Source organism: Leptidea sinapis, chromosome 47, assembly GCF_905404315.1.
Source record: "Leptidea sinapis chromosome 47, ilLepSina1.1, whole genome shotgun sequence".
NCBI lineage: Eukaryota > Metazoa > Arthropoda > Insecta > Lepidoptera > Pieridae > Leptidea > Leptidea sinapis.
The window spans coordinates 2,854,454-2,998,632 of record NC_066311.1 but is presented as its reverse complement, the minus strand read 5'-3'; the positions used below and the strand labels follow the sequence as shown (position 1 = coordinate 2,998,632).

General features: G+C 34.2%; 1 protein-coding gene and 2 non-coding genes across 3 annotated transcripts; 2 read left to right on the top strand and 1 right to left on the bottom strand.

Annotated features, from left to right (window-relative positions):
• Nucleotides 1–12,865: 12,865 nt before the first annotated feature.
• Nucleotides 12,866–13,069, bottom strand: LOC126978235 (small nucleolar RNA U3). Its single transcript, XR_007732557.1, has one exon. It is a non-coding gene; the product is annotated as a small nucleolar RNA U3 (small nucleolar RNA).
• Nucleotides 13,070–16,313: 3,244 nt separating this feature from the next.
• LOC126978234 (small nucleolar RNA U3) lies at nt 16,314–16,517 on the top strand. Its single transcript, XR_007732556.1, has one exon. It is a non-coding gene; the product is annotated as a small nucleolar RNA U3 (small nucleolar RNA).
• A 61,332-nt stretch (nt 16,518–77,849) lies between these two features.
• LOC126978174 (carbonic anhydrase-related protein 10) lies at nt 77,850–140,482 on the top strand. The gene is made up of 11 exons (XM_050826940.1): nt 77,850–77,985; nt 106,348–106,446; nt 108,324–108,371; nt 111,869–112,005; nt 123,241–123,432; nt 124,846–124,941; nt 125,991–126,057; nt 127,668–127,822; nt 130,481–130,618; nt 133,096–133,141; nt 136,765–140,482. Exons 2-11 carry the CDS (start codon nt 106,398–106,400, stop codon nt 136,836–136,838), a joined length of 1,002 nt encoding a protein of 333 aa, XP_050682897.1. The 5' UTR covers nt 77,850–77,985; nt 106,348–106,397; the 3' UTR covers nt 136,839–140,482.
• Nucleotides 140,483–144,179: the final 3,697 nt, after the last annotated feature.

The window sequence follows — 144,179 nt, the reverse complement described above, 5'->3', positions numbered from 1 at the left end:
GTTTTGAAAAAAAAGGAATTGAAAATTGAATTTAAAAAAAAAATAATTGAATGGCTCTAGGTACCCAGATAAACCCGTGAGGTTTTCGTGGTACTTATTTCATAAAAGTGTTATGTATTTGTTCTGTATTGGCCAATAACTAAAAATAAAAATTGCTCGCAGTATAAAAATTGGTTTAAGAGAATTTTACATTCAATCACAATAATTCATTAGCATTTAAATGACATGGGTCTTAAAAAGCGCCTGCATTTTTCTAAGAATCAAAGTTAATTAAAGTTTATTCAAACAGGCTAACAAATTCCTCCGAAACGGCTTGACCGATTCTCATGAAATTTTGTGTGTATTTTGTTTTGGGTAGGTCTGAGAATCGAACAACACCTATTTACATCCCCCTAAATGTTAAGGCTAGTTCACCCCTATTTTTTTAATTTTTATAGTTTTTTTTATGATACAACATTAAAAGACACATACAACCCTAAATTTTCAACCCTCTGCGATCAACACCTATTTTCGTATCGCGGTTTTTATATTAGGTAGATATTTGCTCTGTTCCATCCACAGATCCGCAATAGGGTTGCAATCGAATACAATTATTATTGTAATATATAATAAATTTTATGTGCGATATATTTGGTAGGACTGAGAATCGCTCGTCATCTATTTTTTAAACCCCAAAAAATTTTAATTTCTTATTTTTTTACTTTATATGGCAATACAACGTTTGCTGGGTCAGCTAGTAAATATATAATATCTACCATATATACGGAAATAGTAGAGCTCGTGAGAAGAACATACAAAAAACTTAACAGCCACTCATTAAATATCAATGAGTATTTTACAATTATCTTCTTGAGAACCTAACTTTAAAAAAGCGGCCAAGTGCGAGTCGGACTCGCCCATGAAGGGTTCCGTAGCAGCAAGTAACATTAAATAAAAGTTATATAGAAAGGAACTCTCATCATTTATACGTATTAAAAAAAAACTAGTTACAAGATCTCGTTCAATCCAATTTTTGGTGGAAGTTTGCATGGTAATGTACATCATATATTTTATTAGTTTTATCATTCTATTATTTTAGAAGTTACAGGGGGACACACACATTTTACCACTTTGGAAGTGTCTCTCGCGCAAATTATTCAGTTTAGAAAAAAATGCTATTAGAAACCTCAATATCATTTTTGAAGACCTATCCATAGATGGGCTACCCCTACCCCATACGTATGGGTTTGATGAAGAAAATTTTGAGTTTCAGTTCTAAGTATGAAAATGAAATGCGGTTCACAGGATACACCTAGTTACCAAGTTTCAACAGTATAGTTCTTATAGTTTTTGAAAAAAGTGGCTGTGACATACACGGACAGACAGACATGACAAATCCTTAAAGGTTCCGTTTTTTGCCATTTGGCTACGGAGCGCTTAAAACTGGCTCAAGACCGTCAGTGCAGTTTCTCACATTAACTTTAGGCCTTGTGTTTCATAATTCAGAATTTTATTTGAAACCATACAATAAGTAGCTAAATTACACTTATTTAATATGTTTTTTTCTGGACCTCGTTAAAATTTTCCGACAGTGTACGGACCCCACATAAAACTAATTGAAAAACAAAATATACATTTTTTTATGTATATCTATGTTCTAATACACTTCGATACGATCCCAATGACATTTATCAATATATCAAAACAAAACTGTTCGAGAAAAATTATGTTTATTATTTATTTTTTCTACAAAATATTATTTTATTTGGAAAACTCAGTTGAGGTTGTCTGATTGATTGTTAAAGGCAGGCGTCTCTACAACCGACTTACTGTCTTCTGAAACGGCAAAGACTAGAACAAATGTAATAGAGACTCAATGTGTAGTTTGAAACTATGATTACATTTTAACTGTAAAACAACGTCTCGCGGTATTACAAATTACTCACGATCACCAATATGTTATGTACCTACCTATAGTTAAGTATACGAAGATGACGACCCCTATAGTCCAGTGGTTAGTGACCCTGCCTACTGATCTAGAGGGTTCGAATCCCGGTAGGTGCAATCATTTATATGATGAATGTGAGTGTTTGTTTCCGAGTCATGGATGTTTATTTGTATTTATGTATGCTTAAGTGAGTATATTGTATTAAATATACCTACCGTTGTCTTGCACCCATAGTACAAGCTGTGACTACTTTGGGGCAAGATAATTTGTGTAAGAGTGTGTCAATATTATAATATCACAATATTATATATTATTAAATTTTTTAAAATACAATGTTCAACATTGTTTTCATCGCAATTAACAAAACTTACGTGAGACATTATTAACTTTTTTTTAATTCTGCTTTACTCATTGTTAATTCGTGTTGGTACCGATGTTCTCACAACAGGGACCATAGTGGAAAGTAAAAAGAGCAGATGTTCTTGAGAAGTATTGTTGGAGAATAATGATTGGGTATTGTGGACGGTAAATACGGAATTAGAACAACCTGTAAATACTCCAAGCACGATTCGTGACGCGGAGATATGCTTATCAAATACTTGTGGTGCAAAGAAGGGTTGAAGGCACACGAGTATGAGGAAGAACGCCCATGAGATGGACTAAGCAAGACGGATGCTGTACTAATGCACGAGATAAGCACGCGGCGAGCGGTGATGAATTTTGAAACAATTCATACCCCTGGCAGTAACTGCAACGACCACTCTGTCAAGAGTGTAGCGGTTAATAAGAACGGTTGGTACAATTAAAAATCTTACTATAAATATTTTATAATTTTTGTCATCGTATCTATAAGTTAAGTGTAATAACATCTGTTTTTTTTGTATAAAACGGCTTCACTCACGGTTTGTCAGAGTTGGTACCGACAAGTTTCGGAAGATGAACACCAATAGTTACAAAGTAGTTACAGTACACCTCGCGCCCCCCACCCTGTGGATTTGCGCTTGCAGTCAAGTTGCGCACTGCAAGCGCAAATCCACAGATTGAGACGGGAAATCACCGCGAACTCACTACACTAACCCTGATGAAGGACCCGAATGGTCCGAAACTAGTCGGTACCAAACCATGAGTAAAGTCGTTTTAAACAAATGAAGCTTACAATGTCTCACGAAAGTTTTAATAATTTAACATATCTGTTTATTGAATTGTTCTATGACATCAGTGCCTGGGGCCGAGCAATTACAGAGCATCGGAACTGTAAGCCGACGTACTTATACTTAGATATTTTTCGTCTATTCGTGCTGCTTTGTTCGTAGAATCCGAGTAGAGTCGGCTCAGTTACTAATTGGTCCTGCCCTTTTATCTAACTTAGAGGTTTGGAATTGTTAGTAATGAGAGGGTTTTGATTTAATTGTTTTAAAATAAAGCTCTCAACATCATTGTTATTTTAAATTGCTTTATGCTTGCTATTTTCAAGTGATTGACGACCCCTATCCCCCTAAGTGGTTAGTGACCCTGCCTACTGAGCTAGAGGTCCCGGGTTTGAATCCCGGTAGGTGCATCATTTAATATTATGAATAATTTAATGTGAGTCATGGATGTTTTTAAGTATCGTTGTATGTTAACAGGCTATGCCTAGTTTGGGCGAAGATAATTTGTGTAAGAAGAGTGTCATTTAAAAAAAAATGCTTAATCTTGAAACCAATATTTAAAGATTAAATTGGCTTCTACAAGATTGAAAACTTTCTTGAATTAAAATAAAATATCTTAACTAAGCATGCAGCAAATTAAAAAAGTAAATGCCTACTGCAAATAAATATTTTTATATAAAAATAATACATGCTTTTAAGTCTTTCAAATACGGATTGATATTAATAAATACAAACAAAAATAAGTCATTACTATTTTTAATATATTCCTGAAGTATTTTCATATTTGATAAAATTATACAATATATTAATTTGAAAACATAATTTATAAACGAACGCGGGGTCCAAACCCGCGATCTGAGAGTTGAACAAAGACATGTCAAGATTTATGAACTTTACGTCATTCGGACGCTTGGCTCAGTGGAAAAGCACTCACAATGAACGCGAGAGGCTTATCACATAAAATTTTTTACAAATTGCTTAGATTTGAAAGAGCGACATCTCAATTTCCTAATATGCAAATGAGTTGAGCAGGTTATCGACTGTAAAGAAGATCCTGTAGATGAAGCCACAACCTGAGAGTTGAACAAAGACATATCAAGATTTATGAACTTTACGTTTAATTCGAACGCTTGGCTCAGTGGAAAAGCACTCACACAGAACGCGAGAGGCTTATCACTTTAAAAAAAATGACAAATTGTTTAGATTTGAAAGGGCCACATCTCCAGTCAATTTTCTATTTTGGTCTGAAAGGTGCCATAGCTAGTGTAATTACTGGGCCAATGAGACTTAACATCTTATCTCAAGTGACGAGCGCAGTTGTAGTGCCGCTCATTGCTGCATTGTAATGGGCAGGGCGTATTAATCACCATCAGCTGATCGTACTGTTTGTCTCGTCCCTTATTTTCATAAAAAAAGGTTTTCCTCTCCTCCTGTTTTTCAGTCAGTCCCTCCAGTCTCAATCTTAGATCCTTTATTAAAACAATTTATTTATAAAACAAATCTCAACATATAAAATTTTCAACATAATATCGATATATATATCATATATTTAAAAATTTAAGAAATATATAACAATATTCAAAAGGAAACGTATTCTACCTTTAACAGAGACATTGAAACCATTTTAGCGTGAACTTACCAGAGCATCTGAAACCTTCCCACTTTTAGCTACAAAAGTATTGTATTACTTACGAATAGGACACGAAAATAACGTGTTGTTAAATCTGAAAGACGAGCAGTCCATTTTGAATAGGAGAATATAATTAGAGACGAAATACTTAAAATATTTTTGTCTTGGTATAACGATATTAGTTAAAGTTTGGTTGGTTTATTAAAAACCTATATTAATTAACAAGTTTTGCAATTCCACCTACGCACGACACGCCACAAATTAGGATCCCCTCCATCTGGATGTGTGGCGGTCCTCCAGAGTGCAGCTTTCAAGGAGCTTTCTTCCACGTACTACTAAGCTGTGGAATGAGCTTCCTTGTGCGGTGTTTCCGGGACGATACGACACGGGTACCTTCAAAAAAAGCGCGCACACCTTCCTTAAAGGCCGGCAACGCTCTTCTGATTCCTCTGGTGTTGCAAGAGAATGTGGGCGGCGGTGATCACTTAACACCAGGTGACCCGTACGCTCGTTTGTCCTCCTATTTCATAATAAAAAAAAACATTAAATTAAATTACATTTATGAATCAAATCAAAGTAAAATTTGTAAGAAAAATATATCAAAGTGCAGTAAATCTAAGTTAAAATGTTCATTTCAAAATTGCCAAAAATGAATTATACAGTATTGGCTATGAATATAATATAACTGTTGCATCTTCGACGAAATCTTGATCTAAACTCGTTTTGGAAATAAAATAATAATATGTTATCCTGGTGTCTATGTATACGTCGTGCGCTTGGAGTCAGAATATATTAAGGCGAAGGGTAAACAGAAAACATGCAAACAAGGTATTTTCAGACAAGTTTTGTGGTGAAAATATAGGATTTGGAGCTATGAACACTACTATGGGTATGTGTAACGGGATAACCGTTACACATACCCATAAGTCTTACTTGTAGGTTGCTAATGCTTATTGTTGGTAAAAGTTAGCACTCCAGAGCTATTATGAACTACCAGTTTTATTTTCAGTTAAACAAGTTTTTTCTCGGCATCATGCATTTGTTTAGTATACTACTATCATAGAAGTTGTTCTTATAGATTTTACTTTTTTATGTAGGTACATTTATTCAGATTAGTAATCAATAATGAGGATAGTAAGCAATTAAGCAGTTTGCGCCTGTTAAATTATTACATTTTCGACCCAAGAATTTTGAAAATATTGGCTTTGTTACATAGGAGCCGTTCATATCATATTCATATCGCTCAAGGTCGCCGGCATTTAGTGTCGCCTTAAGGTATACTCGCGCCATACTTAAGACAATCTCTTCTTTAACTATGATACCAAAACATTGTATTATGCTTCGTATAAGAATTAAAAATTCCAAAGTATCACAATTTCAAAACATTATTTTTGTGTTCTTAGGAAGGTAGTGTAACTTTTATTTATTTAAATAAAAAATTATCATCATTATATTATATAGTACACAAATGAATTTAAAAGAATAAACAAAACAATAATGTTGCATGTATTGACGAACGAGATAATTAACAGAGTAAAGTAATTAATCAATTTAAATAACAGTTTTCAATAAATACGTTGCATCCCTTAGCCGAATCGATGGGTTAGACCGCTAGCTACGTGGTGGTTAATAGACTACTCACACTTACGGCCGTTCCCAATATTCAGTCTATCTCTTACTTGAGATAAAAATCGTAACTATAGTTGACTTTTCTGTTCCAATAAACTTATCGACGGTTACTCACCATATCCGTACACGCTGTCTGTCAATGGGACGCCGTAAAGCTTAACAGCGATAGAAGTTTGTATGGAAATTGCAATTCACGCGTCCCAATATAAGGCGATAAGAATGACTTATCGGGTATATTGGGACAGCTTCAGAATATTGACAACTAATTACTGACAGTAGAAGGTAGTAATTTATCTCTATCTGTAGATAGTATATTGGGAACAGCCGTCAGGCTCTACCAAAACGGAAAGCAGAGAAGATGAATTTTTATAACCAATCAGATTTCGTTATTTCCACATCTCCTCTCTGCTAAGCTTCAGTGGAGATCCATTTGTATAATTTTTAGTCTAATTAATTCCAGATGTCTAATTTGTCTATAGAATTTTGTGCCGCGTCAAGCGATCAAGGGGTGCGGCGTAGTGGAGATGACAACGGACGCTTTGGTGGAAATAACCTGACAGCTACGCGGCTTATCTCCTCTTATCTCCTCTCCTCTCCGCTTTGGTGGATAACATGCCTTATTCAGCTCTATTCAGCAGAAAACAACTGTTTTCTATGGGCCTTAGCTGAATAAAATTTTATTACGTTTATAAAATGAAGACAAATCTGTTATTATCATGAGAGTGCAATAGATAGATTTCAGCGCTGTTCTACCGCATTCAGCGCTGATCCGCCGCATTCAGCGTCGAATGGGCGGAACAGCGACGAACACAAAATGGTTCTTGACTCCTCATCGATAAGTTGCGACCTGCATAATTCTTGAATAGATTTGATTTATTATTATACGCGAGGATTGAGTTCTCTCAATTCTCTCTCCTCTCTCCGAATTCTTTCGGACGTCTTTTCTTATTCTTACGATGTTGTACGTGGCCGATAGAAGCAGAACTGTACCTATATGTGTGACCAAATTAGTTAAGCGGAACTGTTGTTGCGTAGTTTTTGTGGCCTCCATGGCCCACGTCCTGTGTCACTGTAAAATCGTTTAGGTCTAACAGCATAGAGATTATAAGTCGTTGGGGTGTGACACCCAAGTCCGACATATGGGCTCCGTTTCGGGGTCTAAACAACTACTAAGAAAACTGCGGAATCCTAATGCAGCTGAATAAGTGTGAGTAGGCCCTAAATAAGGAGATCGAGACGATGAAATAACTACAGATTTTGACAAACCACTGACAACTCAGGATTGATATGGTCGCGCCGTGTTAGTCTTACCTTTGGGAGGCTTGTTTGCCTGGCATCAACATCCTGTGATGTCGGCTAGAACCACAGCATAGCCATTTTCTCCCATAAAGCAGTAGGTAATCTGTAAGTGGGTATGCGCGTGAAGAAAGATATACAAGGAGGGAGCTGACCTGGTAAATCCTGGTGCTCCTCTTCAACTCCGGGGGAGACAATTGGCCGGATTTATATAATACATTCTTTCTTCTTCGTTTAGTTCATGTTTGGTGGTTAGGTCACTAAATCACTGACGAGGTTAGTTTGGTGGCGCGTCCTTCATTAAAAGTACGAGAATACTAGAAGAATAATACTAGAGAAACTAGAATAGAATAGAATATATTAATATTATATTGGTTGTTCTATACATAATAAATTAAACTCTGCTTTTTTATGAATTTGTCAATAATATTTCATAACATCAAGAATTATTTCGTAAAATATGCTGCAATTATTGAAACCATTTCACAGAAGTCCATACAAAACAAATATTGGAAATCAAAATAATTAAGGGTCATAAAAACGAAATTAAAACTATCCTATCTCTCAAGTTGGACTTAACTGCACTACATGAAGTAATCAGCGTTAAAATCCATTCATTAGTTTAGGAGTTTTCTGAAAACAATCATCAGGACACTGGATTTATATATATTAAGATATTCATCATTAGATCATTATGCTAAACATTTTATTTAAAAATCTATAGCCTTGATCAAATAAGACTCTTAGTAACCTAAACTCAATATAGATTTGCGTCAATATTACATAGACCGTCAGTAATAATATCCCAAATTGTTTATTAAGGTAAGTGCCAAAACCTGGCAGCTTTGTGGCTCGCCGGATGTGACGTCACGGATGCACTCCACACCGGAAGTGGTCTAAAAGCCTGCATTTATCTAACGGTTTGCTAAAATCAATAGCGAGATAGCTTCCAATTTTAGCGTGAATTATTTATTGTACCTTCGGTATATGTGGGCATTTTATAATTTAGTAAACGGTTGAGCGGGTATTCATATAAACATTACATGTATCCATAATTGATCAAAATTTTAGGATTAGGCGTCTTTGGCGTTATACTAACAAAGACCAAGCCGATTGAAATTAAAAATCACTTATTCATTAAGGTGAAAAAGTAACACTTCTGAACGAAAATGTTATTCATTTTGCCATTTACCAATACACAAAAAGTAAGGCCATAATAAGAAAAAGTATAAAGAAACATACACCCACTCATTTAAATTAAAATTAACAGATTTACCATTATACAAAACATATTATTATGTACAATCTCTGCCAAGTGATAAAACAGAAATAATAATATATAGAATTCTCGTGTCATGGTGTTAAACTTTGAACTACTCCGAAACGGCTCGACAGTCAGCATTAAAAAATACATATAACTTCAAATTTTCACCCATCTACGATCAACAGTTACTTTTGTAGCGCGATTTTAATATCGGCAATACAACGTTTGCTGGGTCAGCTAGTATATAACATAATAATATTGACAGACTTTAACACAAATTATCTTGCCCCAAACTAAGCATAGTCTGTACTACGGGTACAAGACAATGATATATTTAATACAATATACTTACTTAAACATATATAAATACTTATAAACATCCATGACTCGGATACAAACAATCATATTCATCATATAAATGATAGAGCCTACCGGGATTCGAAACCGGGACCTAGACCTTACCTCTTTTAAATATACGATCGCTTTTAATTAATAGTGCAGAAAAAAAAATAACACAAAAAAATCAAAAGAAATTTAATTCAAAATCTACCTTTAAGATATATATAAACTTGCAAATAAATGAGCGTAAATGTAAAATAATTTTAAATTAATGACTTAATTAGTATATTTATTATTACATTACTTGCTGCCACGACAGACTATTTTTTCAAAAAAAAAATATAAGCACTATGAAGATTCAAAGAATTCAGAATTTGTGTTGGTGTTATGAAAATATGTGACAGGCGATTTATCTAGCTGAACTTCAAGCGCACGCACGATTCAAAAGATTTGAAATCTCTTGGTTAATTCAACAATTATATTATATTGTTAAAAAATTGTTAAGTAGGTTAATTAGGTACCTATTGAATTAATCACGCTCAGACAGGCAAACCCGGTGAATGACATCGTTATTAAATAATTTATGTGAACACGTCGAAAAAAAATAGTAGCAAGCTGGTAACCTCTATTTTCAGCCACGCACGCACATTAAAACAAAGTGACTGACGTTTTGCGAGTGTAAGACGTAGCTTATCACGCACACTTAAGTAATAAACCTGGCCTGTTATCATGGGTTGCTTTTTTTTAATAAAAATAAGGGACGAGACGAGCAGGACGTTCAGCTGATGGTTATTAATACGCCCTGCCCTTTACAATGCAGTGCCACTCTTTAAAAACCCCAAAAATTTTGAGCGGCACTATTCCTGCGCTCGTCACCTTGAGACATAAGATGTTTAGTCTCATTTGCCCAGTAATTTCTACTAGCTACGGCGCCCTTCAGACCGAAACACAGTAATGCTTACACATTACTGCTTCATGTCAGAAATAGGCGCCGTTGTGGTACTCATAATCTAGCCAGTATCCTGTGCAAAGGAGCCTCCCACTTGGTTAACAGCAAGAGGCTTTATCTAGACGTTTAAACTATCTAAGATTATGTTTTTGATTTTTTTCTCTATTTATTACTGTGTGCTGACCGGTTTGATAAATAATTTTTGACTCATCATTTTAAATATAACGAGAGTTACAACACGGTTACAATAAATTTTAGCTATAGAGATGCCGGATAGATATATACCACAGTCTATTTCTACAGCCAATCCATAGTATGCAAGCACTATATTTGTATTTCGCTTTGAAGGGCGTCTTAGCTAGTGAAATTACTGATAAGCGCAATTGCGATACCGCTCAGAATAAGAATAACAATAAAATATTATGTTAAGTTTTTTTTTGTATCGTCTCGTCACTTCGTTTTACCAAAAAATATCGCGCGGCTCATCAATGTAACAGATAGTGTCCTTTTTGACTTGTCAGATGTATCAGAGCTTATTTGCACTTGATTTTATTAACTTTATTAAATTAAACTATTCCGTTCTCATATAGAAATTTTCATAAAAATACATTCTTGTATTTTATTCACTTCACCCGCATAAGCACGGCGTCGACGCAGCAAAGGCGTTCGATATCGTGTGGCAAAACGACTTCTTAATAAAGTCGTAACGGACTGGTTGTGCAAGACAGACTCGTGCGACTCATTTGGGAATATTTTACGAATCGCATATTTCGTTATCGCATTTCGATACGCTCTCAACGGCACGATTCATCAGGTCAGGAGTCCCCAAGGGCTCAGTACTTTCCCCAACCTTCTTCTGTTTCTTTACATCCGACATATGACGGTTTTGTTTTTTACTGCCACGTTTCATGCATTCCTATTGTTATTTAGAAGCTTCAAGAAATTTTCGATGAGATTCGATAGAATTGTATTGAAGTTACCAACGCTAAGAGTACATCGGTACTCGCTATGAACCAACTATTAAGGCACATAATTAGGACCCCATTTGTTCAGACCAACCTGTACGGTACGCCCATTCCTTGAGCTGGCGGCATTAAATACCTGGGAATATCTCAAAATCACAATATTTCATGGATCGTATTTACAGGGTTCCTAACAAAGCCGAGTTTACCCACTTGTGCAAGAGTAGAAAGGAGAATATGTACTGAGTTTTCTGCGTTTCCTACAGCGTTTGCAGGTGGTGTAGAATAAATTTATGCACAAGGTCACCTGTGTCCCGTAGTATGTCCAAATCGTACCCCTTCATCGAGCCTTTGATCCGCCCACCATTGCTCAGCAGATCAAAGAGCTTTCACGAGGCATATTCGACAAGACGACCCACAAACCTTACTCCTTGGTGGTAGAGCTGTACTACATACATATAGAGTTACTGCACCCGAATGTAAAACATATTAGATGATCTCGACACGTCCTCATGGATCCCGAACACCAACACTAGCTTTTAGGTCACTATAGGTAGGGTTACCATTTAGTAATTTCAAAAGTCCTGATAAAAATTCTTATTATCATTAATATTTTTAAACGGACCTTTTAGTTGATGTTGTCTAGATTTCATTTCTCGTAGATATTAGAGACTATATGATATTATTAGTTAACTAGGACTAGTTAGAGAGCCGCACTTAATCCGGACCAGAGACTAAAAGTCCGGACATGTCCGGATTAATATGGACGGTAGCCCTAAGTACAGGTCGGTTTTTGCCGGCCATTTGCATTTGTCACGTCATTCCTAGAGACGGATCAGCGCAGTTTTTTTATGGAAAAGGAAGACAAATGAGCGTACGGATCACCTGGTGTTAAGTGATCACCGCCGCCCCCATTCTCTTGGAACACCAGAGGAATCACAGGAGCCTTGCTGGCATTCAAAGAAGGTGTAAAGGTGAGTGTACCTTTAGAGCATAGTTTAATTTAAAATAAAACTACTTTTTAGCTTAGTTACGGCGAGATTGTAATACAAGTGTGGCAACATTAAAATAATCATAGAACTATGTAACCTAGAAGAAATTAAAAAAAAAACCCTTGCAGAGAGTCAATTTGAAAAAAAGGGTCTTGTCATTAACCTCATAGTTCATACTATCAAATTCAATAAAAAGCGAGTAAAATCAAAAGAGAAATGGCCAAAATAAAATTTATTGTTGAATGTGTGTCGCCCGATAAAATATTTATTTCCCTATTCTACGATGTTTAACGATTGACTTTATCGTGTACGAATTTTATACAGCTTTAAAATACGAGACGGATGATACAACTAGCATAAGAGCTGTTGAACAATTAAAAACGTATTAAATAATCTAATCCAAGTACTTACATAATATTATTATAAAGATTAGTATCATTATATAGTTGAATGAAAATATTGACATTCTACCTCAGATTCTTCTGCGGGTACATAAAAATAGTTACGTATGGTAAGTAGAAGTGGTTAGATCATTTGAAAAATTTTATGTCAGTGGCTAATTAATTTTTTTTGTTAGAATTAGTTATAATTATTATAATAGGGGTGAGACGAATTAATCGTTACAGGTATACCGGAACCGGTAAAATATACCGGTTCACGATTGTCTCTGTGACAATTATGCTAGAGTTATTAAATTTTACTTTTGTTTTTAAAGGGTGTCAAAAAAAAGCCACTCAGACAGCGACAGCACCCCACGCTCTCCTGCAAGCAGAAGAGTGAACGATCACCGAGGGCTGAGGACCGATGGTCCTCGCCTGCCTCACGCTCAGGGTGCCGCGCCACGCTTCATCATCGCGACCGTCTACTCCTCAAATAGTGTGAAGGTTCTCGGGAAGAACTTACTATAGAAATGATCCTATGAAGTAAGGTCTTGTTGCAACATCGGAAATTCGAGATGGTGATGATATTAGAAAAAACTGTGTCAGCGCGTTTAATATTATGCATGAATCGTAGCAGCGAACTCTATTGTGGGTTTAAGTAAATACTGTTTGTATAAAGCGACATCTATTGACGACTTCGTTAGGCATAATCTATTTAGATCATTATCATTGATTCGTAGAGCCACATGACTCTTCCAATGATCTTGTATCTGACTCATTTATTACCATTTAAACCGCAATATTTGTTTATTACGATATTTTTTAGGATGCAGTTTATTTATCAAATTTTTGTCTCTTCCTTTTGTTTAATAATTTTATGAAAGATGATTGAGACTTTTATTGCGTCAAGCGACATCTAGATATAGATGGTTACTAACACGACCTGTACGTCTTATTAATCTTATAGTTTAAATAAAACTCTTATTAAAGGATTAAAACGAGTTAATATTAACGGTGCTTTTACATTAGGTTTTGCGTAAAAGACTATATTTTACTTTTTTATTAATATTATCTTAGTTAACCCGACGATTCGAGACCTTTCCAGATCGCGTTTTCAGGGGGATTGAAACAAAAACTATTCTAATCCTTTAAGAAGTTCTTTATTTGGACAAAAACTTTATCAACATTCAAAATATTCCCCAGGAAAAAAATGTTTCTAATATTAGAACGCAATAATATGATTCTATTATTAATACTGTAACGCGTGAGCTCTCCCTCACACGTGGGATCGTTGTAGACTATAACAATATGATTATTCTGTATCAACTGTTGCGTAGAGATGTCGCTTCATTGTGCGTGTTGTACCGCATTTATCACGGGGAGTGTTCCGAAGAGCTGTTTAACCTGATTCCTGCCGCCAAATTCCACCTCCGCACGACACGCCACAAGTTAGGATATGATCCCCACCATCTGGATGTGTGGTGTCCTCCACAGTGCGGTTTTCAAGGAGTTTTCCTCCACGTACTACAAAGCTGTGGAATGAGCTTCCTTGTGCGGTGTTTCCGCGACGATACGACATGGGTACCTTCAAAAAAACGCGTTTACCTCCCTTTAAGGCTGGCAACGCTCCTGTGATTCCTATGGTGTTGCAAGAGATTGTGGGCTGCGCTGATCACTAAACACCAGGTGATCGGTACGATCGTTTGTCCTCCAATTCTATAAAAAAACCTATTTAATTCATTTACTTTTTAATTAATATTTATCTTATAACATTTTATTTTAAATTCCATATTAAAGTAGGCCGAAGGCCAACCGTTCTTACACAACATCATGATAATATATTCTCTTCTATGGAATCATGTCATTTCAATTTATTTAAATTATATTTTAACCTTTACCGTGAACCGCATAACATTGAGTAACCAATATAATGTATGATTTATAGTTGATTTATTCATATGTAGGTATATATACATAGGTATAGGCTATAATGATATAGGCACATATCTTTTTGAGATACCTAGGCCTATCGAATTGAGTATCCTTTGACATACTCTAATGACTAATCAATAAATTTTACTTTAAAATTTTACTGAGAAATGTTGATCATAGTCGACTCTAGCTGTAATAGATTTTTCTGTTTCTTCCTATTTTTTTTACCTTCAATAATGAAATAAGATTTTCTTCCCATATTATTAGGCCCAGCCAAGCAACTAACAACTAGTTAAATTTATATATGCATAACACAATAAAACCAAGTTTGTTTATTTATAAATTATTGTTTACTATGTATGGTATGCTACACCACTTTTTTTATAGAATAGTAGAATAAACGAGCGTACAGGTCACCTGTTAAGTGATCACCGCCGCCCACATTCTCTTGGAACACCAGAGGAATCACTGGAGCATTGCCGGGCTTTAAGGATGGTGTACGCGCTTTTTTTGAAGGTACGCATGGTTTTACCGTATTACTTGTTGTAAAGGGCTCATATACAGCTTCACAATTTTTTAACGATTAAAAACGTTTTTTAATGATACCTACGTTATTTTTAACGCTTTTAAAATATATATTTATAGAGAAAATATAATAATATCGTTAAAATTATTATAATCAAAATTTTCATCAGACTCTGAATTAACCTTTCTTGTAGTATTTGGAACCAAAAATTTTATTTTTGCGTTATTTATCCTCATACTTTTGTATATACAGTAATCGCCCCTATAACGCAGTACCCTTTTAACTTGTTTGTGACTAACAAAAACTGGTTCTTAACTGTATTAAACTGGAATTTGTGCGTTATTGATTCGGAAAATTGATCTTTTATTACAATAAAATTTAATAGATACTCATCCCATTTCAAATACATAATTATTTACTAGTTAAAGTCTCACAATGAAAAATCATTTAACTAAATTCAAACTTGTCAAAACTTGGAACTCTACAATTATTAAGTTAAGCTAAGAAAAGCACATGAAAATAACAGGAGCGACCAGAGGGAGGCTCCTTTGCACAGAATGGACGGTGCCTATTTCTGCCGTGAAGCAGTAATGTGTAAGCATTACTGTGTTTCGGTCTGAAGGGCGCCGTAGCTAGTGAAATTACTGGGTAAATGAGACGTAACATCTCATGTCTCAAGGTGACGAGTGCAATTGTAGTGCCGCTCAGAATTTTTGTGTTTTTCAAGAATCCTCAGCGGCACTGCATTGTAATGGGCAGGATAAATTAGTTAACAACAGCTGAAAGTCCAAACTTAACACATTCTTATTAAAACAACCTACATACTGTTATCGTATGACCAAATAGGAATTAGGAAATGAAGTTATTATCTTCTTTATCCACGCAATTAAATAACGTTAAGAATTTTGATATGTCGAAAATATTAATTCTCATACTAAAAATATATTTTATTATATAGATAACTCAACTAGCCATTACGACATTCATGAGTATTAATGTCAATACCAAATGTTTTGTTCTGTGACATAAATACGAAGTCTATTACTCGTACTAATAATACGCCATCTCTTGCAAAACTCTTTAACAATGTAAAAGATATCGTAAATGAGTCCAAATAATACCGTAAGGTCATTAGATAACGCTTTGTTGATCAATGATCGTTATTATTGATCTATAGTTTGCGATTTTCAAGGTAGTAAGTAGATGTCGCTTTACACAAACAAACAGTATTTACTTTAACTGACAATAGAGTTCGCTGCTACGATTGTTGTATAATAAAAAACGCGCTGACACAGTTTTTTCTAAAATCATCACTACCTCGAATTACCGATGATGTATTAAGACCTTACTTCATAGGATCATTTCTATAGTAAGCTCTTCACGAGAACCTTCACACTATGTGAGGAGTAGACGGTCACGATGAAGAAGCGTGGCGCGGCACCCTGAGCGTGAGACAGGCGAGGACCCTCGGTCCTCAGCCCTCGATGATCGTTCAGTCTTCTGCTTGCAGGAGAGCGTAGGGTGCTGTCGCTGTCTGAGTGGCTAATTTTTAACAAATTTTGAAATTAAAATTCATTACTCTAACCTGCTTGTCACAGAGAGTAGTGAAAATCGGTATATTTTAATATAATCAAATCCGCGTTGTGCATAATTAATATATATTAGGTATTATTTGCTATAATTAGTATCTGGATTCTGGAACATTGTATTCTGTTGATAAAAAATCTATCTTTTGGACATAATGTGGCTTATAAAAGTGATATTTTGTATAAAAAATGCACTAACTGCTAACAATCTGACGACCTATATAGCCGCGTGGTTAGTGACGCTGCCTACTGCGTTACAGGTCACGGGTTCGAATCCCGGTAGGTGCAATCATTTACATGATGAATATAGATGTTTGTTTCCGAGTCATGGTTATTTAAATTTTCTTACCTTGCTAAAAAGAACTCTAAATCACCGCAAACTCTATACAATATAACGCGTTCCAACACTATACTTGGTACTCCTTCAGCTTTGTTCTATCAATGTTTGAAATCTCTTATCTCTAACGGATACAGCAAGAAAGAAAAGGAGAGTGAATCTCTTACTGTTACCAATTCAGATTGACAAGTTTTAAACAGTCAGCCTTGGCATAAGATCTTTAGTATTTTGAATATTAAACGCACACATTGACAAATCAAAATCACAGTTTTTTACTTTCTCATAAACTCATATTTAATATGGGAAAATTTTTGAAGCATGTGGTAGATACTGTAACGCGTGAGTCCTCCCTCACACGCGGGACCGTTGTTCAATTAAACAAACGTATTCAATTCTCATCATTTCTATTCATTTTATAACTTAATACATATTAAACTATATTTTTTAATGGGCCGAAGGCCGACCGTTCTTCCTTTACTTCATTCTCTAATCTGTCTCGTTGTTCAATTACTATTCGATTCTCTTCTCATCCGCGTCAATATTTTAAATTATAAAAGAATATTCTATCTTTAACATGACGGCCAACCATAGAACAATGAGTTCTTTTATGCGGATAAGAACTCCTTGTTACATCATCCCCCTCCCCATGAGAAGAAGCATGTTGGGTTTTATGAAAATTAAAGATGCTTCTTTATAAACATTCAATTGAAACCTACCTAAATCAGGCATGATATAAAATACAATTGTTAAATAAAAAGAAAAGTAGAATCGTACCCAGCACTTATCGATAGTGGAAACTAAGTACCGCGTACTTTGATGAGTTAAAAACCATATTAAAAATTCCCATCACAAGGCACAACTCTCACTTTCCTAACTATCAGTGAATTATATACAATTAGTAAAAGAGCGATCTATATTGAAAAATTATCCGCATGTAGGTATTTTATTTACAAATTATAATTAATATTAATCAATTTCCTTTAATAAATAAACAAGCTTAGAACCATATGTAAACTCTTTTCAATCGGGCTGAATGAAAATGAAATGACATGTGAATTATTTGACAAAGTAAATAAAGATTAAAAATTCATAAAATAGTTTTTAATGGTTCTAAGATAAATTAAAATCATACAAGAAATTTTTTATTTATTTTACATCAGTATATCAAAACTATAAATTGGATTAATATTAGATTGATCATATTATTATTTTGAATAACCCAGGGCAGTGTTTCATAAGAGATCAGAATTAATTAATTATAGTTGTAAGCGATCATCATAATAAAAAGGGCACCATAATAATACATTATATTATGTATATGATCCTATTGGTATCCAACCCAAACAAATATTATATTATGAGTGGTAGATATTAGCAATAATTATAAAACACAGGAGCTGAACCACACTCCCTACCTGTAGCCACAGATGAGCCAAGTAGTTGTGATCTAAAATGAAAACCGCAAGGCAACAAACATAAAACATCCTTACCTTTTACAAATCATACGCGCCCCAAAGATCTATTCACTCCCTTTGCATATCCTATTCTTCTACCTAATAAATAAAGTTTCCTTATTCGAATAATGGGTGATATGAGCGCGATATGATATTTTGAAACATAACTGCATTATCCTTTTCTGGAGTTGCCTGACAGCACGACACCTTACTGCCTCCCATCTTTTTCAAATTGTTTTCTCTCGACGAATATGAAAAGAAAAGAAATATTAATAAATAAATTCGTTATAAGTTTACTACGTTTCTGATGTTGTCCGTGGAAATACATATTTTTATTATTATATTATTTCAACCATTCATTCCGTTCTTACATTAAATCTCCCTGATTTATATTCTTCACCTTTCTTTCTTACCTTAGGGAAATAAAATCTATATTTTCTACAATTATTTACTTTATTGAGGTAGAACTTTTTTGAGGTTTTGTTGTAGACCTAAATTTTCTTTTCTTATTTTTCTATTAAAAATACTTTAATGCACCATTTCATTCTTCTGACAAAACATTCCATATACACGTCTCATTTAAATCCTATCCTTTACATATATATAAAATCTATTTTAATGTTGATTAGTTCCAACTGCAGATACTTCATTCTTAGATACTTCCACATTCATTCTTTCTCACAATTTAAAATAACTGGCATTTGCTTTCCTACTCTACATTGATAAGTTTCATTAGATATTACAGATTTCTTTCTCTTCACCTTCATGTCACATTCCCTTCTGTTCTCAATTATTTCTTCAATTTTATCTAAAAAATAGAAGTCTTTATAAAGTCCTTTAATACTAATTTTATTTCTCGCGATATCTATGATTGTCTCATACTTCGATAAAAAGTCATAGCCTAGAATGACATCACTAGTCATTCCTTCAACAATAACAAATTGATATAAAAAAGATTGTGTCCCAATAGTAAATTTACATTCAACTACACCTTTTCTTCCCAATATTTTATCATCTACCGATTTTACCATCCCTATCGTATTTTTAATATTTTTTAAACCTAATAAATCTGATATAGAAGCAGACATGCAAGAGATGCTGGCACAAGTATCTATAACTGCTGGAACTGTAAGACAAGCGCTTACAAACTTTACATAAGGACTTCACATTTTATTTTTAGCTATATCATTAGTATTGCAATAAACATTATCGCTATTTTTATCACTACTCCTTATTACCATTTCTCTACTATGTGTAGTCTGTTCGACTGAAGCAATATTGTTACTATACTGCCGTCGAACATCTTGCATAGACTGTTTACTTAAATAACTCGTCGTCCTCGCAGATTGCGCCAAAGATTTATTTATTTTATTGGGTACCTCAACTTTATCATAAATGGTCTTTAATTGAAGAACTAACTTTTTAAGTTGATTCTTACTGTCGTGAAGCGTCGTGACAAGTTTATGTTTATAAAATGGTACCACACATTTAAAAATTAGACTATAAATTTTGATTATTCTGTAATTTTCGCTTTTGTGGCTAACTGTTGCAGTCTATAAAAATGTAATAAAATATCTTCACCATCCATCTGCTTCGCGATATAGAATTTCTCTGCGTAATTTATATCCAAAATCTGGCACGAGACTGAGTCAAATGTTGTCTTCTCTTCCGCGTCAATATTTTAAATTATAAAAGAATATTCTATCTTTTACTTGACGGCCAACCATAGAACAATGATTTCTTATATGCGGACAAGAACTCCTTGTTACAATACCTTTTTTTATGAAAATAAGGGACGAGACGAGCAGGACGTTCAGCTGATGGTAATTGATAGGCCCTACCTATGTTTATACATTACTGTGTGGCAGAAATAGACGCCGTTGTGGTACCCATAATCTAGGCGGTATATTGTGCAAAGGAGCCTCTCACCGGTAAATGTGAACCTGTAATTGTTTGTTTCATGCTGTACATAATATTTAGTCTGTATTGTAAAATATATAATGCATTAATGCAACAAATGTGGGTATTTCTAAATGAATAAGATACAATGAATTCCATTCGAAAAAAAATTGTTGCTATTTTTTTACTATTTACTCTGTGGCTTAAGGTTCAGTGAGTTGTGAAAGGTGATGATGCTAATTGTCAAAATGGGTCACTGCTTTGTATTCTCATCACAGAAAAAGAGTAAACCAACAAGAGAAAAATATAAATAAAAAAACCTATATATTAAAAAAAAAAGTGTGTGCGTGTAATCTTTACGCGCGATTGAAGTAAAACATTATTATAATTAACTTTAGGAATAATTAACAGATACATATTATAATTTATACTTTGTTTGCTTATCTGAAAGCCTAGAGACAAATTATATTATTTTCGTTTGCCCTCGTTTGTCCCACCTATTCTAGGACATCCAGTATATAAGAAATATTCTGAAAAAGTTGAAAGACAAGAAGATTTAATTTATACCAATAAATAATTGAATAACAATAATTCAATTATTAATATCACACATATCAATATAACTTTCTTATTGAATACTAGTGGACCCAACAGACGCTGTCCTGTCGGAAATTTCGGACACACGTCTTAAATTTGAAAAATCGGGCCATCCGTTGGGAGGAGTCCACTTAAATACACACGAGCAGGATAATTATATTATATCGACGGAATTGAGAATCTAAACCAATCTCAAATTCACTGGAACACACAAAAAAATCATCAAATTCGGTCTAGCCGTTTAGGAGGTAGTTTAATTGTGAATCTAAACCATTCTCGAATCCACCTGAAGACACACAAAAAATTTCATCCAAATCGGTCCAGCCGTCTAGAAGGAGTTCAGTGACATACACACGCACACAAGAATTATATATATAAAGATTAACGAATATGGCTCTCACCTTTTTTTTAACGATTGTCGCAAACGTCAGACTAAGAACTTTTATTTATTATTTATTACAAAGTAGTTATAAATGAACAAATACACTTGAATTTAAAACAATTTTTTAAACCATTAAATTATAATGGTTAAAAATTTCGCCGGAAGTACTAACGTTACTTCCGTCAGAAAAATATTAATCTTAGTTACCCCCAAGTCACTCCTAAGAAAGTTTTACTTCAAAAATGATGAATAACACTACAATAAATTTAATATCTATAAAGTATACTGTATTCGACTCAATAAAATAAATTTCATTTCATAATTCATATTATGTTCGTAATTACAACAAAATTAAGTCTGTTAAGTGTATAATTATTTAATTTGGTAATTTTGTAGTTGGTTTTAACTGAGCAGAAACGAGTGAATAAATTTAAATAAAATATCAGCAACTCTTTGTCTATATAAGGCATCCACGCGAAAGTGACGTCCGTCTGTCGCAACGCGTATTGATTTTGCATTTCAATTGAAATGCGATTTCTGGCTGTGACTAACAAAAACTGGTTCTTAACCGAATTAAACTGGAATTTGTGCGTTATTGATTCGGAAAATTGGTCTTATATTCCAATAAAATAAAGTAGAAGTAAATTCACGATATTTATATTACTTTGGAAGATAGCTTTAATATAAGGAGTAAGTATCTCGGTGTACATCTTAATATATATAAATTACGTGTCACGTTGTTTGTCCGCGATGGGCTCCTAAACTACTGAACGTATTTTAACGGGGATTACTTCATGGAGTACAGTTAAGTCCAAGTTGAGAGATAGGATAGTTTTTATTTCGATTTTGGACACATAATTATTTGTATTTTCAATATTTTTTTTGTATGCATATATTCTATGAGAGAATTTAGTGACGCACAGTTTGACTGTTCCACTGTGAAACAATTTCATTATAACAACAGGGAGCATGTTTCACGAAATAATTCTTGATGTTTAGAAATATTATTGGCAAATTCCTATAAAACAGTTTTTTTTTATTATCTACGGTCGGGTCAGCTAGTTTACTATAAAAAGGAATTGTACTCCGTTACAATGATAAAACTTTAAAATATGTAAATAAAAAATTATTGTATATATAAATATATTGTACTGTTGTATAGTTTATAAATTTTTGAAATCTCTTTTTTTTAAAGTAGAAATGTATTTAAGTCATTTAATATCATCATTTTTGTTTAACTCTTCATTTCTTTAATTTTATTATGTTTAATTGTTCAACTTTGTTATTCTTTTCGCACTATTGTAAATGTTGTTTAAACCTGTAAAGACATGTCATATTGTACTATCCCTTGTGTACTTGCTAAAATTTTAATTCTATAATGATGTGTTGTTAACTTTGTAACTAGTTAAATAAAACAAAATAAATAAACAAAAAAAGATCCTTTGGAAATATTACCACGAAAACAGAATCAAAGCGGGCGAAGTCTAAGCAAACTCTTATTCAAAACTTTAAAAATAGTAATTAAACACAAAATATTACATTAAACTTACAGTTCTTTAATGCATAGTCTTGTTTGTTATTACAGCGCGAAGGTCTGAGGTGTAACATTAAAATTTCAGTGAAAAATGGTGACGTCAGCAGAACAGACACCTGCCATTCGTCGGAGCGGGCCACCAATTTGTTAGAAATTTTCGTATGAAAGTCACGACAGGCCAAAGTGGTCCGTACTTTTTCATTTCGCAACTTTACATGGACTGCGACTGACAAACGGCCATCTTAAAAGATTTATTGGGCTGTACGCAGCTTTCCCTTTGCCTGTTTCTACTTTGGATATTGTTAGACTTTTTCTTATATAAATGAAATGAAACTGGAAAATTTGTTACTTAGAATTTACCTCAGTTTTTATTATGAGTCAACTACCAACTGTCGGTTCTGTAAAATTTTAGATTTTAATAATTAAAATTTTTGTATTAATTTTTCAGTTCCATTATCACTACAGTAATTGAAATGTTTGAATTTTGTATCTGCTCTTTGCCGCAACTAAAACTAGGATAAAAAATATTAAAGAAAGTATTTATTTCAAACTCAAATATTTTTATTCAAAATAGGATAAAATTTCACTTATTGAAAGTCAAAAACTTCGAAAAAGTATGCCTCAAACCTGGGGGCCTACTCCTAAAATCGATATTCGATAAATCGTGGCATTAGTCGTTTCGAATCCTACTCTTAGTTACATCGTATTCAATGATTGTATGATTGAACGAACGAAACATTATTCGATATTATCGGTCCTAACCCTACTCTTAGTTGACAATGTCAGAGACGAATAGTCGAATTTCACAAATAATCAAACGTCACTATTACGATAATCTCAACGACACCATCTAGGCTGTCGATGCTAATATTGTTTCAAGTTGTATAGATATATTTGCCATACAATATACATACTTAATAAATATTATTGAAATAATTATATGTGATTTACTATTCAACAGGATTTTTTTACTACTTAGTCATTAAAGTCATTTTGTTGATCGCTTATGCGTAGAAATAATGCAAATGGCCGCCTGAAAAATAGGAAGTCGACGAGAAGGGTTGAGTTACTTTTCTTTACATTTTATTATCCGCGAGTTTTGTATTATTTATTCAATTTTAAATGGTCATATTATATTCATTACATATTTTTTTAACATTTACATTATGTGTTAATGATACCAAATTGGTGGTGCAGCGTCTGGCATGGTCTTAGCGCGTAAACTATGTTTTGACTTTTGACACTTAACAGCGACGTAGCACAGATAATGTTAAGGTTTGAACATTAGTCTATGGTAACGATAAACGATAAGGAATTCGAACATTTGTTAGCGTAGAGTAGTTGCAATATGTTCGGAGTATTATCGTATCGTTCCGCATGTATCGTTGTCGATTTTGCGAGTAAGACCTCCTGAGATGAACGGGCGCAACAAACTCGGCGGGCTTCTTTTGTTTTTATAAAAATATGGCTACAATGTAGTATCGTACAAAAAACCTTAATATTTATTTGTCTGAGGCCAGGCACTCCATTCCCATTTATTTCACATATTTTTCTAACAATTAGAAAAAAATGCAATCCAAAAATAGTTTTTATTAATTTTGGATTAGTTATTCGTATAGGTGTAACTATGTAAGTAGTTTTTAGATCTAAATCATATCATTGAAACTAAGTCTTGATATCGAACACATTATTAGCACAAAGGAATTTTAAGCCCGCGTGGTTCCGATCGTTATCGACGATGCAAGTACAATCAACTACAAAAGTGCATTTCTTTTTTCATAATTTATCCTAGCAGAGTTTCCATGCGATGTTGGAGGTTCAGGTATTGAAAATGATAACTCTGGCTGCGATGATAATCCCCTCTATAAGGTCCGGTATCCACCAAAGAGAAGAGGAGAGGAGATGTATTTTGATAACCAATCAGATTACGTTATTTCCACTTCTCTTCTCCGTTTAGCGGTGTCGGTGGAATTAGATCAAGCAGAGACAAAATCAGAAGTCACATTCTAATAAGATAATAATATAAAAAAAAGAGATTAAAGAATTAAATTTAATAGCTAATCTAAAAAATGCAGAAACCTATATTAAATGCGAGTTATGGATGCATTTGTTTATTATGTTTATTACAAAAATTAAAGATTCTTACAGAATTGCAAGAATATAAACTTGTGTATCTATTAATTAAATTTGCCTGTATAAGTCATTATTGGTTGTACACTGTGAAAATTAGTGATAGTATAAATACTACATATTTATAATGTTTTATATTTTTATCAATCAAATTATAGTCGGATGAATTTGAGGAGAACTACTAGTAAAAAAATTGGTTATTGGTCGGTACTGGAAATGGGAAAATGTATACAGATAAACAATAGACTCTCTGAACTTCCACCTTCGCACGACACCCCACAAGTTAGGATATCATCCCCACCATCTGGATGTGTGGCGGTCCTCCACAGTGCGGTTTTCAAGGAGCTTTCTTCCGCGTACTACAACGCTGTGGCAAATGAGCTTCCTTGTGCGGTGTTTCTGGGACGATACGACATGGGTACCTCCAAAAAAAGTGCGTACACCTTCCTTAAAGGCCGGCAACGCTCTTGTGATTCCTCTGGTGTTGCAAGAGAATGTCGGCGGCGGTGATCACTTAACACCAGGTGACCCGTACGCTCGTTTGTCCTCCTATTCCATAAAAAAAACTTCCGTTACATAAATTTAACCTTCATATTAAGGAAAGCGAATCATAAAGTTCAGGAATTTATAGACGATTTAAATGTATGGATATTGTGAAAACTGTAAAGGTTTTTTTTATTCAATAAGGGACGAGACGAGCAGGACGTTCAGCTGATGGTAATTGACACACCTTGCTCATTACCAAGCTGTGCCGCTCAGGATTCTTGAAAATTCCATAAATTCTGAATCGTGCTACAATTATTGCCCTCGTCTCCTTGAGACATAAGATGTTAAGTCTCATTTTCCCAGTAATTTCACTAGCTACGCCCTTCAGACCGAAACAGAAAAATGCTTACACATTACTGCTTCAGAAATAGCCGCCGTTGTGGTACTCATAATCTAGCCGGCATCCTGTGCAAAGAAGCCTCCCACTGGTGAAGGTGAGGATATAACTTGCTGAGTTTCAAACCAGTTTCTTACGAGTTTCTTCTGAGTTACTGAGGTTCTCCTTAGAACAAGGCCTCTTAGTAGTCTCTTAAATCGATGGCATCAAAAGTGACATTCATAAGTGTACAAATTACCTAAATGAATAAAGAAATTTGTTTTCATTTCAAATATGAGACAAAATGATAACGTTGATATTCTTAGGGTTACGTACTGCACAATTCTTATAAAATATTTTACAGTACCTACTTTTAAAATTTGTTTTAATCTTCGTATTATAAACAAAACACTTTTATGTTTCATTGTACGTAGAGATTGCATCAAGTTGCGTGCATCGCGCGCTTAACAAGAACTGTTGAAAGGAACCTAGGTGTTACATTTATTTGCTGTTTATTAGTATTTTTTAAAACTGTTTTAATTTATTTAACCAGAACGTATATTACCTAAGCACGGTACGTACCTACCATTAAATAAGCGCATATTCTTGAAGGGCTGGCAATGCCCTTATTGTTCTACAATAATTATACCATTTCAATATTAATAAAAATCCTATTACTTCCTATAATAGGTGACTTATGTGACACCTTCCTTAAAGGCCGGCAACGCTCTTGTGATTCCTCTGGTGTTGCAAGAGAATGTGGGCGGCGGTGATCACTTAATACCAGGCGACCCGTACGCTCGTTTGTCCTCCTATTCCATAAAAAAAAGGCTTATGTGCTTATAGACCACTAGAGAATAAGTATTAATTGTAATAACTGTCTTCAATTGTATTTTTTCATTTATGGTTATGGTATGTTAAGTGGCTTCAGTTCAGTTCAGTGCAGCCCTGTTTCACTGTGACCAATGTGGTCTATTATGATAGCTACTGTTAACTATAGCTCATTGCTAAGATTGATTCTTTTTATTAATCTTATTATATATTTTACAGTGAGATGACGTATCTCAAGTGGCTGAATAATTTGACTTCCCTGAGACTGAACTGACTGGAACAGGTTGCGAGCGTCGGAAATATCATCCCTTTCATCGCTATTTTATTTTATTAGGAAAACCAAAAGTATTACGTGACATAAATAGGTTAAAAAAAGTACATCTATTTATTCTTTCATTAGACTCGCATGTCAAAAATCGCAAATAAATGGCGATGTTTCTTGACTGATATAAGCTTATTAATATACTCTTTTATTTATTTTCACTTCTAAATATTGTGGTATAGGATTTTATGCCTGAAATAAAGACTTATTATTATTATTAAAGAAATGCTTATACGTTAAAGGAACACATTCAGAGAGAATGTGTAACGGGATTTCATTTGCCCTAATACAGAATGTACACGCTCTACAATCTCCTAAGATTGAGAAGTGATTGTTTAATCTGTAGTGCCCCGTTAGTGTCCTGGTTAGGATGCGTAAGTTTGCCCTATTTAACCCTAGTGCCTCACGCGTAGCCTATTTGTTGAAGCCTTGGATTAGGGTTTTACTTTGGCCAGGTAACTTACTTTTAGAACTCAATGTCTTATTAATAAATGCTGATGAAATGTAAGTTACTCCAAGTCTAAAATTACTTGTCCCTGTTAATTTTATTGTGACAAAGGTAACGCCCTGATACGCCATGTACATTACAATGCATTGCCCCTCAGGATTCTTGAAATACCTCAAAAATTCTGAATCCCCTCGTCACCTTGAAACATAAGTCTCATTTGCTCAGTGAATTCACTAGTTACGGCGCCCTTCAGTTAATAAATAAATAAGTTATAGACAAAACGTTTTAAACTTAGAATAACTTTACTTCGCGTTTATTAATAACAATTATCTTAACCCCTCTATTTCAATGTGTGGCGTTCTTCCACGGTGTGGTTTTCATGGAACTTTCTTCCACTTATAACCAAGCAACATGGGTTCTTTAAAAAAAGCGCGTACACTTTTCTAAAGAGGCGTCAAAGCTCCTGTGATTCCTCTGGTGTTGCAAGAGAATGTGGGCGGCAGCGATCACTTAACATTAGGTGACCCGTACGCTAGTTTTCCTGCTCTTCCAGAAAAAAAATTATCGTGGGAGGCATGAATAATATGTAAGTTAATTTACATCTAATATATAAAGTTCTCGTGTCATGGTGTTAAACTTTGAATTTCTCCGAAACGGCTTGACTGATTCTCATGAAATTTTGAGTGCATATTAGGTAGGTCTGAGAATCGGTCAACATCTATTTTTCATCCCCCTAAATGTTAAGGGTGGTCCACACGATTTTTTTTTTAATTTTTTGACTTTTTTTTTAAATTTGTTTAATTATGAATCAGCATTAAAAAATACATACAACTTTAAGTTTTCACCCATCTACGATCAACAGTTACTTTTGTATCGCGATTTTAATATCGGCAATACAACGTTTGCTGGGTCAGCTAGTAATATTATAGAATTTTACATGCACAGCGGAAACTCAATTCCAAAAAATAAAATTTAATTGATGGCGCAATAATTAACTTAATTTTAAATAGTATTTATTTATTTTAGGCGTTTCTTTCGCATTTATACAAAGCGTCTCTTCTTCTCAAGAACAGATGTAATGCTAATGCACAATTTTCTTACTTAGAGCATTCATTCAAAGTAAACAGCAGCTTAGGCATGGTTAAAAATTTCCCCAATACGATATAAAAGTAAGAGCAACTGTGCAGAAGAGGCAATAGTGTTTACTATCTTTAACTTTGTAAGCTTTAGATAATTTATACGTATAGATATGTTGTAGCAGCTGTATAAACGTCGAAAAAAATAGAGGTTAACAGTTAACCTCTATTTTGAGCAATGCACGCACACTAACACAAAGAGACATACAAACTGCGAGTGTAAGATGTTGTCACGCACACTAAAGTAATAACCTGGCCTGTTTTCATCGGTTGTCTAGAAGCAAGAGGCTCTATCTAGACGTATAAATTATGTAAGTTGTAAACAGTATACCTGTGGTTTTACATATTTCTAATTTGTGATTGTGTGTGTGAGTGTAAAAAGAACCGTGTGGTGTCGTGGGACACCGGATAGGAACGAACAAAACATCAAAAAGGTACTGTAAACGTCATTACGTTTTGCTTTTATGTCAATGTAATTTTGCAGTAATAAACCTATTTAAATATGATTTAACTATTCGTTTATTGTATTTTGGTTTGCTTGGCCTTGTTACCAATTCTCTAAATAAATAATCAATGTTATTTGTTAGAAACGTGTCGAATGTCAATAATAAATATTAATATCTGGACGACCGAGCCTTGCTCGGATTTTTAAGAATGTACAAAACTTGAAAAAAAAAATACTATAGGACATCTGGATTCGAACCAGGGTCTACTGCTTTCCAGATCACCCAATGTCCCTCTGAGCTATTATAGTCTTGTGTATATAATATATATATAAATATAAAACACGGATAAATTACATTTTTTAATATTGAAACCTAGCTAGGTCGAATTCTCGCCCCCGAAACTACCTGTATCCTAAATTTTATTAAAATCGTTGGAGCCGTTTCCGAAATTCAGAATATATATATATATATATATATATATTTATATATATATACAAGAATTGCTCATTTAAAGATATTAGATATAATAGTTAAAAATAAATAATAATCATAAAGATATTGTCACGTAGCAACGCTTCGAAGTACATGAAGAGAGTTACGTTCCGGACGTTTTCTCCCGGTTCTCCGCATCGTCACATAAGGAACTTCGATCCAAAAATAAGTGAAATTCCAGCCTAGCAAAACTTCACTACAGGTGTACTAAACGTCAAATAGTGGAATCTACAAATGGTATATAATATACAATGTTATATATTAAAAAACGATGCAAAACTATAAAAATGTCTACATGGGTTATATTTGTATCAAGATATTTAATGTTAATAAAATTGTGTTTCAGAAATTGTAATATTTTGTAAAATATAAAAAAAAGTAAACTTAAAACATACATACATACACACTCACGCCTTATTCGGGGTAGGCAGAGACAATAGAATGCCATTTGCTTCTATCCTTACAAATCTCACACGCTTCCTCTACATTCATTACTCTTTTCATACATGCTCGCCGGTTGCGGGTGCTTCGGACCTCTCCTTTTCTGAAAACGTCCCCAATTTGGTCGACGAATGCTCTACGAGGTCTCCCGCCATTTGATGCGTCATTCTTTCTTCACTCATTCGCTCCACGTGTCCAAACCATTTCAGCATTCCTTTTTCAGTCCTTGTCACAACATCCTCTTCCAAACCACAGCGCGCTCGTATTACCGCATTCGGAATTCTATCAGTTAGACTTACCCCACACATGCTACGCAGTGATCGCATCTCAACTGCGTAAAGAAAACTTAACATAGTCTTAAATGCATTAAGCCTACAAACCAGTAAGTGTGCCTCAACTATTCTTCAACTGCAACATTTCTAAGTGACAGGCGAATACAATATTGTTAGGATTAAATATTGGAATTATTGTAAATTCCTATGTCTCAAAGGGAATCTTGAGTAACTAATTTAATTATGCATTTCAAACTTATCTCAATTGCGATCTGTCCTGAATTAGATATAATTTCCCCCGAGGTTCTATAACTTAATAATCACTGTTTTGGTGAAATAAACTAAGTCTTTCTGATTAATAAAAGCAGTTTTAAGTTGTTTTTTACGGAAAAGGAGGACAAACGAGCGTACCTGGTGTAAAGCGATCACTGCCGCCCACATTCTCTTGCAACACCAGAAGAATCACAGGAGCGTTGCCGGGTTTAAAGGAAGGTGTACGCGCTATTTTGAAGGTATCCATGTGGTGTCGTTCTGGAAACACCGCGCAAGGAAGCTCATTCCACAGCTTTGTAGTACGTGACAGAAAGCTCCTTGAAAACCACACTGTAGACACCCAGATTGTGGGGATGATTGTGTCGTGCGAAGGTGGAATTCGACTGCAGAAATCAGGTGAAACAGCTCTTCGGAACTGCAATCCCGTGATAAATACGGTAGAAACACAATGAAGCGACGTTTCTACGCAACGCCAAGTGATCCAGCCGTTCACAGAGCACTGCGTCCCCGACAATTCGAGCTGCTCTGCGATGCACGCGGTGAAATGAATCGAGCTGATACTGCGGTGCGCCAGACCAGAGATGACAGCAATACTGCATATGTGGCCGGATCTGCGCTTCAAGTTTTAAATTACTTCTCCCTGTCATGTAATACTGTAGTGATAAAGTTAAGATAAAGATAAAAAGTTTAAATTTGGAATTACTTTAGTAGTGATAGATACTTACGTTATCTTTAACTATATAAATTTTCTAATATTTATTGATAATATAATGCTCCCATTATTCTTATACTAATTTATTTTTACACATTATTGCCACATCTTTATGACGAACATGGTTCAAAATATTAATTTAGGAAAGGCAATTCCAAAGTCAAACAAGAAATATGAAAGATTACGTCTCAAATCGTCGTCGTGTACTAATAATATAAAGAGGTATATCTTAATATATATAAATTACGTGACACGTTGTTTGTCCGCGATGGACTCCTAAACTAAAGAACGGATTTTAATGGGGATTACTTCATGTTGTGTAGTTTGGTCCAACTTGAGAGATAGGATAGTTTTTATATCGATTTTGGACCCATAATTATTTTTATTTCCAATATTTGTCATCCACATGAATATTGCTCTGTTGTATGGAATCCTAACTATCAAGTGCATAAAGACTAGAAGAATAGAAAGAGTACAAAAAAAATTTTTACGACACTTAGCCTACAAGGACAATATTTTAAAAGAAATTAATAATACCAACGATCTCTTAAAACTTTATAAAACCATATCACTATGCAATCGTAGAAACTCAATAGATCTCTGTTTTTTGCATAAAATTGTAAATGGTGCTATTGATAGCCCGAACTTATTAAACAGAATAAGGTTAGCAGTTCCAAGACAAAATGCACGGTCACATATTAAAAATAAAATTACTTTTATGCCAATAATTACAAAGAGTAACCTAGGTAGGACCGCTCCTATTAACAGAATTGTAATGTCCTACAACAATATAGTTAAAATAGCAGAATTGGACATATTTTGGAACTCTGTATCGATTTTCAAGCGCAAAATTAAGAATCATTTTTTTAAATAATATTATTGTTTTTTTATATTTACTAATAGTTGCTGTACTTTAAATTTAGTTTATATAAAATTTACATTTTTTTATATTTTTGGGTAGGTAACTAATTTATAAAGTAATTTAGATAGTAAGTAAACGAGGAAATTTTCATATGTTAATAATGTTTTTAAGCACTTGTAATTAAATTAAGTAATTAATTGCATGTTGAGTTAGCCCGTAAATGGGGTATACGATGTTAAATAATAGAAGTAATTAATGTGTAAATATACCATAAGGTAATACATTGTATACAACGTGGGCTTCCTAATAAATAAATAAAAATAAAAATAAAAAATTTCTGTGAGAGAATTTACTGACGCACGATTTGACAGTTCTGCTGTGAAACAATTACATTATAACAACAGGGACCATTTTTTACGAAATAATTCTTGATGTTTTGAAATATTATTGGCAAATTCCTATAAAACAGTATTTTTTTTAACTTTAACTAGAACATCGTCTGTCCGGTCAGCTAGTTAATTTATAAAGGTAAGTATTTATACAAAATACAGTAACCACGACATAATAGTTTTACAATTCGTAGTAATTTAAGGATGAATCCACGATGGACTTTTGTCACAATAGAACATAAAAGTTGTCCAAACACAGAAATACCTAATTTACTCCGACAAGAACAAGTTCGCCGGCTAATTGAATTGAACGAAGTTCTTGTTAAGGTGGAGCCTCGTGTCGCCCGCGGCCTTTCCGGCAACTTTTAAAAATTCCCGGCAACTTTGTTTCACTGTAACTTAATAAAAACTGAGGATCACAGCTAAGTTAGATATTAAGTTCAGCAAGTATTGGCCTTACTTCTAATATGTTTGTATTGGAAGTCTTATTTTATTATGTGGTAGTATAAGCTTGGTTTTGTAACGATGACATCGGGGTCGTTTTGCAAGTATTATTAGCACAACCTTTATTGTGACAAACTTATATATTTACACTATAATTTGAAAGATTATGTTATTACGATTATGTACACATAAGAAAAACCATCCATCATTTTACATAGCAAAAATATATGCAACAGTTTTAACTGACGTGAGATTTTCTTTTATATTTCCAAATTCCTCAGCAAATTATATGTAAACTTTATTTTTTTATAGACCAAGAGACCAGCGTACAGTCTCTTATTTGTAGCAAGCTCGTCCTGTTTAGAGTCTCGCGAAGCTAAAACAACTGGTATTAACTAATAAGGATTATTAAGCACTATTATTATTAATAATGTTTACACTCTGACGGACTGAAACTGGTGTTTACTACAGGCTCACCACTTATTTATTTAATTTATTCAGGATATAAACGGTAACAATTCAAAATTTACACTATTTTATTTAATGAAGACCTATAGTTCCATAAAATAATTTTAAAACTACTTAATACTTACAATGTGATTGCTTTGTTATAAGTAAAATGATATGTTTTGAAATGCAAATAAAGTGATAAAATATAAAACTTATAAAATACAAAACTTAATTTATTACGATATGAAAATAAAACAGAGAGATTTACTTATGGTACTTATATTTCGACATGGCTTCTTTAATCATAATTTTAAATTTTGCAAACGGCAAGTGGAAAATATCTAAATTTTTCATTAAAAAGTTTACAAGCTCGTCTGTAACTATTGCTAGTGTGACATGTATGTGCTCTTTTGATGGTAAACAGATCTTTTTGAAGAGTGTGTCTTTCAAATCTGCAAGGAACTCTAAAATTAATCTTATGTTTCTGTGTTCACATTTCGTAATAAAATTCTGAGATTAATGTTATTTATGGAGAGGGGCCACGGCGGGAGCACACCGATTTCAAAAATAAGATTAATTGTATCTAGAATTAGATTTATTAATTAGATTGTATACAAATACGCAATTATTTTTACATTTTTAGTGAATATAATATCTAAAGTTTTGGAATAGTGTTTTTGATGTCGATTTATTTGTAAAAAAAAAATATGAGATGTGTGAAAGATTCAAAAGCTTTATTTAAGCTTTGGGACAGCATTCTGTTGAGCAAATAATAAACGCCAATTAAGACTCCAGACGGAATCACAGTCAACATGTCATTATTGGGCGTATATGGATGGAACCTACAACACTCTTGTAGGTTCTATTATAATTTATGATCAGATGAAATTCTAGACGAGTGAAACTGTCATTATTACGTCCTGACTTTTGTTAGAAACTATTTGAATTTTATCATGTTTAGATTCTTTTAATATTTTAAACAACAACGTTCATAAAAGGCATAAAGGCATAAAAGGCATTTTATTTACTCAAAATTGATTCCTTTAGAATTCTTATTGATGTCATTTATAATAACTACTAGATACTACTACCGCTTCGGAAACAAATGGCGCTCTGAGAGAGAAGAAGCGGCGCAAGAAACTCTCCCAGCATTCTTTTTTTGCGCTCTTTTCAATAAAAATATACAATATTGTACAGTCATTTCAATCGCTATAAAATAATCACAATCTAGTCCTAGGCTGTCCGATCATTTAGATATTCAGCAGTGGAGTAATAGGATTTACGACGGAGCCATTTTTTTATAAAACATTTAAATTTATTTCTAGATAATGCCTGAACAGTGGCTGGGACTTTATTATAGAAGTGTATACATTTACCCTTAAAGCTATTATGTATCTTATGAAGCCTACTAGAATTAGTTACAAGCAATCCCTTATTTCTAGTGTTATAATAATGAAAATCACTATTAAGAGCAAAAAGGTGACGATTTTTGTGAACGTATATTAAATTTTCATAAATGTACTGACAATGAACAGTCATAATATTTATTTCTTTAAATTTTTCTTTGAGAGACTGTCTATAACCAAGCTGATATATAGCACGAACAGCTCTCTTTTGCAGAGCAAACACAATATCAATGTCAGCAGCATGACCCCACAGTAAAATACCGTACGTCATCAATAATTATGATTAACAAATAAAGGAAATAAATCTGAAATGCATTATGAGAATAATTACAAATTCTTATCTGTAATATTACTAAGTGAAAGGTGATTACAACACTGTTAGGTTAAAATGTGTGAATTATTGTACATTTCCATGTCTCAAAGGGAATCGTGAAGAACTAATTTAATTATGCATTTCAACTTTATCTCAATTGTGATACCTGTCTTTTTTTTTTTTTTATACCAATACGGAACGAGACGAGCAGGATGCTCAACTGATGGTAATTGATACGCCCTGCCCATTACAATGCAGTTCCTTTCAGGATTCTTGAAAAACCCAAAAACTGAGCGGCACAACAATTGCGCTCGTCACCTTGAGACATAAGATGTTAAGTCACTACACTAGCTACGGCGCCCTTCAGACCGAAACACAGTAATGCTTATACATTACTGCTTCACGGCAGAAATAGGCGCCGTTGTGGTACCCATAATCTAGCCGGCATCCCGTGCAAAGGAGACTCCCACTGGTAATTGTCTTAAATTAGATATAATTTCCCCCGAGCATCAAGAACTTAATAATTAATGTTTTTGATCAAATAAACATAATAAAACTAGCTAAATCTTCTAATGTTGATATAATGCTCCCAGAATTCCTTTATTTATATATAGTGTATGTGAATTGATGTATCTAATATACTCAATAACTCTTGTGTTTTTTAATGTTACTAGTCAAATGAAAGTTACAAATTTATACAGTAAAAATAGTCAACTTCAATCGTGATCCATGAGGCAACCCATGACAACAGGCCAGGTTTATTACTTTAGTGTGCGTGACAAGCAATATGTCAGTCTGCCGTGATAAGTCAATTATTGTATAAACTTCGATCCTTCAGGCATAAAGGCATTTATTTTCTCAAAATTAATTACTTTAGAATTCTTTTTGATGTCATTTCTAATAACTACTACATACTACTACCTCTTCGGAAACAAATGGCGCTCTGAGAGAGAAGAAGCGGCGCAAGAAACTCTCCCAGCATTCTTTATTTGCGCTATTTTCAATATTGTACAGTCATTTCTATCGCTATAAAATAATCACATTCTAGTCCCAGGCTGTCCGATCATTTAGATATTCAGCAGTGGAGTAATAGGATTTACGACGGAGCCATTTTTTTATAAAACATTCAAATTTATTTATAGATAATGCCTGAACAGTGGCTGGGACTTCATTATAGAAGTGTATACATTTATCCTTAAAGCTATTATGTATCTTATGAAATTCTTCTTCATGTTAATTAAATATTATTTACCTCTTTGGAAACAAATGGCACCCTGTGAGAGAAAAAACTGAGCAAGCAATTCTACTAGTATTCTTAATTGATGATTAAAAGTTTTCACATCATATAATATTAATAAACTTATTTCAAACACTAACAAAACTTGCAACTCAAGACATTGCAAAAACTACGCTCATATTTTATTCACAATGCATTTTATTTCCGTTTAACCCCGCTGTTGAGATATGTTGAAAGTATAATTTGCTTTTAAGATCATGTACAGGAATTCTCCGCATAATAACCAGCTTCGCGTGACCTCCCTCGACCCCTTTATGTAACGTTTTATGAGACAGTGAGCGGAGCTCCGCGTTCGTATGCAGACCTCAGAAAAATGGTTATTTTATGAATAATGATCCACGGTATTCTTAACAATTTTTCATGTTCTAAGCGGTTTGCTCATTAGGAATAATGTGATACAATTTATCAAAACTATAAGTTTTATTATTGTAAGCCTTTAGTAACTAGTCAAATTATAATAATAATAATATTGACACACTTTTTACACACATTATCTTGCCCCAAGTTAAGCATATATAGCCTGTGTTATGGGTTACAAGACAACGATATATTTAATTCAATATACTTACTTAAACATACACAAATTCATATAAACATACATAAATACATTTAAACATCCATGACTCGGAAACAAACATCCATATTTGTCGTATAACTGCTTGCACCTACCGGGATTCGAACCCGGGACCTCTAGCTTAGTAGGTAGGATCGCTAACCACTCGGCTATACAGATCGTCATTATACTATAGTAATGAAAGAGATTTCATTACATCAAGAATTAAATGATCGAATTTGACGATGTTGATTCACTGGAGTTGTGGGAGGCTTCTGGACTTGTGTACTAGGCCTCTTAATTATTAATTATTTCCAATATATGTTTGAGAGTTTTAAATCGACGATCAAATTGTATTTCCACAATCCTGTCTCAATAACTTGATCTTGGAGTAGTATTTATACTACTCACTTCGGATTATAAACCGAAGCTGGCAGGAGCAGCGGCGCAATCTGCTGGAAAGCTAAAGCGGATGAAATAGAAATACTTCTAAACAATTTGTTATTTTTAAGTGATATCCTTTACTTTTGGTATTAAATATCTTCTTCTCAATCGGTCACTCTTGTCAGTGTCTTCGTGGTCGCTAAGATGATGCAAAATTAGTTGCCGTAGTGTGCATCCTCTCGCTATTTTCCCCTCCACCTGGCCCTGCATGATAGTAGTAGGGATTCGCCGGTTCTGGCTCACAGTAGTAGGGATTCGCCGGTTCTGGCTCCTCGATTCTGGCTCACTTGCTCGTGATGCCTACTAAAAAAAAAAAAAAAGAAGTTTGGTGTCAAACTGGGGGTTTTGATGTATTTCCGAGCGATTGCGCTGATCCGTTTTTCGATATCTCTTATAGTTTCAAAGTTAGCTTTTTAAATTAAACAGATCCATAATCATTAATAATCACTGGTCATTTAGCTAATGATTGGTGAGCGACTCAATGTCTAAATTTCCATGAACGTGATACAGGTAATTTACTAATTACCTCTATCACATTCGTTACTACGATTAAAAAGACAGTTTCTGTATTTATTATTTATTTTTAAAACATGATTTAAATAAAGTATATAATAAAACATCATTGCAGATTGTATCATTTTCAAAATATTTGATGAAATCATTCAAACTCTTCTTATTAAACTTAAAGTATAGATACATTATGCAGTACTCGCCACACACTGCGGTATATTCATTCTGTACTCTTGCAGTATTGTAGTTATACATTCTGCAATTCCTTTGTAAAAACATCAGCTGGAATCCCTGAGGTGGACGACCATATGAATCGAAGTATTGTCCAATACCCTGCTCATCAATGTGTATTGCAACCCAGTGAGTGCCTGGCTTATTATCACTATCTAAATTGCTGACAATATAACAGGGCGTTACAACATATATCGGCAATCGGTTTGCCGCGTAAACATTATTTTTAATACTGGGATCGATTTTGTTCAAATAATTCTGTATCTCGATTGTATTCATATTAGTTGAGAACAGGGTCTTGTCAGTTGCGAGGATTGAATAGTTATGTGGATCATAATAACATAAGCACTCAATAAATAAGGCTTTAATGTATCTTATTCATGTATTTAAAACTTATATGGTTACAATAAAACAAAATATCATTACAAGCGATTCAAATATAAATCTATGAACATTTGATGAAATTATATTTTCATCAATAATTTTAATTAAAATAATTATAATATAAAAGCTGATTGAAAACGAACTTTGTACCTACATACTTACGTAGTCATTAGTACAATCTGGAAATGTTGACTCCATTAAACTATCAATAATTGAACTTATCATTTAAGTGCCATTATGTTTCACCACAATATTTAAAAACCAGTACTAATCATAAACAAATTTACTTTTACGATATTTTAGTATAAAATGCTAGAACTGTTCAGAAAAATAATCATTGAAGTGGCGTATTCAGTCAAATTATTATATATTTTGTGTGTTGTGTAATTGTTGAGTGATTTGCTGCAATGGAGGTACGTTTTATCTATTATTCACTTTGAAATTAAAAAGTAATATCATTTGTTATATTAAGATATGTATGTATAATACTATTCTAAAGCAGTCTTATTGTTGTTGTAGAATGCATTCACCCCAACAATGGAAGAAACTACATATAAAACATTTTACTATCCATTATCTGAAGATAGTCAGGATTCATTAAAAGTTCCTCAACTTAAATCCTTGAAGAGGGCCAGCTCAAATGAAAATATAGATGCATTATTCGAAGTGAAAAAAACAAAACAAAAGAAAATATCATCATCAATATCCAGAGCACATGAGAATGGAAGTATTTACATTACAACTAATGCAGATGACGGAAGAAATGCATCACATTTGGTTAAAATAGAAATCTATGATCTCAATAAAATAAAAAACACGCCTGCACAAGAACAATGGAAATACGCTGATTATAGATTAAAATATTATACAATCGACAATAATGAAAGTTATAAGGACATAAAAAAGATTTTATACAATGTTACGAAGAAAATTTTAGAAACAGAAAATTATAAGAAATATAATTTTAACAATAAGTAGGTAGCTATGAAGAAATACATAAATATTAGTTCAGTTTAGTTATTAGTTTATTTATTCCCTTATACAAATAATATTATTATATTCTCATCATTTGGAAAATTAAACATAACGATATGGAACTCTGCTTTGTATGTAATGAGGTTGAAAAAATGATCAAGTGAGTTATTTTCTTTGTAACTTATTTAGTATTATATTATTGATGAAATGTGGCTAATATCATTCACTTATGTTGTAGTCAACCTGTTCTACAAAGTGGAGGAGGTTTTAAGAGAAGAAGTGCAGTATTACAAGGCAGTGAAGACAATGATACAAGTACAAAGAGAGGACGACAAGGGGAACCATCCACATCATCGGGGCTCACCAGTGTGAACGATGAAATGGTGAACTGTTCTTTATGTCAAATCTTAATACGGAAAAGATATTATGCAAATCATCTTAGAAGTAACCTCCATAAGAATAACGTAATGCAATTACATAGTACTTTAAAAAATGTCACAGTACACGAATCGGCTTTTGGTAATAGAATTATCTCATATAAAATTAAGAGTAAATCCAACCAATTACAAACATTCGAAACACCAGAAATGTTTTTGAATTCTATTAAAAATGAAATTATTTCACTATTTGAGGAATCTGTTCGATTGCTTACAATTTTTAAAGTTAATTTTATTCTGCACGCTAATTTTGTTCAAGAAACAAAAAATATTTCTAATGAATTTGAATTTCAAACATGTAGTTATACTATAATGCAGGGTGAGGATTTAAATTTTTTCTTTTCGTCCTTATGTGATATGTTGATGACTAAAATTAGCACATTTGAGAAAAAAGATAGTGGTTGGAGTCTTAAGAAAATAAATGCATTAGACATGAATATAAACAAATTCAATCCATTACGTGGAAAATCATATATTGAATTACCTAAAGAAATCAAATTAAAAAAAAGTGTTATAAATGTACAAAACTCGGATGATTTATGCTTTAAATGGGCTTTGCTTTCTGCATTATATCCAGTTACTAAGAACTCTCAGAGAGTTTCATCTTACAGTAAATATTCAAATAAATTAAATTTTGACGGAGTTACGTTTCCTGTTAAAATGACAGATATACAGAAAGTAGAAAGGTTAAATAATTTAAGTGTAAATGTTTTTGGTCTTGAATACAATTGTAAAAAGAAAGTACATGAAGTAGTTGGTCCATTGTATTTAACAAAATCACGGAAAATTGTTCATATCAATTTATTATTTATTTCGCACGGAACAATTAATCATTTTTGCTACATTAAAAACCTATCGCGTTTAGTAAGTGGTCAAATTTCAAACCATGAACATGCAATCTACATCTGTGACGGTTGTCTTTTACACTTCTCAACAAATGATAAGTTATCAGCTCATCAATTGAATGATTGTTGTCATATTAAAGTGGAATTGCCTAATACAGAAAAAACTTTAAAAGATTGGTTTGAACAACCAATTTCAAACAATGCCTTAAAATTTGATAAATTTAATAAGATGTTACAAATACCCTTTGTTATATACGCGGATTTTGAAGCTTTCCTTAATCCAATTCAGACATGCTTTAACGATCCATCAAAACCTTATACAACTAATGTTCACAAACACGAAGTTTATAGTTTTGGGTACTATATTAAATGTTCATATGATGATAGTTTATCAAAATATGAAACATATAGTGGTCCTCATTGTACTCATGTCTTTATGAATCAGTTGTATAAAGATTTAGAAGTGATTTGCACAAAAAAATATTTTGTCATAAGTCCAAAACCTTTGACTTCCAATGATAATGAAATTATTTCACAATGTAAAGACTGCTTTATATGTCAATCTAATTTAAATGGTGAATGTGCATTATACTTTGACTCGCATACAGGAAATTTTAGAGGAGTTGCACACGAAGTATGTAAGACAAAGTTTAGAATCCCCTATCACATTCCAGTTTTTTTACACAATCTTAGTCAATATGACTCTCATTTTATTGTTCATGCATTAAATTCTATTGAAGGGGAAATTGATATTATTCCACAAACGAAAGAAAAGTACATTTCTTTCACAAAAACGATAAAATTAAATAATCATAAAATTCAATTGAGATTCGTTGATTCGTTTAAATTTTTACCTTGTAGTTTAGACAAACTTGTTCAAAATTTGAAGGAAGAACAATTTCAAACATTAAAATATAATTTTCCAAATAACAATGATTTTTTACGTCTTAGAAAAAAAGGAATTTATCCATATGAATTTATGTCATCACATGATTCCTTAAAACTTTCAGCACTCCCTAGTCGCGATAAATTTTACAATACATTAACCGACACACATATTTCCGATGAAGATTATGAACATGCCAAGGATGTTTGGCAACACTTTCATTGTCAAAATATGTCAGATTATTCTGATTTATATCTTAAAACCGATGTTTTACTTTTAACAGATGTGTTTGAAAATTTCCGAGCCTTATGTTTGCAAACATATGGTCTAGATCCAGCTCATTATTATACAGCACCTGGGTTAAGTTGGGATGCTATGTTAAAATGCACAAAAATTAAATTAGAATTACTTCAAGACTTTGAACAAATAGCTTTTATTAGATCGGGCATTCGAGGAGGTGTATCTCAATGTAGCAATCGTTATGCCAAAGCTAATAACAAATATATGCGAGAATATGATAAAGACACACCAAACTCATTTTTAACTTATCTTGATGCTAATAACCTTTACGGATGGGCCATGTCTCAATTCCTTCCTACAGGAGGTTTTGAGTGGGTAGATGTCACAACTAATTTTGATGTCCCTGATGATTATGAATATGGTTTTATTTTGGAAGTAGATCTAGAATATCCTATTGAACTGCATGATTTACATTCTGACCTACCCTTATGTCCCGAGAATATATGTATTGGTAATACAAAAGACATAAAATTAGTTCCAAACCTTCGTAATAAAATTAAATATGTGATTCACTACAGAAATTTAAAGCAATGTCTGACAATGGGTTTAAAATTACAAAAAATTAATAGAATTTTAAAATTCAAACAATGCGCATGGTTACAATATTATATAGATTTAAATACAAGCATGCGTAAACTAGCCACATCTGATTTCGAAAAAGATTTTTATAAATTAATGAATAACTCAGTGTTTGGAAAAACAATGGAAAATATCGAAAAAAGAGTAAATGTAAAATTATTGAGTCATTGGGAAAATCAGGGTAAAATTCTAGGCGCACAAGATTTAATTGCTAAGCCAGAATTCCATAGTTTATCTATTTTTAATGAAAATTTGGTTGCAGTTCAATTACGAAAGACGAAATTGTTCCATAATAAACCTATTTATTTGGGATTTTGTATATTGGATATTTCTAAAACTCTAATGTACGACTTTCACTATAACTATATGTTTAAAAAGTTTCAAAACAAATTAAAATTATTGTACACAGATACTGATAGTTTAATATATCAAATTTTTACAGATGATTTTTACAGAGATATAAAACCTGATTTACATTTGCGTTTCGATACCTCGGACTATACAGAAAAAAATATATTTGGCTATCCAAAACTCAATAAAAAGAAGTTAGGCTACTTTAAAGATGAAAACAATGGTAACATATTTAATGAATTTGTAGGACTTAGATCTAAAATGTATGCATTAGATGTTGAGGGAAAATTCACAGCTAAAGCTAAGGGGGTTAATAAAAGTGTTACTAAGAATATGAAAATGGAAAATTATAAGACTTGCTTATTTGAAAATAAGAACGAATATTGTTCAATGCTTAGATTTAAGTCAATAAAGCATAATATTTTTACTCAAAGAATAAATAAATCTAGTCTGTCATTTAATGATACCAAACGGTACATTTTACCAAATAATATTGATACCTTAGCTTGGGGTCATCATAAAATAGAATAAATATTATATTAAATTTTAAGAATAAATTATTATAGTTTTAAAAAACCAAATGAGAGATTATTGTATTTAGATGTATAAGTTGCGGAGTAAAACATGATGTATATTGTTTCAATTATAGATTTTTCAGTTGCGGAGTAAAACATGATGCATATTGTTTCAATTATAGATTTTTCTGTTTAAATAAATGGTGGTTTAATAACAGATTGTTTCATTACTATACTAAACCTTAACACACATAGACGTAGTAGATAATGCATCATTTCAATCATCCATTCACTGCAATAGTTGCTGGTCCAAGTGGATGTGGAAAATCAGTTTTTGTAAATAATTTTATAAAATTTTTGAATGATATCTGTGATGCAAATTTTACCCAAATCACCTGGTGCTTTGATGAAATGCAGCCTTTATATAATCTCAACCACATTAATTATCTTCAAGGTTTACCTGATTTATCTATGTTTGACGGAAAAAATCCTCAACTTGTAATAATTGATGACCTGATGAGGGAATCAGATGGTCGTATTGTTGATATATTCACGAAAGGAAGTCATCATAGAAACTTAAGTGTGTTTTATTTATCTCAAAATTTGTTTCATCAAGGTAAAGGACAAAGAGATATATCACTCAACTCAAGTTATATAATATATTTCAAAAATCCTCGAGATAAAACCCAAATTCGATACTTATCTCGTCAAGTATTCCCTGAAAATCCGAAATATTTGGAAGATTCTTACAGAGATGCTACCAATGAAGCTCATGGTTATTTAATGATTGATTTGAAACAAGAAACAAATGAATTGTGTCGCGTTAAGACAAAGATATTTCCATCCGATGGATATTGCACTGTTTATGTACCCACAAAAGGGTTTAAATATGGTAAGAATCAAGAAATTTCGATCATTTATAAATGATGCATAGACGTTTAAAGACGCATAAAGATTTGTTAATTGCTCTACATAAACTGAAGCCAAAATATCAAAAAGCTTTATTAAAATCATGTAACAAAACAGAAATAAATTACATTTGTGAATGTATTCATAACGTACTGCGGGGTAACGTTGAATTGGCCGAGAAAGAAAAATCTAAATTAAAGAAATATAAAAATATTCTTCGAAAATTGGTAAGAAAAGGTACGAATAAAATTAGAAAAAATATAATTGTACAAAAAGGAGGTTCATTTCTACCGATAATATTGGGTTCTATTCTAAGTGGGTTGATTAATTCATTTATTTAAGAAAATGGATAATGCTAAAAAAATGTTACTTATTGAACCATCATTATTGGAGAAGTTAAAACAACACAAAGAAAATGATACGCCAAGATCTCGATTAGATACTGATATGCAAAATATCTTAAGCAGTGACATAGAAGATCGAAAGAAATGTATTTTATATTTGCAAACCCTTCAAAGATATCTAAACTTCGTCAAAGAGGATCGACAACCATACCACATACCACTTATAAATGATAATGATTCATATATTGGTTTTAATCAAGGTCATAATGAAATCGATACTGATTATATAAATCATGATGTGAATAAAATAAATGTAGTTCCTTCTCAAACATCAGTGGAGGTTAACAAAAATATTGGGGAAATATACACGAGCTCTGAAATACTGAAACTAATACCGAAAACATATGCTAAAAAAGGTGAACTTTTACTAAATTTGATTTCCTTGAATAAAAATAAAATAAGCTGGGATGAATCTGGTACCGTGATTATAGATAATGAAAAAATACCTGGGAGTAATATTGTGGACTTGGTGAGTGATACCTTGAGAGCTCTTCAGAAAAGTGAACCTATAGGTTGGGAAAAATTCGCAACAACTTTGAAGGAAATAAAAGTACCACTCACTTATATCGGGAACCCAAAGCGAGTGGATTTTATAAACCATTTGCAATTAAAAGAGGTTGAATCTAAATCAGTACCTGACGAAGAATTTTCTACACCAACAAGTAATAAGTACACAGGGAAACTAAAAAAAAGATCGGACTGGGAAAAATGGACCCCATATTAGAAATAAATAAAATTTATTATGATGCATCACATCCTGCTGGCTACAGCACTATTGATAAATTGTCAAAAGCAATGAAGGGTAAAATGGACAGAAATAGTGTCATAAAGTGGTTACAATCACAAGAAACATATACATTACATAAACCTGTTCAAAGAAAATTTTCTCGTAACAGATATATTTTGTCTAATATTAATGAGTTATGGCAGGCCGATTTAAGTGATATGAGATCTTATTCTGAATATAATGATGGTTTCAAATACATACTTTGTGTTATTTATGTCTTTAGTAAATATGCGTATGTTCGAGCAATGAAAAAGAAAAACTCTGAAACAGTTAAGGAATGCTTTGAAAGTATTTTTGCTGAAGCTAATACTACACCTACACATATACAGTCTGACAAAGGAACTGAATTTGTTTCCAAATATGTACAAAAATATTTTAAATTAAAAAACATAAATTATTATACAACCAATAATCCAGATATTAAAGCAAGTATTGTCGAAAGATTTCAGAGAACTCTTAAAACGAAAATGTGGCGCTATTTTACACACAAAAATACTCATAAATACATTGATGTTTTACAAGATCTAGTGCATTCATATAATCATAGTTTTCATTCTAGTATAAAAATGTGTCCATGTGATGTTAATAATACAAATATAATGAGTGTATGGCAAAATTTATATGATAGAGAAAGTAAGATAAAAACATCAATTAGTATGGTGAATCCAAGAATTCACGTTGGAGATTATGTTAGAATAACAAAACATAAACATATTTTCCAAAAAGGATATGAATCAAATTGGAGTGACGAAATATTCATCGTATCTACCATAATACACCGATCTCCGTTTGTAGTATTTACTTTAAAGGATTTAGAAGGCGAAGAGATAGTTGGTACTTTTTATGAAAAAGAGTTACAAAAAATCATATTCGACCCCACTACTAAATACAAAATAGATAAAATAATACGCTCTCGATATACCGGTAACAGAAAAGAATTGTTGGTGAAGTGGAGAGGTTATCCAAATAAATTTAATAGCTGGATATTAGCTTCTACTTTGAAAAAAATATGAATAAAGATAGTTTTTATTTAACTTTACTAAGCAATAGTTCTATGGATTATTTTCCTGATAATACAACAACATTATTTTCTACGAAACTGCCAAAACCAACAATACTAGAAGGTGAATGGAGGGTTGGAGTAGTAGAATTTCAGTACCCATGCACTATGTTCACCGTTCAAGAACATGAAAACATTATTTATATAACAAAGTTGATGCAAGTACCCAATGAAAGTAAACCGTCATATGTTTATTACAAGACACATATTCCAGCCACAAATTACGATAACATAAATCATATTTTGATGGCACTGAATAACACTCGAGAAAAAATTAAATTTAAGTGCGATGAGGTTTCAAGGATTGTAGTTGCTACGATAACGGATGAATCCATAAAATCTGTAACTCTATCACCTAAATTATGTCTTCAACTAGGGTTCGAACCAAACAGGAACCTCGTTGAAAAAAATTTTGGAAAGTGTCCAGCTAATTTGCATTTGGGTTTACCGTCTCAATTATTTGTTTATTGTGACATAGTGGAGCCTCAAATCGTTGGAGATGTTATGACACCCCTTTTACGAATAATACCATTGGATCCCTCAAAATACATATATGGAGCGTACAAAATGCACGTTTTCTCTCCTCCCCATTACCTACCTGTGATGCGTAGAGAATTTGATACAATTGAAATAGATATAAGAACAAGCACCGGTCAAAAGATACCATTCCAATTTGGAACAGTGTGCATTAAACTCCACTTTCAAAAATTATAATGTACGGCAAACGTGATAATATTTCATGTCCATATGAACACTATTATACTCACCAGGCCGGATCAGGTATCGGAGTTATTTATAAAGGAGCACCGTATCAAAGAGGTCATGGAATCGGAAGTTTTCTTGGGGGGCTGTTTAGATCTATTTTACCACTACTGTCTAGTGGTGTTCGAACTATTGGTAAAGAAGCATTAAGTACCGGTGTAGGTATATTATCAGATATGGTTAATGCACGCCCCATGGAAGATTCAATAAAAACTCGTCTAAAAGAAGTCAGCTCAAATTTGAAACGAAAAGCTGATGCCAAAATAGATAATATCAACATGTTTGGATCTGGGTATATAACAAAACGAAAACGTCGTTCTGCGATCATTCCATCATTGACTGCGAAAGCGAAAGCTATTAAAAAATTAAAATTGAATCAAAAACAAATCAAAGATATATTTACTGATTAAATATGTCATTTTTACATAGTCAGTCTTGTGAATGCATTAAGTCCGAATTGGATTTATTTGCATTACCATCAACTCAAACTAGCATTGAAAGTGGACTATGGATTCATTATAAGCCCATTTCATCACTTGCTGATGATGGACCAATAGAATTTCAAGTACCTGGGGCAGGTGATGACTATGTGGATTTATCCCATACTTTACTCCATATAAAAGCTAAAGTTTTGAATCAAGATTATACAAAACTGACAGTACCGACAGTTGTGGCCCCAGTTAATAATTGGTTACATACACTTTTCAGTCAACTTGATGTATATTTAAATCAAAAACTTGTATCGCCACCGAATAATACATATGCATATCGAGCTTATATTGAAACTCTATTGAATTATGCACCTGCTGCAAAAGAATCTCATCTCACTTGTGGTCTATGGTATGAAGATACAGCTGGAAAAATGGATGCAACTGATGAACAAAATAAAGGATTTATTAAAAGACAAGAATTGGCTAGTGAAAGCAAAGAAATAGAAATGATAGGACATTTACATGGAGATTTATTCAACCAAGAAAAATTTTTGATTAATGGCGTTGACATGTGCGTAAAGTTAGTTCGTTCTAGAGAAAATTTCAATCTCATGGCTTCATCAACTGACCATAAATTTAAAGTGTCTATTACAGATGCAACTCTTATTATTCGAAGAGCACGAATCAACCCAACTGTGCTACTTGCACATCAAAAAGTTTTATCATCTACCACAGCAAAATATCCAATCACGCGAGCAGAAGTCAAAGTTTTAACTATACCATCAGGCATTCAGGGGAAAACCCTTGATAACATATTCCTTGGCCAAATACCCAAAAGGTGTATAGTCGGTTTTGTGAATAATGCATCCTTTAATGGTAGTCTCACAAAAAACCCATTCAATTTCGAAAATTATGATATTAATACATTTTGTTTATACATAGATGGACAACAGATACCTTCAAAAGCCTTACAGCCATCGTTTGACAATAATATTTTTACTACGGTCTATCATACGTTATTCTCAGGAACAGGTATACATTTCCTAAATGAAGGCAATGGAGTATCAAGAGAGCAATATGCCAAAGGGTTTTGCTTGCTAGCCTTCGACTTAACACCCGATTTATCAGCAAATTCTTCAAGTCATTGGAATCTTATAAAACATGGTAGTGTAAGATTAGAAGTTCGTTTTGAATCAGCTCTTACACAAACAATTAACTGTATTGTTTATGCGGAATTCGATAATGTTATTGAAATTGATAAAAATCGTAATATTTCTGTAGATTACAGCAGTTAGAATATAATAATTAATGTTTGAATCGTTTGTATCCTTGTGTATTTTTTATGTTGATTAAATACTAGATTACCTTATAAATTTATATAATAAAAATATGTATATAAAATGATATTTTGTTTTATTATGGTGAAACATAATGGCACTTAAATGATAAGTTCAATTATTGATAGTTTAATGGAGTCAACATTTCCAGATTGTACTAATGACTACGTAAGTATGTAGGTACAAAGTTCGTTTTCAATCAGCTTTTATATTATAATAAAATTGATGAAAATATAATTTCATCAAATGTTCATAGATTTATATTTGAATCGCTTGTAATGATATTTTGTTTTATTGTAACCATATAAGTTTTAAATACATGAATAAGATACATTAAAGCCTTATTTATTGAGTGCTTATGTTATTATGATCCACATAACTATTCAATCCTCGCAACTGACAAGACCCTGTTCTCAACTAATATGAATACAATCGTGATACAGAATTATTTGAACAAAATCGATCCCAGTATTAAAAATAATGTTTATGCGGCAAACCGATTGCCGATATATGTTGTAACGCCCTGTTATATTGTCAGCAATTTAGATAGTGATAATAAACCAGGCACTCACTGGGTTGCAATACACATTGATGAGCAGGGTATTGGACAATACTTCGATTCATATGGTCGTCCACCTCAGGGATTCCATCTGATGTTTTTACAAAGGAATTGCAGAATGTATAACTACAATACTGCAAGAGTACAGAATGAATATACCGCAGTGTGTGGCGAGTACTGCATAATGTATCTATACTTTAAGTTTAATAAGAAGAGTTTGAATGATTTCATCAAATATTTTGAAAATGATACAATCTGCAATGATGTTTTATTATATACTTTATTTAAATCATGTTTTAAAAATAAATAATAAATACAGAAACTGTCTTTTTAATCGTAGTAACGAATGTGATAGAGGTAATTAGTAAATTACCTGTATCACGTTCATGGAAATTTAGACATTGAGTCGCTCACCAATCATTAGCTAAATGACCAGTGATTATTAATGATTATGGATCTGTTTAATTTAAAATGCTAACTTTGAAACTATAAGAGATATCGAAAAACGGATCAGCGCAATCGCTCGGAAATACATCAAAACCCCCAGTTTGACACCAAACTTCTTTTTTTTTTTTTAGTAGGCATCACGAGCAAGTGAGCCAGAATCGAGGAGCCAGAACCGGCGAATCCGTACTACTGTGAGCCAGAACCGGCGAATCCCTACTACTACTCATGATCAACCGCTCAATCAATCCTTTATTTCTGGAGATGTGACCAAAGACCTTCAAAATTCGGGGTTGCACAGTCAACGATAGCCTTTCTTTTATCTTCAGTTCTTATAAGAAGGAATTATTGATTTGGAAAGCCGTCCAAGGGATTTTCAGGAGTCGCCTCCAACTCCACTCTCTAAGGCATCAAGTTTGCTGCGTTCTTGCAGTCTACGGGACCAGGTTTCAGCCCCGCAGAGGAAGATTGGAAACACAAGGCACCTCAAAGTCGAACCTAGGTGGATTTGGTGATCCTTCTGTCCTTCAAGGTCTTATAGAGCTTCTCTACCACAGACCTGGTTATAGCACATCGCCTTCGGATTTCCAGCTCACAACCCTCGGTATAGGAGATAATAGAACTAAGATAGGTGTAGGTTGGCACCACCTCACAGTTGGCAATGCGTAATTGTTAGTGCGGTATTAAATATACAAATTTAATTTGTACCGAAATTTATGGACTATACTACTCCAACCCGCGTCTCCCAGGTTTCGTCCGAGCGCTGAGCCAACCGTCCGAGTGACGCATGGACCGAAATTTTGGTATGTCTTGTTCAACTTTACATACCATACGACATAGTATGTCATTCGAGAATTCTGGTACAAATTAATTTGGAAATTTACACCATTTATCGGTGGATATATATTTTTTTTGCGTACGTTTCCAGAACCCATCGTCTACGATCTAGAAGCTCAAAGACTCATAAAGTTGTTGTCAAGGCGCCTTCCAAATTTGAAAGTTGACAAGATATAGCATCCTACCCTTGTTAGTATAGTCGATGGTCTTGGTGAAAGAATAGAGAATTAAAGAAAAAATTGTTTCACTAAGAAAATGAATGACGAAAGTATTATAAAAAAATTCCCAGCTCTGATATAAATATGGAGATTAAAAGAAATACTTAAATATAAAATGCTGCTTAGAAATATAAATGACGTCACCGCTCAATAATCATCACCGCGTCGCTAGAAGGTGGCTCAAATCAATCAAATCAAAATCAGTTTATTCACGCAGGTCATGGAAATGACACTTATGAATTTGAAAAAATATTTTTTTTTATTGAATCTACCGCTAATTTGTAAAGGGTTGAGCTAAGAGGAGAAGTAGCAAGAAACTCATTGCCACTCTTTTATATGAAGATTTACATTTACATCGATTTACATATCATTTAAATTACAATATAATATGTAAAATGATGCAACAAACACACTCAAACGTCAAATAGTCAATATTGTCTTACAAGGGTAAGTCAAAAAAAGTAAATGTAAATTAATACAAAAGTTATTGAGTACAGTAGCTACATCATCCACACACACCATAAATAAATAAAGGTATTCTGTGAGGAATTTATAAGCAATTATTAATTAATAAATATGTATATATCCATACATATATATACACACAATAACTTTTAAGAATCTGAAACCGAGTCTCCGGCAACAGGATCATCCTGCCACCACAAGCAGCGCCCGTTCACGAGCATGACGCATGAGCCAGCCATCACCTCCCTCAACCATATTTTAGGGAATGGGACGACCCGTCCCATGTCGCCGCCACAAGCAAGCTCCATGGTTAGAGTCAACGGTTATATATAACCTATGCTTCTTAACTTTGTGTTACTTCAATATTTGTATCTTACAAACGCTCTGCTAAAGCCGAATGATAGTCCAAATTACTCTGTTGCTATTTTAAATCCTCCATTCGGAGCTCGATTCATATTTTCCCGGCTGTAAAGCCACAAGCGGTCGAATATCAAAGCACAAAGGCTGTCTCCCTCGAGAGTGGTTTTACAACGATTAGCATCGAACCCTTTGAGCTATATCTCAGGAAGCTCTCGATAAAAGTTTGGATGAATTCTGTTTACTTCTGTAATGATTCGAGATTTTGATCCTATACCAATTTTATAAATATAGATTTCCAAGGTTACTTAGTTTTTAAATTTCCCACTTTTGTTGTTCCTTGCATAATTGATTTCATAATACAATAATTACATAATTTTTACAATTATCTTAATAATTGTAATGGTCCTTGGATATAAAAACTCAACGTTGATAGTACAGTCACTAGTGTCAGTAGTGATTTTGTTCCATAATATACAATATAATATATACTTATTTTTTATGACAATAAGGGACGAGACGAGCAGAATGTTCAGCTTGATGGTAATTGATACGCCCTGCCCATTATAATGCAGGCTGCTCAGGATTACTGGAAAGCCCAAAAATTCTGAGAGGCACTACATTTGCGCCCGTCACCTTGAGACATAAGATGCTAAGTCTCATGTGCCCAGTAATTTCACTAGCTACGGCGTGCTTCAGACCGAAACACAGTAATGCTTACACATTACTGCTTCACGGCAGAAATAGGCATCCTTTGCAAAAGGAATCTCCCACTGGTAATTTGATCGTCGAAAAAATGCCCTTTGGAATTAAGGCGAGAGGGCGCTAGTACACAAGTCCAGAAGCCTCCCACAACTCCAGTGAATCAACGTCATCAAATTCAATTATTTAATTCTTGATTTAATGAAATAATTTAAGTAATGAAATCGCTTTCATTATCATATTATAATAATTTGACTAGTTTTCAGACTTATAATAATAAGGCACTACATTTGCGCCCGTCACTTTGAGACATAAGATGTCAAGTCTCATTTGCCCAGTGATTTAACTAGCTACGGCGCCCTTCAGACTGAAACACAGTAATTCTTACACAGTACTTCGTCTTCGCGGCAGAGATATGCACCGTTGTGGTTCACATAATCTAGCCGGCATCCGGTGCAAAGAATGGTAAATATAAAATAATTTTATAAATGTCTGTCTATTGCTTAGCTCAGGAACTCTTAGTAACTAGAAAGCTATACTTTGGCATAGCTACGCAATGTAATCATACTGACAGAGTAAAAAGAAAATCAATGAAATATTACGACGACCTGTATAGCCGGGTGGTTAGCGATCCTACCTACTAAGCTAGAGGTCCCGGGTTCGAATCCCGGTAGGTGCAAGCATTTATATGAAGAATATGGATGTTTGTTTCCTGGGTGTTTAAATGTCTTTATGTATGTTTATATGTATGTTTAAGTAAGTATATTGTATTAAATATATCGTTGTCTTGTAACCCATAACACAGGCTATATATGCTTAATTTGGGGCAAGATAATTTGTGTAAAAAGTGTGTTTATATTATATTATATTAGGCTTTTTAAATATTATTGTATAAACAAGTGGCTAAGACTGCTAAATAATTATTTGGATATTTGAAATAATTCAAACGACGATTGTAAATTTGAAAGTAAAGAAAGACTTACCATGTAGGTAAACGTTATTTCAAATTTTGATAATGTTAATTGTCTGTTTGTATGTGCAGTGTGGACACTTACTCTACGACACATTTACTATGTTTTTTTCATTCCTAACTATTCCAATACCAAATTGACACGCGCCCGCTCGTAATCACGCATCGTTCATAAATTTTGCTTTCAAATTGAATTTGTCTAATTTATTACATATTTGAGGATTATCACTTTAAGAAAACAAATTGTTTAGATTAACAACAGCGACATCTCAAGTCAATTTCCTAATATGCAAATATTTTGGTTGAGCAGGTTATAGACTGTAAAGTAGATCCTGTAGATGAACCCACAACCTGAGAGTTGAACAAGACATAATATCAAGATTTCATTAACCTTACGTCACTGCACCGGTTGCTCAGTGGAAGAGCGCTCGCACGGAACGCGAGATGTCGCGGATTTGAGTCCCGCATCGTTCATAAATTTTGTTTTCAAATTTGATTTGTGTAATATATTAATTGTCAACTTTTTTCTTATCGTTAGAAATTAATTCCTATAGTTTGTTAGCTTGATTCTGTAAATCAATAATTTCAACATTTCCTTGCCACGAAATTAATTAGTGATATATTATATTGTCTATTAAATTGTAATCTAGCATGGCGGGTGCCAAATGTACGAATATTCTCATCGAAACAAACTTGTCACATGTCGCGAGACTTCCTCCAATCCGTATTGAACTGTTCGTAACTGTTTTCCGGACAAAGATAGCAATGCTCTGGAAGAGCCCATTGAACTTCCTACATTAAATATGCCGTATAGTACCAAAATAGTCATTGAAGTATGCATGTATTTATAATTATTAATTTATTTAGTATTAACAAATTAAATATAAATATCAAAATTCATGTACATACAAAAACTCATTCGAGTTTTGCTGTGTACAAAAAAGTTCGTCGGAATACATAATATTATTTAAATTTAAAGTGTAACACTTATTATAAAAAAAGGAAACTACATAAAACTACATACAATTAATATTAATAATGTAAAAAAAAAACAAACAAAAGCATAAGCATTTAGATGCTTAGACATAATATGAATACCATTACAAAATAAAGAATTTACGAAAACCCTCCATATTATTTATTTATTTCATAAAATCTACAGCACATTACATCTCTTATTAGTAAGGTAATAAAGTACAAATCATAAGCAAACAGTGATGTTATACTATATAATCAAATCACTAAAAAATAATCATAAAATCATAGTCATAATCTACTCGAGATAAAACAAATATAGCAAAGCGAGAATGGAAAAAAAAATGTACGCATAATATCTGTTTTCTGTGTGTTGTTATTATTATCAATAAAAGAACTCAATATTATCAATGAATGTGGGCTGTATCTGCTTCTTCAACCGCATATATCACGGGGTGTAGTGCTCCCAGGAGATTTTCAAGTTGATACCAACATCCGAATTCTACCACCAAACATTACGGATGCGAAATTCCAGCCACGTCATGATGACGTCCATCGTTCACTAACCACACTTTATACGAACAAGTTCATGCCACGCAGAGCCACTTTGTGGATCGGTTACTGGCTGCAATCTTCTTTAACTGATACGATTAGGGACCTTTACCTCTTAAAAAACGAAAATAGATAAAAAATAATTCCAGCATTGCCTAAAATTTTAAATGGTGGTGGTGCTCATATTAATTACTATCCTCGAAATGGATGAAGAGATTTATAAAATGAGGTGGGTTTATGAGCTTTCACTGTTGGTAAGTTTGTATCAAAACATATATAAAAAGTTAATAAAATGGTACTTTGACTCGCAAAACGAAAAAGAGGCAACAAAATTGCTTTTGAAGGAGTACTCTGGACCCGTATAACAGTAGACAAGAATATATAGAAGAAAAAGGAGAAGGCCATTGCCCAGCAGCGAGATGAAGTTTATCTAAAATTTAGGAAATAAACTAATCGATTGAGTGGCAGGATGTTCTAATCATCGTTGAGTTAAAAGAGTGGCAAAGAGTTTCTTGCCATTTCTTGTCAATTAAACTCAACCTTTTCCGAAGTGGTGGTACGTAAAATGTTTTGACGTTCGTGAGTGTGATTTTTTTTATGGAATAGGAGGACAAACGAGCGTACGGGTCACCTGGTGTTAAGTGATCACCTCCGCCCACATTCTCTTGCAACACAAGAGGAATCACAAGAGCGTTGCCGGCCTTTAAATTATGTGATCATTTTGACCTAAGTAAATAAAGTGATTTTATTTGAATGAAACCGATTTTAATGTCTCTTCCAGTTTCTCTATACCAATGATAAAAGTAACACTTCTCAGTAAGGCGACCAACGAGTTAGTCCAGTAGTTTGTGAATTTAATATTACAATAGTTGTTACTACTATACTTATATCAGATGCTTTATCTATGCAATGCAAATATAGTTTTTTTTTTATTGCGACTAAAGATAAATAAAAAAAAATGGCAGTTGCAGAGGCTGTCGATGGAAGTGAAAACTTATAACTTTTAGTATTAAAATTTGATTGAAATATGGTTAAAATATGTTTAAAACCAATATAATTATTCAATTAAATTTATTTTAAAAAAATATTTTGAAACTTATGAAAACACTATTTTAACAATGCACAAATTATTAAACACATTGAAATTTTAAACTTATAAGATATACACACAATTATTTAACTTATAAGATTAAACTTATATTAACAATTTAACTTATAAGATATACACGATAAAAATGTTGCACAATACGTCAGCTGTATAGCTACAGATATACTGCTATAAGAATTTCGGTGACGCGACCTCACGAGATTTCACCCATCCAAAAAGTGTCTTACTATGTATTTATATTTATTTTGTCAATAATTTATTTATCGCGTGCGCCAGTCATGAGCATGTCGGTGACGCCAAACCATAAGATTTTCCCCTACCAAAAAAATGCCCAACGCGGCTTAAAAGTTTTCACATTAAAAAAAATAGAAAAAAAAAAAACAATGCTTCGAAAGTAAAGAATAATTTTTCAAAAATATGCAAATTTTGTTCTAGAATCTAGATGATATTATGTTCTGTGTCTTCTAACATATTTTTCAGTTGGAGTGTGCCGATAAGTTGTTTAGCCCTGATCCTAGCCATCTTTTACTTTCGGACCACACGTCATAAATTTAATTATCATCCACATCATCTGGATGTGTGGTGTTCCTCCATATGCAGGTTTCAAGGATCTTCCTACCACGTACCTGCTAAATTTAGAATGTTGTTCGAACGAAACGATACCACATAAGCAGTAACAATCGGTATCCGAGTATGTTTTAGTAACAAATTTTTTGTGGATATTATGAGTATAAACGTAAAGTCATATTTCATGAAGTCATTCAGCAATACGATCTATAATAGCTTAGATAAATTGTATCACATTATTCCTAATGAGCAAACCGCTTAGAACATGAAAAATTGTTGAGAATACCGTGGATCATTATTCATAAAATAACCATTTTTCTAAGGTCTGCATATGAACGCGGAGCTCCGCTCACTGTCTCATAAAACGTTACATAAAGGGGTCGAGGGAGGTCACGCGAAGCTGGTTATTATGCGGAGAATTCCTGTACATGATCTTAAAAGCAAATTATACTTTCAACATATCTCAACAGCGGGGTTAAACGGAAATAAAATGCATTGTGAATAAAATATGAGCGTAGTTTTTGTTGAATAAGAAATATATGAAGCAGAACCGAATGAGCTTCATACTTTAGCTCGTAGACCTTCCTTAAAGGCCGGCAACGCTCCTGTGATTCCTCTGGTGTTGTTAGAGAATGTGGGCGATGGTGATTACTTACCTACTAGATGATGTACTATCGTTTATCCTCCTTTTTAAAAAAATAGAATTAGATAAACACACGTGTACCTTAACATTATTCATAAAAAATAAATTCAAAAATTAAAATACACAATTCACCTAAATAAATCAAATATCCATAATATAATTTCGGAACATCCTGTAAGTAATGTAGTAGCCGCGAGTTAGCGTAGGCACCTACTGCTTCCATGCTACGCCGTAGCCGTCAGAACTCATAGGTGAATAGCGCCCACGTAAGGGTGATTAAAATTTTGTTTTCCAAATGTATTACATTTTGTTTGGAAATTTCAATTATTTTCTTTAATATTTAAGAAAGGATTGTGTGGTTTTATTAATCCACAGTAAATGTGAAACTGTTTTTCACATTATAGACATTTAACTAAAAATATTTGGAATAATATTCCATTAACGGTATAAAAATCGCTTTATCAATCTTTCTTTTTCTTTCCAATTTTATAGTTGGAAAATAGGAATGATGATGGGAAATAATAAAAGAAGACTAAGTCTCCAACTAATTTTTTATTAAACTCTGTGTCTTAGCCCTGGTCCATAACATTGATTGAAAAGGATTAAAATTGATGAAATTTGAATACTTTTGAATACTTTCAATTCTTTTCTATGTATATATAGATATACAGTTTACTTGGGGTGACTGATTCCCAATACTTTTAAATCCATATTTTTAATCAGGGAGAGTACGCCATACATAATACTTAACAATTATTAAATTATATACACATGTTAAAAAATTGAAAACAATATTTGATAAGGGTTTCATTCAATAGTTACTTCATGATCAGCTGCAGCAAACTAAAGGCGCCGCCCGACCGTCACACGACATGCAAAACACAGACGAAAAAGTTTGAGACGATGTAACATAAGGTTTACTCTAAAAATATTTTTTTATGATTATGGTTATGTAGCTCTACACGTGTGTTCATTTAATGTCACCATTGAGTAATCATTGTATTGGTTCGGGGGCAAATGATAGACTGCGAGCGGAAACGGAAACAATGGCTGACAAGACGTTAGTACTACTGCCAGTGGGAGGCTCGTTAGCAACGGATGCCGGCTAGATTATGTATACAGCGGCACCTATTTCTGCCGTGAAGCAGTAATTTGTAAGCATTACTGTGTTTCAGTCTGACGGGCGCCGTAGCTAGTGAAATTACTAGGCAAATGAGACTTGACAACTTATGTCTCAAGGTGACGAGTGCAGTTGTAGTACCGCTCAGAATTTTTGGGTTTTTCAGTAATCCTGAGCGGCACTGCATTGTAATGGGCAGGGCGTATCAATTACGAACAGCAGAAAGTCCTGCTCGTCTCGTCCCTTATTTTCTGAAAAAAAAAGTTTGACAGACGTCAGGTTGACAAAATTACACACTCGACACTTAAGAGTGTTAAAATGATGATCATAAAAAAATGTACAGAACCGACGCACACTTGTCCGGTTTTATTTTATTCGAAGTAATTTTCCAAATAGTTTGTATGGAACCCAGAATTAAGTCACGAATGAGTAACTTGTGCTCTTTTTACTCCGCTGCCTAGCCGTCCACCCCTCTGTCTCTCAGCAGGCTGTATTCCTTAAGTCGCAATAGACAGACACCTGAAACATTGATAGTGTGTATAACAGTTCCTGCTGTATAAAAAAAATATAAATAACAAGATGGTGACGTTCAATGGCAGAATATTTTGTATTAAAATTTGAAATTTCATAATGTATAAGAACAATTAAATTATAAATTTCATTTTATTTTTTAATCTTATTTTCAATTATATATTAACCAAACAAAAAGACTATTTCAACAATGCACAGTATACTAAATTCATTCAATTTCCCTTATTAGATATAATGTTGCAGAATACGTCAGCTGTATAGCTACAGATATACTGCTATAAGCATTTCGGGTACACGAACTCACGAGATTTCACCCATTCAAAAAGTATCTAACCATAATATATTATATATTTATTTTTTAAATTATTAAATAATCGCGCGCGTCAGTCATGAGTATATTGGTGACTCGAACCCATTAGATTTTCCCTTACCAAAAAGTCTCCAACGCGGCTAAGGAAGTTTTCACGTCAAAAAAGTTTCAAAAGTATTCAATACGTGCATGGTGTTATATCTTGCGCCATCACACAGGATAATTTGTATGTGAGTCCGACTCACTTTGACAAGTTCTTCAAACTTTTCATTTTAAATTCCATTGGCTTAATAACAGATCAAGTACAATAAATTACTGTTTTTTTATAGAAATAGGAGGACAAACGAGCGTACGAGTCACCTGGTGTTATGTGATCGGTGTGAAGAAAGTTCCTTGAAAACCGCACTGTGGAGGAACGCCACACATCCAGATAATGGAGATGATATCCTAATTTGTAGCGTGTCGTGGATGGTGGAATTCAGTGGCAGGAATCAGGTTAAACAGCTCTTCGGAACACTCCCCGTGATTAATGCGGTAGAAGACAGACAATGAAGCGACTTCTTTACGCAGCGCCAAGTGATCCAGCCGTTCAAAGAGCACTTTCCCCGACAATACGGTCAGAATATATAAGTATATATTTAATGTTCTGCGCAACAGCATACGCTTGCAACGCTAAGGATATTGAGTAAATTGTAGCAATGGTAAATAAAGCAGCGGTTTACTTAAAATATGTCTGAAATGTAATATTTTACAGGATGTGGAAGAAATCCGCAGTTTGACATACTGAAATACACGCATTTCAGGTGAGCTATTACTATGAATACTAAATCACAACTTACGGGATATATACGTCACATGTGAGGCTGTCTCTTAACGCGGCTATGCTACTAATTCTAGTATCTTCTCATAAGATTACTATTGCTACAATCCATTACAAATAAAATGTCAGGAGAGAAAAACATTTGGCAACTCCCTAACTTCAACGAACTAGCAAATAGGCTGTGAAACCCTGAAAGAGTGAGAAAAAATTAGAGCAAATAAAGGTAGATGAAAGAGAAAAGTAAATATTTTCCGTTAGCCAACTTTGTTTACTCCGATGTAAGCAGATTAGGGAACCCTAATGCGGTGACTGGATTAGCAAATTAAAAAACTGTTTGTAACCATTTGATGGATATTTTGATCTTTATATTTAATGTAATACGGTTGATTTTAAATTGAGTTTGTTTGGAGGAAAGCCAAGAGTTAATGGCGCATTTTTAATTTGTTTTTCCCGATTACGGAGACGTCGAAAGTGAAATTCATTGGATTTACATTCGAATACACACAATGAGTAAGCAGGGATTTTATTATATTTAGTCTTGTATAAAATGTTGACGAGAAACAAACCTACCGCCGTTTTTGTCGCGTAGTCTATTGAATTCCAAGTATCCTATATTCTTCCCCAGAGAACTTCCTTGAGACTTTCCATATCTTTCTTCATAAACAGTGTGCCTCAAGTAGTAAGCGCTAATTGGCGCTCCATACAAGACAATTTTTCGTATTAAATATGCGTCCAATATGTCTCATTGTTTAAAGTATTCGTCTAAATTACTTCATTTTTAAGAAAAACTCCACATACTTTATAACAGAAAGCCGTGCTGAAAGCGACAAATGTATCAATTTTAATAAAAATTTGCTTAATACAGCAATAATTACTAGAATCGGCAAATAAAAATGTGGTTCTATAACTAAGCAGAATACATGTTTTCTCGTGTAAGTAAAGAAACTGCGTCAATATAATCTTGCTTATTCTTTCATGGAATTCACATAAAAATGGACTGTATTACATTCCAATAGAGGTCACATGAACAACAATGCGTTAGAGTTCAAATAATCTACTTGGGCGTAAGCAAATTTGGTTTACGTAAAATATTTAACAGTGAATTTTCTTGTTTGTCAATGTTAGTCAAGCACTAACCACATGTTTTGCACACCTGCAATTATAATTCATATAATATCTCCAATTTACTATACGGTGTTTCAGTACATTGGATTTTCCTTGTAAAAACTTATGTAGGTGATAAAGGAAGGGGTAGCTGAACATAAAAATACAAATTAAAAAAAAATTGTCAGTATGTGTATCAGACTATCTATTTTTGTACATGATTATATCTGTAAGTATAGCAATTCTTGAGTAAAATACTCATTTAATACAAGTCTAAGTATCGGCGAGTTAAAGAAACTGCGTTTAAAAAAAAGCGGCCAAGTGTGAGTCGGACTTGCCCATGAGGGGTTCCGCAGCAGCAATTAACATAAGATAAAAGTTCTTGTAGTTTGTTAAACCGATTTATGACGTATTAAAAAAAACTACCTACTAGATCTCGTTCGAACCAATTTTCGATGGAAGTTTGTATAGTAATGTGCATCATATTATTTTCTTATTCTAGAAGTAGGTACATTTTACCAATTTGGAAGTATCTGTCGCGCAAACTATTCAGTTTAGAAAAAAATGATATTAAAAACCTCAATATCATTTTTGAACCTATCCTACCTATCTATCTACCTACATCACACGCATGGGTTGGATGAAATAAAATTTTTGAGTCTAAATATGGGTAACCACCCAAAATTTATTGTTTTTTTTTTTTCCTATTTTTGTGTGAAAATCTTAATGCGGTTCAGACAATACATATAGTTACCAAGCTTCTTTTATAGTTCTTATAGTTTCGTAATAAAGTGGAAAAAAGTGACGGTCGAATCTAGAAGGGTTCCGTAAAATCGACTTCAAAAACTCAAAACTATAAAATAACTTAATTAATATTTAATTTCATACACCACTCATGCAAACCTGATTCCTTCATCTATCTAAATATATCTTTATATATATAATTCTTGTGTGCGTGTGTATGTCACTGAACTCCTCCTAGACGGCTGGACCGATTCTAATGAAACTTTCTGTGTGTATTCAGGTGGATTCGAGGATGGTTTAGATTCACAATTAAACTACCTCCTAAATGGCTGGACCGATTTTGATGATTTTTTTTGTTTCTTTCAGTGAATTTGAGATTCTCAATTCCGTCCACATAATATAATTCTCCTGCTCACGTGTAAGTTTGTGAACTCCTCCTAACGGCTGGACCGATCTAAGACGTGTCTACAGGACAACGTCTGTTGGGTCCACCGGTATATATATATATAAATGAATTGCTGTTCGTTAGTCTCGCTAAAACTCGAGAACGGCTGAACCGATTTGGCAAATTTTGGTCTTGAATTATTTGTGGAAGTCCAGAGAAGGTTTAAAATGTGAATAAATATGAAAATGTTCGGAATTAAAAAAAAAAACAACAATTTTGTTTTTCCTTAGATGTGTCCCCCGTCGTTCACAAATTAAATCGAAAGAATAGTTAAAAATGAATAACTAATTAGAATCTTTATATCGTTCAAACTTTCTCCGGAGGTAAAAAAAACAAAATTTTAGCTACCTATAGTTGGTAGCTTTATGTACGCTTTAATATTTGGTAGGTCTGAGAATCGGTTGTCATCTATTGTTTATACCCCAAAAATTTTAATTCTTTTTCTTATTACTTTATATGGCAATACACCGTTTGCTGGGTCAGCTAGTTATTAATAAAATACTACTTATTGATATTTTTATGGTACCATATGACAAACATTCTGCATCAAACTAAAGAAGAATCGTGTAAATTGGATCATAAATCTCAGCGTAATCGGTGTACGTAATACATATAAAAAAACGATTGAATTGAGAACCTCCTCCTTTTGGAAGTCGGTTAAAATAGTACGACTAGCTCAGTCACTCGTTACCACCGTATGCCGTAATTTACCTTAAAATTTAACACCTTTAATCTAAGTTTATCTCGTTAAAACACACTAAACTGAGTTCTAGAACAAAGTACCCTGGGGCAAATGAAACAATATCTTATTCAAGACAGGTATCACAATTGAGAGAAGTTCTAAATGCATAATTAAATTAGTTATAAGATCCCCTTTGATACACAGACATGCAGTGCAATTCAAACGTTAGTCTTAACAATATTGTGTTCGGCTTTCACTTAGCATATTGCAGTTTAATTATTGTTGAGGAATATTTGATGGTTTAAGGTAAAGGCATTTATTTTCTCAAAATTTATTCCTTTAGAATTCTTTTTGATGTCATTTCTAATATACTAGATACTACTACCGCTTCGGAAACAAATGGCGCTCTGAGACAGAAGCAGCGCAAGAAACTCTCCCAGCATTCCTTTTTTTGCACTCTTTTCAATAAAAATATACAATAGTGTGCAGTCATTTCTATTGCTATAAAATAATCATAATCTAGTCCCAGGCTATCTGGAGTAATAGGATTTACGACAGAGCCATTTTTTTTATAAAACATTTAAATTTTTTTATACATAATGCCTGAACAGTGGCTGGGACTTTATTATAAAAGTGTATACATTTACCCTTAAAGCTATTATGTATCTTATGAGTATATAGTAACAACAGCTTACAAATACCCTACGGGCTACCTTTTCAACTCTGCGTTTGAACTAAAGTAGTTTGGCCAATGAATGTAAGAAAAGATTTTATAAAGATTATCCTGTAAGCTACACATAAAAATATGGTTTTTATGATTTTAATTTCGTTTCATTCTGTTTTATAGTTATTATTATTATTTAGAATCTCGATAGACTTACAGTAAGTATTTTTTTATGACAATTAATGACGAGACGAACAGGACGTTCAACTGATGATAATAAATTTGCCCTCCCTATTACAATTCTGATCGGCACTTCAATTGTGTTAGTCTCCTTGAGATATAAGATGTTAAGTCTCGATTGCTACGTATTTCACTAGCTACGGCGCCCTTCAGACCGAAACACAGTAATGCTTACACATCACTGCTTCACGGCAGAAAAAGGCGCCGTTGTGGTACTCGTAATCTAACCGGCATCCTGCGCAAAGGAGCCTCCCACTGGGAGAAAATTACTTACTTATTGGAGTATATATAATATGTAAAATTTATATGTAATAAAAAATCATGAGTACTTTGTATAACATTCTAATCTATAACGGACGAATTCGTTCCAAATTTTATTCAGTAAGAAACTTTTCAAAGCACGAATCCCGTACTAATTAATATGTTTAATATAAAATATAATATACAATGCCCTACCACCTCCACATAACTTAGTGGAGCCAAGGCTACGGAAATTGCTGTGGCTATATACGAGTATTGTGCAGGCTAGCTTGAAACGTCAAAGAAATACTGTTACGAGTCAAAGAAGAAGAATGTGTTATGATCAGTTTGAAAAGTATGTCTAATTTGTCAGAAGGCAAACTTATTTTTAATTAAAACAGTAAGTATTAAAGATTCAAGAACTCCAATCTGTGAAGAGGTTACATTCAACGGTTCTTGCTAAACGAGCGATACACGCAATTCGATATAATCCGTGTGTACATTCAAGCACAAAATTGTTTTGTTTCTAATATTAATTTTAAATAATCTTGGTTGGGCGCCTTTACTAAGGGCATACCCACGGAACTGTCACACTAAAGAGATATAAGGATGTATATGTCTGTAGAATGCACAACACAAAAAAAATTTAGATTTAACGATTTATCGTTATATCATTTATTTGTCTAGAATCTAGATAGACTATGACAGCTGTGAAAACGTCGAAAAATATTGAGTTTAGAAAAAAACCTCTATTTTGACCAATTCACACACACTGACACGATGTCATACAAATCGCGAGTTTAAGACGTAGCTTGTCACGCACACCAAACTAATATTCCTGGCTTGTTTTTATCGGTTGTCTATCAGTAAAAGACTCTTTTTTCTAAATTTTCTAAGAATTTGTCATATTGTGTAACCACTGTATACTGGTTGTACCTATGTCGATGGATTTTTCTCTTTACTATTTAAAAATGTGTTTTTTTTTTTAAATTAAGTTGTAACTTATTCATAGGTATAATTTAAAAGTTGGTTAAAAGTTTATGAAGATTTGTTTTCTAGCATATTCTTCGAAGTATATTTCTATGATATAATATACTAGCTTTTACCTGCGACTACGTCCAAGTTGAATAGTTACTTTGGGAAATTGTTTTATCTTTTAGGATACTTTTCAAATAATACATATTATGCAAACTGCTCTTTCCACTGCTGGTAGCGCTCTTTTATGATACAGCGCCTATCCCTTGTCATTGTGGACAGTCTCTTTAATAGTAATTCCCTGTGAACTTTAATCTCCTATTTCATCCCCATGTAGTTCAAAGTTTCAAAATGCTTGTTTATTAATTATTTATTATCAAATCGATATTGATGAATTTCCATTCAAACTGTCATCCCCTATTTCAACCCCTCCATTTATGTTTTTGCAATAAAAGGTAGCCTATGTCCTTTTTCAAGCTCTAGTCTATCTCTGTATTAAATTTTATCAGTTTGGTATGGTGGTTTAGGCGTGAAAGCGTAACAAACAAACTTACATTCACATTTATAATATTAAATAAGAATTTTACACTTGTGTATTTCATTGTACCAGTATCATCGCTAACACCGTAATATCAAACACGCGATCTTTAAATCCTTTTTGTGTTAATAATGTGTTTTGTTTCAAGAGTTACGTTTCAATAAGGTGATACAGATCTTGAATTTACAAACAGTGTGTTAACTAGATCAATAAAGCATAGCGGCAAATTCAAACAACATTTTGTTGCGTGCATGAATATATAGCTTTAATTTTTTATTTTAAGTTTTGAAAGTTATGAGAGCTACGGAAATGTTTTGAAGATCTGATATACTTGACTCCTGCTGCCGAATTACCTTTCGCACGACACGCCACAAAATAGGATATAATCCCCTCCATCTGGGTTTCTGGCGTTCCTTTACACTGTAGTTTTCAAGGAACTTTCTTCCACGTAGAACCAAGCTATGGCATAAGCTTCCTTGTGCGGTGTTTCTAGGAGGGTACCTCATGGGGATCTTAATACATATATATACATTACTTTCTTAAATTTTTTGCCAGTGTTCAATATTTCAGCCGAAATACTTTCACTGCTGGATAAAGACACAAAAATCCTCATCACGATTGATCCTGCGGTGCCCTCATCCACCCAGTGGGAGGCTCCTTTGCACAGGATGCCGGCTAGATTATGGCCAGAACGGCGCCTATTTCTGCCATGAAGCAGTTATGAGTAGGCATTATTGAATTTCGGTCTGAAGGGCGCCGTAGCTAGTTTGCTCATCTTGCCCAGTAATTTACTGGCTACTTTAAATGAGACTTAACATCTTATGTCTCAAGGAGACGAGCGCCATTGAAGTACCGCTCATATTTTTTTGGTTTTCAAGAATCCTAAGCGGCACTACATTGTAATGGGCAAGGCGTATAAACTACCATCAGCTGAACGTCTTGATCGTCCCGTCCTTTATTTTTCATCAAAAAAAAACCTATTCCGGCGATCTTGACCAGATCATCGGTCCATCTTCTGGCCCTGTGCCTACCAACACTATTCGAGGACTTTACTCTCCCAACAGCTCTCTGTTTGTCGAGCTATGTGTCCTGCCCACTGCTACTTCAAATTCGCAATCATTTTGTTAGGGATTTTTATTTATTTCTTTGCATTTTGGCGATTATTTATAAGCGAATCGTATTGTGTTTGCGCGGAGCTGTAGCGCCTACTCATGACAGTGGTCTGCAATTCACTGCCGCCAGTCGCCCGAAAGTGCACCGATTCAAGATGCCCCGGAACTATTATAACACATTGTCATTTTACTCGATTTCAACCCTTCTTATAACACGGGCATTAGAGCATATAAGGCGGCGATTTCCAAAATACATATTTATATACTGTAAAATTTATAATGATTTTAGCACATGTGTCAATCGTGTTATTACAAAATTAAATTATTTTATTAAATTTGGTTTTGTTAAAAACCTTTAATAAAATAGTAAAACTAGGCAAACAATTGGAAGTACTTGTTACGAATTTTGACTGATTATTATAATTACGAATTATATAGGTCGTAAAAGCGTTATACGGGGTTATACTAAAAAGTTTCTTCCCCACTATAAAAATTTTCAAAGAACTTTAAAAATGTGGAGGTTCTAAATTTGTGTGTGTTTTTGCTTGCTTCAGACGTCAGTCACAAAATTGGCAATATTTTTTCGATTTTTTTTGATAACTGAAATTTTTATGAAATTTAAAAAACAGGATAAAAGTAAGAATTCAAATCGTTGCAGAAGTAAAGAGAAATACATCCAAACTTTTATCGAGAGCTTCCTGAGATATAGCTCAAAGGGTTCGATGCTAATCGTTGCAAAACCACTCTCGAGGGAGACAGCCTTTGTGCTTTGATATTCGACCGCTTGTGGCTTTACAGCCGGGAAAATATGAATCGAGCTCCGAATGGGGGATTTAAAATAGCAACAGAGTAATTTGGACTATCATTCGGCTTTAGCAGAGCGTTTGTAAGATACATGCATTGAATATAACATATTCATGTAGTGTAGCAAACAGGGTAATTAGTTTAACTGTAAGATTTCTAATAAGTTTTTATATTTAATTGCGTAAATAAGTTCGTATTTATTTATGCCCGCCATGTGTTTTTGAATTACACATCAAAATAGTTATCAAGCCCGTATCCATCATCATCAGCAACGACATCCACTACGGGACAAAGGCCTCCCCTAAAGATTTCCACGACGATCGGTCCTGCGTTACCCTCATCCAACGTATTCCGGCGATCTTGACCAGACTTTCGGTCCATCTTTTGGGGCGCCTATCAACACTGCGTCTTCCGGTACGTGGTCGCCTTTCGAGAAGGATTCATAAAGGCCGACGGTCATCTAATATATGATTAATCCGTCATCAATCAGATCGGTATATGACAAACTTAAATGTAAATACTGTATGTTGTCAGTGATGACTTACGGTACTCAGACGTGGTCACTAACTATGGGTCTGATGGGAGAGCTCATGGTCGCTTAGAGAGCAATAGAGCTTGCTTGGAGATTCCGTGCGAGATCGAATCCGACATAGCCCAAATGATTGTAAAACTGAAGTGGCAGTGGGTAACGAACATAGTTTGATGGGGCAGTTAAGTCTTCGAATGGCGACCACTTACCGGAAGACGCTGTGTTGGTAGGTAGTGGACGTCTTCCGGCTGATGACGATGAAGTACTTTTTAAATCTACATAGAAACCTCACAGTGTCGAGTCACGTGTTATAAATGTGTTGTTTGAAGCGCGATTGCACAATGCCACAATAGCGAGGAAGACACAGCACAAAGTCGCGGCAACAGCTAGGTTCAAATACACCAGGAAATTAGGTGCTCCAAGGGTACACACATTTTTATTTAATAATGATTTAAAAAAATGTTAAGCGTTTGTGTGGACGCGTATTACTTTAAAATCTACAATTGATTAGTATTTCTTTGCGCCCAGACTAAGGGAAAGGGCTATTCTCCGAGGATAACGAAGGGAGGGAGGTGGTGAATGCTCATGCATACCAACGTAGCCTATGTCTGCGTTGGTTATGTGGGACTTACGTAACAACCTAAATGCCTACCTACTAAATACCACCTGAGGTTAGCTTTGGGCAAGTGCCTGTTCATCGAAGGTGACCTTCTCTTGGGGAGAGAGAGGTACAAGTCGCACTGAGATATAGCACAGAAGGTCCTATCCAATTAGGACTAGTGAGATCAGAAGGATGATCACAAACTGGAGGTGACTTTTACTGCATCTGATCCCCGGAGGCCAATTTAAGAGAAAATACAAGAAGTATATTCAAAGCAAGACTTATTCAGCTAGTTGGGCGCCAAAAAGTGCAAATTGAGAGCGCCACCTCGTGTCGATAGTCAGAATTCCATAGCGGAGCGGTAGTGCGTGACTGAACTTCGTGATAAGCGGACGTGCATGCAGAGCTAACGAAATATATTCAATACTCGAAAACACCTTCAAATTGAATGCAATGCTACGTGCTTTCTTTATTAAGATCTGAATACGAGTTTCTTATTCGGTCATTTCTTGCAAATAAAATGATAGCTATTGAATTTAGTTGGTAAAAGTTTTTGAGACGTTTTTAGCTGTATAATATGACAAACATCAGTTAGTGGAAGATTTCAAGTAATTTTTATTAATAAAATATAAATAATTTAATAAAGTTCGTGTATTTTAGTAAATTAATATAACACATAGACATAAAATTTATTTCAATAAAAATTTTTGAGGTGAACATTTCTGTAGCGGCGTCGAGCACTTTTCTTGACCCTGATCGAAAATTCACAGTCGTTGAAATTATGAAAAATCAACTTTCGTTGAAAGATTATAGGATTCAAATTAAATTGTCGACAACCTTTAACTTCAGTTGATAGATAAATATCAACATTGACTATAAATATGCAGAGACGGAGTTCTGTACCATTACTCTGGTTTGGTAGCTTATTTTTTATGGGGTTTTAATGCAATCTACATTCAATTGATATTTTTGAGGTGAAAACTTCTTTAGCGGCGTTGAGAACTTTTCTTGGGATGGGTATAAATGTTAAACTTGCGTCAGGACACGTGACCCTGATCGAAAATTCGTAAGACGAAACGAAACTGCGTTGTATATAATATATTATATTGTACTTAAATATTTTTTATTTTTTATGTGCCAAGTGCCCAAGTTATTGCCCGATATGTCTTCTAGTAAACAAGAGGCAGACGTTTAGTGATAACTCGGCACGTAACATATTTGGGTGCCAATTTTGAGGAGCCAGCTGGCCAAATCCTCATCAGGTTCAAGGTGAGAACTCAAGATATAATCAGATAGATATAACTGACCTAGATTATTTTCGGAGGACTGTACTTGCGGGTGTTTCACCTCGAACCGCAAGTTCAGACTCTAATTCCGATTTTTGAAGTAAAAATAATTTAATTGGGTACGACATGATAAAAAAAATATCCTTAATTGTTACTAGAAATAGCAAAAAACTAAAAAAATAATTAAATCTTCTGTTGTGAATGGCACATATAAACATAAATATACAGTAAAAATATTCCGTTTTGTAACAATCAATTTAACACAACGCTTTGGGTTGATATGAATAAATGAATTGCAACAAAGAAAACTAAAAAATGATTAAGTAAAATAAGAATAAAATGTAAACGGTGTGAACGCAGCTTTATAACTATGAAGTGTATATAATATGTAACTTTTACTTAATACTTCTACAAATAAAAAAAATATTTTTTTTGCTGACCGTACATAAACAAATATAGCTTCTTAATTATGAACGTTACTAATACATACTACTTCTAGAAATAAAATAAAACAGATAAAAAAATATTTCTATAACTACAAAATAAATTATTTTTTTAATTATAAAAGTTACGAAAACGCAACAACTAGAAATAAATATAATAAGATTTTTTTTGTGCTGACTGTACCAAAGTAAAGCTGTAAGACATTGACTATAAACATGCAGAGACGGAGCTCTATACCATTATTCGGGCTTAAGTTGCTTATTTTTATGGTGAAATTACTGGGCAAATGAGACTTAACATCTTACGTCGCAAGGTGGCCGCTCAGAATTTTTGAGTTTTTCAAGAATCTTGAGTGGCACTGCATTGTAATGGGCAAGGCGTATCAGATACCGTCAGCTGAACGTATAGATCGTCTCGTCCCTTATTTTCATAAAACAAAACTAAAGAACATCAACTAAAGTCGGCTATTTTAATTTATTTTATAATTATTCTATTTGTTTTTTTTTTCTTTTATTTATATTGGATATTTATGGAAATTTCAAAAACGATCTTAAGTTTAGTTCGAATACGAATTTCCCTCCTTCCTTTGTGATAATTTTTTTTCAGAGTCTTTGAAATAAGTCCCTAGTAGTTATCCATTTAAGGAGAGCTAAGAAAACGGTCTTGTTTTAAATATAATCTGCAAGCCAAATTACATAATGCTTTTTTTTGGTTTTCAGGCAAATTGGTGAAAAAAATTTTAAAAATTAATTGAAATCATCTCGTTTATTGTATCGAATTTTTAAAATTGGACGGACGATTGTTGTTTTAATATTGATAAGCAACCAGTGTTTAATTGTTTTTATAAATCAGAAGGATTTTTTTCGAATAAAATTTTGAATTAGCTATATTGATTGTTTTTAAAAAAAAGCTAAAAAACCTGATAAAGCAAAAATGATTCACTTTTGCATCATGCATACGGTGGTTAAAATTATCGGAAATAGTCCCATCACCTCCTGAGGGGCAAATGTCGAATTACCAATAACCCTTTTTATATTATATGAGGTCCATTTGTTCGGCAGTGGACGTCTTTCTACTGAAGTGATGAGCAGCTACGATGACGATAAAGTGAAAGAATGTGCTATTTTATCCCAATTACCACAGTATCTCAACGCGAAAGTTTTTAACCTGTGTGTGTTTCCAGTGATGACTTAAGGAATGCAGACGTGGTGTCTAACTATAGGCCTTATGAGTAAGCTCATGGTCACTCAGAGGGCAATAGAGAGGGCTGTTTATTCTCGAAGTTTCCCTGTGAGATCTAAGCAGAAATGAGGAGGTCCGTAGGAGAACCAAAGTCACCGACATTGCCCTCTTGATTGTAAAACTGAAGACGCAGTGCGTTCAAAGAACAGATGGCTGTTGGGCCAGCAAAGTCCTCTAATAGCAACCAAGTATCGGAAGAAGCATTGTTGGTTGGCCACCCACAAGATGGACCGATGATCTGGTCAGGATCACCGGAATAGGTTGGATGAAGGCAGCGCAGAACCGATCGTCGTAGAGATCTTTGGGGAAGGTCTTTGTCCAGCAGTGGACGTCTTCCGACTGAAGTGAATCCCATATAAAAATATATATGTTTTAAAAATAGGCACAAATATTCTTGAATAGGGGTGCACTTAGGGGTAGATATCTATATTGGTTTTATGGTAAAAGTATTTATTTACTTAAGATACTAAATTAATCTATGACACTTGGTAAATAACTAAAATTAATAGTTCTATTTGTGAGATTCGGATTTCTACTATTAATTAGTTAAAATGGTTACTCGGACCAGTCCTGTTAAGGATATAGATAAATGGTTAATGGTAACTAGGACCGGACCGATCAATGGTTATTCGCGTACTGCCTTACTAAAGGCAACACATGGTTATAAGTAATTAATATTATCTACTAAGCAATATTTTGTAATATAATGCTGAATATTTTGAAATTGTTAACATTTTAAAGTTTAACATTCAAAAAATATACTATTCGTCAAGCAATCCATTAACCACATATTCTTCAAAAACCCATCAGAAAATGGTAACAGAAAACTTTCATTCAAGTTAACTTTTCAAAAGTTTCATTCACATTGGCGGCAAATACAAAGTCTTATTTTCAAGATTTCTAAAGTGACGCATGCGCTTTTTGAAGACACGCCCTTTAGAAAGAGATGTTGAACAATTTCATCTTTCTGTTATCAACACGTTTATAGAACAAAAGTGAGATATTTATTTGGTGTTACTGGGAGACGATTATTTTGTTTTGAGCTGGATACTGATGAATTTTAAAATATATTAATTACATCATAAATCGTTAATGTGAGAATAATGTGTTTCGGCCTGTAGGGCGCTGTAGCTAGTGAAATTACTGGGCAAATGAGACTTAACATCTTATGTCTCAAGGTGACAAGCGCAGTTGTAGTGCTATTCAGAATTTTTTGGGGATTTTCAAGAATCCTGAGCGGCACTGCATGGTAATGGGCAGGGCGTATCATTTACCATCAGCTGAACGTTCTGCTCGTCTTGTCTCTTATTTTCATAAAAGAAAATCCTGACAGTTCGGTGTGGTACCATTAACAGAGTAAATAAAATTTTTGAATATCGATATTCAATATTTACAAGTCATGTATAAGTCATGCGCCTATTATATAATTAGATTTAAGTCATTAAGGTATAGTCGCCAATTAATAGCGTCTCCTTTCTGTAAAAAATAAATTTTGCAAGAAGTATAACAAATGAAGTAATTTGAAACATCAGAGATAATTTGAAATATTCCTTTATTATTTTGTACAGTGTAAAACTTCTTTGCTGTGATATTCTTTCTACAAAAAAAACTTTGACAAAAAAGTAGAAATTCTAAAATATTTTTTCATAGTCAAAAGTATCCATAAACCCTATTCTTATTATTATCTTGAGATGTACTTGAGTCGCACGCACGACGTGAGGAGGTGAGAGGCGAGACCGGGGCCGCGGCGGGAGGACACCAATTCTAACCACGATTTCAAAAATAACAATAATCGTAACTAGAATTACATTAATTAATAAGATTGTTTAAAAATACGCAAAAATAATAATATCTTGGCCCAAACTAGGCATAGTCTGTACTATTTAATACAATATACTTACTTAAATATACCTTAATACATATAAACAGCCATGACTCAGCAACAAACATTCATATTCATCATATTATAAATGTTTGCACCTACCGGGACTCCAACCCGGGACCTCTAGCTCATTAGGTAGGGTCACTAACCACTGGGCTATAGGGGTCGTCGTAGAATTATCTGTACACTTTTTAGTGCACATTATACGAGTATATATCGTTTTTAATAGTTTCAGAAGTCGGTAGTTTTTTTGTTAAAAATTTTGTTGAGTAATTTGATTGTTCGAGGCACTAAAGTCATAACCCAATTCCTTTCTGGCTCCGTCTATGGAAAATTTTTTTTTTTAATTTTAGACACTGACTGATTGATTTAAAATTTAGATATTTTTACAAAATTATAAATATTTTGAAATCCTAATTGTTAAATAAGCATTGCGTATTTTTGATGAAAAATCAAAGAGGTCTTTTGATTTTTTAGTTTTTAAAATCTTATCATCATTTCTAATTTATATAAGTACCACTAAAGTTACAATGTTTTAAAAGTTTTTTTTTTTATGGAATAGGCGGACAAATGAGCGTACGGGTCCACCTGTTGTTAAGTGATCACCGCCGCACACATACTCTTGCAACACCAGAGGAATCACAGGAGCGTTGCCAGCCTTTAAGGAAGGTGTACGCGCTTTTTTTGAAGGTACCCATGTCGTATCGTCCCGCAAACACCGCACAAGGAAGTTCATTCTTCACGTACTACAAAGCTGTGGAGCTTTGTAGTACGTGGAAGAAAGCTCCTTGAAAACCGCACTGTGGAGGACCGCCACACATCCAGATGGTGGAGATGATATCCTAACTTGTGGCGTGTCGTGCGAAGGTGGTATTCGGCGGCAGGAATCAGGTTGAACAGCTCTTCGGAATACTCCCCATGATAAATGCGGTAGAAGACACACAATGAAGGGACGTTGAAGTTGATAACTGAATCATGTTAAGCTGTGAATGAAGATTTAATTGAATTTTATTTTATATATAATTTTTATTTAAATCAAATATCGTATTAATAAAAATAATTTATTTTTGTTTCAAGCTAAAATTTTAGTGATATAAATCAGTCTGAAAGGTTCTACGAATAAAAATGAAATATCGCTTTTGTGATTGAAAATATACGACAAAACTTGTTAACATAACTTATTAAGTTTAAGCTTTGCAGAAATATTGTTGGGTTCATTGTCTGTGAGTTTATTCTTGGAAACTTAATACAAATAGGATTTTTCAATGAGAGAAAATATAACACGAGGAGAAAGAATAAATATATTTTCAACACTTTAATTTAAACAAAATTAACACTTTAGTATGTTTTAGATAACTTATTACTTTTATTATTACTAACTAATTATTTCATAAGAATTTCATAATGAAAGATTAATCACACAGTTATATCCCTGCAAATAAAAGTAAATTATATTCGTAAATTACTCAATAATTGATTATTGAGTAATTGGGCACACTTTAAATATACTCGTAATTAAAATTAATAAAAATAAATGGATAGATGTACTGTATGTAAAGAATCTATAAGGCTATTTTTATTTGTTACTAGCTGATGCCTGCGACCACGTAGATAAAGGGGTTTTTTACATAAAAGGAAGTTTGGAATTAAAGATTGTCTCAAGTCCTATTTCAGTTCCGGTTCCCCTTTTTCGGTCCCGTTCCCTACATATTCTATGAATGTTATTTCGGGGAAGATGTCCATTTCTTCAACCACTTGACATACGTCAGCTCACTGCAAAAGATATAACAAGATAACATGAAAAGAATCAATGTCATCAGTGACCTATAGTTAACAGTGACTATCACAATAGACCCCATTGGTCGCCGTGAAACAGGGCTGCACTGAACTGTACCAAAGTCACTTTACGATAACCATACTTAATTGTATATAAATTCATATAAACATCCATGACACAGAGAAAATCCATCTATATTTTCACAAAATAAAACTTAAAAATTATGAACGATGCGGGACTCGCACAAAACGCGAGAGGTCACGGGTTCGTTTTGTTTTCAGTTTTATATTGTGAAATTAATCTCAGAAGTGAGGCTTATCACTATAAAACAAAACAAAGTCATTTTCCTAACATGCAAATATTGGGGTGGAGCAGGTTATCAACTGTAAATTAGATTGTGTAGATTAAGCCACAACCTGAGAATTAAAAAAAATCATACAAGATTTTATAAGCGATACGTCACTCGAACGGTTGGCTCAGTTGGAAAGAGCGCTCGCACGGAACGTGAGAGGTCGCGGGTTCGAATCCCGCATTGTTCATAAAATTTTGTAGACATTTTGTGTAATAAATCCCAGAAGTGAGGGTTTTCACTTTAAAACATAACAAACCATCTATATTTTTTATTTGAATTTTAGCGCCTACCGGGATTCGAACTCGGCATCTGTAGCTAAGAAGGTAGGCTCACCAACCACTGGGCTATATGGATCGTAATTAATTCGTCAATTAATCATTCATCAGCTTTAGATAATTTATACGTCTAGATAGAGTCTCTTGCTGTTAGACAACCGATAAAAACAGGCCAGGAATATTAGTTTAATGTGCGTGACAAGCTTACACTCGCGATTTGTATGACACTGTATGTATTGGTCAAAATAGAGGCTAACTTCTGAACTGAATTCATAATATGATTATATTTATTCGACGTTTATAATGATCGACAACGCTCTTGTCCAAGGAATCCTTTACAAGGGAGTTACGGTCGGAGTGATCACTTACATTAGGTGACACAAATGTATGCACGTTAGCTCGCTCTTATATGAAAAAAAGACGAATACAGATTTGAGATTGTGCACAAGGCTTCCTTAAACGACGGAAGTAAACACGGTAGTATGGAAGTTTTTAATTTTAAAGTATTAAGTAAGTAAGTAATTAAGTAGTATTTAAAGTAGAGGTTTTTTTTTAAAATAAGGGAGGAGACGACCAGAACGTTCAGCTGATCGTAATTGATACGCCCTGCCAATTACAATGCCGTTCCGCTCAGGATTCTTGAAAGACCCAAAAATTCTGAACGGCACTACTATTGCGGTCGTCACCTTCAGACGTAAGATGTTAAATTGTCTAATTTGCCCAGTAATTTTACTAGCTCCATTCAGACCTAAACACAATAATGCTTACACATTACTGCTTCACGGCAGAAATAGGCACCGTTGTGGTATAATTCACGGCTACAAATTGCAATTAATTCTGAATTGTATGGATTTTTATATGCATAAAGGTGCGCGCTGGGCAAATGAGACTTAATATCTTATGCCTCAATTATGTAACTCAGAATTTTTGTGTTTTTTCCACTGCATTGTAATGGGCAGGGCGTATCAATTACCATCAGCTGAACGCCCTGCTCGTCTCGTCCCTTATTGTCATAAAAAAAAATTAAAAAAATGCGTTGCCGGCCATTTAAGTTGGGAGTAATCTATGCTCTTAACTTGAAGGTCCTGCAGGTGGGCTAAAAGGTAACCAGCTTAACGGCAATACCGCTCAAAATTGTAATGGACAGGGTGAATCACTTTTAACATAAAAAGTTAAAAAAAAATAATATGTAAGATGTTACATCCAAAATTTGAACCGTGTTCAATGTTAAATCATGGTTTAAATTTTAAATATTTCACGAAAATAACCAAAGCCGTATTACTTATTAATTACTCTCAGTACTCTTGACTAAAAGAACCAACTCCAATTTAATTAATAACGGAAGATGCTTCCAACTTTCAAAGGTCTTCGTCAGGCCTTTGCATACTGAACATGAGTTTTCCTCTTTTCCCGCCAACTTCATTACTCTAGGAGTCTAGGAAGTTGCTATTTTAATTAAAGATATTCGCTGAAAACCCGCCCATGGCATCTTAACAGAGTGAGACGTGGTTGGTTTATTTTTTTTTCATCACACTCCCGCCTCTGCGACCCTCCCAAACAAACACCGGAATACTTTAAAAACATCTATAAGCTAACGCTATTTCCATACTATAATCGCTGTATATAAAATCCATTTTACTTTGCAAGTGGGTGTCGGTTACGCCTTTTTAGTGCTACGCGAAACCTTTCAGTTCGTTTCATGAAAGCGATGAAAAGCATTGGAACAGCTTCAGCCTTCAGTTGACCGCGAAACGTTCGGAAGAGCGGACGTCTCGGATATTTACAGATTTCCTGTTATATTTCGTAAAAACTTTTAGTGACGACGTAAAGAATATTTCGTGCTAGTTTACGTTTTTATCGTGCGAGTGTTATTTAAACCAAGGTACGATTTATATTTTTATTCTCTGATTGTATAGTCCTTAATGTTTTGGTATGATTTTAATCGCTCATTGAGTTTTTCATTTTGGAATTCTTCTTAAATTACAATATTTCATTATTGTTCAATTTTCACATCGGATCATATAAATTTTTTTTTTTTTTTCCATTTCCTTATGCAGAAAACGTTATATTAACAAATAGCATTTTCTATATAAAAATAATTATTACCGGTTCATTTCGACGTAAAACTTTTAATATAAGAGTAATATAATTTTATATTCAACTAACGATTTATAATTATTTATTATTTTATAAAATTATGACTACGAAATAGAAGTGAAAAAGAGTTGTCTTAATAATACTTTTAAATCAAAATTATATTATTAACTATATATTTCAAGAAAATAGAAATAATTAGAAGTTATTTTAAAATTGTCCATGAACATCTGATATTGTTATTTATTAAAAAAAATATAATAATTAACAAAATATTTGAACTGAATGGATTGGTCTTATATAAACTTGTTTTTTTGTGTTTATACACTTTTGTGTTTCTTACATAATATTTTAAATACTATTCAGAACATCTCAAAACAATGAATTGTTAATATACGAAATTTTAAGCTTTTAATATTTTATTCAAGCTAAATTTGCTATCTAAGCTATATATGACTGTTTGCGTCATATTAGGATTAAGTAGGGAAATCTTACTCATCCTAAACAGGACCGTTACGGGACACCGTGTATTCAAACACCTTTCAATCCTCACGGATTGTAGAGTTTGATAATTCTGTAACAGTGCCGATGAAACCCTGTTGTATTTTAGGGGAATGTGGTTATTTATTTATTTATTATTAATAAATTACATTTAAATACAATCTTGTACATTCATAAATTCATTCGAGTTTTACCGTGTACAAAAGGTTGTTGTTAATTATGTAAAAAAAAACAAAACAAAACCATTAGCCTTTAGGTGCTGAGGCATATGAAAAATATTACAAACTAAAGAATTTACGAATACCCTCAATATTAACAGTAAATGTATTGTTGCTTTTTATACAGAGTGAATATTTTATTAACTAACAATATAACTCTACAAGAACAACGAGGATGGTATTTCTATTATTTTATTTTGAAGACGAACAGGACGTTCAGCTCATCGTAATTGATACGCCCTGCCCATTACAATGCAGTGCCGCTAAGAATACTTGAAGAAATCTGAGTGGCACTACAATTGCGCTTCTCACCTTGAGACTAAGATGTTAAGTCTCATTTGCTCTGTAATTGTACTAGATACGGCGCCCTTCAGACCGAAACACATTACAGCTCCGCGGCAGAAAAAAGCTCCGTTTTGGTACCCAAAATCTAGCCCACATCCTGTGCAAAGGAGCCTCCCACTTTCTAAAACCATCAATTTATTATTGGTCATAAAAGTAGCTAAATTTAACTCATATCTCTTCTCTTGTGGGGTCTTACGCACACAGATAAAAATCTCCACACCACGTTGTAAGCCACAGTATAAAATAATTAATGAAATCCATGCGGAGCCAGTATTGTCGACAGTCATCTATAAATTGCAATCAATAATTCACGAAAAAACTCTAACAAACCAATTCTACTCTACAATATTAGGATAGACCATAGAATTAGAAAATACTTGCGTGCAGACAGCACAATAGCCCAATAGCACAATAGATTATTAAAAACTAACAATCCATAATTTATAACTATGCTTCGAAGTGTGATCTAATAATGTGTATTTTTTTTAATGAAAATAAGAGACGAGCCGAAAATATTTATAACGCCCAGTTGCTTCGAAGCCAAGCTTTATAAGTGAACTGAAAAAATGATGTTATAAACTCCTCCTCCTCGCGTCGTTTTCCTCATAACGGAAGATCGTGACTCCCCCGCTGCATCAGTTTCTCCCGTACAATTCCCCTCCATCTGCTGCGATCCTTAGCCTTATGCAGGGCATCATGGAAATTAATGTTCAGAGCAGATGGTATTTTTTCCGGCCATCTCGTGGGACTGCGTCCTCTGGGACGCCTGCCATCTACCTTGCCTGTCACCATCAGCTGTTCCAGATTATGACCCTCTTTACGAGCAATATGTCCAAAGAATTCCAGCATCCTACGAAGGCATATTGTGGAAAGTCTAGTTTTGACGTTAAGTGCTCTTAGAATAGACACGTTGGTGCGAAAGGCGGAATCTGCAGCATTCTTCTCCAGCACCACATTTCAAAGGCGTTTTAAACTAGCATAATGCTTTTTAATTTCAATTTCAATATTTTTTTATTTCATTATTCACCAGTGGAATTTTTGCACCGGACCACCTTTGCACAGGATGGCGGGTAGATTAGTAATCAGTAATGTGTAAACATAAGTGTGTTTCGGTCTGAAGGGCGCCGTAGCTAGTGAAATTACTGGGCAAATGAGACTTAACATCTTATGTCTCAAGGTGACGAGAATTGTAGTACCGCTCAAAATTTTTGGGGTTTTTCAAGAATCCTAAGCGGCACTGCATTGTAATGGGTAGGGTGTATTAATTACCATCAGCTGAACGTGCTGTCTCGTCCCTTATTTCCATAAAAAAACATCTCTGATAAAGATGTTCTTCTCTCTGCCACGTTTGGTTTGTCTATACGATAATATATTGTAAGTCTTTTGTATGATAGATGAAAATTGAACTATGCGTTATTCAAATATGTTTTTGTGAGAAATTTCTTGTCTCGCACATCCTCCTTGAGGAATGAATTACCGACTGCAGTTTTTCAAATAAAAATACGTTTATTTGTCGCAATATGTAGTATAGTTACAATAGTATTGCAATAATTATTCTTGAAAAGTTTAACTACAGTTGGGAGACAGGAGCTCAAACTAGGTACAACCTGTGCTATGAGTCTCCTGGCCCTCCCCCCATCATTTTTTTTATGTAATAGGAGGACAAACGGGCGTACGGGTCACCTGGTGTAAAGTGATCACCGCCACCCACAATCTCCTGCAACATCAGAGGAATCACAGTAGCGTTGCCGGCCCTTAAGGAAGGTGTACGCGCTTTTTTTGAAGGTACCCATGTCGTATCGTCCCGGAAACACCGCACAAGGAAGCTGATTCCACAGCTTTGTAGTACGAGGAAGAAAGCTCCTATCTTAAGTAATTATATAATTGAATTTGTCTCTATTATTGAGACAAAATATAATATTGCAATGGGGCCCCAAACATTGGGCAAGCTTTTTGACTGTTGCATCTCTATATATTTTTGATAATGTTCTATACGTTTATAATTAAGCGCCTTAATGAATTTGCTAGAAACTGCGACATTCATAATGTTAACACGAGGAACAAACATAAACTTGTTATGTCTACTACTCGGTTAAGTTGAGTTAGTAAGTATGTTATTGGTAATATGTATGTATATGCTTTTACAATATGATCCCTGAAAATGTACAAAACAAATGTGTTATGGAATTTAGAAGAATTGTTAAATCGTTTGTGTGGGAAAGGTTATTCTAACATAAACGATTTTCTTAATGATACCACAGACTGGGAATGAAGCAGACACCCTCAGGCTCTTTAATTATAAATGTTAATTGTACGATATAACATTGTAATCTATACTTTTTATTAAAAAAAGCCCGCTGAGTTTCTTGCGCCTGTTCTTCTCAGGTCTGAGGCACTCTTATATTGAAGTGGTGGTAGTTTTTTATCGTTAAATAAGTGATTTTGAATCCTATTTTGAATAAAAATATTTGAATTCAAATATAAAATTTATTTGTAGGTATGTACGTTTGTGTATGTTTATGAATGCTTCCAAGAGAGTGTCATTCTCTTTTCATGTGTTCTTTGTGTGTGTTAGTAGAGATGATAAAATTTCCCGAACCGATACGTTTTAGGGACCTTCATGTTTAGATCATATATATACATTTATTCCAACTTAAAGGGAATGCCTCTCTTGAACTCTGCTGGTGTGGATCCCATGTCCATGGTTGGTTGGTCAAAGTGTGTGTTAAGTTCTCATGTATTTTATCGTTAACCGGTTTGATTTTTTTCGGTTTCCAAGTACTGATATGAGCCCACCTAATCTAACAGATACTAGTGGAAATCTCATCAAAATTGAAGTAGCTCATTTGAAGTTTTATCGGAATAGACCTATGACTATAGACATTGACTCTATAGTCAGAAAAATATTCATGTGGTCGGTTAAAATAAATTTTGCACAAAAAATTATAGACAACACCTTACCAACTATTGGCTTAGTTGGTAAGAGCTCTGGGGCGTATCCCGAGAAGTGCGCGTTCGAGTCCCGCATCATCCAATTTAAAAAGAAATTTAATTTGTATATAAAATCTAATGAGTGAGCGAAATCAGTTAAATATAACAATTTGTTATTTATTTAAATTTATTATTTTAAAATTACAGAACGACATGTTATTTTATTTATAACTACTTAAATAATTTATACTTACATCTAGATAGAGCTTCTTGCGGTTAGACAACTGATGAAAATAGGCCAGGTTTATTACTGTAGTGTGCGTGACAAGCTACGTCTTACACTCGCGATTTGTGTGTCACTTTGTGTTAGTGTGCTTGCATGAATAATACAAGCAAAATAAAGTTACTGTCACAGTCTATCTAGAATATAAACTTAGTATAGAAGCGTAACAGACAAACACTCTACTCATTACGGCGAGACTAAATACAAAATGTTCATGTGTGCTAGTTTTACAGATGTGTTAGTGAAGTATGTAGTATTTTGCTTTTGGACAATCCCTATGTTAATATTGATAAACGACGTCATTCATATTCACAATATTGTATTTTCTAACACATATTTTTTTAACTAAAATAATCTTTATAGAGTGTTGTGACTGCGTATATAAAATGTAATACAAAATATTTTAGTGAATCATATGTTTTACGAAAATATGAAATATGAAAACCTGTGAATTCTAATTATATTTTTTTAAAATAATAATTGTAACAAATTGTCGAAGTACATAGACCTGGCACACGAGGTTACTGATATGTGGGATGTTCATTCAACAATAATTGTCCCAATAGTCGTTTTATTTTATGGAATAGGAGGACAAACGAGCGTACGGGTCACCTGTTGTTAAGTGATCACCGCCACCCACAATCTCTTGCAACACCAGAGGAATCACAAGAGCGTTGCCGGCCTTTAAGGAAGGTGTACGCGCTTTTTTTGAAGGTACCCATGTCGTATCGTCCCGGAAACACCGCACAAGGAAGCTCATTCCACAGCTTTGTAGTACGTGGAAGAAAGCTCCTTGAAAACCGCACTGTGGACACTGTCGTTTCCATAAACCGTCTTATAGCAAAGAGCCTTGACCATCATCTCAAGAGGCTCTCACTTACTAACTGGATAAAGGGTCAGTTACAGAAAGCAGCTGTTTTGGGAACGGCACGCATCGTGCGGAAGTTCCTCAGTTTGTCGCCATAACTACCGGCGGAATTGTCGTCATCAAACGCCCGGGACTCTATTTTTTATATTTATATTTGTAATATTGTTATTTTATAAATATGTTATATATATAAATGTAGAAAATAAGATGAAATTATAATTAAGAGAATAATAATAATAATTGTCATTCATACTGATAATCTGAAAAGACAAAATCAAATTAATAATGCCTTCAAAGTTTTATCATGAGTATATAACTAAATTTGTTTGTATAAAATAAACGAAATTACTATTTTAATTTTGAAGTTATGTTACGTTAAACATACTATTTATGAAAGAAAATATTACTATTTTTATTTTAAAGGGTTTAATCCTACTGTACTTTTTTTTGGTTTCAAAAATTATTTACCCTGGTCTATTAGTTAAGTATAAAACTTTAGACACTAGAACGCATTTGTTTTGTAAGAACCAACAAACTCGCAATTTTGAATAATTATGAGTTTATTTATTGACATTTTGAGCAGACCTACACTTACCTTGACAAAAAAATGCATATTATTGTACGCAAAACTAATATCTGTCATCGTGAGCCTCTACCTAGACGACAATCCTTCATCACACATACTTGTGGCCTCTCAGAGACGATCGATTATAGTCTAACAATTTTGAGGTAGATCGCCAGCAGTTCAAGCTTGAGCACCCCTGATCTAGACGTTTAAATGATCTTAGTATTAGTAATATAAACATCTTCCATTTGCCAAGTGATTCAAAATACGTAGAAAATAAACACATAAATTGAGGCTATTTTTAAACACTTGTTTTGGCAAATGTTCAACTCGTTGAAATCGTAGACGATTGTCTGAACGAATACTAAGTTATATATAGATAATCAGAGTTATATAGTTAGCTTCACCTTCACGAGTCTGGCGTACGTAAATCATGGTCTTTAAATGAGTATTTGTTGCTATAAAATACCGGTTAAAACCATACCATATAATACCAGAGGGAGGTTTGTTTGCATCCGACGCCGGCTAGATTATGGGTACCACAACGGCGCCTCTTTCTGCCGTGAAGCAGTAATGTGAAAACATTATTGTATTTCAGTCAGAAGGGCGCTGTAGCTAGTGAAATTACTGGGCAAATGAGACTTGACATCTTAGGTCTCAAGATTACGAGCGCAGTTGTAGTGCCGCTCAGAATTTTTGGGTTTTTCAATAATATCTTTAGCGGCACTGCATTGTAATGGGCAGGGAGTATCAATTGCTATCAGCTGAACGTCTTGCTCGTCTCGTCCCTGATTTTCATAAAAAAAAGTCAAACAAACAATCACATTTCGAACTGTTTTAAATAGCTTGACGATCTATATAGCCCAGTGGCTACTGACCCTGCCCACTGAGCTGTAGGTCCCAGTTTCGAATCCCGGTAGCTGTAAGTAAACATTTATATTATGATGAATATGGAAGTTTGTTTCCGAGTCATGGATGTTTATATGTATTTAATATATAGTTATCTGGCACCCATACTACATCCTATGCCTAGTTTGGGTCAAGTTAATTTGTGTAAAAGTGTGTCAATATTATTAATATAGGATAAAAGAACTAAACCGTTAAATTACGACACTTCACAGTCTGCCATTATATGTAAAACTATATGACATTACCTGAACACTATGCCAAATACTTTTTGAATCTGCTTTCACTACATAACTACAAATGCAAAATGAATACGTAATGCACTCCAAAACCACAATATGTCTTCAAGACTTGTCTAAAATAATGCAACAAGCAATCTTATATTTAATTTAATCAAAATCGTAGCTCGTAATTCCAACTTCCTGTAAGTTGGAAGGTGCTTTTCCTTCAGTTCTATCTTTAGTTAATTAAAGTGTACAATATTAACAACATGGCTACTTCTATTATTCAGAAGAACTCGAGGTTAGAGTAACTGCATTAATCCTCATTTGTAGAACGAAAAACTGTGGTACGAAAGGTTTTTGATTGATCATTATCACCGCTAATCTACTCAAAGATATTCATTAATAATATATACATTATTATATAATAATAAATATTTAGACACCTATATAACAATTTTTTTAAATTTTTGTCTGTTTATTCCGGCTAATCTCTGAAATGGCTGGACCGATTTCGAAGGAACTCTTATTGGCAGGTAGCTGATGTAATAAGGAGTAACTTAGACTACGTTTATTTAAAAAAATCTTTTATTTAAAAAAAAATAAGTAATTTTGTTGAAACGTCTATGTAACGGTATAATTTTAAAAATAATTTATATGGCAAAACAACGTTTGCCGGGTCATCTACTACTTTATAAATCCAGTGTCCTGATTTGATCCAGTGTTTGATTCCAGTGAACTCCTAAACTAATGAACGGATTTAAATGGGGATTACTTCATGGAGTGCAGCTTAGTACAACTTGAGATAGGATAGTTTTTATTGGATTCGGGACCCATAATTATTTTTATTTACAATATTTATTTTGTATGGACATATTTGCTATGAGAGAATTTTTATTGAGTTTGGGTTTGACAACTGTTCTGCTATGTAACAATTTCTTTATAAAAACAGGGAGCATATTTTACGAAATAATTCTTGATGTTATGAAATTTTATTGACAAATTCATGAAAAACAGTATTTTATTTATTATGTACAGAACAACGTCTGTCGGGTCATCTAGTTATAAATTTATATAATACTAGTGGACCCGACAGACGTTGTCCTGTACACACGTCTTAAATTTGAAAAATCGGTCCAGCCGTTAGGAGGTGTTCACTAACATACACATGAGCAGGAGAATTATATTATATGGATGGAATTGAGAATCTAAACCAATCTCAAATTCACTGGAACACACAAAAAAACAACAAAATCGGTCCAGCCGTTTAGGAGGTAGTTCAATTGTGAATCTAAACCATTCTCGAATCCACCTGAATAGACACACCAATCTCAAATTCACTGGAACACATAAAAAATCATCAATAACGGTCCAGTCGTTTAGGAAGTAGTTCAATTGTGAATCTAAACCATTCTCGAATCCACCTAAAGACACACAGAAAGTTTCATTAAAATCGGTCCCGACGTTTAGGAGGAGTTCAGTTACAACAGACGCACCAAAGAAATATATATAAAGATATTCAGACGAAACACAAAATAAAGTGATTTTATCCTGAAACTGAAACACACAGAAAGCCACATAGACTTTGGTAAAACACTGTTATTTCAATAGCATATTTGTGATGCCACATTAAAGCGATAAACATAAAAGCAGACCGCACTTACGCCACAAAAGTCATGAGAACAATTTACTAAATAAACAATGGTATATATTACGGAGAAACTTACTGGGAGTAGATGCATTAATAATATAGCACTGCTTCTCGTATTACGAAGCTAACAACTATTGCAATGGAAGGCTGAGCATCCAAAAGGAAAATTATATTCTATCTACGGATAAATGTTCATATATTTGATGATTGAATGAATGGAAAATCTTTGATACACTAAAGTAGGACCAGTGGGAGGCTCTTTTCCATAGGAAGCCGGCTAGATTATAGTTGCAGCGCAGCGGAGACCAATTCGCAATCTAAGACTCAAACACTTAAAAAGTTTATTTTTTATTTTTACATCACCCCAATAAAATATTTAAAAAAAAATTTAGTATTTTTAATTTAGCATGTAACGTAATATTTCTTAATCACCTTGGTAAAAATATTTACTTATATATTATTATTCTTTAAATACCACTAATTCTGACCTTATGTAAAACCTAATTTTATAATGATACAACAAAATAACCACATTGTTTTCAAAGTCAATGTAAACATATTAATTATCGTTATACAAAGCAATTAATTTTAATTAGAACGGACAAGGGAGTTTAACGAGAGAGGATGACTTGTGTTTTCTAATCCACCAGAATGTTTATTAACAGCTGATTTAGTTTTTCTGCAGCTCTTTTTAACCGAATTCAAAAAAGGAGGAGGTTTTTTTTATGTAACAAACACACAGAACCTCAGAACTTTCGACACGGTAAACCGATTTTGATGATTCTTTTCTTATTTGAAAACTGGTGCTTTCCGTGAATTCAATTTCAATTTGATCCAGTCAGTGGGATCCATGAGAAAACCATATAAGTCTTAAATTTTCATGTGCGCCACAAATGGACGAATAAGTCAATATCGCACCAACCGATTTCGGTGATTTTTTATTGGAAAGGATATATATACTTCAAAGGTAGTTTGATGAGAGTTTGGATAGGTTCTGACTAAGGGATCCAACGAAAAGTAACGGAACTCAACAACAACTCTTCAATGTTCAATTAATAATGATAGTCGGCCGAAGCTTTTATATTTTATCCAGACATTTCAGTCACCTACTGTAACGATGGTATGAGCAACTAATTCTCGTAGTCAAAAATGATGATCAATGAAACTCCTTAACGACTTACAGTAAGGGTGCGATCTGTGGCAAAATTTGTAATTGTCTTTTACCAAATTGCAATGGGCTTACTTCGTTGCTGCATTGAAAGTTTTTGTAGGTAGTCATATTAAGACAAATTAGGTATTGTACCTATATCAGATTCATAAAAAATAAAAAAATTAACAGAAAAACAACCGCCTTCATAAACACTATTCCAAAACAATAGATATAATATGCACTAAAAAGTATAAATAAATCGGGTATTTTTATACAATCTAATTAATTAATCTAAATCTAGTTACGATAATTGTTATTATTGGAGTCGGTGTCAGCCGAGGTAGGTATGTAACTACATACATAGTTAGGCATAGGTGAGATGTGCTTGAGTCGCACGCGCGACGAGACGAGGCGGGAGGCGAGAGCAGGCCGCGGCGCGGGAGGACGCCGATTCAAAAAAAACAATAATTGTAACTAGAATTAGATTAAGTCGGTTATTTTTTGTGAATAAAAAGATTTGATTTTGAATAGGTATAGGTAATTACTTGATATTCACTGTGCGCCAATTTTGGTAATATGGTTAGGTTTAACAAAAAAGGGTTAGGTTTGTTTCTTGCCATCCCAACTCCACATAAAACTTCTCTGTCACCTATGAGTTCGCGGAGAGTCCTCAATGACCCCAGGTTTTTTGCCCAGATGTGGCCATTCTTTGGCACTCCACGATCATTTACGTGTCCACCTCTTCTGTGTGTCGTGGAAGCCCTGTTCAGGAAACTGTTGGTGATACATAAATTGCGCAGATGAGCTGATACTTGTTAAAGGGGCCGTGACCCGTTTTCACATGATCGTGTGAGCTTCACCAATCTGCGAGAAATCTTCTAGTATAGGCATAGTAGAACTTTTTTTTATGACTTTAAGGGACGAGATGAGCAGGACGTTCAGTTGATGGTAATTGATAAGCCCCGCCTATTACAATGCAGTTCCACTCAGGATTCTTGAAAAAACAAAAATTCTGAGCGGCACTACAATTCCGATCGTCACCTCGAGACATAAGATATTAAGTCTCATTTGCCCAGCAATTTCACTAGCTACAGCGCCCTTCAGATCCAAACCCATAATCTAGCCGGCATCCGGTGCAAAGGAGCCTCCCACTGGTGAGTTTTTGGAGTTCTGTTTTGTAGTTAAAAATGTGTCACTAAATGTACGCTTGTTATTATGAATACACAAGTTTTGTTATATAATCGCTAAAAAGGAGCCATTTTTATATAAAGAGTATATCTGATAAAGTTTCTCGTTTCGTCAAAATCAAAAAAGTTATCATCACCAATAGAGCCGGTGCTCGGTATAAAGAACCTTGTGATATGAAAGGTTGCGTGTGAAAGTTTACCATGCTGTTCGCGCAGTGAATAGATGAGTCGTTATATTAAACTGCGGGGCGCCGCACTCAATTTCATGAAAAAACTTATAAGCGCCTCTTTACTGCGAGTCGAAATTTTGGATGTGGCATCTATGTATACATACATTGTCATATTTCTATCGTACGGTAAAATATCTATGCAACTAATATATTATAACAGCCTTTTACTTGCGTTACACTAATATTGTATTTCATATTATATTAACACTCAATGCATATAACTAATTTACATTTACTCTTTACTATATTTTTTCACCTGATTCCTGCAGCTGAATTCCACCTTCGTACGACACGCCACTAATTAGGATATCATCCCCACCATCTGGATTTGTGGCGGTCATTGTCACAGTGCGACTTTCAAGGTTCTTTCTCCCACGTACTACAAAGCTTTGAAATGAGCTTCCTTGTGCAGTGTTTCCGGGACGATACGACATGGGTAGCAAACTTACTTTTACTTCAAAAAAAGCGCGTACACCTTCCTTAAGGGCCGGCAACGCTCATCACCCTTTGGTGTTGAATAAGATTGTGGGCGGTGGTGATCACTTAACACAATGCCAACGTAATCAACATTTACAAATTCATCGTTTTACATCATTTCAATTACAATGTTACAATAATGTAAAGAGATTGAGAGTGAGTGAGATTAAGAGAGTGCAACAAAATTACTCAAACGTCAAATACTTAATGCCTTACACGAATAAGTCAAGAAAGTAAATGTAAATTAATATATAAATTAATATACAATACCTTCTCCATTTTAACCATCCGCCGACAAACAAGAGTAACTTTTTGACGCAGTCACGGCAAAGAGCCTCTTTGTATAAGTGTACTCTTTTTGCTAAAGTTATGGATTCAGGATTAAATTTTCTTCCTAACACCGTATCTTTCCCGTGTTGTTTATTGAACGAATTTGAAGTTTCAACTGAGTCCTCTTAAGCAACTCACTTCAACAATAATCCATATATTATTATACAAAAATAACTTTTCCCTAATTTTTTTTATGACAATACGAGACGACAGCTGTTGGTACTTGATACGCCCTGCCCATAGCGTGTAACAAAACCATGAGACTTTGTTTTGTAATTTTTGCGTGAATGCGCTATAGACACCAGTGGGAGGCTCCTTTGCACAGGATGCCGACTAGATTAGCAGCTAGCAGTAATGTGTAAACATTACTGTGTTTCGGTCTGAAGGGCGCCGTAGCTAGTGAAATTACTGGTCAAATGAGACTTAACATCTGTCTCAAGGTAACGAACACAACTGTAGTGCTGCTCAGAATTTTTGTGTTTTTCAATAATCCTGAGCGGCACTTAATTTTATATATACGGCCATGGCGTATTGGTTACCATCAGCTGAACGTCCTCCTCGTCTCGTCACTTATTTTCATAAAAAAAAACTATTTCGCCTCGCGAAAAACAAAAAGTTGAATTTACAAAGCTGACTGCCAACCTTCGTTAGTCGGAGTGGCACATGAAGAAGAAACTGATACCTCGTCCATTGGTTGTGATTCAGTAGACATATGAGTTACAAGTGACTTGGTAGCTGAAGTTTGATACAAATGGTCAAGTTCACCAGCTAACGTCAGAGTGTCGAATTATCGTGACGGTGTACGACATCTGAGTTACAAGAGGCTTGGTAGCTGAAGTTTGATACAAGTGGTCAAGTTCACCAGCTAACGTCAGAGTGTCGAATTATCGTGACGGTGTACGACATCTGAGTTACAAGAGGCTTGGTAGCTGAAGTTTGATACAAATGTTCTAGTTGACCAGCTAACGTCAGGTTGTCGAATTTATGTGATGGTGTGCGATATATGAGTTACAAGAAGCTTCGTAGCTGAAGTATGATACAAAATATGATCTAGTTGACCAGCTAACGTCAGGGTGTCGAGTTATCGTGACGGTGTGCGACATATGAGTTACAAGAGGCTTCGTAGCTGAAGTATGATACAAAATATGATCTAGTTCACCAGCTAACGTCAGAGTGTCGAGTTATGGTGACGGTGGACGACATCTGAGTTACAAGAGGCTTGGTAGCTGAAGTTTGATACAAGTGGTCAAGTTCACCAGCTAACGTCAGAGTGTCGAATTATCGTGACGGTGTACGACATCTGAGTTACAAGAGGCTTGGTAGCTGAAGTTTGATACAAATGTTCTAGTTGACCAGATAACGTCAGGTTGTCGAATTTATGTGATGGTGTGCGATATATGAGTTACAAGAAGCTTCGTAGCTGAAGTATGATACAAAATATGATCTAGTTGACCAGCTAACGTCAGGGTGTCGAGTTATCGTGACGGTGTGCGACATATGAGTTACAAGAGGCTTCGTAGCTGAAGTATGATACAAAATATGATCTTGTTGACCAGCTAACGTCAGGGTGTTGAATTATCGTGACGGTGTGCGACATATGAGTTACAAGAGGCTTGGTAGTTGAAGTATGATACAAATGGCCTAGTTGAGCAGCTAACGTCAGGGTGTCGAATCAGCGTGACGGTGTACGCGCACATCGTAATAATTCACTCTGATAAGTATAACTTCAAAATACTCAAAGAATCAATTTGAATCTTTAGGTATACACAAATAAAATTTGTAAATGCGGGTCTCGAACCTACGACCTCTTGCGTTCCGTGCGAGTGCTCTTCCAACTGAGCTCGTTCGAGTGACCTGAGAGTTGAAAAAAGCATACAAGATGTTATGACGATACGTCACTCGAACGGTTACCTCAGTTGGAAGAGCACTCGCACGGAACGCGAGAGGTCGTCCCTTTGAGTCCCGCATCGTTTTTTTTATGGAATAGGAGGACAAACGAGCGTACGGGTCACCTAGTGTTAGGTGATCACCGCCGCCCACAATCTCTTGCAACACCAGAGGAATCACAGGAGCGTTACCGGCCTTTAAGGAATTAGTATGCGCTTTTTTTGAAGGTACCCATGTCGTATCGTCGCGGAAACACCGCATAAGGAAGTTCATTCCACAGCTTTGTAGTACGTGGAAAAAAGCTCCTTGAAAACCGCACTATGGAGGATCGCCACACATCCAGATGGTGGGGATGATATCCTAACTTGTGGCGTGTCGTGCGAAGGTGGAATTCGGCGGCAGGAATCAGGTTGAACAGCTCTTCGGAACACTCCCCGTGATAAATGCGGTAGAAGACACACAATGAAGCGACATCTCTACGCAACGCCAAGTGATCCAGCCGTTCACAGAGCACTGGGTCCCCGACAATTCGAGCTGCTCTATGTTGCACGCGGTCAAATGCGTCGAGCTGATACTGGGGTGCGCCAGACCAGAGATGACATCAATGCTCCATGTGTGGCCGGACCTGCGCTTTGTACAGCGCTAGAATGTGGGCCGGCTTGAAGTAGTGCCGTGCTCTGTTGATGACGCCCAGCTTCTCCGAAGACAATTTGGCTTTATGTTGTTTTCAAATTTTATTTGCGTATTAATCCCAGAAGTGAGGGTGGGAGGATCCCACTTTAAAAACATAACAAATTCTTAAGGTATAGAAAATGTTCTTTTTTTTTATGAAAATAAGGGACAAGACAAGCAGGACGTTCAGCTGATGGTAATTGATACGCCCTGCCCATTACAATGCAGTGCCGCTTAGGATTCTTGAAACCCCCAAAAATTCTGAGCGGCACTACAACTGCGCCTGTCACCATGAGACAAGATATTAAGTCTCATTTGCCCAGTAATTTCACTAGCTTCGGCGCCCTTCAGACCGAAACACATTACTGCTTCACGGCAGAAATAGGCGCCGTTGTGGTACCCATAATCTAGCCGGCATCCTGTGCAAAGGAGCCTCCCACTGGTAAAATGTTCAAAATACTTTGCTTCTGTTTATACAATAATACACTTTCTGTTATCTGTTTGTCTTTCAAACAAACAGTTACTCAAAAGAAAACTTTCAGCCGAAATGATAAAACCCCTTAAAACAAATTAACGAAATCTTCCATAATTAAATATCACCTAATCAGGGAAACAGGAGGCGAGATAATTCGTGAAATTAACACGTCGCGGGTGAAACTCGAGGCAAACTTTATAAGCCCGCCGACTTGAAATATGCTAATGCTCTTCAACTTTCGACAACTACGTTTCAGGTGCTTTTGAAATACTGATCGTGAAAACCACAGGTAATATACATCGTCTTTTCAAAAATAGATGAATTAATATTTAATTATATGATTTAATTCATATTAAATTGTTTTACCATAATTAATGAGGTGGCGTTTTCATGCGGGAAATTCAAATATTTTATTCTTATTTGCATTAAATTTACATTTCATAAAGAAAAATTGTTTTTAAAGTAAAAAAACGCGTGTAATTGTATCTGTGTTTTTACATTAGGTTTTTGTGTAAAAGTTATTTTTTTATTGTTATTGTTTTCAGGGGGGACTGGCTTGTCCCAGGTTTACACTTTGATTCGAATTCTCGTAATGTTAGTGTCACACGTACGCGTCCAAACTGCGTGGATGTCGAAGCTAATACAACAAAGAGGATATAAATACTACGCAATAAGAGGCGGGAAACGTGTAGTGAGATTTGACATAAGTTTGAAATAGTAATTATTACATTATGGTGATGAAGTATAATCCCGCTAAGTTTGAAAGCGACCAATTGCTTAAGGCGACACTAAATGCCAGCGACCTTGAGCGATATGAGTTCACGGCTACCGGCCCGCCATCTATGTAACAAAGGTCATATTTTCAAAATTCTTGCATGGAAAACAGTTTATATGCTTACAATCCTCGTTATTTACTACTAATCTGAATAAATTAACCCACACAAAAAAGTACAAGCTATAAGAATAACTTTTCTGAGAGAAGTACCAAAAAAATGCGTAACGCCATGCCAAAAAACTTGTTTAACTTCAAAGAAAAGTGGTAGTTCAAAAAGGCTCGGCAGTGTTAACTATAACCTACAGCAAGCATTAGCAACCTACAAATAAGACTTAAGGATATGTGTAACAGGATTAAGTAGTGTTCATAGCTCGAAATGCTATACTTTCACCACAAAACTTGTCTAAAAACACCATGTTAGCGTGTTGTCTGCTTACTCTTCGCCTTAAAACGTAGTGGATATCCGTTGTTTACAAGATTATAGCCGTCATCTGTCAATCTATCAATGACTGCACGTTTCATACATTCGAGTGAATTGCTTATTTCTTAGAGTGTTTCGGAAGCTGATATATTTTTCAATTTTCGAATTCGTCACTGCCCACGATTCCGCTGCAAGTATTAACTAAAAAATATAAATTATAATAGCTGTATTATTAATGCTTTATTCTATTTTCTTAGAAAAATCAAAGAAAACCGTCTATTATATTGAAATTGGATTTCGTAGAAAGCCGTTTTTCCCTTTATTGTAAATGTTATATTTTTTTGTAAGAAGATATAACAATGTACTATTATATTTGTTTACTTTATCTAGATAACATGGATCCAATTAGGTATCCACAAGCGGGGAAATAGACATAATTGAGACAGACTTCACTTCTATTATTCCTACTGTAGCTTCTGTGGATAATACACAAGAATTTAGCCAATATCACGTTAAAGTAGATCACGTGTTTACTAATTATAACGATTGTTATATTATGGTTACATGAATATTAATGAAATATTCGTGTCAGTTAAATACAGTAACAACAATTATTAATAATGTTTAAATTTAAAATCTATATCGTCGTTTTTTTATAGGAGAAGAGGACAGTCGAGCGTATAGATCACTTGATGTTTAGATATCTTGCCTGTAGTAGGAGGCCCTGCTCTTCCATTGCAAAAACATAAAAAAAAAATATTTTAACAAAAAAAGAACCGACTTCAAAAACACTATTCCAAAATAATAGATACATAAATAATATGCACTAAAAATTATAAAAATAATTGCGTATTTTTATACAATCTAATTAATTAAACTAATTCTAGTTACGATTATTGTTATTTTTGGAATCGGTGTCCTTCCGCCGCGACCCGCTCTCGCCTCTCGCCTCCTCATGACTCAAGCACATCTCACCTATAACTTACAATTCCGAATGTTACAATACTGAATTTAGACAAGTATAGTCGCATTCAGCAAACTAGCATACTAAATTCAGAAATAAGTATGGTTTCTGACTAGCTGAATCATTTAGAAGCCTAATTAGAAACGCATTTAGGAAGGTGTAATCGCATTAAGTTACTGATTTCTGTTGCTCGTGGCTCTTTGTATGTGGACGACGTATCTAATTTTGTTTTGTATTACCGAATAACAGTAGCCCAATAAGTTTCAGGGATAAAATTGTGAAAGGGATAAATGTTAGCAGGGGTGGGATATTAATGTATTCAATTTTAAATCTTAATATGTTTTCCTGTTGCAATAAATCTTAGTGTTACGACCTGTCTTTCTTTTTTTTATGAAACTAAGGGACGAGACGAGCAGGACGTTCAGTTGATAGTAATTGATGCGCCCTGCCTATTACAATGCAGTGCTGCTCAGGATAATTGAAAACCCCCAAAAATTCTGTGCGGCACTACAACTGCGCTCGTCACTTTGAGACATAAGATCACATGCCCAGTAATTTCACTAGCTACGGCGTCCTTCAGACCGAAAGACAGTAATGCTTACACATTACTGCTTCACGGCAGAATAAACGCCGTTGTGGTACCCATAATCTAGCCAGCATCCTGTGCAAAGGAGCCTCCCACTGGTGTCTCTCTTTTGCACTAAAACTGTCTCGTAGGATACTATCTTGCTTTTAAATAAACGATGTGACAAGATTTAGTAATATGTCAAACGATCTCGAATCCATTCGTCAATAATTTCTGAAGTCCGCTGGTTCTAAAACATCCATATAATGTCCATGTTTGCCAACTTTCCGCGCAGTAATTGTTCTTATCCGGTATCTAATTGGAGCGCAGCGGAGACCAATCCTTAATCTTAGTTTAACACCTTTCAACTAATTTTTATTCACAATTGCCACTAATATTTATTTCACATTCGGTAAATTCTTCACATTCAGCTATGCTGGCTACCAATTGAAGCGATTTAATACTCTAGCTGTGTGACATATTATCAGAAATTTAAGTAAAGTTAAGCAACATGCTTCACCGTAGGAGAAATTGTATTTAATAGTATTTTTTGCAACAGTGGTTGGTATAATGAGGGTCAAAAAACACGAGTGGCGTGGGTTGCGCCTGCGGCTTATATCACAATGAATGACGCCACGAGCGTTTTTAGACCTAGTTATACAACGTGTCGCATACAATATATTCATAGGACTAGGTATTTTAAAAATTAAACAAACAAATATAACAAGTTTTCAAGATGCCGCTTAAATGGGCGGGAAATGTATTGTTTACATCTCTGGTTATTGGTTTCATTTTTTCTTCAAGGAAAGGCAAAGGTATAAACCCATACAGCCAACGCGAGAATAATGAAAACTAGCTGACCCGGCAAACGTTGTTTTGCCATATAAATTATTTTTAGAGTCAGACCGTTTCTTGGACATTGCATCTAAAATAAAATATTTTTTCTAAAACAAACGTAGCCTAAGTTACTCCTTATTAAATCAGCATCCACATAAAAGTCCCGTTAAAATCGGTCCAGCCATTTCAGAGATTAGCCGGAACAAACAGACGGACAGACAGACAGACAAAAATTGTAAAAAATGTTATTTTGGTGTATGTACCGTATATATATTCATAATTCATATACATTTTTTTTTTTTTTTATGGAATAGGAGGACAAACGAGCGTACGGGTCAGCTGGTGTTAAGTGATCACCGCCGCCCACACTCTCCTGCAACACCAGAGGAATCACAAGAGCGTTGCCGGCCTTTTTACATGTAGTAAAAAACGATTATTTCAATATTACAAACAGACACTCCAATTTTATTTATATTTATATATGTATAGATTTCAAGATATACCTAGCAGCATCTTGGCAAATTATATTACCATTTTTTTTTAAGTTGACATTAAAATATTTAGTCTATTGATGCAAACATGAAACTATTATGTATGTTATATATACTATAGTACGTATTTCTTCGTATTCTATTATTTCTATGAACCTACCATTCCTAACCTAGATTTAGTTGTCTGTGGCACCAAAACAACTATGCTTTTTTGGCGACAATATACGCTAAACGATGCTTTTTAAGCCATAGAGTATAGACATTTTCAAACACTCAATAAAGTATGTTCTTATATTACTGATGGTGGCTGTATAAATGACAGATAAAAGTTGAGGAGTAGAAAAACTAACATAAAAAAAATTAAAGCAGAAAATTAATGATGAGTTTTCCTGTGAATTATGTTCAGAGAACGGATCATTAAGCGAAGCCTTAATGCACATAAAGTATTTCGAGGAAACCATAAATATTAACTTATAAGAATTGCTCCTGAGTTAGGATATTACACTAAGAACTTTGAATAGGAAACATAGTTGGAATTTTCTTTGTAAATTATTGAGCTGTTTGTGCAGTGTACGTCTGAGGCAGTATAATGCCTTATTAAATAGGCATAAAAGGTATTTATTTTCTCTAAATTGAATCCTTTAGAATTGTTCTTGATGTCATTTCTAACACTACCACCGCTCCGGAAAATCTGTGCGCTCTGAGAGAGATGAAGTGGCGCAAGAAACTCTCCGAGCATTATTTCTAATGCAAAATAACGATTAACTGTTGTGTTCTTGTCTGAAGATTGTAGGTCCTGCTTTAGAGGTCATACAATTACAATATTCCAGTGTATAGCCATACCTGCGTGACAGATGATTAATTTTGATTTTGAAGTAATAACTTCTTTAGCGGAGTTGAGCACTTTTTTTGGGATGGATTTAAACGGTAAACTCGCGTCAGGACACGTAACCTGATAGAAAATTCGTAAAACAGTCTTTAAAATTAATTTTATACAATGTTTTGGTACCAGGCGACCATAGTTGAACAAGAGATTGTCTTATGTATGACGCGAGTATACCATAATATATTCTGACGTCATTCGCACTACAACATAGACACTAGGAGGAAATAAATATGGTAGCGGTGATAGTAATGTCTTTCATATCGGTTGAAATCATGTGTCATGCTAGCCACATATACTAGGACTTCATATGCAGTTTGGAGGTTCATGTACATCTGAAGATTATTATTTTAATATATTGTGTGTTAGTAGTAATGCTCTTGTAATTTCTCTGGTGTTAAGAAAGAGTACCTTTGGGCTTCGGTGATCACATACCATCATTAGTTTGTATATAAACTCATTTGTCCTCCTATTCCATAAAACAAACAAAAAAAAAATCATGAAAAATACTTAATTATAGGTATCTAGACTTCAATATACCAACAAATTTGTTAAACAGGCACGCTAGTTAATCAATACGAAATCAAACAAACATTGAAAATGTTATTATTCAGAGTAAATGGTACGTAAAACCGTTAACGTAATGGTTAACATATAATCAAATAAAGTATACGATGATACAATATTTTGTACACTTTAATACCATTAAGTTGGTCCCAGTCGACGATAAACAAGCGATGACAATGCACGGGCAAATCCACTCAACTAAATTAACTCATGCTACTTGTTACTGCATTAGGCCGCCTGTCACACCGTCGCGTAATCTATCTTGTGATTGACAAGATAAATAATCGTTTGATTTAATTCTAATGTCTTACAAATGAACTTACAATTATATAAAGTAAATTATAATTTTATAAGTAATATTCATTAGTAAAGTTTAACTATAGCGAAAGACATACGATACATTCCATTTTGAATCTCAGGAAAAATTGAGGTGTATTGCAATGTGATATACTAAAGGTTGTGTTGATTTACGATTCATATTAACTAATATTAATCACTATTATGGGCTTACCGCTTAATATAAGCAAAAGACTTTACTCGTGCGCTCGATTATTCCTATAAAAACCTACAAATCGCCAGAATACCATGATGAAACGAATCGAGGTTAAAATCATCTTTCAGCAGTTTACATGACATATGTGGTGAAATATGTACAAAAAGAAACTTATAGAAAGTTATAAATTTTATAACCTCAGCCACTGGCCATTGAACTCTGCTATTCAAAAATGAAATCACTATTATATTTAAAAAAAAATAAGTTTAATTAATTATGTTACCAAACGGTTGAATAGTCATCCGCTAAGTTTTATTTGTACTTCATACATAGAATCCGATACGCCACCCACACAAGTACAGGCAAACGAAATGTATTAGATTGTTCAGAATATCATTTTATTTATACAATACGCTACAAATATAATATAAAAAAATCTGGTCAAGTGTAAGTCGGTATTATTCAATGTGATTTTTGTGAAAAATAAAAACTCAATATTTTCGATTATCTATTACCAAAGACATTAATTCAGTTCCAAATTAGATTTCGGATAGAATATACGACCCAAGATACTTTCTCATTAGTCTTTTGTAGTTTTAAATATATCATAATTTGATGATCGATTAAGTTATTTTTATAATACCTATATCTATAGATAGTACCAGAGAGTTTGATCGTTTAGAAAATCTGGACTTTAGTAATAAGATTTACAAGCGAGCATTTTTTAAATAAAACTTTAAAATTGACACACGGATAACTGGGAGTTTAAAATAGATTTACACTACCCATTTCTTGTTTTCGTTTATTTCTTGTTTTAGTTTCTTGCCCATTTGCCCATTCAAATAAAAATTAGAAGCATTATATACATGTTTAAGCTTACATTTAACCTTCAAACTATTATGTATTTCATAGAGCCTTCTAGAATTAGCCAAAACCAATTTACAAAATCACTATTTTGTGTAAAAAGTTTACTATTTCCATTACTGTTCGAACGCGAGGATAAAAATTAAAACAATACATTTTATTGTGCGATTTTACATTGTAGCCATATTTTTATATAAAAAAAGCCCGCTGAGTTTGTTGCAAATTCAAATATTTTTATTCAAAATTGGATGTGACATCACTTATTTAAAGTCAAAAACTACCACCCATTCCAAAATGAATGCCTCAGACCTGAGAAGAATGGGCGCAACAAACTAAGCGGGCTTTTTTTTCATACAATTAAAGTTATTATTTAATAGCCTGAGGGCGGTCACTCCATTTCCAATCTGTGGTATCATTAAGAAAGTCTTTTATGTTATAGTAACCTTTACCACACAAACGTTTTTTAACAATTATTTTGACGTGATACTTTTGTTTTGAACATTTTCTGAGATCTTGTTGTAAGAGCATATACATCGCCCCTCAAAAGACTTACTAACTCGACTTAGCGGAGTATTGGCATTATAAGTTTTTTTTTTTTTTTTTTATGGAATAGGAGGACAAACGAGCGTACGGGTCACCTGGTGTTAAGTGATCACCGCCGCCCACACTCTCCTGCAACACCAGAGGAATCACAAGAGCGTTGCCGGCCTTTAAGGAAGGTGTACGCGCTTTTCTTGAAGGTACCCATGTCGTATCGTCCCGGAAACACCGCACACGGAAGCTCATTCCACAGCTTCGTGGTACGAGGAAGAAAGCTCCTTGAAAACCGCACTGTGGAGGACCGCCACACATCCAGATGGTGGGGATGAAATCCTAAATATAAAGGGTTATAAATAGCCCTCTTCTGCAGCACAAATATTGTATTAATATCGGCAGCGTTGCCCCATAGCAATACACCATAGGACATAATACTATGGAAACAACTAAAGTTTACTAGTCGCGCCGTATCTATGTCAGTTAATTGTCTGATATTTTTAACCGCGCATGCTGCAGAACTAAGTCTGTTCGCCAATCCTTCAATATTTGTGCTGTAATTTGTAATCGTAATTTGGAATCTAGAGCTATGCCAAGAAATATAACAGATTCCACCAGTTCAATCACCTCTCCGTTTAACAAAACACTTGCATCTACATTTTTGACATTTGGTACGGTAAATTTAATGTATTTAGTTTTTTTGCTATTTAACAATAGGTTACATACTGCGTCTTTCGGTACGTGATCGCCATCCGCGGACTGTTTTAGGCCCTCAATAGCAAAAAACATGGCCGACATCGATCAGATGTTTCGTTTTTGATGTCAGTCAGTTCACAGCTGTTATTAGTTATCATTACCTATCTACAACACACTAGGTTCGCTACTCAAAATTTGAATTTAGAAGTTTGAACTTATTTTGGCATCAACTAGTGACAACTGACAAGCCATTGACATTGATAAGATGTCTGTTTCCATAGACAGTACAACGTTAAATCAGTTAAAATCATGACAGTGTTTTTTCGTACGAAATGGCAACATTGCCTACTGTAGAGACGTATTAGTTATCGGAGGTTTATCAATCGATTATGAATAAGGAATTTTATTAAACTTTCCATAGGCTTAAAACACGTTTTAACTAATATAGGTTTATACCTTCGATAAGATTACTTACCACCAGCCCACTTACCAGTGGGAGGCTCCTTTGAACAGGATTCCAGCTAGATTATGGGTATAACGGCGCCTAGTTCTGCCGTGAAGCAGTAATGTGTAAAGATTACTGTGTTTTGGTCTGAAGGGCGCCGTAGCTACTGAAATTACTGGGCAAGTGAGACTGAACATCTTATGTCCCGAGCTGACGAGCGCAGTTGTAGTGCCGCTCAGAATTTTTGGGCTTTTCAAGAATCCTGAGCGCCATTGCATTGTAATGTGCAGGGCGTATCAATTACCATCAGCTAAACGTCCTGTTCATCTCATGTGGTACCCATAATCTAGCCGGCTTTCTGTGCAAAAGAGCCTTCCACTAGTAATACCAAATTATAGCTTCATAACTTCGACTCACACTTGACTTGTAGAAATCTAATTTGTAATTTTATTAGCTTTGCCCTATCATTGTGCTGAATAAAAATACACGCTTTCATGCCCTTCACAAACTTAACATCCGGCGGCAAACAAGCTTTGTCTAGCCCCAGCCTTACTTTTAATGATATTAAACTCTCAACACACCATTGTCAGCTTTAACACAATAGCAGTAAGCGACATTTACGTTTGCAAACATGTATCTCGCGTTTTCGCAATACTTTTGCAAAAGTTTCGCTTAATGAGCCATTACTTTTGTAGCTCTTATGAAGAAACAGTTATTCAAATAACACGCGATTATTTATAGCTGTTAAATTAATTTTTGAATTTAAGAGATCATTTCTCATATCTGTATCTCGAAGTTTTTCAGTGCTGTCATCGTTCCGGTTTGTATCTTGTTCGGCTGAAGAGGCGTTATCTGTAGTAAGTTCTGTTATCTGCGCTATTTTTGTAAGATGCAGTATGGTATGGAATCTGCAATAGTTCTTGGCATTAGAGATTTATTTATTTATTTAATTAAGGTACAAGAACGATTACAAAGTAAAACATGTGAAATATAAAATAAAAATAAAGATCTTATCACTATAAAATTGTAAATTTAACTATTGTACACAGCGTTATATTATTAACATTCACATTGAAAATATGTAAGTACAACTAATATTTGAGTTCTATGTTACAATGCTTCTTAATTGTTATTTTAAAATTATATAAACTTTGATTAAATATGTCGATTTCACAAATTTTATTACTACTTAACTCGTTATATAATTGGCACATACGATGAAGTGGATTATTATATGCGACATTGTTGTAACAGTGCGGTATTGCAAAAATTGTGGGCATACGAGTGGCTTGCTTGCGAGTAATAAAGTGAACATCTGTTAATAAATCATTGCTGAAAGTCCTACGCACTAGATAGATAGATAGATAGATAATATACTTACTTCATTGATTCCAATTCACAATAGGATCCTTATATCAATAGTTGTCTTAATAGACTATAGTTCTTTACTTATGTTATTTCTATAGTACATATATATACATATACCTAGTCTTGCCAAAAATACTGAAAAAAAAACATTCTATTGCTGATAACATATTTTATTACTTTTATCTACACCTATGCTTTAAATCCTCTATTAAAGATTCTGAAACAGTTAGCTTATTGCCAACATTAAAACACCCAATGTTTTAATAACCATTACATCATCCAAACGAGTGATGTAATGTTGTACTGAATTTCATAACAACACTCCTATTTTTTATTTAGATCCCTTCATGCGCAAAGAGTTTCAACATACAGCCACATCCTTATTGCTCGATGTGTGGTATCTGTATGAATTTCAAAAAAAGAACATTTTCGTTTACGCGCGTTCCACAATACCAGAACGTCGCGCGCCGTAAGAAAAAGTAGGTTATTCGAATCCCCGCTTTTCTTCGATATTTTTATTGTTTTGTTTACAAAAAATGAGCGATTCATTTTAAACGCTGAATATTCGAGTGAATTTTAATTATTGCACTATACAAAATGTAAATGACTACTAAAATAAATAATTGATACATCAATACTTAGTTTATTTGTATATAATCAGTAATGAATGATATTAGGCTACTACTAGGACTGGTGTTTTAATGTAAGCAGTAAGCTAACTGTTCCAGAATCTTTTAGAGATTCATATTCTGGGTGTAGATAAAGTCTTGTATGCAACTGTTGATAATTAGGTATTAAAACACTCATGTGATACTATTATCACATAAATCCACATTCGTGTTTTAATACCCCTTATTACACAACAGTTGCATAAATAACTATTACAGTATGTTAGTTTAATACATAAATATAAAATAATTTGAAATATTAAAAGCATATTCGTTGTGGCCAGTTATCAATAGAAGCACGCACTATTTTTACTACATACATTTTACTAATACCACGCGTATGGAGAGTTTTAAAAATTGAATTTGCCTCCATACCTACTTTGTGTAATGCAATCACAGCGATTCGGTTCTCTTTATCACCCCACTCCATTTTAATATCGCAAAATATTGTAGAACGTATTGGCGCCAAAATGATATAACTCAATGAACAATCATATAAAAATGACAGATTCCAAATTCAAATGTAATATTTTGTTTCTTTTTAATTGTAACAGTATTTATGGCCAGAACTAAGAATATTAATACTTTACATGCCTACTTTGTGGTATAATTAACATATATATCGTGTGACGGTACAAAATGTAAAGTTTACGTAGCATACAATTTTCCTGCAGTATCGTATATTCGTCAGAATCACTCATACAAAACAATGCAAAAAACAAAACAAATTATTTTTAGTGAGTAATAAGTCCATAGATCAAACTAAATATAGTTATGAGGAAAAACAACATGAAAACGAAGACTTTCCGGAGACACGGCGCCCGCCTGTCTGACGTCGAAACGGGAGACGACGAGGGAGCCAAAATGTAGTAAACTTATTGCATTGACACAGATGAAATAATATACAGAGATACGTGTGGATAAATAATATTTGAGATACAGAAATGAGATAATATTTACTTTGAATTTTAGGGGTAGATAAGTCATGGTTAGTGGATACCTTAAGCCTTAGATAATTTATACGTCTAGATAGAGCATCTTGCTGTTAGACAACCGATGAAATCAGGCCAGGTTTATAATTTTAGTATGCGTAACAAGCTACGTCTTATGCTCGCCGATTTTTATGTCATTTTGTGTCAGTGCGCGAGCATTACTTAAAATAGAGGTTAAAAGTCAACCCCAATTTTTTTGATGTTTTCATAGCTGTCACAGTCTATCTAGAGGTATAAATTAAGTCTATCTAAAAGTAAAATTAATTAATTCATTTTGTTAAAAAAATTAACATGAAACAACCGAATTCAAAGACACTATTCCAAAACAATAGATATAATATGCACTAGAAAGTATAACAATTTTTTGCGTATTTTTATATAATATAGATAAAATAAATCGTTGTCTATTAAATATCTTATATATTATTTTTTTTTATTTTATTATGATTCAGCATTAAAAAATACATACACCTTCAAATTTTCACACGAATAAGTTCAATACCAATTTTTGTATTCTATTCCATCCACAGATACGCAATAGAGTTGCAAGATGGCAATCGAATAAAATGATTATTGTTGTACGATAAATTTTATATACGATATATTTGGTCTGAGAATCAGTCGGCACCTTGAACAACTTAAATTTTGTTGTTATTATGTTATCTTCCTAATGTTTTTTTAGCTCTGGCAATAGTTTTACCAGTGGGAGGCTCCTTTGCACAGGATGCCGGCTAGATTATGGGTACTACAACGGCTCTTAATTCTGCCGTGAAGCAGTAATCATTATTGCGTTTCAGTCGGAAGGGCGCCGTATCTAGTGAATTTACTGAGTAAATGAGACTTAACATCATATGTCTCAAGGTGACGAGCGCAGTTGTAGTGCCGTTCAGAATTTTCGGGTTTATCAAAAATCCTGAGCCGCACTGCATTATAATGGGCAGGGCGTATCAATTACCATCAGCTGAAATCCTACTCGTCTCGTCCCGTACTTTCATAAAAAAATAGGTTAAGATGACCCAAGATATTAAAAATTGTCATAAAAACAATGGAAATGTCCTCTGGGTTTTCAATTTCCAATAAGTGCAAACATTTATATGATGAATATAAATGTTTGTTTTTGTGTCATTGGTGTTTATATGTATTTATGTATGTTTAAGTAAGTATATTGTATTGAATATATCATTGTCTTATATCAATAGTATAGGCTATAGTTTCACTATCATCATCATCAGCCGGAAGACGTCCACTCCACAGCCAGACGACAAAGGCCTCCCCCAAAGATTTCCCTACCCTTATCCATCGTATTCCGGCGATCTTGACCAGATCGTCGGTCCATCTTGTGGGGGACCTGCCAACACTGCGTCTTCCGATACGTGGTCGCCATTCGAGGACTTTACTGCCCCAACGGCCATCTGTCCGTCGAACTGTGTGCCCTCTGCTGCCACTTCAGTTTCGCAACCGTTTGGACAGTCAGTAACTTTGGTTCTCCTACGGATGTCCTTATTTCTGATTCGATCTCCGAGGGAAACTCCGAGCAAAGCCCTCTCAATGCCTAGTTTGGGGCAAGATAATTTGTGTAAGAGTGTGTCAATATTATTATTTAGTTTTATACATTTATGTTTCAAGTTGTGTCCCTATAAATAACTATGCCACTAGATTCAATCACTGATAGTATATTTTATTGTTACAGAGTACAACCAAATGCGGAGTCAACGGTAATCAGAGCTTCGCGTCGCCACGATGCGACATAACTTATTCATCCTTACTGTTATTTACATCATTGTAAAAGGTAATAATAATACCATTATTAAATTAACTTTATAATGTTTATATCGCATTTTAGACCAGTGCCGAAGCCTTTGAAAATGATAAAAAGTGAAACAAAATAATAGTAGGATGAAACCCATTGGAAAAGGACGAGAACATAACAAAAATTAAGGGAAACATAAATTACGGGCGATCTGAGGTTGGGAAGTGGAAAAGGGGGGGTGTTTAGGATAAAAAATGGTTTATCTCGATTTCCGGCAAAACTACAAGTCCTATGGCAAAAAGTTAATGGGCAAAGTTGTAGGTAATAAAGAGATCTACAACTTTTGTATTTACACTTTTTTCACATAACCTCAAAGTTTATGTGAAAACTTCAAAAAACCAAGTTTTTGGTTTTTTATTTTTGTCTTTTACAAAAAAAAATTTTCTTTCAAGAAATATTGTAAAAACATAAAATTTTTGAAAAAAGCTGATATTTTGACGGGTGAATTTTTGATTGAAAATAAGGGTTCTTTTCCGATATTTGAGTCAAAACAAGGTAAAAAATAAATATTTCAATTCAAATAAATTACAGTGTATTTGGGACATAATAAGTTAAGTTTTCACCAAATTTCGTAGAATTTTTTTTTTTTTATTAAGATATAAATAAAAAACCAAAAACTTGGTTTATTGAATTTTTCGCCTAAATTTTGAGGTTATGTGAAAAAAATTTAATTACAAAAGTTGTAGATCTCTGTATTACCTACAACTTTACCAATTAACTTTTTGCCATAGGACTTGTAGTTTTGCTGGAAATCGAGATAAACCGTTTTTTGCCCTAAAACACCCCCCCCCCCCCCCCTTTCAACTTCCCGATCTCAGATCGCCCGTAATTTATTTTTCCCTTAATTTTTGTTATATACTCGTCCTTTACCAATGGGTTTCATCCTACTGTATTTTTTTTTGGTTTCAAAAATTATCGACCCTGGTCTATTTGTTCTCTGTACATACGTACATAATGTACATAGTAATGAAGTCTGTCAGAAGGTAGACATATTATTCGATCCGTCAGTCCCTAGGTACAGAAGACTTCTGCTAGAAAAAGCGGATTATTGGCTTGGGGATCACTGTGGGGTTGAATTGTGTTCATCTATAGCTTAAGTTATTGTTTTTAGTTTTATATAAAATCTAGAACACATTTAAAATTCAAATATTTTTATTCAAAATAGCATTTATAATCACTTATTGAACCCATTCAACAGACTGCCTCAGACCTGAGAAGAATGGGCGCAAGAAACTCAGCAAGTTTTTTTTTTATATAAAATATGGATTACAATGTAATATCGTACAATAAACATTTATAATTAAAGAGCCTGAGGGTGTTCGCTTTAATCCCAGTCCGTGGTGTCACTAAGAAAATCGTTTATGCTATAATAACCTTTCCCACACAAACGTTTTTTAACAATTCTTTTAAATTTCGTAACACATTTGCTTTGTACATTTTCTGGGATCATATTGTAGAAGCATATACGTCGCCCAATAAAAGACATACCAACTCGACCCAACCGAGTTGTAGGCATAACAAGTTTATGTTTGTTCCTCGTGTTAACATTATGAATGTCACAGTTTCTAGAAAATTCCTCAATGATGAACATACAGAACTTTATCAAAAATGTATTGAGAAGCAACAGTCAAAAGTTTTATTTCTTTAAATTTTTCTCTTAATGATTCTTTAGGACCTAGGTTATTAAACGCGGGCATAGCCCTCTTCTGCAGCACAAAGATGGCTCAGAGGGTCATTAGAGATGGCTCGCGCTATGTCAACTGTCGAAATTTTAAGACTAGATGTTAAAAGAGATAACTAGATAAAGTTATAGATATTTTAATTTGATTGATTATTAATTGTCTCTTGTTTCTCAGATGTTTCGGGGAGCTGGGAAGAATGGTGGACTTACGACGGAATTTCAGGTAAATATTTAAATAATGGTTCAAAGTATTTTAATGTAATTTTTATAACAGATTATTTACTATCAATAATAAAAGAGAAAGTCTTATTTGAAAGTTTGTGTTTATTGGTGATACATAAAAAAAATAACAAAAAAAAAACAACTGACTTCAAAAAAACATCTCCAAAACATTATAATATGCACTAAGAAGTAAAAAAATAAATGTGTCTTCTTCTAAAACTTGAGTAAAATGAAATGAAAAATATTAACTAACTATATAACTAAATATAAGTCAAACAAATAATTACGACACTATAATGTATTTACAATTATTGTTATTTTTGGAATCGGTGTCAGCCAAGCTAGGTTTGTAACTACATAATATATATGACTAAATGATACCACCACGGAAAACACCAGCTTTCAAATAAAAAAAGAATCGTAATATGCGACAAATATAAAAAAATACAGTCGAATTGAGAACCTCCTCCTTTTTAGAAGTCGGTAAAATAAGAGAACAAATATCAGCATTAGTAATAGTTTTTCAAGAACCATAAATCCAAAAAATACTATGGATTCTTATAGAAATAGATTGTATGCCAATGACGCTGCCTTCAATATTTACGGTATGTGTGGATTGATGCATCTACTATAACTCAATAACTCTTGTGTTTATAAGTACTATTTTCTTTTTTTTTCTTTTTTTGACTTACTCGTGTAAGCCTTTCAGTTTTTGACATTTGAGTATCTTTGTTGCGTCACCTTGCATATATTGTAGTTGAAATGATTTATAAAACAATTGAAATGTAAATCTTGACTTAAAAGAGTGGCAATGAGTTTCTTGCTACTTCTGCTCATTAGCTCAACCCTTTACGAAGTAGCGGTAAATTCAATATGAAACAATATTTTTTTTGACATTCATAAGTGTCATTACCGTGACCTACATGAAGAAAGTGTATTTGAATTTGAATTTCAATATTTTCACTTTCCCAAAAGTGTTCAACGGCTAATGTTTTCACTTCGGAAAACATACTAATAACAAGTAGATTTCCATCAGGGTCCGAAGCCTTCATTATATGTCCCTAATAATGATACCAGTTAATGACATCAGATAACATCTTAATGATTCTAACGCCAGCACTTTACTCACACATAATATATGAGACATGATAATTATTGACAATTCGATGAACACTCAAAAATATTTTACTGTCTCACTGAATTTATTGTGATTGAAGATTGTTTATTGTATCAGATACTGAAGTTGATAAATCTTAACTACTATAAAGCAAATGTGCTTTTTTGTTAGGTTAAAAATAAGGATACAAATTTTTATATAAGTTCAGGCCCACATCCCTACTAATATTATAAATGTGAAAGTAAGTTGGTTTGTTACGTTTTTACGCCGGAGCTACTGAACCGCCTTTGGTGAAATTGGTACAGCGATAGACTAGAGCTTGGGAAAGGATATAGGCTACATTATATCCCGGAAAAATCCATGGCTCCCGCGGGTTTTGTGAAAAACTGAAATTCACGTCGATGAGCTATTGTAGGTTAGTTTACCATAGCAATCTTCGTCGAAATGGGATTCATATAAAATGTTGGGAACGGTAGCGAAAACGGGAATCGGAACTGGAATAGGACACGAGATAGTCTCCAATTCTAAACTTGCTTATTATTTTTAAGAACCCTTTATCTGCGCGGTATAATGCACGGGCATCAGCTTGTATTATTATAAATTACGGCGGATAAAGTGCTATGAAATGAAATAGAAAAGTATGTGTAGTAATTAATAACATTATATACACATGGAAGGATATAATCATTCGCAGTCTGATATCGGAACGGCTAAAGTGTGCTTAGCGACAATGTAAGACGACTCCGCTCCGTGATATTATCAAGTGAAGCATCGATATGCTAGTGTGTGTGTGGTTACGGGGGAGACTAGTTACACGATTTTTTCTCCCTTAAATAATCATATATCGCCACAAATACTTATGTAGTATCGTTTTTACACTTTTTCACAATGCACGACGGCATTTTTAAAATATTTTATTGAGACCAAAACTGGTCTGTCACAGACGATGACAATTCTCATAATGGCCGCTTATCAGCCTGTAGTAGTGTAAGTGTGTGCGTGGGGCTATGTATTTATTACATTACATTAATCGGCTTGTTTTGGTGCTACACTTTTATGTAAGGTGACAAGGAGTCCTTATTTTTTTACTAGTCCGTGGGTAATACTATAAAATTTGGGAAGTATTAGCATCAAGTATCATGTTCTAACGGCACAAGGATATTAACCAAAAATCAATTTTTATTTGTTTGCTACAAATTTATTCACCAAATACTGAAATAAGTTAATTAATTCACATATTCGTCGTATTAACATGGATTAAGGTATTATAAGCCACGTTAGTAATAATGATTATAGATTTACTAAACAGAGAATGATAGTCAAATTTGCGACATCAAAAAGCCATTGAAAGCGGCTACCACCGATATTTCATTGAATAGGAATTCAGGCTGCCGCAAAATTCGCCCATCATAGTGCATTGAAACGTGTTTAATGTTACATTAGGGTGTACACTATCGGATGTCATTATCCGGGATCCGGACGCCCGTAATCCGGGTATTAGTATTTTTCTCATTACCGTAAATAAAAAGTTCCTTGGATCTAAGAAAATTGGGTAAATTTCGGGCGGTTTTGTTTCAAGGACAATTTGCGTTTGGGAACAATTGATACCATCTCCTACCAAATACTTACCATCTTTGCTTACAAGAAATTGTCCTTTAAACAATTTTATATTGCATTTTATTGCGTAGATACAAATCTTATCATCTACTGTTTGTAAAAACTAATCTATCTGTTTGGATTATTTACCCGAATTGTCTGCTATCTAGAGATCATTAAACGCCTCTCTCGCTTGTGGATTCCTTGGCGCATTTATATCTGAAAGTTTCCAAATAGCTGCTTAACGTAATTCATGTCACCGAGTTCAACCATTGTCATGGAGCTTTCTGCATCGTACAGTGAAACTCTCGAATTAGTTTCTTTACGCGCTCCTGTCATTCCTCAAGTGTAGAAGGAGAAGATAGTAATTACTTCACACCACGTGTCACTCTCGTTTATCCTTCAATTCCATAAAAGATGATTTTAACTGGTCTTTCGAATACACTTTAGTATAGCTAAAATAGAAAAAATATTATTATTGTCATTCAACAAAAGTCTAGTAAAACGTGCGGTTGTGAAATACCAGACATCAACGTGATGCAGCTGGAATTTCGCATTCTGACTTAATTTCCAAATTCAAGTTCAAATTGAAAAAATTGAAAAAAAAACCATTTGAAATAGTATGCCTCAGTCATGAAAAGAACAGGCGCATGAAACTTATCGGGCTTTTTATCTTAATTTAGTTACGATATAAGTCTTTTATTTTAGAGTGCCCTTCTGAAGGCCAAATTTGTATATATGAATGTATGTATATACGAGAATATTAAGCATGATTTCTCTTTCAGGACCAGGTTTTTGGGGGCTAATAAATCCCCAATGGAGTATGTGCAACAAAGGCAGACGTCAGAGTCCCATCAACATTGAGCCAGATAAACTACTGTTCGACCCATGGCTACGAGATGTACAATTTGATAAACATAAGGTCAGTTTTATGTTAATTTTCGACTTACTAACTTGCAGGGGCGTGCATTGGTTTTCTAGCTAGGCACTGTGGATCTAACTAGTCGTAGTTGAGCTTTGGAATATGCAATGATTGCTTACCGTAGGTATGTAGTATCCAACGTAAGGAAAAATATTATGAGTGGGTGTTCAACAGAAGTTTGGTTATCAAATAACGTGACCAAATTAAACTAAATCAATTTTAACAAAGTCAAAAGTCAAAGTCAAAAAAATCTTTATTCACTGTAAAACTTTCAAAGTTATTTAGTGCAAGTCAGAATGAAGTACAAAAGTTACAATAACATTAATTCCAACTATCTTTATCATTAAAATTATAATAGGCCTTAGATGTTAATTTATTATTACGATACATTTAAATTTTTTAATAGGTAGTAATTTAATATCATTTGGGAGTTTATTATAAAAGAAAACACAATCCACTTTAAAAGATTGAGCAATTTTAATTTAATTTTATTTTTAATTTTATTTATTTCGGTTTATAATTTATGTCGCATTTTTTTGGTGTCATTTACAATTTTCACAAAAAGCCGGTGATAGCATATCACATCGAGCTGGAGAAATATGAACCGGCTGACAGACGGACAGACAGATGCACCAACAACAGGACGGAAGGACAACGTAGGCTAAGTAAAAGTGTTCACGCTTAAAGGCATTCATTATTTTCTCAAAATTGATTCGTTTAGAATTCTTTTTAATGGCATTTCTAATATACTAGACAATACTACCGCTTTTGAAACAAATGGCATTCTGAGAGAGAAGAAGCGGCGCAAGAAGCTCTCCCAGCATTTTTTTTAGCGCTTCTTTTAATCAAATATACATATTGTATTGTCATTGGTACTGCTATAAAATAATCATAATCTAGTCCCAGGCTGTCGGATAACTTAGATATTCAGCTGTGGTGTAGTAGGATCAACGACAGAGCCATTTTTTAATAAAACATTTAAATTTATTTATAGATAATACCTGAACAGTGGCTGGGACTTTATTATAAAAGTGTATACATTTACCCTTAAAGCTATTATGTATCTTATGAAGCCTACTAGAATTAGTTACATGCAATTCATTAGGCTACGAAATCTGAAAAATAAAAAAATATCATAAAATGATTATAAGTGTAACGAAGATTTGAAATCCAATAACAATGAAATACCAATATTTATAAAATAGTGACAAATATACTACGATATTAACCTAATATAGTAAATACAGTCTATGAACAAAAATATAGGTAATCTTATATGTAACGCAATTAATTACTTATGGTGTAGCGTAACGCGATACAACCCCGATTTTATAACACTGAAAACTCTTGAAAGATGCGGGATTCGAACCCACGATCTCTCGCGTTCCGTGCGAGCGCTCTTTCCAACTGAGCCAACCGTTAGAGTGACGTATCGTTTATAAAATCTTCTATGCCTTGTTCATACATGGGGTTGAGCAGGTTATCAATACTGTAAAGTAGATCCAGTAGACGAAGCCACAATCTGAGAGTTGAACAAAGCAAGCAAGATTTTATAAACGATACGTCACCCGAACGGTTGGCTCAGTTCGAAAGAACGCTCGCACAAACGCGAGAGGTCGCGGGTTCGAGTCCCGGATCTTTCATAAAATTTTGTTTTCAGTATTATTTGTGTAATTTGACCCAGAAGTGAGCGTAATCACTTTAAAAGCATAACAAATTCTTACTGAACTCTTTACACTGAGTACTTGTAGTAGTATCCAAATGTTTTGAGTTTTTTTAGTGTTAATTCCGCCAATATTTGTCATTAAACAATTCGATACGTGTTTCGCCTCTACACGAGGCACGCTCAGGACATGTTGACTCGCCAAAATATCATTAGAGAACATTTGGATAAACACATGGAACGTATGGATTTCCGCAAAGTAACGCCTACTTCAATAAATTTACTTGTACTGTTTTTTAATATACTTTGCCCTGAGCGCTAAAGATGGATTGTCTCGTGTGTTAACATGATTAACACCGGAAACTCCTTTAAACCGTAACACAACAGTTCAAGTCTTCGCCAAACTTTCATATTTAGGTAGTAGAACAAAACTAAATACGTGAACTGTGCTTTGCACTAATAAATCAAAAGTCGTTTAACAAATCAGCTAATCTCAAACTGGTTGAATTAACATGGGCTGCATAGTTAGTAATCCGTTGGCTTAGCCACATCACGACACAGTTCAATGACAACAGTATGTAGATAAATCTATTAAATGATATGATATGTTGCAGAAAAAGTATTTTCGCATATAGTAAGTATGTATAAGCTATTGATTTTGATTACATTTAAAAGGATAGATTTAAAAATGAAACAAATTAGAAAAGAAGCTTCCAGCTATTTATTGAAGTAGGCGTTACTTTGCGGAAATCCATAATTATCCAAATGATTTCACTGCGATCTGCTCGAGACTGCGTCTCGTGCCAGATTTTGGCGAGACAACACTTCCTGAGGATGCCTCGTGTAGAGGCGAAACACATGTCGAATTGTTTATAGAAAAATATTGGCGGAATTAACACTAAAGAAAACTCTAATCATTTGGATTCCAGCAATTTTTTATCATATTCTAATGAATCGATTCGATACATTTTAAAATTTTATTACAATAATGGATTTTTTTGCAAAGCAGCCCGCAAAGAAATTGTGATGCTTAAGGACCCAATTAAAAGTATGTAGCTTTTCAATCTGGGAATTACTTTGTCAAGGTTGCACCTCGTCCTGGTCTCCCTGTTACAGATAAAATTTATAGTTATGACACAGCTGAAAAACTGGGAATTGAGCATAAACTAGTTTTGACCCATTTGAAAAGCTAGGTACACAAAAAACTCTATAATTTGGTGCCACACGAGCTCACTGAATGAAATCTAATGAATAGTGTATTTATTTGTGAATCTTTATGGAGACGTTATGAATCCGAGCCGTTTTTGAAGAGATTTGATAGCTGGTTATCAATAGAAGACTCTCGTTTGAAAGTCGTATAAGGTACGAAGAAGGTCGTGATCTAAGGTCAGTTAAGCATCATTATTTTTATTTACGCTTAACAGACTTTGGCAAATTCCGGGTTAATTCGCAAGGTGATGCTGTGGGATTGGCAGATCATTGTTCAAGGCATTGGCAGAGCTTTTACCGTCTGGCGAAACCATGGGTTCAGATCTCTTCTGCCAACAAAAAATGAGACGAAAGAAGTGGAGAAAAACCAGCTGGTATTGATAAAAAAGGGTGTGGTCTTCCATCACAATGATGGTACATCACATACATCTTTAGCCACCCAGCAAAACTTATGAGAGTTTAGCTGGAAATATATAATCCGCCATTTGGCTCTAACATTGCACATTCAGATGTTCACCTATTTCGGTCTCTTCAGAATTTCTCGGCAGCGGCAGATTAAAGAAATAAAAAAGTAAAAAGGTCAAAAGTGGCTCTGCTAAGACTTATCTAGTCTAGAACTACTATTTATTACTTACTGATAGGCTAAGAGGTAATCATAATTTGGACAATTTTCTGTACGAGTAATTAATTTGATCAAAACGAATATCTATATATTTTTTTTGTTTTACTTACTGTTAAAACTGCACTGTGTGCATAGCGATAGTAATCCACGATGAAATACGTGGTAAGCCGCTAGGTGCACTTTATGCCATGGTTTTTTACTCGCACTGACCTCAACCATTCATTTGCTTATCACAAAGTTTATGTTTAGCGACGTGAAATGTGAATCAGCCTGTAACTAAAGTGGTCGCCAATTGAATTCGATCAAAGATTATGGTTTGATATTGGAATAAGACATTTTTCATGCCGAGTATATTGGGCAAATAGCCGAACTGATTTGAAAATGCTTTATCTTTTATATTTGTACGCTTACAACATATTTATAGATTAAACTAGCTGACCCAACAGTCGTTCTTCTGTTGATTATAAAAAAAACTTAAACAAGCGATTCAAGTATTGACAACACACCGCCAGATATCTTAAACGCTGGAAAAGAACATAATATTGAAGTGAATTTTAATAATATTGCACTATACAAAATGTAAATTACTAGTAAAATAAATGATTACTTCATTAATACTTAGTTTATTTATATATCATTAGTAATGGATGATATAAGGTTACTACTAGGACTGGCTGTTTCAGAATCTTTTAGAGGATTTAAAATCTGGGTGTAGATAAAGTCTTGTATGCAACTGTTGGTAATTAGGTATTAAAACACTCATGTGATACTAATATCTCACTCGGCTTCGCCTCGCGTAAAACCTACATTCTATAAAATAACTATTAATAGTGGATTTAAAGCATGGGTGGTGAGATAAAAATACATACCTCTCGTCTTATTCAAAAGTAATATTATTATGTTATATTATAACGCAACGGCAAATTATTAAGCCGTTCACAGAAAACTAGGTTCCTGACTATCCCAACAGCTTTATATTCAAGAGATCTTAAGCTAAAAACAGCTGAGTGAGCGCATTTGACACAAAAACGAGATAGTGCTCTCAATAGCCTATCACTTCGCATATATTTGCATAGAATTACAATCCGTATGAATAATTCTGTTCAATCTGCACATGCTTACGAGCTACTTGCATGTTATTAAGTGCTATAAACTCAGGCTACTAGAAGTAAGTAGTACGTATGGTAAAGGATAGCAGTTTTCAATTAATATCCACTCATTGGCACCTTAGACAATTTTTGCGTCTACATAAACTCTCTTGCAGTTAGATAACTGATAAAAACAGGGCAGGAATATTAGTTTAGTGTGCGTGACAAGCTTGCACGTCTTACACTTGCGATTTGTATGACACTTTGTGTTAGTGTGCATGCATCTCTCAAAATAGAGGCTAGTTCTTGATAAATTTTTTTTTCGACGTTTTTACAGTTGTCATAGTCTATCTACACTTATAAATGATCTAAGATTGGCACTTTAAAAAATAAATAAGCACGCTTTATATAAAATTCAACTAAAAAATAGAAAATAAATTTAAATTGTGTAAAAAAAAAATATATTTTATTGTAGTATTTAAGTTTTTTTTAACTATTATTTATTTTTAATATTTTAGTTAAATTTTCTATAAAAGCTTATTTTTAAAACTATTAAGTACTTTAACATCAATTCCTGCCTTATCGACCATAGATGAAAATTATATAAATAAACAAAAATCATATTTTGCAAATTGAAAAATTGAATAATTTTATCAAATTAGTGTAATGTCATCGGTCCTCGATAAATTAAAGGGAGTCAAAATCGCGCCCAAAGAAGTCGGTTACAAACATACAAACATACAGGTGAAGCTAATATAAAGCGTATAAAAGATTTTAAATTTTCAAATAAAGAAAGTAAGTACTACCTGACGTCGATGACGTCACATCGTCACTTTGTTACGGTGTGCAAGAAGCATCACTGAATAATATCCTAATATTAATATTATATTAAAAAATAAATAACATTTTTTTTTCTGTATTATTGATTGATGTAAAAGTTAGCTGATTATTATTATTATATTGATGAAAAATCAATGAAAGCATCTAGGTTAAGTACCTACAAAGAGTATACAATGTTTATCTGACTGAACAATTATAGCGACACATAACAAGATAAACTACAGAACAATCAAAAATAAAACGTAGCAATGAAAACTTTAAAAACAAAGCAGTGATAGCATAAGACAATATCAGCACATGTACCTAACGGTAATGAATTTGCAAACCGTACTGACGCAATACGAAGAGCGCGAGAGGGTGAAAGGGTAACGGGAGGAGGCATAACGTTCCAGAGAGTTTCAGAGACAATGTGTAGTATTTTTTCATGACACATAACGCATAACATATACATATACATTAATATCAACAAAATAACAATACCCGATTAGGATAACCCGAATTCCAACACTGATTTACAGTGGGTCCTTGACCTGTTGACAGCATCCATAGAGGACACGGTTAACAAACCATATAGCCCTGTGGTGCCTACTGAGCTAGAGATTCTGGGTTCGGATCCCGGTATGTGCAAACGTTTATATTATGATGAATATGAATGTTTATATGGTACAGTTATGTATGTTTAAGTAAGTATATTGTATTAAATATATCATTGTCTTGTACCCATAGTACAGGCCTAGTTTGGGGCAAGATAATTTGTGTAAAAGTGTGTCAATATTAGCTGACTTATTATTATTATAGCTGACCCGACAGACGTAGTTCTGTAGCTGATAATAAAAAAAAACTGTTAATATTATAATATAATATTTCAAAACATCAAGAATTATTTCGTAAGAAATGCGCCCTGATGTCATATGAGATTGTTTCACAGCGGAACTGTCAAACCGTGCGTCACAAAATTCTCTCATAGAAAAAATGTCCATACAAAACAAATATTGAAAATAAAAGTAATTATGGGTCCCAAATCGATATAAAAACAATCCTATCTCTCAAGTTGCACCAAACTGCACTCCATGAAGTAAAATCCGTTCATTAGTTTAGGAGTCCATCGCGGACAAACAACGTGTTACGTAATTAATATATGTATAATATTAAGATATTCATGTATTTAAATGTGACCGTATTAAAATAGTAGAAGAAGAAAAAAATATTTTCAGTTTTTTTTTATTTTCTTATCGCTTTTTTATTTTTTTGACATAATAAGTTCACGATGTGTGATTGCTTTTTGCTTAAATGCTTCAAATATATCTGTTTATTTAAATATTTCCTCTGACATGTTATTCTTAACACCAACAAATAGTTATCCTACAGCGCGGCTATATTCACAATAATTAACATTTTAAATGCGAAAAATATTTACCTAATTACACAGATTTTTATAAAAACATAAACATTATTTCATTATCATTACCACTGCGAGTTACTATATTCAAAATAATTTATTTGAAAATGTGCTGAAAAGCGTCGTTATTAACGCATGTGCCTTGATCATGACACTTTCGCTTCCCTTATCATATGTGGCTCGCTCGCATAATACCATCACAAACGTAATCACTAATATATGTATAAGCCACAAAAGATTTACGAAGCGTTTTAACCAAAAAAGAAAACTCATTTGCATAATTATGTATTAGGAACCCAAGGGTGCTCCACACCTTAGTTTTAACATTAATCAATAACAATGGAAGAGATAGTAAAATTTGGACTGCAAATAAAATTTGGACTGCAAATAAAATTTGCACTCATGTTGCCAAACCCTTTAATATTAATAACTTTAGGAGGATTTATTGAATTAAACATTATTTTACAGAAATTCATAATTAAATTGATTGTTATTTATGTCAAAGACAAAATGTTAATGGAATACCAAAATGAGACAGTAAAAAAATAACACGGTCTATAATCATGGACTAAAACTCCACATTGTATGGCCATTGCCCAATCCCAATACAAAAGAGAATTATTGAAAAGAGCGCAAAAAAAAAAATGCTGGGAGAGTTTCTTGCGCTGCTTCTTCTCTCTCAGAGCACCATTTGTTTCCGAAGCGGTAGTATCCAGTAGTTATTAGAAATGACATCAAAAAGAATTCTAAATGAATCAATTTTGAGAAAATAAATGCCTATTATGCTTTTTTTATGCCTTGAGTAATTTCTGCGGACTTAATTTAGACTTAACTGATAATTTAAAAAAGAAAAGGGTGTTAAAATCGATACAACTACTTAAGCGGTACGCAAAGGGAAAGGATGAGAAAAATTAAAATAACTAAGCAACATTTTAACAAACAAAATGACCGTCTTTATGCTCAAAGCTCTAAGGGAACTTCCCAATAGTCAACATAGTGCAACGTGGACATTATCCGACTTCAGTGATGATATGAAGGAGTGACTGAACCATACTTTTGTGAAAAAGGCATCAAACCATCGGCACAAGTGTATCAAAATATCATTCTTGAGAAGGTAGTGAAGCCCCCATGTTCAATAATCAAGAATGGTCGTTCCAGCAAGACTCGGCGGCGGGTCATAAAGCTCGGTCTACGCAGTCTTGGTTGGAAACGAACGTTTCGGACTTAATCAGAGTGGACTTTTTCGTCGTCTAGTCCCGATCTTAATCCGCTGGATTATGATATATGGTCAGTTTTAGAGAGTACAGTTAGTTCTAAACGCCATGAAAATTTGGAGTCCCTAAAAGAAGGCCTCAACGTTTAAAGGATTGTATCGCAGCCAATGGAGACCACTTCGAATAAACTTTAATTTTTTTTTTATATTTATGTTTTAAACTAACACACTGTAGAAAAAGTAATAAATGTTATTTGCAATAGAAATTTATTTTCATTGTTTCAGTATTTATGGCAAGACTAGGTATTTATATTTTGTATTATTTATTTATACAATACAATAATACAATAAATTTTTTATTTGCGAAAAACTGCCACCAGATTTTTTACAAGTACAATAGATATGACAATTAACATTGTATAAAGAAAAGAAAAATAACAATACAAATGTTTAAAAAACAATAAAGAAAGAGATATTAATGCTTTAAAACTAACTATGTAGAATGATAACAAACCAGGCAGCAGCGCGATTCGCAAAAAGAAAAGTTCTCAGCAAACGTTAGGACGTATTTTCCTAACACTGATATTATGAACTTCCTATATTTTTTTTTTCCGTGAAAGCTATTTTGGCAGTAATGAGTGAAACAAATAATTATAATATTTAAATATTTATCGTATCCTCTATCTAATAAACAAAGCTCAGAATTTAATAAATTTATAAATCTGAAAAGAAAATATTTATATCAAGTAGTGATGCGTATACACGCATTTACATACATCCCCACTAGCTAGACAAGTATATAATAAAAATATATATAAAAAATGCATGAGTAATTTAATATTATATAGATAAAATATATCCATTATGATACCGTGCTATATTATATATATACCGTATATTTATCGCGTGCGCCAGTCGATGAGCATGTCGGTGACGCAATACCATTAGATTTTCCACTACCAAAGAGTGCCCAAACCGGCTTACGATGTTTTCACTTCAATAATTGTTAGTGTTTCGCTATTCAGGCTGTGTAAAGATTATTTTATACTTTTCTAACAAGATTTATTATTTGCGATCTTTCGTATTAAACTACGAAATAATAATTATGTCATTCCATTATATTTAAGTTCGTGTGGCGAGTCGTGACGAGTTCGCGTGTTAACGACTAATAATTCATCTCGAGTCAAAGCGCAAGTTGCCAGCTTTTGAATCAAGGTGTGACCGATTGATAGATAGCCTCCACGGACCCGAGCCACTCATTAAATCGTTGATTCATTAGTATTTGTCTTTCCATTTTCACTAATTCTGTGTTCTTTTACAACAATTATTTATAGCTAACTAGATTTTACACGCGACTTCGTCCGCGTGGTATAGTTTACTTAGCGCAGCATTTTTTATTTTTTTGAATTCTTTGCATATAATACACATACAAACTGTTGCGGTAAACTATTTTACCAGTGGGAGGCTCCTATGCACTGGATACTGGCTAGATTATGGGTACCACAACGGCGCCTATTTCTGCCGTGAAGCAGTAATGTGTAACCATTACTGTGTTCGTGCAAGTCAAATTACTGGGCAAATGAAACTTAACATATTATGTCTCAAGGTGACGAGCGCAGTTGTAGTGCCACTCAGAATTTTCGGAGTTTTTCAAGAATCCTGAGCGGCACTGCTTTGTGCTGAACGTCCTGCTCGTCTCGTCCCTTATTTTCATGAAAAAAACAATAAATGGCTTATTTTAATACATTTTTGTAAACGATTTTATTTTGTTTTTCCATTCTTTGCTAAAACATAAAAATTTTATGGGTTTGATATTCGTGAGCTATATAGTTTTCTATAGTAAAAATATTTTTTCTTTAATAATATATAAGTGATATAATAAAAATCGAATAGCTAGGCATGATAGCGTGTTTTTTTTCGGACTTCCATACGAACTTTCATCCCCTTATTCAAACTCACACATATCAAAAACAATAACTTTTTTTTTATTTCTCATCAAGTGCCTAAATACAAATTTCATAGTGTCATCTTCGATACTGACCAACGTCCATACAAACTACCATCCCCTATTTCAACCCCTCCAAGCCTATTTTTCGCAATAATAGGTAGGCTATGTCCTTTTCCATGCTCTAGTCTGTCTCTGAACTGAATTTCATTAATATCGGTTCAGTGGTTATATCGGCTCACCACTGGGATTTCTTCTTTATTATAAAAAGGTAAATTTTGTGAGAACGAACATTGGTTTCCTCTGTCGGGGTGGCGGTGATCTCTTCAAGTGCCCCTTACACTCGTTTCAAATTCAAATATTTTTATTCCAAACCTTATGATATCACTTTTTGAAAGTCAAAAACTACCACCCATTCCAAAGCGAATGCCTCAGACCTGAGAAGAATGGGCGCAACAAACTCGGCGGGCTTTTTTTTTCATAAAAAAAATATGTTTACAAAGTAATATTGTACAATTAAAGTTATTATTTAATAGCCTGAGGGTGGTCGCTCCACTCCCAATCTGTGATATCATTAAGAAAGCCATTTATGTTATACTAAACTTTACCACACAAACGTTTTTTAACAATTCTTTTGAGTATCGTTATACTTTTGTTTTGAACATTTTCTAGGATCTTGTTGTAAAAGCATAAACATCGCCCCACAAAAGGTTTACTAAGTCGACTTAGCCGAGTAGTAGGCATTTTAAGTTTATGTTTGTACCTGGTGTTAGCATTATGGTTATGACAGTTTTTAGCAAATTCACCTATGTGCCTATGAACATACATTACATTATTAAGTATATATTGAGAAGCAACAGTCAAGATGTTAATTTATTTGAATTTTGCTCTCAAATCTTTGAGGACCTAGGTTATAAATAGCGCGAATAGCCCTCTTCTGCAGCACAAATATTGTATTAATATCGGCAGCGTTGCCCCATACCAATATACGATGGGAGATAATACTATGGAAATAACTAAAGAAAACTAGTCGCGCCGTAAATATGTCAGTTGATTGTGTAATCTTTTTAAACGCGTATGCTGCAGAACTACGTCTGTTCGCCAATCCTTCAATATGGGGGTCCCATTGCGAATTTGGAATCCAGAGTGATGCCAAGAAATAAAGCAGATTCCACCGGTTTTATCAATATTTCTTACCATAAAAAACGATATGAATGAGACCATAGAAAAATACTTCATGGTTTTTTTTTGTTTAGGTGAGCGGAGTTCTCCAAAACACAGGACAATCTCTGGTGTTCCGAGTGGAAAAAGATTCAAAGCACCAAGTGAATATAAGTGGCGGTCCTCTCTCATATAGGTACCAGTTTGAAGAGATTTACTTCCACTATGGCCTGGAAGACGTCAGAGGTTCTGAACATCAGATTGATCATCACACATTCCCGGGTGAGGTAGGTAATACCACAGAGCGGGGATGTATACTCACGTATTGACAGAGATATCAGGGGCGTGTATTGGTTTTCTAGCAAGGTAGGCAAAGCTGTAGCTTTAAGTACCTAATGATATAATTGGCTGTAGTTCCTGAAAAACGTTCCAAGCTACAAACATCACATTTTAAGGAATTCTCGTTTAAAGTTTAATAAATATTAGTGTATTCCATACATGTCGGTTGAGCTACCAAGTCATGATGTCATTTAAAGAGTGAAAGAAGTAGGAGACAGTAAGGCTGCCATTTTTTGTAAGTCCGTTAATATGAATCACGTGGCCAGTTTTTTGTTCTTAACTCGATTTCGATATGATTGTGGTTTGAAAGGTTTTTATAGAATTACGTCCAATTGTAAGAAATTTAGGTATTGCACACGTAATTTACTGGTTGAGTGCCCAATAGAAATTTGGTTATTGAATAACGGAACTAAATTAACTTTCACCACTAGTGTGGTATATATTAATTTTGGTTCTTATTAAGGTAGGCATTGGCTTATTGCCTATATGGAATGCACGCTCCTCGGAGATATAGCTCACAAACTACGAATGGATCATAAAAGCATTAAAAGAGAGACAGTGGTGAGCTGCAGGAACTAACACAAATAATTTTATTTTATGCCTACATGCATTTCGAATGTGCGAAGTTGCGTCATGTTGGCGAATAATACAAAACTTGTTGTATATAATAATAAAATATCTTACTAACGTACAATACTTACGTATTTAGTCAAGGTGTTTATGTGACTTTAACAACTTTTGGTAATTTTTTTATTTGGAATAAGCAGGGGGTAAGAAACCTGGTGTATAGAGATATTAACCAGTGCAAAGAAGTGACAACATGATATCATTTGTAATAATCAAAAGACCCAAAGCATTAATCATATATATACATTACACAAAAATTAAAACGTTGTTGTTTAATAGTGCTAATTCCTTGCAGGACAATAGTCGCCTTTTTTATATGATTTACATTACATTGCTACTTGCAACTTGTTGTTTAGTGTCATGTGAGGCGAGATGTTTTACGCAGCTATTTCACTTCTTTTAGGTTTCAACCTTAGATTATTTATACGTCTATTTGTATAGTTATATAGTTAGTATTATTATAGAAAGATCCTTCTGCTGCTAGACGACCTAGAAAACAGGCCAGGTTTATTAATTTAGTGTACGTGACAAGCTACGTCTTACACTCGCGATTTACTCAAAATAGTTAACTGTCACCTGTAATTTTTTTGGACGTTTTCACAAATGTCAGTGTCTATGTGGATGTATAAATGATCTAAGGTTTTAACAACAGTTGACTTTGACTAGGCATCATCGCGAATTCAATAAATTGTACTTGCTTATTTGCCTATTTCTCTAATGTAATTTGTTTTCAGATCCAGTTATATGGGTTCAACAAAGAACTATACCACAATATGTCTGAAGCTCAACACAAGTCTCAGGGTGTGGTGGGAATTTCTTTAATGGTCCAGGTTCGTATTCTGCGTGGTATTTGCTACTTTAAGTCTAAGTAAAAGTCTAAGTCAAAAAAAGCGCTTTTGAATCGTCATTATAAATAGTTAATTTCAATTACTACTACATTATTTGCGAAGAAATCAGAGCTCGAGACAAAATCAACAGCCAATCCTTTAAATCGAATATTTTTGACATTGTCTCTAATATACATAACAAATTAGTTTGTAAGGTGCTGCATGCCATATTAAATGTGTTCAAATTAAAAAGTGTTTTAAATATGAAGTATTTTATAATCATTTGAAAACTAGATCCACCTTTACAACTTCAGTTCACTCTAACAGCTACAACAGTAGATTTTCAAGGTTCCGTACGTGATAATAACTATTACTATTGCCCCGCTGACCGCCATTTACTGAAATAGTAAGGCGGCTGAAATTTTGACAGCTTGTTGACATAAATGTATCTTAGAGAAAACAAGATGGCGAATTTCAAAATGGCTGCCATGTAATTAAAAACTCCCGTGTTAATCAAATCAAAAATATTTTATTTCATAGGTAACATCACACTTGAAGTATATCATTTTTTATATAGATCTTTCGGAATGCGGATTTCCTTAGATTATTAGAAGTTCTTGTTTTCGGTCCAATTTACAAATCCTTTCAATTACAAATTTATTCAAACAAAACAAATCTTCTATATTTACAATACTATGATTACATAAAATTAAAACTATCATTATGGGGAAGCGTACCAAGAATTCTGGTACTTTGTACATTCTCCGCGCCTCTTGGCCTCACGGGCCAAGTGTCTCGACACGAATTCGGTACGAATCTAGAGCAAAATGTTGATAGAATCCGAACTTAAGTCGACGATATTGATTACGTGAATAGGACCACTGGATGGGGCATGGCGCTTCACTTAATACGACCTTATTAACGCTTACCATGGGGATACCAATCAAGGTCTTACCTTAGTAAATAATCAGAATCCCTTTGGTAAGTTGGCCTCACACCTTTCTAGTGGAATACAGAGAATGGCTTCTTCTCAACGTATTCTTCTTTTACAGATTGGTGAACCAACTAATAAAGAACTAAGGCTAATTACAAGTGCATTTAATAAAGTCATGTTCAGAGGTATGTTTTTTTATTTTATCATAATTTATAAAGCAGACTTAGCATTCACAAATTCGTAAAGCAAAAGTGATCCCCTATGCTCAAGCCTCAACACCAGAGGTATTTAGCGCAGTATATTAAATAATACCACGAAAGGAAGTAAATTCCACAGTCTGGCTTCACGTGGAAGAATGTTCACTGAAAACCTCACGTTGGAGGAACATCTCGAATATAATAATAATGGTATTTGATTTTATGTCGTGTGGTTTTGAAATTTGTGGTGGAAATGAGGCTTATAAGCTTAAATCAGGTGGCTAGGCTATGGGTACAACAACGGCGCTAGTGAAATTACTGGGCAAATGAGACTTAACATCTTATGTCTCAAGGTGACGAGCACAATTGTAGTGCCACTCAGAGTTTTTGGGTTTTTCAAGAATCCTGAGCGGCACTTCATTGTAATAGGCAGGGCGTACCATTAGCTGAACATCCTGCTCGTCTCGTCCCTTATTTTCATTTAAAAAAAAAAGCACGATAAAACGACATGTCTAAGCAAGGCCAAGGTATCGATCGATAAATACACAAAGAACTGGATCCTTGAGTTAATTCTGGTTTGTACCAGATCAAATATACCAATATCAAATGGGACTGACGACCTGTATAGCCCAGTGTTTAGTGACCCTGCTTCTGACCTAGAGGTCCCGGGTTCGAATCCCGGTAGGTGCAAACATTTATGTAATGAATATGGATGTTTGTTTCCGAGTCATGGATGTTTATATGTATTTATGTATGTTTAAGTGAGTATATCGTACTAAATATATCGTTGTCTTGTACCCATAGTACAAGCTATGCCTAGTTTGGGGTAAGATAATTTGTGTAAAAGTGTGTAAATATTATTATTATTATTGATTACTAAGGACATTAATTAAAAATTAATCGAAGCTGTATAGAGTAAAGGGTACTCCCCTGGTAAAATAAGTATTTGGTGTTTCTTCCAATGAAGTTTATTTATTATTATTGTGTTTCTGATTTTGTATATGGTATTTTATATTGGAATAATATATTGAATTTGATACTGATAATTATATTGTATAAATTTATTACAATAATTGTAAGTATCCCTGTTTGATCTTCGCCTGTCAACTACCAAAGAGTTATCAGTTTATGACTTCATATGTGCGTTTATTTGTGGCTTTATTGGGAGGGCAACGTTTTTGTGATACGTGTGTGGGTTGTGGTGATAACATACCAACAAGCCACGCAGATGTGTTCTCGTATGATCTGCTCGTCCATAAAAAAATATGGCTTTTTGGAAGCAGGTTTTCTTTTATGGAAAACAAAGGACGAACGCGCGTACGGGTCACCTGATATTAAGTGATCACCATCGCCCACATTCACTTGCAACACCAGAGGAATCACAGGATCGTTGCCGCCATTTAAGTAAGTAGTACGCGCTTTTATTTGTAGGTACCCATGTCGTATCATCCCGGAAATACCGGATAAGGAAGCTCATTCCACAGCTATGTAGTACGTGGAAGAAAGCTCCTTAAAAACCGCACTCTGGAGACACACACATAGAGCACACATCCACATCAGGTCATTAACTCAAATGATTCATCTAATATTTCCTACAGGTAGCTCCTATCCCATTAAACACCTGCCTCTGAGTTCTTTACTACCGAACACTCAGCAATATCTGACTTACGAAGGCTCCACCACTCATCCGGGATGCTGGGAAACTGCCGTTTGGATCATCTTCAACAAACCAATATATATTTCAAAACAGGAGGCAAGTATTCATATGTTGCTTCTTATATTTCATAATAAAATATTATTTTATTAACAGTTATCTGTACAGAAATAAAAAGGTATATACTATAACAATGAATTTAAAACTAAAAACTTAAAAATTATTAAATACCTAACAACTAAAACATAGTACTACAAGGAGTCCCTTTAGGCAAGGTTCCGAAAATATTTTTTTTTATATGAGAGGGGCCAACGGGCAAGAGGCTTACGGGATGGGGAGAGGTGAGGCAACCGCCCATAGACATCCGCAACAACAGGTGTGTCAAGAAATGCGTTCCCGGCCTTTAAGGTGGGAGTATGCTTTTTTCTTGAAGGTCCCTAAGTCGTATCTGCTCGGGAAGACCGCTGCCGGTAGTTGATTCCACAAAGTGGCTGTGCGAGGCAAGAAATTTCGAACAAAACGCGCGGTTGTGGAATGCCAGACGTCTACGTGATGCGGTACTTTGCACGTAATGTCCGGTGGTGGAATCCGGCCGCTGGAATCAACCCGAACAGCTCCTCTGAGCACTCCCCGTGATAAATGCGGTAGAAGATGCAGAGAGAACCCACATCTCTACGCAACGCTAGAGAATCAAGCCGATCGGAGATGACTTTATCGTCGATGATTCGAGCCGCTCTTCGTTGTATGCGGTCAAATGGAAGAAGCTGGTACTGGGAAGCACCCGCCCAGAGGTGAGAACAGTACTCCATGTGAGGCTGAATTTGTGCCTTATAAAGTTGCAGGCGGTGGCTTTTAGTGAAGTACTGTCTCGCCTTACTGAGTACAGCAAGCTTTTTAGAGGCCAGTTTGACCTTCTCTTCCAAGTGACCACGGAACTGAACGTCGCTCGACATATCGACGCCAAGTATGCCAATACAGGTTGTGGCAGTTAGAAGAGTGTTCTCGAATCGAGGGGATACGACAAACGGAGACTTTTTAGTGGTGAACGCACAAACTTGTGTATTCTTGGGGTTGAATTGGACTAAATTTTGTCGGCCCCATTCCGAGACTTTGCAAAGCATAGTCGCGAGTTCAGAAACAAGTTTGTTCCGGTTCTCGTCGACGCTATCCCGGGATATGTTGGCACGGCCGGTGTAGGAAGCATACCCTGTGTTGTCGTCTGCATAGCAATGAATATTGCTGATTTGCAGCATATCATTGATATGCAGAAGAAACAGCGTAGGGGATAGCACGCAGCCTTGCGGGACACCAGCGTTTATGAGTTTTAAGTCGGAGCATGCACCGTTGACAACAACCTTGATGCTCCGATCAGCCAAAAAGCTAGTGACCCATTTGCTCAACTTCTCGGGAAGCCCATAGGATGGCAGTTTTGCTATAAGAACTTTATGCCATACCCGATCGAAGGCCTTCGCTATGTCCAAACTCACCGCCAACGCTTCTCCCTTCGACTCAACCGCTTGCGATAATGCAACGTTCCTCCTTACGTGCAATGCAATATTTGCAACGTTCCCTCTTTGAATTGCTAGACTAATTCTTTGTCTGAGGTAGCTCTTCGGTCTCCTGTGGAGTCGACTAACCTTTTTGCTATTTCCTTAAAAAGCCTTGTAATGCTATGACCCCACGGACAAAGAGTCGCGACACCGAATGGGACAAAATTATATTCGGAGCTTGGACCCCTGTATTTGCATGCCTTAGCTTTTTCAGCCGCTTCACAAGCCGCACCAGCTCTGTTGTTGGCTACCAAGTGGTGCTGCACCGTTAAGCCAAACACCTCTAAAATTGGCATGTATATGTATTTTTCTCTGTTGCGTATAAATTCCATTATTAGATGCTATTTGTGGTACCACAAATTTGCGAAAGGTGCCAGATTGGCACTTTTAATAGTTTACACAAAATAAATTCAAATCTCGCTATAAAGGCTGGTGATATAATGTAACAATTGGACAAACACCTTCTCGTGCTTTCAAAGTCGTTCAATCGAATTCAACTACCAGGAAAATAAAAATTTTCCTGAAGATCTTTCAGCAGCCCATCTATATCATCATCATCAGCCGGATGAGGTCCACTGCCGGAAAAAGGCCTCGCCCAAAGATTTCCACGACAATCGGTCCTGTGCTGCCCTCATTCAACGTATTCCGGCGATCTTGACCAAATCGTCGGTCTATCTTGTACTGACCTACGATCTGGGCCTTCCAACACTGCGTCTTCCAGTACGTGGTTACGACGACTTTACTGCCCCGACGGCCATCTGTCCGTCGAGTTTTGTGCCCTGCCCACTGCCACTTCAGTTTCGCAAACATTTGGACTGTGTCGGTAACTTAGGTTCTCCTACGGATCTCCTCATTTCTGATTCGATATTGCAGGGTGTCTCTCCGAGCATAGCACTCTCCTCTGCCCTCTGAGCGACCATGAACTTTCTCATAAGGCCCATAGTTAGCGACCACGTTTGCCATCTATATACGAGACAGAAATTAAAATCTTGGAAAAACAACAATATTTTCATTCTAATTTCACTTACTTATAAAGTCAATAAGTACTTAATTAATCAAATTCATAAATATAAAAAACCGCTGGTCTTGAGCCCGGTCTTCACCAAACGAATTTTCAAATGAGTTGTACATTTTGCGTTCAATTAGTGATTTTTTGATCCTATTTTAATAAATGAATTGGAATTTGAACAAGTGGTCTTTTTACCAGATGTACGCAATTCGTCGACTAATGCAAGGCTCACAACTGACTCCGAAGGCTCCACTGGGAAACAATGCACGACCTGTGCAGCCTCTGCACCACAGAACCGTGAGGACAAACATCAACTTCAACAAGCAAGGATTTCCGGTATGTGACATGAATCTCTTTACTTACGCTAAAACTATCACTATTATAGCACTTAGAGAAAGTACTTTGTAATTATCGGTGCATCTGAACCGAAAGGGCAAAATGCTTGACATCTAGCTGCACAAAGACATAATACTCACTGAGACCATATTTGCAACGTTTGCTGTCTTCGACAGTCAAAGCAAAAGCACCAGCACCCACTGAAGTAGTTTGGCTATATGAAGGAGCCAGAGTGTTGGGGATCCTTCAGCTCTAAAATAGCTGGTATTTTAAAAGCTGCAAATGCCCTGCGGATGGCATCATTAATTCTAGCAAGACGGTATTAGACAGGAAAGCTAGTGACGACCAAACCATCTACCTGGACGAGACATCGGCACTGATGTGGTGAATTTAATATTTTTTCCTAGCCGGAATGATACGCATATTGGTGGCTTAAAACAAATCAAATCTCCAATTTCATAAATGGCGAACAAAATAATTTGTACAATAAATCGTAAGATCGTGTCAATGTACCAAGTTGTTAGTTTATACTCGAAGCGTAAAATATCATTGGAGAGAGCTAAAATCTTAATTAATTAACTGAGCTCAGCGTGCGGTCAGACAGGAAAGGGCGGGAAATGTCGGGAGTATAAATGCGCCCTATTCACGGCTAGACTTGTTGTTTTAACCTCTGACGACAAAATTGAAAGTCTATATCTGATTAAACTATATAGGTTATAATCTAATTTCTGTATGTGAATAGATAAGTTAATATTTAACATTTCTATAGAATGTTAAGATAATATACGAGATTTTATCGATCTTTTTTGGTTTCCTACGAGTCATGATTCTCTTTGTAATTTCTACGCCAGCAAATTGATAGCACATACTTCTTTCAATAGTTTGTTCGCTTAAATAATATATGGGTGTGTATATATCCAATTGTTCAGTAAAATATCGTACTTAATCGTCAAATATCTTGTTTTGTTGGCCTTGTGTAAAAATGTGTAATATTAGATTCTGTGATCATGTTGAGTAAGTGTAGGATTTCTTATCAGTATTTTATCTCAAACTTCAACAAGACCGCATAAAATCTTTAGTACGCTGGCATTATTTTGAAAACAACAGAATAAATATCAAATGTTTTGTCCAATGATCCACACACTATAGAACTGATATTCAGTATAAATTAAAAATTAAAGTGAACTCTAGTCTGCCCGTGAATAGGAATCTTTATTGATTCACACTGCAACACTGTACAGAAGGATTAATATGGTTTATTACTGTCCTCTTTGATATCATGTTGAATTGAATATATCCTTTATTAATTTGAAATAATTCCTATATAAGGATAACAAGGAATGTGCAATTCACTTAAAGGAATAGGTATTCTCCTAAAAAAACAAAACAAGATTATCAACCAAAAATTGTATTTAAAATGTATTTTTGTTTTTTGGGTGATACATTAATTTATTTAAGCTCTGTTTATTGATGACACTTATTCGCTTGAATTTTGTGCTTTCAAGTCAGGGTCACACGTTCTCAGCACGATTGAGTCATCCGATGCACTCGACTTCTTTACGTCCAACGAAAATAGAGCTTGCTGAAGAGTTTTCTGTCTTTACTTCAGACATAGAACTCTGATATCACGGGATGATCGGCAGTGCTTTTCCGTCGTCGTCGTCAAGAGTCGAGTTGGAGGCAAAAAGACTGCACAGAAGAGCTGCTTTCTCTTTTGCCGTATGGGCCAGGGTCATTCCTCACGTGCAGCGGCGATAAGGATGGCTGGCCTGTTATCATGCGTTGTCTAACAGCAAGAGGCTCTATCTAGACGAATTAAAAATTATTATCTAAGCAATGACCATCAGAATTGTTTTTTAATTTGGCGTCATTTTTTTGGAAATCTGTAGTATTAAATGCTGCTAAGTTTTGTTAGTCTACATGCAAGCAATGTAACGTATCTAATGTATTTAGGCGAAGGTATTCCCAAAAAGAATTTTCACTTATAGCAGTGAAAAAAGGAGGACAAACGAGCGTACGGGTCACCTGGTGTTTAGTGATCACCGCCGCCCACATTCTCTTGCAACACCAGAATACCACAGGAGCGTTGCAGGTACCCATGTCGTATCGTCCCGGAAACATCGCACAAGAGGGCTCATTCCACATATTTGTAGACGTGAAAGAAAGCTCCTTAAAACACTGTTCCTGGAGGACCGCCACACATCCAGATGGTGAGGATGATATCCTTAGTTGTTGCGTATCGTTCCAAGGTGTAATTTGGCGGCAAAAATCAGGTGAAACAGCCCTTCGGAACACTCCCCGTTATAAATGCGGTAGAAGACACACAATGAGGCGATGTCTCTACGCAACGCCAAGTGATCCAGCCATTAACAGAGCACTCGTCCCCCGACAATTCAAGCTGCTCTGCGTTAGATTAGAGTTTAAAAACACCATCAAACCTCAATTCAGTATAAATTGCAATTTTATTTTCTTTGCAGGTATCAAGCAATTGTCCTGACATGTACCGGAATATGCATTATACAGGTATTTTATTAAAAATAAATGTTTTATTTAATTGAATCTTAGACTGTACGATTAAAAGAGCTATAGGATACACTAATACGAAATGTTATGTACTATTTGTCTTAACAGCAATTATTCCAAATGTTTGAAATGCAATTGAATTTATAATTACATTTTTAATGACATGCACGAATTTCATCTTAATGGTTGTCTGCATGTTTTGAAATTAATCATTATTTATTTAAAGTTTATCGGCCAGCTATTGTAAACCTTGTCAATAGTGACGTGATGGTCTTACAATATATCTGTTCTTCTTTTTTGTTTCTCTGTGTTCTTTGCTAAACCTGTGCTAAGATTGACAATACCTAACCTATAATCCCATATTACTTATCCCTTCCTTACACTTTTCATCGAAAACTCAGATATTCCACTAGAATTCTAGAATAATTATATTTTTGAAATAAATAGATTTAGATTTCAATATATTATATATTTACCTACATAATATATTTTTTCAACCCGTCGTTTACAGCAAAACAAATAACTTGTTTAAAAATAGTTTAATGCATATTTCAGTTTCACTTTTATTCAATAACTAGCATTTAGTCGCGACTTCGTCTGCGTTCAATAGTTACTTTGGTCTATTTTTTTATTTTATAGGATACTTTTCAAATAATAGACATAAAAACTGCTCTTTCCGCTGCTGATAGCGCTCTTCTATGATGCAGCGCATATCCCTTATCATTGTGGACAGTCTCTTTAATAGTATTTCCCTGTGAACTTTAATCTCCTTATTCATCACCAGGTATGTTGTAGTTTCAAAAATGCTCGAAGAATTGATTTATTAATTATTTCTTATCAAGTGCCTAAAAACAAAGTTGAATTGTTTTTGTTTGGTAACGAATTTCCATAGAAACTGCCATCCTCCTATTTCAAACCCTCCATTAAATTTTTGCAATAAAAGGTAGCTCCTTTTTCAAGCTCTAGTTTATCTCTGTACTAAATTTTATCAATATCGGTTAGGCGTGTAAGCGTAACAAACAAACTTACATTCACATAATACACGCCACAAGTATGCTACAAATTTGCCCTAGAGCAAGTTGTACGCAGTGACAATGAGAATCCAAATTTCGATTAGACTTCTCGAATACATCCCTACTAACATTATAAATGTGAATGTAAGTTTGTTTGTAACGCTTTTACGCCGGAGCTACTGTACCAAAAATTGTGATGAAATTTGCTACAGTGATAATCTAGACTCTAGAGCTTGTGAAAGGACATAGGCTTAGACATTTTATCCCTGATCCATAATTTAAAAATTAAAATTCACATCGACGAGCTATAACTATACCATTAGTAGGTTTAATTTGCCATGGCAATCTTCCTCGAAATAGGGTTCATACATTGGGAACGGGAGCGAGAACAGGAACCGGAACTGGAATAGGACATGAAATAATCTTCAATTCCAAACTTGCTTAAGGCGACACTAACTGCCAGCGACCTTGAGCGATATGAGTTCACGGCTGCCGGCCCACCATCTATGTAACAAAGCTAATATTTTCAAAATTCTTGCGTGGAAAACATTTTATATGCTTACAATCCTCGTTATTCACTACTAATCTGAATAAATGAACCTACATAAAAAAGAACAAGCTATAAGAATAACTTTTCTGAGTGAAGTACCAAAAAAATGCGTCACGCCATGCCAAAAAACTTGTTTAACTTCAAACGAAAGTTCAAAAAGGCTTGGCAGTGTTAACTATAAGCAACAGCAAGCATTAGCAACCTACAAATAAGACTTAAGGATATGTGTAACAGGATTAAGTAGTGTTCATAGCTCGAAATGCTATACTTTCACCACAAAATTTGTCTAAAAACCCCATGTTTGCGTGTTTTCTGCTTACTCTTCGCCTTAATAATTTTAAAAACCCCTTATCTACGCGTATGAAGTTGCTGGCATCAGCTAGTATTTTAAAGTATTGTGTAAGCAATGGGTAAATATTTTTAAGAGTTTCAACGAATGTTCTATTGTTAATAATCTACACTGTACCTGTATTAAATTTCCAGCACGTTACACTCGCAAGGCACGATCAAAAAAAAGTGTTGCATGCAAACGAAAGATGTTGTCAAAGAAAATATGCCACAAAGATAGGTATTGCACATGCATGCAATTAGTGAATGTATGAAAAGTCGCATTGTTAAGCCTGCTTTTTTACATTTATTATTATACTTTGATAAAAGGCTGCTAGATTAATAATTAAGGCTTTTGTAGAAGTGTCTCAGTGTCTTTAAATTTACATGTTACTGCTTTTGATTTTATAGATATCTAAGCATACAACCTAGGCTTATATTGCATTCATAGAAAAATATTTGTTCTTGCTTATCGAATTTTTACTAGGCTTAGATGAACGTAGAACTGAAATAGTATTTTTATACATAGTTTGTTGTTTTTTTAAGTGTAATCCCTCCTTCTGGGATTAAATATACAGATTAAATTTTTAACCAAAATTTATGGATGATGCGAGATGCGGACGATTGGCTTAGTTGGACGAGCGCTGGGACGTTTTCTTAGGACAATAAGGGATGAAACGAGCAGGACTTTCAACTGATGATAATTGATACGCCCTGCCCATTACAATGCGGGGTACCGCTCAGGTTTCTTGAACAACCCAAAAATTCAGAGAGATGTTAAGTCTTATTTGCCCAGTAATTACACTAGCTACGGCGCACTTAAGACCGAAACACGAAGGCAGAAATAGGCACCGTTTTGGTACCCATAATCTAGCCGATATCTTGTGCAAAGGAGCCATCCACTAGTAAATTAAATTACTTAGATAATTTATACGTCTAGATAGACTATGACAACTGTGAAAACGTTAAAAAAAAATAGACATTAGGACTAACCTCTATTTTGACCAATTCACGCACACTAACATAAAGTGTTATACACATCGCGAGTGTAAGACGTAGCTTGTCACGCACACTAAACTAATATTCCTGGCCTGTTTTCATCGGTTGTCTAACAGCAAGAGACTATCTAGACTTATAAATAGAAGCATAATATAGTAAAATAAGAACTTGTAATACCTAATCTGTTTTGAATAGAGCAACCTTCTTGCTCGTTCTTCTCTAAGGAAATCTATCTTCTGGAAGAGCTGTAGTATAAAAAAGAATTATATAAGTGTAATGTAATTTACTTAACAATCACATTTCATCAACTTAACATTAACAATTGATTTACACTTACATAATAATTCTTGATTGGTTATTCTAATTTGGTACATTCAACATTTTAAATAAGAAAAAAATACGTAACTTTAATCTCAATTCTAGAAAGTATAGAATGCAAATAATTATAATGTGTTTAGTGTGAATTTACAAAAATAAAAGTAAGAATTAATAACTGGTTGACAATCTAATACAAACTATTATCTACCGTGGTTGTGATTTTTTTTTAAACTTTTTATCTATATGACTTAAACGTGTCGTGAAAAATGTCAATTCAATTGTTGATATCGTTGAATGTTGTAGATATTTTATTAAAAGGAGCGTATTGTTTCACATTCGTTCTAGAGTAATCAAAATGTTGATTCATAAGATACCATTATGATAAAAGAAAATGTAATATTATAATTTTATTTCAGCAACTCAATGGCCACGAGAGCACAGCATGCGGTACAGAAGCGCCGATGACTTAGCAATGCTTTCTACAAATTAAGTTTACACCAAATTGTTATTTCTTCAAATTAAAAAAATTATTGAAAGTATAAGCGTCAATTAGGCAGAATAGAAATTTTGATATAGATTTAATTTATATTTCATTTCTTTGAATAAAAAAGCAAACTGTATTTACTGTATAATACTTACTGTCTTCGACAACCATTGATCATTTTCTGGTTGACCGAGCTAATCAAACTACAAACTATGTATTTCGATGAATTTGCAACATAGAAATGTTCTGCGCTCCAACTAGATACTGCAGGCGTAGTCGCAAAGTGCGGCAACTAATACTACTCGAGCCAGTCTCGATCAATGTGTGACGTTGACGTGCCACATGTTCTGTTAAAATTTTTAACTTTTCAAAGTAAATCAAATTCAATTAATATTAAAGGAATGATTTCAAAAATCAAATTGGAATCTCGAAGATTATTTTAAATTACAGACACATTAAGATATTTATAACGTCCAATGAGTAATATTATGCCAATAAATATATGATATAGTTCATTAAATATTTATTGTAATATAATAACTATTTAAAACAAGTGCTGTAGGAATGCTTTATTAGTGCATAGACTTTACTCGATGAATACGTAATAAAATTATAAAATTAGCAATGAATTTTTTTTATGAAATAAAGGAAGAGACTAGCAGGACCTTCAGCTGATGGTAATTGATACGCCCTGCCTATTACATGCCGATCAAGAATATTGAAAACCCCAAAAATTCTGAGGGGCACTACAAATGCGCTCGTCCCCATGGGACATAAGATATCAAGTCTCATTTGCCCAGTAATTACACTAGCTACAGCGCCCTTCAGTTCGAAACACAGTAATGCTTACACATTACTGCCTCACGGCAGAAATAGGCGCCGTTGTGGTTCCCATAATCTAGCCGGCATCCGGTGAAAAAAGAGCCTCCCACTGGTATGGTACTGGTACTTATCAATGTAAATATAAAACTATCGCTTCAATGTAATGTTTTGAATGAATAATAGTAATTGAAGTCCATATTAATATAGTCACTTTAAACTTAATATGTACTCAAAGACGAGTGGTCGAGATTGACTGTTATAATATATGTGTAATAAATACTAATAGTAGGTCGCATTTTTTGTTCTCCCAGTACCTACAACGCAGTCTCGACATCTAGTCCCTAGAAATATGCTAGGGTTGTCACAAAAACTTGTATTGTAAGATGTAGAAGATATTTTTTGCATAAACTGTAAAATAAATAATTATTTTATTATTATAATATAATATAAGCCAACTCCAGATCCATTGTCATATAAATCGAAACCATTAATCTTTTTACACGCTTTTTATTAGGTTCACCTGTATGTATGTTTGTTTGTAACTGGGCACGATTTTCGCGTTCTTTAAACAGACAGATTTCGTTCAAACTTCATAGATTTATCAAGGACTGATGACAATACATTAATTTGATAAAATTGTTCCATTTTTCAAATTGCAAAATATGATTTTTGATATTTTATATAATTTTCATCTATCCTCTATAAGGCAGGAATTGCCTTATTTTTAATTTTCTTCTCTATTTTTTAGTTCGGTTTTCTATAAAAAGCGTGTTTTTTAGTTTTTTTTAACTACAACCTATTTGTTTTCTGTTAAATCTTATTTTTAAATAAATTAGGTATAGATCCAAACAACGATGTAAAATTGGTCATTATAATTATTAATAATTAAATTCTATTATTTTTTTATTGTTTAAATTAGCGTCAAATACATTTAAATATGTACAACAATTGAAAATACAAAATCCTAGTATGGTTTTTTAATAAATTAAAAAAAATGTTCTAAAACTAGTAATTTTAGTAAAATATATAAATAAAAAATATATCATTAATAATTTATCATTTAAATTCGAGCCTGTAAATATTACGTGTATCATATTGCAATAATAAGAAAAAAAATCAATAAATTCGTTCATATTATAATCACTTTTGTGAAAATGAAGCCGCAACGCACAAATATGTCTAATCAATCAATATCAACTAACGGTCGTTCTAAATATTCAGTCTATCTCTTACTTGAGATAAAAATTGTAACTATCGTTGACTTTTCTGTCCCAATAAACTTATCGACGGTAATTCACCTTATCCTAACACGCTGTCTGTTAATGGGACGACGTATAGCTTACCAGCGATAGTTATAAGTTTGTATGGAAATTTCAATTCACGCGTCCCATTATAAGGCGATAAGAATGACTTATCGGGTATATTGTGACAGCTTCAGATTATTGAATGCTAATTACTGACAGTAGAAGGTAGTCATTTATCTCTATCTGTAGATAGTATATTGGGAACGGCCGTGAGTAGACATCTAGGGTTTTAATTCTAATTTTTAAGGCTTTTTCCATACAAAATTGCGAGAAACTGGATAATATTGTAGTTAAAATCTTAGACATACGTCTGTATAGACATAGTCCAGCTGTGAAAACGTCGAAAAAAAATTGATTATTTATTTATTTATTTCTCTATTTTATTCTCTACCAACCCTTTTGTGGAGCCGGTGAATCTCTTATCCTCAATGCCCTAAGGAATTAAGAAATGCTGGAAGCAGCCAATCACTGGTCCCGTCTACCAGGCTTTCGGTAGGCTCAGATGCTCCTAGGCAACTATCAGAGTGCCAAACAATGCATAAGCTTGGACAGAAGACAACTGAGATTTACTGAGTTGGCGGCGGTGATCACTTAACACCAGGTTACCCGTATGCTCCTTTGTCCTCCTTCTCCGTAAAAAAAATGCTCATATGCCTTTCAAAAGCCTTATAAAATACTTTCGTGTTTTCTTAGATACTGTCCCTAAAATTAACGTTAGAAGGCCCATATAATCAACGCGTGAGAAAACTAAATGTAATAATATTCTTTTTGTCAAACTGCTAGAAACGCTGCATCAATGTGTCATTTGAATTGAGACACTGTGTAAAGAATAGATGGTGTAACGTCCTTTTAAGTGTAAACTTAACTCTGAATATCAAATTTACCAATGTTAATTGATTTAAATGCTTAATAATAAGACGGATTAACACAATCAAATCATTCAGAAATTTAACTTTACTTAAGACGTTATTTTCATTTTAAATTGTACATAAAAGCGTATGTAAATATAATAGATTACATAACAATGCTTATGACTAGAAGTAAAATTAAACTTTAAGTTGTTATGCATAATGTTCTTTATGCATTACTGTTAAGATAGTTTACATATTGTATAAACAACTAATAGATCTTAGTCTTACTTAGATAAAGATTAGACGCGTAAATTCAAAATTGTAATCATTATAGAAAGATTGCGTAATTCTGTTAATTTTAATTCCATAATTCTATTATTTTTATTTAATTGACTATCCAATTTGCGTAATTAATTATATGTTTTATGTTTGTATACTAGTTTTGGATTTAGTCAATGTTTAATTATTGTCAAAATTTTCAAATTGGATAACAGATATTCCTGTGTTACTGATTTTTACTCACTGATTTATGTATTTTAAATATTAATTGCAATAGTATTCTAATAATTGTTAATTAGTGAAATACTTGCATCATATTTGATTTTTTCGTAATTTATAAGTAATGTTGTAGTGCATAGTGAAATGTACTGGAAAATATATTATTTATGACAAACGCTTTTTATTTTAACCTTACACTAGCCGTTCTCGCTTTGCTGGGCGAATTTTAAAAGGAAATAAATTAATAAAAGAACGATGGGATTCGAAAAACAAGTAGCCATAAGCCATCTAGGACAAATTTCGCATCAAATGGTGGTAGTTTCATGTCGATCCGATCAGTGGTTTAGGCGTGATTGAGCCTCAAACAAAGACCATTTTCATTATATATTTTAGGTTTTAGTCATATTGTAATTGTATTCACTAAAACCTAGCTGGTTTTAGTGAAATTGTAATTGGCCCGGGTCCTCGACAATTCATTGGTGATGGATGGCTGATGGTCATAATTTGGCGATGTCTTGGCACGAGTCGTTCCCTACAATATGGTTGAGAGAGGTGATGGCTGGTCCATGCGTCATGATCGTAGACGCTACTTTTGGTGGCTGGATCATCTTGTCATTGGGAATTCACCTCTTATTAAAGCCTATTCCGAAGTAGTAGTAAAGGTATAATAAATATTAAATACCTTTTACTTAGTTATAATAAATAACTGCAGGTGTTCCAATAGCAGGGTGATTTACCCTAATCACTCAATTGAATGTCTAATAAAACATGAGTGAGACAGATCTAAAGTAAAGTAAGCATTTATTCATGCAAATTACAAAATAAGATACAAAGTAAAATAAAAAGATAAAAAGGACACCCACTCAGCATTTTTGGAATTGAAATAAGGATCACCCCAATTCCAACATTGATTTTCAGTAGGTACCTACCAAGTCAACCTGTTGACAGTAGCCGTAGACAACACGGTTCCTTTTGTTAGAGGTCTTAAGTTTTTCAATATAGAAGTTTTAAATTGGAGTTTTAAAAGATTTTTTTTAAATATTATTGTTTATTTTCTGATTATTGGTATTATTTTAATGCCTCTGAACCCTTGTCTTACCTAATATAAAATATCTGTACGATATTCTTACTAAAATCAAATTTTTTTTATAATCTGTAGGTAAATAATATGATATTATTGTAGATATTCATCAACAAATATTTTGCCATGATTCCTTCTAAAATGGGATACATAAAGGTATTAATACCAAAAATCATTTACTATAATGTCTATTACTAGACACTTATTAACACTGTATCCTTTCGAGTTAGAGCAACACAATAATCTCCCCAAAGGTTGTTTCCATTCGCCTCTGAAAGCAGACTCGACTTATAGAGATAACTAGCTCACCCAGCAAACGTTGTATTGCCATATATAATAATAAAAAAAAATTGGGGTGTAAAAAGTATATGCAACCGATTCTCATATGTACAGATTTTATAGCAATAACAATGACAGTATAATATTGTATAGTCACTAAAAGCGCGCAAAAAATGAATGCTGGGAGAGTTTCTTGCGCCGCTTCTTCTCTCTCAGAGCGTCATTTGTTTCCGAAGCGGTAGTAGTATATAGTATATTAGAAATACTGTCACCTTGAGACATAAAATGTAAAGTCTCATTTGCCCAGTAATTTAACTAGCTACGGCGCCCTTCAGACCGAAACGCTTGGTAGAACAGTACAACACCTTAGCTGTTTACCAGTTTCCAGACTCCTTTGCACAGGATGCCGGCTAGATTATGGGTACCTCAACGGCGCCTATTTCTGTTGGTAGCAGTAATGTGTAATTATTATTGTGTTTCGGTCAGAAGGGTGCCGTAGCTAGTGACATTACTGGGCAAATGGGACTTAACATCTTATGTCTCAAGGAGACGAGCGCAATTTTAGTGCCGCTCAGAATTTTTAGGTTCTTCAAGAATCCTGAGCGGCACTGCATTGTAATGGACAGGGCATATCAATTACCATTAGCTGAACATCGTGCTCGTCTCGTCCCTTATTGTCATAAAAAAAGAACTGTGGTTTTGCGGTTGTCCATGGGCGGTCACCACTTCCCACCATGTTGGTGTTTTGCCCGTTTGCCCCCTCTTATATAAAAAAATTGAATAATTTGTAACTTTAATGAATCTTAGGAAGACTCATTGGAAAAATTCGATAGAAGACACACACTGAAGCGATGTCTCTACACAGCGCCAAGTTTTCATACCTTTGACAAAGTACTGGATCACTGATGATTGGAGCAGCTCTGCATTGCAGGCTCTCAACATTCCGAGCAATAAGTTATGTGGTCATCATATCAGCTGGTAGACGTCCACTGCTGGACAAAGGCCTCCACCAAAGATCTCTACGAAGATCGGTCCTGCGCTGCCCTCATCCAACCAGAACCCATTCCAGCTATCTTCACCAGATCATCGGTCACACTTGTCTACAAACACAGGCCCACACACAGTTATATCACAAATATAAAAAAGAAACCCAAAAAAAATATATTCGCAAACAGACAGCTTTTACCAGCTTTCTGGAGTTTACCCCAAAAAACAAGATGTAAGGTTTTATCCCCCAGTACATAAACACTACTTTTAATTGCTTATATTTATTAGATTGTAAGCACTTATGTAAATATTCGATGTTCAATAATTTTTTTTCTCAAAATGAACCCGTTTTTTATGACACGAAAGGCCATTGAAGTACGATAGTAGATTTACTGTCTCCTCTCTCTATTCCTGAAAATAGTATTAGAAATGTGAGGCTTAACTTTTAAACGGTCCACAAACGTTCTAAAACAGGAAGCTTGCCGGCGGCCATGTTGTCCATGTTAAACTTCCGGTGGCTCGTGAAACTGCATGCAACTTAACATGTTTTTAAAATGTAAATACGTTCTAGAATTCTGAGCCGATAAGACGCTTGTAGAGTTAGTATTAAATATATGTAATATTATATTTATAATATATTTATAATTTTACCCTCAATTCGAACTCTTTCACCTTCTATGAGTACCTTGAATCGGTAAAGTATTCCCATGTCATTGTTTATGCATTATTAACCGACTTCAAAAAAGGAGGACATTCTCAATTCGTCGCTGTTTTTTTATTTTTGTTACCTCAGAACTTTTGACTGGGTGAACCGATTTTGATAATTATTTTTTTTATTTGAAAGCTGGTATTTTGTAACTACAAACATAGTTTTAAGTGAGATGTGCTTGAGTCACACGCTCGACATGAGGTGGAGAGAGGCGAGAGCGAGGCCGCGGCAGGAGGACAACGTTTCCAAAAATAACAATAATTGTAACTATAATTAGATTAATTAAATAGATTGTTTAAAAAATACGCATTTTTTTATATTTTAGTGAATATTGATTTGGAATAGTGTTTTTGAAGTCAGTTGTTTTTTTGTTAATTTTTCTTTTAAACTAGGGTATTTGTAATGAATTGAGAATTGTGAAACCATAAAAAATGTAAGTATTAATAAAACAAAAATAAATTCTACATTAAATATAACCACTGAATAAGTATAATTCGGAAAAATGAAATGAAGCGATGCTAAAACAAATGGAACAAGAATTCAAATTGAAGTTGATGTAATTTTTTGTAAGAGGTATAACGAACAATTCGTAAAGCCGCTTACGCCCGGAAGAATGAACAAAAAACTCAACAATGATTATTTTCCGAATCATATTTAATTAAAAAAAAATTAATTTATGTAATTCCTAATTAAAATGGGATCCCATATTGAAGGATTGGCTAAAAGACTTAGTTCTGCAGCATACGCGGTTAAAAAGATTAGACAATTAACTGACATAGATACGGCGCGACTAGTTTACTTAAGTTTTTTTCATAG

Coding starts and splice junctions, on each gene's coding strand:
- LOC126978174 (XM_050826940.1), top strand. CDS start 106,398: ATGCGACATAACTTATTCATCCTTACTGTTATTTACATCATTGTAAAA. Junction 127,823..130,480: donor TATATATTTCAAAACAGGAG/GCAAGTATTCAT, acceptor TCTTTTTACCAG/ATGTACGCAATTCGTCGACT. Junction 133,142..136,764: donor CCGGAATATGCATTATACAG/GTATTTTATTAA, acceptor ATTTTATTTCAG/CAACTCAATGGCCACGAGAG.